Genomic DNA, 138,554 nt, shown 5'->3' on the forward strand with positions numbered 1-138,554 from the left:
ACAGCCAGGGCGACAGAGCGAGACTCAGTCGCAAAAAAAAAAAAAAAAAAAGAAGAGGAAGAGGAAGAAGAAGATAAGGCTTTTAACATACAATACACATCAATGTGATTTATTTACAAACATTAAATTCATAGCAGCTGGTCTGATGGTGGGACCCATCTCACGGATGTGAGGGTCTGTTTTCCAGCCTGTCAATTTTCTCTGTGACTGAAGGCAGAACTTCATGTGGTTCCCAACATCAAAAGTCTACTCTTGAGGTCCTCGGTGCATGTAAATAAATAGAATGATGGTAAATATATGTGGTACTTGCTGGGGGCAGTGGTAAATGCTTCGCATACATTGGCTAATATCTTCATGAGAGCCCCATGAGGTTGACACTATTGTTGTCCCCCCTTATGGAGGAAGAAGCTGTAGAACAGGCACTGATTTGCCCAGGGTCTCATGACTAGTGAGCGGTGGTGCCAGAGCACTGAAAGGAGACCATGTGGCTACCCATGTTCGGCAGTCCCAGCATTTAACTATTCATTATTCTACACTGCCTGCCCAGGCTGGGCCTTGGCCATCGGCTCTCCCATGTGGTTTCTCCCAAGGCCTGTTTCCTGATATTGTTCTGTTGTTATAACCTTCTCCAGGCCGTGGAGGATCTCAGGGCTGGCATTTCCTGGTTGTCCTGGGATCTACCACGTCCCAGACTGGCACCCAAAGACTCACTGAGGCCTGAGTGAGGGAGAATTAGAGAGTGGGGAGCACACCAGTGAATGTTGCCTTCAAGACTGGAAAGAACAGTAGGTCTTGGGCTTCTGGCCCCAGGGCACCTGTGGAAAGTCACTCCACCAGCCCCATCCTTTCCCTCTTTTCTTCTTTTTACACTGAACCTGTGATGTTTTAAAAGGGTGCTGGACTTAGGTGTTAGAAACCTGACTTAAGTCTTGGATCTGCTTCTTTTTTTAAATTTTAATTTAATTTTATTGGCTCACTGCAACCTCTGCCTCCCAGGTTCAAGTGATTCTCCTGCCTCAACCTCCTGAGTAGCTGGGATTACAGGTGCCTGCCACCATGCCCAGCTAATTTTTGTATTTTCAGTAGAGATGGGGTTTCACCATGTTGCCCAGGCTGGTCTTGAACCTCTGACTTCAAATGATCTGCCCGGCTCGGCCTCCCAAAGTGCTGGGATTACAGGTGTAAGCCACTGTGCCAGGCATGGATCTGCATCTTAATAGATGTGTGACCTTGGGCAAATAGCTTTATGTCTCTGGGCCTTTGTCTTTTCACCTGTAAAATGGGAATGAGAATAATAGCTACTCTTTGGCCAGGTGCGGTGACTCACGCCTGTAATCCTAGCACTTTGGGAGGCCAAGGCAGGTGGATTACCTGAAGTCAGGAGTTCCTGACCAGCCTGGTCAACGTGGTGAAACCCCATCTCTACCAAAAATATAAAAATTAGCTGGGTGTGGTAGCAGCCGCTTGTAATCCCGGGTACTCGGGAGGCTGAGGCAGGAGAATCACTTGAACCTGGGAGGTGGAGATTGCAAGTGAGCCAAGATCGCCACTGCACTCCAGCCTGGGTGACAAGAGTGAAACTCTGTCTCAAAAGAAAAAAATAGAATAATAGGTACTGTTTTTTTCTGAGACAGGGTCTCACTCTGTCACCCAGGCTGGAGTGCAGTGGTGTGATCGCAGCTCACTGCAAGCTCTGCCTCCTGGGTTCAAGTGATTCTCGTGCCTCAGCCTCCCAAGTAGCTGGGACTACAGGCACGTGCCACCACACCCAGCTAATTTTTGCATTTTTAGTAGAGACGGGGTTTCGCTGTGTTGGCCAGGCTGGTCACAAACTCTTGACCTCAGGTGATCCACCTGCCTCGACCTCCCAAAGTGCTGGGGTTACAGGCATGAGCCACCGCACCCAGCCTAGCATTTGGATCATTGATAAACCTGGAGCACTTGGTTGTGAACTCTAAAGGGCTGAACAATTGTGAGGCATTATTGTTATTATTCTGATCCTTGCTCTAAATGCTCTTTGGTTACTTTCATTATAGCTGATGTTCTCCTTTCATCTGCTCCCAGATGACACAAGTCCCCTGCCCTTCTCTGAAGTCTCTTTTGTCATTTCCCAGGTGGCTGGAATTTGTGCCTGGAGAATGTGAGGTACAGAGAACTCAGTTTAGGCATGGGATTATAAAAAAAGAGAGAGAACTCAGTTTAATGTTGCCACCTTCAGTTACTATCGTATCACTTTATTAATTATTTTATTTTTATATTCATTTATTTATTTTGAGACAGAGTCTCCCTCTGTCACCCAGGGTGGAGTGCAGTGGCACAATCTCAGCTCACTGCAACCTCCGTCTCCTGGGTTCAGGGGATTCTCCCACCTCAGCCTCCCAAGTAGCTGGGACTATAGGTATGCTCCACCATACCCAGCTAATTTTTGTATTTTTTGGTAGAGACAGGGTTTTGCCATGTTAGCCAGGCTGGTCTTGAACTCCTGACCTCAAGTGAACTGCCTGCCTCAGCCTCCCACAGTGCTGGAATTACAGGCGTGAACCACTGTGCCTGTCCTAATTAATTTTTAGAGGTGGGTCTCACTATGTTTCCCAGGCTGGAGTGCAGTGGCTATTTCACAAGCACAATCATAGTGCATTACAGCCTCAAATTCCTGGGTTCAAGTGATTCTTCTGCCTGCCTCAGCCTTCCAAGTAGCTGGGACTACAGGTGCATGCCACTGCACCTGGATATTATTATTTTATTTTACTTATTTTTTTTAAAGACAGGGTCTCCCTATGTTGCCTAGGTTGGTCTTAAACTCCTGGCCTCAACTGATACTCCCATCTCAGGCTCCTGAGTTGCGGGGATTACAGGCATGAGCCACTGCTGCTAGCTTATTATTATTTTAATATATTTTTCCATGGAAGGATAGCATACCTAGAAAAAGGTGCACACATCTTGAGTCTTCAGTGAGTTATCACGAAACAACTACGTCGCTGTAACCTTTGTAGCTATCACCCAGTAAAGAAATAGAACATTACCAGCATTCTAGAAGCCCTCATTATGTCCACTTTATGCCCCCTCCCAATTCCTACCACCTCCTTCCTCCCTCTGGCTTATCTCTGTGTTGCCAGAGCCCAGCACAAAGCCCTGTCAAGAGGCCCAGTAAACATTTGTTAAACTAAATTGAATCTCAAGTACTTGTGATGTGACCTTGAGCTAGACACTTTGACTGTTTTGGCCTTAATGTACTCTTCTGCAAAACAGGGACAGCATTTCAGTGATTTCCATACCTCCCAACCCTAGTTGTATATCAGAGCCTTTGAAAAAAATACTTTGGCACTACCCTGAAGTAATTGAATCTAAATCTCTGACGGTGGGTCCCCGAAAATGATATTTTACAAAAGATGATGATGATGATGATTACTATGATTGACAGGGTCTCCCTTTGTTGCCCAGGCTAGAGTGCTGTGGTGCGATCATAGTTCACTGTAGTCTCAAACTCCTAGGTTCAAATGATACTCCTGCCTCAGCCTCCGAAGCAGCTAGGACTACCAAGCCCAGCTAATTTTATCAGACAATGGTATTTATTTTTATTTATTTATTTTTTTTGAGACAGAGTCTCACTCTGTTGCCCAGGCTGGAGTACAGTGGTGCAATCTTGACTTACTGCAACCTCCGCCTCCTGGGTTCAAGTAATTCTCTTGCCTCAGCCTCCTGACTAGCTGGGATTACAGGCATGTGCCACCACGCCCGGCTAATTTTTGTATATTTAGTAGAGACGGGGTTTCACCATGTTGGTCAGGCTGGTCTCGAACTCCTGACCTCGTGATCCACCTGCCTCAGCCTCCCAAAGTGCTGGGATTACAGGCGTGAGCCACCACGCCCGGCCTAGACAATGGTATTTTAAAAAAGCTTTCCAGTGATTCCATTGTACACCATGATCCCTTGAACCTCACCAATTTCAACCAAACTATAGGTTCAAATTTAAGTTCCACTACTTAAAGCATGCCACTGTTGTGGGTTGAATTGTGTCCCGGCAAAAGAAGTTGAAGTCCTAATGCCCAGTGCCTATGAAGATGGACTAATTAGGATGGAGTCTTTGAAGATGATCAGGTTAAGATGAGGTAATTAGGTTGGATTTCTAATCCAATGACTGGTGTCCTTATAAAAAGGGGAAATCTGGCTGGGGGTTGTGGCTTACCCCTGTAATCCCAGCACTTTGGGAGGCCGAGGCGGGTGGATCACCTGAGGTCAGGAGTTCGAGACCAGCCTGACCAACATGGTGAAACCCCATCTCTACTAAAAATACAAAAATTAGCTGGACGTGGTGGTGGGTGCCAGTAATCCCAGCTACTCTGGAGGCTGAGGCAGGAGAATCGCTTGAATCCAGGAGGCAGAGGTTGCATTGAGCTGAGATGGCGCCACCGCACTCCAGCCTGGGCAACAAGAGCCAGACTCTATCTCAAAAAAAATAAAAATAAAAATAAAGTGTGGGCGGGGAATCTGGACGCAGAGACAGAGACACCAGGAGAACTCCATGGAATACCAGATAGTCCTAACAAACCACTGGAAGGTAGGAGAAAGGCATGGGACAGATTCTCCCTCATAGCTCTCAGCTGAAACCAACCCTGCCAACACCTAGATCCGACCTCCAGCCTCCAGAACTGTGAGACAATCAATTTCTGTTGTTGCAGCCACCCAGTTTGTGATACTTTGTTACGGCAGCCCTAGTAAGCAATACAACTACTTACATAGTAGCCAGGGGACTCTCTTCACCTGTTTCCTCATCTGTAAAAGTGGAATTGTAATAATGTGCCAGGGTGCATTCCAAATAGTTTACACGGATTGTCTCAGTCATTACATCATCCCTCTGACATAGTCACTATTACTCTCTCTACTTAACAGATGAGAAAGTTGTGAAACAGGTTAAGTAACTTGCTCAAGGTCACACGGTAACTAAATACATAAACTAATAATACATTCTTCACAGGATTATTCGAAAGCCCTTATGAGACTGCAGATGTGGACGTGAAATCGTTTTGTAAGTAGTCGGCATTTTACTCGCGTTAGTGAGGTTCTCTGTATATTCAGGACTTTTTTTTTTTTGTCATCTCTGACTCTCCTTCCTCTTCCTACGCGATACTTCCTTCCCTCGGCGACAGGGGCCGCTGCGCTGGGCGGGTGCCGACGGTCTCTCTAGCCCGCCGCACCGGCTGCTCGCTGGTGCCTATAAGTGACAGCGCCGGGCTCAGCTAGGCTTCAGTCTGCTGCCGCCGGGGCCGGGGCTAGGGTTAGTGCTGGAGCTGGGCTAGGGTTAGTGCTGGAGCTGGGCTAGGGTTAGTTCTGGAGCTGGGCTAGGGTTAGTTCTGGAGCTGGACCAGGAAGAGCTGCAGCTGGGCCGGGGCGGAGCGCCGCGCCGCGCCGGGGCCGCGAGGAGGGGCGTGTTGCTGCTGGCCCACCGCGAGCCGCCCCCAGCCCGCGCCGAGGCGCCTTCCCGCCAGGCCGCCTGCCTTCCTCCTCTTTCCATTTCCCCGGAATCTCAGCCCGGCGCGCCTGGACCCCTGCCCCTCTCTGGGTGGAGAAGCTCCCGGCCGCTTCCCGGTTTCACTCCTTCTCAGCCTGGGCTCCCAGCCCCCTCTCTCCTTTTCCTGCACTGGGTCTCACCCCCTTCGGTCCCCTTCCTTTAGCTCAGGCTCCCTACCCCTTCCTTTAGCCCACAGCCCAGAGTCCCAGCTCCTCAGTCACTTTCCTCAGCCAAAGGTCCCAGCCTTCCCTCTTCCTTTCCCTTGCACGGGTCCAGCCTATCCTGCCCCTTCCTCTATCCCTAGGGCTCAGTTTCCCACATCCGTCCTCCCCCTTCCCAGGCCCGGAGTTCCAAACCTTTTGGTCTCCTTCCGTGGTCCTTCCTGGGTCCTTGCCCCCTTTCCCCACTTTGGAGTTCCAGATTGCAAACCCAGCCTCCCTCCACCCCCAGAAAATTGCTTCCATGGAAATGCCTCTCTAAAAGATGAACTTTTCCTAGAGACTACGCCAGTCTCTCTTCCCACTTGCTGACCCTTTGCTACCTATGTGCCCGGTTTTACTCTCATTTGGGTAAGGTCGAGGCCGGCTCTGGAAGCAGCACCATGGTTCTGCGGTCTGGCATCTGTGGCCTCTCTCCACATCGGATCTTCCCTTCCTTACTCGTGGTGGTCGCTTTGGTGGGGCTGCTGCCTGTTCTCAGGAGCCATGGCCTCCAGCTCAGCCCAACTGCCAGCACCATTCGAAGCTCAGAGCCACCACGAGAACGCTCGATTGGGGATGTCACCACCGCTCCACCGGAGGTCACCCCAGAGAGCCGCCCTGTTAATCATTCCGTCACTGATCATGGCATGAAGCCGCGCAAGGCCTTTCCAGTCCTGGGCATCGACTACACACACGTGCGCACCCCCTTCGAGATCTCCCTCTGGATCCTTCTGGCCTGCCTCATGAAGATAGGTAAGTCCCGTTTGCTCCGATGCTGCGGCCGCCACCAGACTGGTGAGCTTCTTGCCTCATCTCGCACCATTTGAGGCTGTCCAGGAGTAAGGATCTGAACTACCCCCATAAAGTAGGCAGTCTCCATCCTGCCACCTTGGTCCTTCTCAGGCTCCAGTTCTGTGGCTTCTGATCTGTGATCTGAGGCTTCCCAAGATTGGAGCCAGCACTGTGCACAGAAGAGAGCAGGATTAGAGAATGGGATGCTTCTGATCCTAGGTCCCTTCAGTAAGGCTTCCACGACTGGCAAGTCTCCTCTGGCTGGGCCAGACCCCCAGGGGAGCCAGGCACCCCGCTGTGTGTGAGACAGAAAGGAGTGTCTTCTGGCGAGTGGCACATTCTGCTCTGTCAACAGCAACCAGTGCAATTTATGACAGGCTTCACTGGAGCGTGTTCCAGGATGGAGTATATTTCTACTTGGCCTGCTTGAGGAGTTTAAGCATAGTGGAGACCTGGGCACAGGAAACTTACAAGTGTGGTGGAACACAGGGGATCCCCATATTCCCACCTTTCCTTCATCTCCAGAATGTTACCTGTCAGCTTTGCTTGTCCAGGCTAGTTAGGAGCCCCTGAGTCAATTTCCGGCCCAGGAATGCCATACTTTATAGAATCTGTGGAACAAGGGGCCCTGGAAATTTCTGAAGTCTGTTTTGGAAGTGGAGGGAGAGTAGAGGAGGTTGAGGCTTGGTCTGACCCCAGCTCACCCCCAGGTCGCTGCCTGGCTGTGTCTCAGGGTGCTGTCTGGCCTGCTGCTCAATCAAGTAGATGAGGTACATGGGGGAGCCTAGGGATGTTCAGGCGTGAAGAGACTTTGAAACCTTCTTTTGGGGAGAAGGAAACAGACAACTTATTTGCTCTCAGAGTATTGGTCTCCCTGCTAGGCCTGAGCACTGTTCTGCTGAGTGATTGGGGGAGCTTACTGGAGCCTACATTGCCCAGAAGTCCCTGAAAGTGGTGTTCAGGGGGACTTTGACAACTGCCTTTGCATTTTCAGCTTGCCCCCAGCTGGCTGTGGAAGGCATGAGGTCCTGGGACTCTGCTGTCCCCTCTGCCTGAGATTTGGGTTTGGGGATTTGGCAGGAAACCTTCCAGCTCTCCCAAGGACATGCAGGAGCTGAGCGGTGCTGCCGGGCTGGTGTGAGGCAGGCTCTGGGACATGCTGCGGGAGGGAAGTGGTGCCTCTAATTTGATAGATCCAGGAGCTGGGTTCCTGGTGCAGGGCTCTTGTGCCAAGCTGGTCACAGTAGCAGAGCCTTACATGGAACTAAGCCATCAGCACCTATACCCTGATGGCAGTTAGCTTCCTGGAGAGAAATCAAGGACTGGACAAGGGGAGCCATGTGTACTGATTCTGACATAAATGCATGACCTTGAATAGCTGAGGCCTTTTTCTGCAGGTCTCCCTCACCTGTGAAATGGGTAAGACTCTCAATTTGACCACATCAATTGAGTCATGAAATGTCGTCTGATTTGCTGTAAGAAGCTGAAGTGACAGTGATGTCATTTGACTGTGTGAGACCAGGAGGAGACCTCACAAGTGCAATCTATAAATTGCCTCCTGTCCCAGATCCCCTCACCTGCCCACCACACCTGGCATTACATTAGGGCATTCAGGGCTGGCAGACACACTTTGAGTGTCAGTGGCTGCTGGTGGGATGACAGCATGACTGCAGAGACCCCACTCTAGGCAGTCAGAAGTTTGTCCCTGCAGGCCTGGTATCTCTAGTGCTAATGAGGTCAGCTTGGCCTGGCCTGCTTTGTCACCACCCAAGTGCTGTGCCCGGGACCCTGGGCAGCTGGAGAGCAGAGATGGTGTCATGGCAACAATATCAGTCTAGAAGTCAGGAAAACCTGGCTTCTCTTCCTACCTCCCTCTGTCCTTGGACCAGTCACGCCTCCCTACCCATCAGTTGATCTTTGTGGTCCCTTCCAGGTGTGATATTTCTGTCATTCCACTGACTCTGGAAACTCTGGCAAGTCACTCAGCCTTGGACCTCAGTTTTCCCATTGTAAAATGATGAGGCTGGATGTGGTCTCCTTTCCAAAAGTCTGTTTCTGCCTTGGAAAGGCATTTTTCTGCCTCCGAAAACAGGAGTTCTAGCATCTGGCCATGAGTGGAGAGAAAGGTGGTCTAAAGATCTGAAGAGTCCCTGTTCAGGCCTCAAAAATGAAAGCCCATTTTTCCCAGCTTCACCTTTGCAGTGTGGAATTCAGCCACCACTCTGCCACTTAGCAGCATCTCTGAGCCTCAGTTTCCTCATGTATAAAAGGGGAACTAACGCAGTGGCTCACGCCTGTAATCCCAGCACTTTGGGAGGCTGAGGCAGGGTGGATCGCCTGAAGTCAGGAGTTTTGATACCAGCCTGGCCAACATGGTGAAACCCCGTCTCTACTAAAAATACAAAAAATTAGCTGGGCATGGTGGCGGCTGCCTGTAATCCCAGCTACTCCGGAGGCCAAGGCAGGAGGATCGCTTGAACCCAGGAGGTGGAGGTTGCAGTGAGCCAAGATTGCGCCATTGCACTCCAGCCTGGGCAACAAGAGTGAAATTCCATCTCTAAATAAATAAATAAATAAATACATAAATAAATACATAAAAATAAAATGGGAACTAATAGTATCCAGTTATAGTGCTATTAATGTGATTATTACATAAATAAATGCACATAAAAGTTTGTATACACAGGAAGTGTTCAATGAGTGACAGCTGCCCCTGTTAATATTTTAACCACCTACAGCAAATGCATCCCTACCTCAGCCTCCTACAACCTTCCTCTGAGCTGAAGGATTACAAATCTCTCAAACCTAGGCTGCCACCAATGTCCTTCCTTAAGGTATCAGGGTTTCCATGTGTCCTATACTGTTCACTTGAGCTGGTCGTGGCGGGAGGGAAGATGGCACCAGCTGCCTTGTGGGGATAAGGGTGGGGGGCTGAGGCCATGCTCCCTCTGCACTCTCAGATACCCAAGAGCCTGGGAGCTGATTTTGGGGTCTTGCCTATTCTCTCAACACCCCTGCGTGGGTAGGAGTTCCGTTGGAGCCCTCATTCTGTCATCTATGGCAGCTGCTTCCCTTGCAGGTTACCCCTCCTATAAGAATAGAAAGTGCTTTGCAGTTCTCCTTCCTACCCTAACCATGGAGCAGAGCCTCAGGTAGACTCTTGCAGAGACTGGGGTGGGAGGAGCAGGGTGGGAGCTGAAGTTCTAGAATAGTTGCTTCTGGGTTCTAGTCTACCTCTGACTCAGTGGGTGACATTAGGTAAGTCACCTTCCCTCTCTGGACCTTTTTTCTCTCCCCAGCAGTCAGGAATTCTTGCTTGTCCTTGGTGGGGAGGGGCCAGTGGTGTGAAGAGGATTTAGGCTATTGGGAAAACTGTGGGAATGACTCCAAGCCTTAGGAGTTAGGTGCATTCCCCACCCCACATTGTGCTGTGGACCCCGCATGAACTCTGCTTTGTTCCGAGTTCACCTGACTCCCAGGCTAGTACTTATTCCAGAGGAGAGTCTCACTGTAACTCAGCTCACCACTGGCATCTCCTGCAATTGTTTACCCATGTTCCTGACCCAGAATGCCTGGCAGAGGCCCGGGAGCCCATAAAGCAGGTATTCATCTTGTCTCCTGACCAGGGACACAAAAGGCTTCTTTTGTCCCTTTATATCTTATAGCTTTTTTTGGTTTTGGTCTTTGCAAGGCGAATCCTGCCATCTCCTCTGTAGATTAAGTCTGTGAATAGGGGAGATGGGGTCACTGCCCACTTCACATGCATGGATATCAGACCCAGCAACTGGTTTCCTATAAAAATGACACTAGAAGGTGCCTCTCTCACTTCTCAAAAGAAGAGAAGAACAAATAGCCTAAAGGTCACCTTGAAACTGTCTCAAGAAGCCCAGATAGGACTCTGTAAAAAGGAAGCGATGACCTTTTTCTCTTTGGGAAAATAGCAGACTGACTGCAGAACAGTGGGAGGGAGGTCAGCTGGGGACTGGGAGGAAGGCGTCAGGTAGGACATGTGTCTCTAGGAGTGCCAAGGCACTTAGAGGGCTTAGTTGGTCAGATTGCCCAGACTTCATTCAGCTGAGCACCCTCGAAGTTTGCCTTTCCTCTCCTTCCAAGCCAGCCCCATGGCGTCCAGCCCTGGTATAAAGGAAAGACGTAGTCAGAAGCCCTGGGTTCTGCTCCTGATGCTGCCTCTCAGTACCTGTGTGACCATGAACCTTGAGGTTCATGCACCTCATTCTCTGAACCTGACTTGCCTCATCCTTAAGACCAACGTAGAGGCTGAACGTGGGAATGCCTGGTAGAGTGCCCAGCTCACTGTAGTAACTTTCAGGGCCGTGCAGATTCTTCCCCTTTTGGGAGGTCTTCCCAGCCCACAGCAGTCACTTTCTCTTTCTCTCCCAAACCCTTTGCCCTTATTGTTTATCCATAACATTGGCATTAGGCCTTGCCTGCCCTGTGACATCTCCTGTGTTGAACGGGTGTGTGTGTTTTAATAATAGTTGCCACTTGGTATCTACAGAGTAGTGTCAGGCACTTTATAAAAGCAATCTTATTTAATCCCTACTCAAATCACATGAGATAAAAGCTGTCTCTGTTTTGCAGATGAGGAAATGGCTCAGAGAGGTTATCTTCAGTGATGTCAAATTGCTATTTATTGTCTGTTCGAGTCTTGGCATAGCCTCCTAGAGGGGTGCAGCTGCATCTCCTGCCTCTGGCATTCCCGCAGCAGATGCACACGGCCCTGCACTGAGAAGTGCCCAGCTCACTGCACCTGCACTCAGGAATTGTAGGACTCCCTCTAGGAGTTGGGCACATGTCGTTGGTGGGAGCCCTGTCCCTGCCTTGAGAAAGCTGTAGGTGTTCTGTGTCCAGCTGTGCACCTGTCCTTTGTTTTTGTGAGTCTTCTTGGATGCACCTGAATCCTGCATTCAGGGGGCCTATCCCTTGTTCTCTGCTAGCGACCCTGCCTGCTATCTCTCTTCCGGTGCCCTCTCAGCCATCAGACCAGAGCTTGCTTCTTCCCTGCTTGGGCAGGGAAGTGCCAGGTAAAGGGTGGTCTCCTTTAGCCATGAGGGGTGGCTGACCTTATGACCTTTCGCCGCTGAGCAGAAAGGTGACAGGCTGCTTTTGGTTACCCTCAGGGCCCAGCAGAGTCCCCTGAGAGGCAGCCTCTGTTGGGAGCAGGTGGCACAACTTTGTTTAGCTCTACAAGGCAGGAGGAGTTTAATAGTACTTCTCATTAGCACTGAAATTTGTTTCCAAAGCACTTGCGTGTACAATATTTAATTTAGATCTTCTCAGTGGTCCTGTGGGTTAGAATAGCATGTGGTATTGATGTGTTCATCATTTTACATCTAAGGAAATGGAGCCTTCGGTTGTGACCTGCCTGAGGTCACTTAGCAAGCCTGGGACTAATCACTCAAGGCCAAACTCTCTCCTGCCAGGCCAACATGCTGGGTTCTTGTTGGATCAAGGGGGATGAGAGATTTAAAGGGGCTTTGAGGAGAGTCAATGACCAGACACATCCACATTGGTAACCTGGATTGTTGTCAGGAAGGACACCTGTTCCTCCTGTAGGCAGGAAGGGCTAAAGGGTCTGGGTGGTCTGGAGCCTTGACAGTTTTGGCTCAGCTCCAAGTTCTTTTCTACAACTTGAACATACCTGTATTTGCATGAAGGAGGATGAGGGCCAGAGTCGCACTGGGGACTGACATTCTCATAGCCCTTATCTGTGGAGCAGCAAATCTTTGAAATGGAGGACTTGTCCTTTCTCCCAAAATGTTGCATGCCCTCTGGGAGAGAAAAGGAGAGGCAGAGAAATGATTACAATGGAAAACATGCAGGATGGGGTGAAAGGTTAAGATACCTGAGATCTAGTCTCAGCTCTCTGTTGCCCAGCTGTGTGACTTTAGGCAAGGCATAACCTCTCTGAGCCCCTGTTTTCTTTTTTCTTTTTTTTTTGATACAAGAGTTTCGCTCTTTTTGCCCAGGCTGGAGTGCAATAGTGCAATCTCAGCTCACTGCAACCTCTGCCTCTTGGGTTCAAGCAATTCTCCTGCCTCAGCCTCCTGAGTAGTGGGGATTACAGGCATGTGCCACCACACCTGGCTAATTTTGTATTTTTAGTAGGGATGGGGTTTTGCCGTGTTGGTCAGGCTTGTCTTGAACTCCTGACCTTAGCTGATCCGCCCACCTTGGCCTCCCAAAGTGCTGGATTACAGGCATAAGCCACTGCTCCTGGCCTGAGCCCCTGTTTTCTAATTGATAATATAGATACTTAATTTTTCATTTTGTTTTATTTTGTTTTTTTAGAGATGGGGGATGGGGGTCTTCCAATGTTGTTGTCCAGGCTGGTTTTGAATCCCTGGCCTCAAATGACCCTCCCGCCTCAGTCTCCTGAGTAGCTGGGATTATAGGGATGAGCCATCACACCTGACTCCCTATTATTTTATTTTTATTTATTTTTTTGAGATGGAGTCTCACTCTGTCTCCCAGGCTGGAGTGCAGTGAGGCGATCTCGGCTCACAGCAATCTCCGCCTCCAGGTTCAAGTGATTCTCCTACCTCAACCTCCCAAGTAGCTGGGACTACAGGCATGCGCCACCACCCCCAGCTAATTTTTGTATTTTTTTCTTTTCTTTTCTTTTCTTTTTTTTTTTTTTTTTTGAGACAGAGTCTCGCTCTTTTGCACAGGCTGGAGTGCAGAGGCATGATCTCAGCTCACTGCAACCTCCGCCTCCCGGGTTCAAGTGATTCTCCTGCCTCAGCCTCCTGAGTAGCTGGGATTACAGGCACCAACCATCGTGCCTGGCTAATTTTTTGTATTTTTTTTTTTTTTTTTTTTTAGTAGAGACAGGGTTTCACCATGTTGGCCAGGCTGGTCTCGAACTCCTGACCTCAGGTGATCTGCCCGCCTCAGCCTCCCAAAGTCCTGATATTACAGGCATGAGCCACCGCGCCCGGCCTAATTTTTGTATTTTTAGTAGAGATGGGTTTTCGCCATGTTGGCCAGGCTGGTCTTGAACTCCTGACCTCAGGCGATCTGCCCGTCCCGGCCCCCCAAAGTGCTGGGATTACAGACATGAGCCACTGCACCCGTCCGGTAATTGGTGATATATTTGTTAAATACTTGTTAATTAGCTGCCACTTATTAATTTTTTATTTTGTTTATTTTTGAGACAGGATTTCGCTCTGTCTCCCAGGCTGGAGTGCAGTGGCGCAAAGACGGCTCACTGCAGCTTCAACCTCCCTGGCTCAGGCGATCCCCCCACCTCAGCCTCCTGAGTAGCTGGGACCACAGGTACAGGTCACCACATCCGGCTAAGCTGCCACTTATTCATATCTAGTTTAGAGGTTGTGAAAGGTACTTGCACAGCTAGAAAACATTGGGGTTTAAGCCCAGATTTGTCTGACTTCAGAGCCTGTGTTCTTTTCATCCTCATGCCCTGATTCCAAGGGCCTTTTCAGTTTAGAAATTTAATTTTTCCCATAATCATTTTGAATTGGGGGAGATTTAAAGACTTTAGTATTTTGAGCCTTGGCTGCTTTCTGTGGATCACTTCTTGGGTTTGGGGAAAAAGCTGACCCACTCCAAGTCCCACTGTGAAGCAAATAACCTTTCTCGGAGGTGGCAGCATGCAGAAAAATACAGGAGTGACGGGGAACTAGAGCTGGGGGCCTGAGGCTGTCTCTGGGAATGCCAGCCCATACACAGCCTCCTTTCCTCCTCACCGCCTCTCCCACCTGCCCCCTTTCCTCCTGAGGCAGGGAGAGAAGGCTCGCTCAGCACACCCAGGACCTGGGTTATTCCTGAGTCATCCATCGCCTGTGTGGGCCTCATTTTGCAGCACTCGCTCCCCCTGCAAATGTCTGAGTCAGGCATGTCTCCCCAAGGTTGTCTGCACACACTGCACTGGGCCAAACTGTCTCTTTAGATGCCGATAAACATCAACTGATACTTTAAAGCAGCCCGTGATTATATGTTGGTATTTTAATCTTATGGGCTAATCTAATTTTAACTGAACTAAGTTTTGGGTTGGGCCTGGATCAGTGGGCTGCCCGCCTTCCCTGGGATCATGCTGACTTCATTTTCTTCCCCCTAAAGCTCATCTAATATACAGAGCCGATTTTGGGGTCTATTAGGCCAGACCTGAGCCCTGAGTTATTATACTACTTGCCAAGAATCCAGAGTTCCCCCAAATTACCCCAGCAAATTTTTTCCTGAAAAGATATGTCCTTAAGCAGTTCTAACTGAGATTCAGGATGAAAAGCTCTGTTCCTTCCCAGGCCCCCTTCCCTGTCCCTTGGGAAGCACTTACCCCTAAGCCCAGACTGGCCTTTCCACAGTGCTGAGCCTGTTTGAGACCAGGCCACAGAAGGCGGAGGAGTGATATCACAGCTGTGTGTTAGAGCCCACAAGTTCACTTAACCAATAAATAGCTAACACTTGCATAGCATTTGCTGTATGCCAAGTGAAGCTGGAAGAGGCTGTGTCTTTGCATCAGCCAGCCAGGACCAAGAGCAGCTCGCTAAGATCCTGGGTGGGAGAGGCAGGTCAGCTGAAATCAGCTAGCAGGCATTTAGCATATGGCCATCAAGGAACAGAAGAAGAGTAAACCCAGGCCCTGCTCTTTAGGAGTTTCCAGCCTGCCAGGGCTGGGCAGACTCCTGGCAGAGGCAAAGTACAGAGGGAGCAAGCAGTCCCTGAGGACTGGGGTGTTTAGAGAAAGCCTCTCAAAGGAGGTGGAACATTAGTCTGAGTCTTGAAGGATGGAAAGGAATTAGATAAGCAGGCTATACTTAGTACCAATTTCCATAAGAATGTAAGCCTCTTGAGGACAGGGACTTTTTTTGTTCACTTTCTTTTTTTTTTTTTTCCTTTTTCCTTTTTTTTGAGATGGAGTCTTGCTCTTCGCCTGGGTTGGAGTGCCAGAGTGCAGTGGCGAGATCTCAGCTCACTGCAACTTCTGCCTCCCAGGTTCAAGCAATTCTCCTGCCTCAGCCTCCAGAGTAGCTGCAGGTTCAAGCAATTCTCCTGCCTCAGCCTCCAGAGTAGCTGGGATTACAGGCTTACATCACCACGCCCAGCTAATTTTTTGTGTTTTTAGTAGAGACGGGGTTTTGCTATGTTGGCCAGTCTGGTCTAGAACTCCTGACCTCAGGTGATCCACCCACCTTGGCCTCCCAAAGTGCGGAGATTAAAGGCGTGAGCCACCACGCCTGGCCTGTTCACTTTCTTAGCTGTGCCTGGCACAGAGTAAAGGCTCCATAAATATTTGGGGAAGGAATACATGAATGAATATGTGATTGACTTCAGTGTAAAGATAGGATCCCTGCAAAGCCCTGGGGCAGACAAGAAACCAGTTTGACTGCTCAGACAGGAGGGAGAGCAAAGGTTGCAGAGGCTCCTTGGCACCAGACTGCCAAGCCAGGGAGTTTAACTGAGCTCGCTGGGAGTGACACTCACAGAATGATGCCTTAGGCGCCAGCCAGTGTTTAAGTGGTGCTGCCTTGGCCACCTCCCTCGGCTTGGCTCTAATGGAGGGTCTGCAAGGGCATCCTCTCTGGGCCGGGTGGGGTCTCTCTGGGAAGATCTGGATCTGTTTGGTCTGCCCTCAATTTGTGTAAGTAAAAGTAAGATACCAGAGCTTCCTTGGGGAGCTGCCGAGAGCCCTAATTGAATTAAGCTTTTCCTGGGAAGATTCCTCAAGCCGTAAACTGCACTGTGACTGTGAATTAATGAGACCAGTGGCTTTAAACCATACAAGAAGGCAATCTTGTTAATTTATAGTTGTACCTGGACAGGTTTACTTATGGCTTCTCTTTGCTTTAATGTGTGTTGGGAATGGGTGGGCTGGGCCAGAATCTCCTTTCTATGGCAGATTTATTTTTATAATATGAATAAATAAAACATGTCAATGGTAAAAACAAAACAACAAAAATAAAACCCAACAGTACAGAGGGTATTGAGGTGAAAGGGAAAAGTCCCCCTCATTACTTCTCTGACCACCCCCACTGTCATACATTCCAGAGGTTACCACTGTTAACTGTCTTGTCCATCTTTTTTAGAAATTCTCCATGTATATATTGAGTATGTGAGTGTGTGTGCATGCAAGGCAAATTTAGTTTTCATAAAGCCATTGCATAAAGGAAAAGAGCTCTAGGCTGGTAACTGGGGACCTGGGTCCTAGTCCTAGCTCGCCTCTTTCCTGCATATTGACCTTTGCTAAGCTATGTTTGCCTTCCTGGGCCTTAGTTTCCCTATCTGTCGATTTCATCTTGAAGGGCTCTCTGGGGCTGTCCTGTGGGAAAGGCGGTCATTCCAGGGACGCCTCTGTTCCGTTGAGGCCTAAGCAGACTGTGAGGCCCTCAGATGGGGAATTCCACAGCTCTATCCTTTGGGAGTGGGCCAGTGCTGTCATTGAGCCCTGGCTTCAAAGCACAGAATTCAGTACAAGTACAGATCATGGTCATCTCTAAGTCCAGCTGAGGGTTACAAGGTTGAAGAAATGAGCCCACAGGGAGTCAGCTTTCTTGCTGGGGAAGTGAGACAACATACAAGGGAGAAAGCACAGGTGGGAAATTGTGTGGTTCAGGCTGGATGCTTGGGGGAATCAGAGGAGAGGAGGAGAGATGAGGGAAGCTTCTTGAAGGAGGCGGCCTTGAGAGGTGGGCCAGGGGTAGAAGAGGAACATCATTCAGGAGGGGTTGCTAAGGGATTCTGGTTTAGGTGAGAGGATGGACTGGATGATCTGTTGTTCTAGGATCTAGGTTTCTAAGATTGTTTCTGAGTCCATGATAAAGTTTGTGGAGCTCCCAAAATAGTCTGCAGACAGTTGTATATATGTGATTTTATCAAGGGAGAAGGCCCATGATAGACTCAGATTTTTTTTTTTTTTTTTTTTACACAGTTGATTGTCAGTGTGTAAGCCACAGATTCTGAAGGTTAAGAGCTTCTGCCTTTTGTGTGGTGGGAACTTGAAGAAGGGTAGAGGACTAACTGGTCTGGGATGAATCCTTGGAGGAGGTGGTACTTAATTCTGGGATGAGTGGGGTTTGCCTGTGGGACTGCAGAATACCTTCCAGGCAAGGAGAAGGACCCCAGAGTGAGTAAGCTGTGTCCTGAGAGAAGGGAAGGGGAAATGAGTCCTTAAAGTAGAGAAAAACTTTTCTAGGTTGGAAATCAAAGCAGATGCAACATGCTCCGCCTACACTGTGCAGCAGGGAAGGTACTGGCTTCATTATGCCCTCTGGGTCTTCTGGGTTGCCATGGTGAGCCCAGCTCACACACAGTAGGTGACTCAGGCCACCTGCCCATTTCCCTAAAGCGGCTAGGGCCCAGGCATACCTCTGAGGCTCTGCTAGTGGGGAAGCAACCACCTTTGAGGCAGCAGACGCAAGAGAAAGCCTCTGAAGGTGGACAGGCTTTGAGGATGCAGCTAGGAAGCCCTGACTGGCCTCTGCTGTTTCCTGGACTGAAGGTCCCTGTTCTCTGTTCTCACTCTGCTTCTGGGAATGAAAGTATAGAATATTCTAATTCTAGAATGTTAGAGATGGAAAAATCCTTATCATAGCTTGTAACCCCCAGGCCCAAAGGGAAATGGAGATGTTTTGATCAAATTCTCTGTTTTTCCAGTTGAGGCCCAGAGAGGATTGGCCCCAGGCCACTCGTGAATTAATGGCAGAGTCAGTCTTCTTCCCTGCTCTGTTAACTAACTCAGGAGTCCCTAGGCAGTAAGACCTGGACAGTGGACCGAGAGGAGGGGCTGTGGTTTTTGGCTTGGATATTGGTAGCATTGGCAAATCTCAGTTCTTCCAGTGGGCCCTTTAAGCCTAAAGAAGGGCAGCTTCCTCCTGGGGTATCTATTAGGGAGCTGTCCTTGGCAGAGAAACCATTGGTCCTTACACTGGTCCTTACAGGGGAGCCAAGTACAGGTCTTGGGACCTCTGAGACAGCCCAGAGGCTTCTGCCTTCACCCATTGAATCCCTCAGGTCGTGTAGTCCATCACAAGCCAATGTTGAACTTGGGTGCTGTGCTTTTTATAGCATCTTTGCCATCAAGCCAGGGAATAAGATCTTATCTCCCCGGTGGCCAGGACCCACAGGAATCTGGATGCTGTACCAGGTAGGCGTTATGCCAGCATGAGGCGGGGCCAACTCACCTAACTGGGCAAAGCCTAAGACTCAGGTTACAGCAAGATGGGGGAGGGGAGCAGGCACCCTACCCCACCTGCTTCCCTGACTGAGCACTGCCTGCCTGGCTGGTGGAAGGTGCAGAGATGCATGAGAACTGCTTCTTTTACCAAGCTCAACGACTTGTTTGAGAAATGCGGTACAGATGCAAAACAGTCAGACAGTAGAAAGGAGGTGTGATTTGAAGTGCAGATGGAATTCTACAGGAGTTTAGAGGTGGGAGAGAGAACTTCGTACCTGGGAAGATCCCAGTAGGCTGTGCAAGTGACCACTGAGCTAGGCCTTGAAGTATATGTAGGATTTAGATGAGATACTTGAATGAAATCTCACTGGGCACAGCCAGAAGCTTCTACTTGGGGCAGAACCTCTGGATTGCAGAAGAATGTCCCAGAGCAGTTCCCTTTGGAAACATGCCCACAGGCATGGTGGTTAGAAAAACAAGCTTTGCAGCTTGACAGACCTGGGTTCAAATCTCAGCTCTACTACTTTGTAGCACCGTGACCTTGGGCAAGTCACTTATCCTGTTTAAAAAAAATTTTTTTTAATTTTTTATTTTGAGATGGAGATTCTCTCTGTCACCCAAACTGGAGTACAGTGGCACAATCTTGGCTCACTGCAACCTCTGCCTCCCTGCTTCAAGCGATTCTCCTGCCTCCCGAGTAGCTGGGATTACAGGCTTGTGCCACCACGCCTGGCTAATTTTTGTATTTTTAGTAGAGATGGGGTTTTGTCATGTTGGCCAGGCTGGTTTTGAACCCCTGACCTCAAGTGATCCCCCCAGCTTGTCCTCCCAAATTGCTGGGATTACAGGCGTGAGCTGCCGTGCCTGGCCTGTGGAGGTGACCCGCCTGGTGTCATATAGCCTGACTGTGGCAAAGCTGAAGCTGGACTCCAGGACTTCCCCTTCCAAGTCCTGTGCCATTTCTCCTACATAACATTTATGTTATGTTATCCCACCTAGCTGGAGTAGCAAGACTGATCGTCTGAAACATTTAATGAGCAAAGCGTGATTTTGTATGACAACTTGATGTGTAGCTATAAAAGCACTCAATTTTGCAGAACAGATGATGGTTTTAAAAATAGTCCCAGCTATGATAAGTGCTAGGTGAGTGATGCCAGTATTAAGGGGAAAAGGTGTGTCCTTTTTAAGCTACATCACCCTGTCTGAGCCTCAGTTTCCCCAGTCTAAAGGGGGGGGGTGATGTCTGTAAAGCCCTGAGCACATTGTAAGTGCTCACTAATGGGAGTTGCTACTATACCTGGAGCCTTAAAGGAAAAGGTGAGGGTGGGGTCAAGCACTGGAGGATGGTTTTAGGTATATGGACTGGAGGGCATTGGGGTGAGCTGAGTACTGAGGTTAGGGGTGCAAATGAGACCATGAGCTGAATTGTCTGAGCTTGTTCTTTAGTTGGGAGGTGGGGAGACACATGTTCAGCAAATGGATTCGTGCTGATAAATACTGTACTGAAGATGGAAAGATGGATAAATATAATCCCAGCCTCAAGGGAGAGGCTGGCATGTAAACAGGCACTTGTGATGTGCTGTGAAGTGCTGCAGCAGGAGCCTGCAGAGCTGTGGGTGTGCGGGAGGGAGGAGTGGAGGTGGGTGGGTCAGGAAAGGCTTCCCAGAGCTTTGAGCTGGGTCCTGAAGGTTAAGAATGAGTGTTTTGGCCAGGTGCGGTGGCTCACACCTGTAATCCCAGCACTTTGGGAGGCAGAGATGGGCGGATCACTTGAGGTCAGGAGTTCCAGACCAGCCTGGACAACATGGTGAAAGCTCATCTCTACTAAAAATACAAAAATTAGCCAGGTGTGATGGTGCAAGTCTCTAATCCCAGCTACTTGGGAGGTTGAGACAGGAGAATGGCTTGAACCCAGGAGGTGGAGGTTGCTGTGAGCCGAGATCGCCTCACTGCACTCTAGCCTGGGCGACAGCGAAACTCTGTTTCAAAAAAAAAAAAAAGAATGAGTGTGCTTAGCTCACATAGAGGGGAGAACTGGAGAAGGGCACAGAGATGTGAATGATACAGAGCCACAGATCATGCAGAACCATTGACCTTTGCTTCTGAAACTCATTGGGATGTTTCCAACCCTTCCACCTCACCCCCAAACACGCCTCACTCACCTGCTTTGCTGGGCAGAGAAGCTAACTGCACCTGTGGGGCACTGAGCACCTGTGATGGCTGTCGCCCTGGTATAGGCAGTGAGGACAGAGCTACCTACCACTTACTGAGACCCTGCCAGTGCCTGGCTTTGTGCTCAGGGCTTCGCATAGTGCATCGTTGCCTTCTGCACTATGTGACGGCCCCAAAGGGTGCGAGTCATGGTATCTAGCTTTATTTAGCTTACAGCTACTTTAGGAAAGTGAAACAGGGAATAATTAAGTGCTCGAGGATTGCTGTGCTGTTGCCTCAAAGAACAGGAGACCTTTAGGAAGGGGAGAAATGTGGCTGGAATGAGCATGGAGCAGAGATCTTTGTGCAGACACCTTCACCAGACCCTTCTAAGAGGGAGGGAAGGTGACCAATCAGGCAATGGCCGTGACACCGGTTAAGGCTCTTTGCAGGCTCTGAGTACTAGGTATGGGCAGGCACCTGTTGGGGAGCCCAGCCAGCTGCAGGAAAAGTCTGGGTGAGGAGTCAGTGAGAAATAAGACAGTAGGTGGGTGGGGCTGGATGAAGCATCTGGAACTCCAGAGGGGTGTAGACTTGGCCAGGGCTCCTCAGACTGGTGGCAAACACAACCACACCTGTCAAAGGCTTGCCTCTTCACTCCATCTCCACTACGAGCATCTCCAACCCGGGTGATTCCCGGGCCTCCTGAATGGTCTTGTGGCTCCACTGCTGTCTGCCTGCAGGCAGCTCTCCACAGAGCAGCCGCAGGGAGCTTTGAGACCTGTAAACCAGAGCATGGTGTTTCCCCTGCTGAAAACCTTTCAAATGCTTCCTGATGAACTTGGGAGAAAATGCAAGGAAAGTGTGGCCCACCTCTTTCTCCACTTCATGCCCCACTACCCTTTCCCTGTTCCAGTCGCACCAGCCTTCCTGTGTCCCTAACGCACATCTGCCTTGCCAGGCCTGTTCCTCCATACAGCTGTGGCATTTGCTCGATCCCCAGCCTGGAGCACTGCCCATAGACTGCCTCGCACCGGTGCTCTCCTTCAGGCCCTAGATCAAACGTCATCTCTTCAGAGAGGCCTCCCTGACTGTCCAGTCTAACGGGCAGCACACGCCCCACCAGCTGCCTCTGCCCCCATGTCAGACACTATTCTGGATCTGAGGACACAGCCAGGAACAAGACAGAAGAGGCTCCTGATGTCAGGGGGCTCCCATGCCAGCATGGAGCATTGGATGTGGACAAAGCAGTGTCAGGTAGTGGTAAGTGTCCTGAAGAAGGCAGACATGAGGGAGAGGTGGGGCTGCTGGATGGCCAGCAAGGGTTCTCTAAGGAGCTGGTGTCTGAGCTGAGACCCAAAGGACAAGAAGAGCTCATCTTCCAAAGACCAGGGCCCCTGAGGGGGGTGTGCTTGAGGAACCTGAAGTGCGGAGGAAGAGGGGAGGCATGGTGTGAGAATGGAGAAGAGGGCAGGGGCCAGATCATGCCAGGCCTGTGGGCCTGGGGCTAGGATTCATGGTGCTGTGTGGCACCATCAAAGGCTCTTGAGTAGCATGACATGGTCTGACCTCGGGAGGGATGTGCGGACAGCCTGGGAGTGCGATAGAGTCGGCTCAGGCCCTGGGCTGGCCCCACTCAGTGTCCTGCCTGCCAGCAGCTCAGGCTGGGTCTATGAGGGCAACAGAGTAAAGCTTCCCGACAGGCACCACTGGCCAAGCCAGCAGTGGGATGGAAGCTCCAGCCTAGGAGAGCTGCTAGCAGGGAGGGGCGAGCAGGACGCTGGAGCAGAGTGGGGGTGGAGTCAGGGGCACATTGGGGAGGGAGGGGCTGAGTGGGCACCAGGCTCTGCTGGACTTCTGCCAGCCACCCCTCCCTTGCTGAGCCTCAGCGCCTGCAGGCAAACAGTCACCAGACCTGTCATGTGGGAGGCGTGGCATTGCTGAACACCAGGGTTGGACATGCGTGTTCCCTGCTGAACCCTATGGTCGTGGCCTGGGGAGTTGTCAGGTCAGGAAAGGGCAGACCTAGAATCAGAACCAGACTTTAGCGCTGGGAGGGATCCTAGAGACTGCAGAAGTCCAGGAGGAGAAGATAAGGGGTTAGGGAATCAAAAGACCAGGACTGAAACCCCCCTCCCCCACTTGCAACTTTGTGGTCCCCATGTGCAAAGTTGTGGAGGTTAAATGAGAATGCTGAGGCGAGCACCTAGCAGTAAGGGCTTCTTAATGTCTGACATGATTACAGAGCCCGGCCCATCCCCCTCAGCTCACAGAGGAAGCAGAGGCCAGGGCGGAAGTGACTTGCTTAAGGGCCACAGAGCTGCGTTGAGCTCAGCTCCCCGACCTCTAGTCCAGGCTTTCCTGTGATGCTATAAGTGGTCCTTCTTCCCACATCGTTCCCTCCGCAGAGGTGAGGCGGCCTCCTGCCTGTCCCACTTTCTTTTCAGCCTGCCTCTGAGCACCTACCATGCAGCAGACACAGTTGCGTGGTTGGTGGTTCCCACCCTGGAAGCGCTGGCACTGACACTTGTGTGTGGGAGACAGACACGTAAACAACTAAAACACAAGGCAGGCTGAAGTGCCGCAGGGACACAGCACGTTGCAGGTGGGCCCTGGGGGCAGATGGGGCTCCATCTGGCACTACCACTTACAATGGAATGGCAACGAGACCCAAACCTAAGTTAGAACAGATCAAGAGGGCCTTGGATTCAATGCAGAGAAGTATGGGCTCTTTCCTGAAGATGGGGGAACTGCAGAGGTTCTGGAGGAGCCATGACCATGACTGGCCTGTGTTTAGGATGAGGGCTCTCCTGGCTGATGGAGAAGGGACTAGATGAAGCTTTTTCCCCAGTGTTCTTGGCTCTGGGAATTTTCCGCCTCCTCCTTCCATGGATAATTATCCTTCCTAAGAAACTGATCAGATGGGAAACTGCAGGAAATTGTTTGGGACAGGGATTGTGTAGGAGTGAGGGGAGAGTGGAGAGGATGTAGCCGGAGAGGGGTATCCGTGCCAAGCAGCAGGTGGTGGCTCCCTTCAGAGGGTGGGGAGGGAAACCTGGGCAGGGCTGGGAATTTAGAGCAGGAAGATGCAGGTGCTTCTGGGGGAGCTGAGTCCCTCAAAACTCCTGGTCTTATCCTCGGTTGAGGAGAGGGGTTAGGGTGACTGGCAGGGTCTGACTTTTCTGGGTCAACAAGAGCTGGGGAAAGTGAGGCAGTGTGGCCCAGTGGGCGGGGCCAAGCCCAGGCCCAGCTCTGCTTGGAAATTCCCTTATTGTGGGCCAGGGCTAGTTAGGAGTGGTGAGTGTGCACTGGGCATCCTCCCTTGGCACAGAGCAGTCCTCCTCCTGCCCCCTGCTCCCAGCAGACCCAGAGCTTGAGTCGTGGACCTGGCTGCTGTCCCCTTGCTAGTTAAGCAGCAGCTCTCCATGAGCTGAGGCTTCTGGAGAGCCAGGCTTCCCTTAGTGACTGAACCACAGGGATGTGTGCTTAGCGCTGAGGATAAGGGGGTCCCCACATCTGAAGCCAGGAGCGAGACTGCCTCTAGAGGGGCCCAGAAGGCTCTGCAGGTGGAGATTCAAGGCATCCTTCTGGGCAGTCAGGGGCCAATAGAGACTGCAGAGTCCAACGGACCTGTCTGAATCCCAGCTCTACTACCTGCCTGCTATATGCCTGTAGGCTGATTATTTGACCTGTGTCATTTTTCTGCAGATAATTCTGGGGTAACCACAGTTCTGACTTGGATCATCATCAGTTGATCTTACCTGTTCTTGAACTTCATCTGAATGGAATCATAGGTACTCTTGTGTGTCTGGCTGCTTTTGCTCAGCCTATCTGTGAGATTCCTCTTCACTGTCACATGTACCAGAGGTTTGTTCATTTTATTGCTGTTCGGTGTTGCCTCGTATGAATACACCACAGTTGGCTCACTCTCCTGTTGATGGGCTTTTGGATTGGTTCCCTTTTTTTGACAATTGTGAATAAAGCTGCTCTGAGCATTCTTGTACTCCATAGGGTTTTGTGAGAATTAAATGAAATAATCTGTGACAGTAAAGTGTTTAGTACTGAATTTTGACTCAGAGAGCAGGTGCTCAGAACATTTTCCCTCCAGATTTTTTTTTTTTTTCAGAAGAAAGGAAGAAATAAAAAAAATTCAAACACTGCTTAAGTATATAAAGAAGAAAAATGCAAGTTATACCCCTTTTACTCCCTTGCTTCTCGGGCCGAGCACTCTGAATAGTTCATCCTGGGCTTTTCTCTACAGTGGTGTGAACCACTTTTTCATAAAAAATGTTAATCTGTGCACAGTGGCTCACCCCTGTAATCCCAGCACTTCGGGAGACCAAGGTGGGAGCATCATTTGAACCTGGGAGTTTCAGACCAGCCTGGGCAACCTAGGGAGACCCTGTCTCTACAAAAATAAAATAAAAAATTAGTAGGGCATGGTGGCACAGGCCTGTGGTCCCAGCTACTTGGGAGGCTGAAGTGGGAGGATTGCTTGAGCTCAAGAGGTCGAGGCTGCAGTGAGCCATGATTGTGCCACTGCACTCCAGCCTGACAGAGCAAGACCCTGCCTTAAAAAAAAAAAAAAAAATTTGGCATAAAAACAACCATGCTGGTCTGGCATGGTGGCTCACGCCTGTAATCCCAGCACTTTGGGAGCCGAGGCAGGCAGATCACCTGAGATCAGGAGTTGGAGACCAGCCTGGCCAACATGGTGAAACCCCATCTCTACTAAAAATACAAAAATTAACTGGGCATGGTGGCACATGCCTGAAGTCCCAGCTACTCGGGAGGCCAAGGTGGGAGAATCATTTGAACCCGGGAGGCAGAGGTTGCAGTGAGCCGAGATTGTACCACTGCACTCCAGCCTGGGTGACAGAGCAATTTGCTCTCGAAACAAACAAAATCATGCTGTCTGTACTCTTTTGCAGCTTAACTTTTTAAATTAAATCGGATCTTTTGAAAGAGTTTCCTTATCTGCATCAAGAGAACAGCTTCAAGAGGGGAGAGTCTGGGATGGACCCTGAAACCAGTCACTTGCGGCCGTTCACCCTGGCCGGGCAGATTTCCTTCTAGGTGGAACCCAGGATCTGGCCAGAACCCAGGGTGTAAATCTTGGCTCTGTTGCTCCCTGTCTGGGTATGTTCTCAGGCTTAAATGCCCTGAGCTTTGGTTTTCTCATCTTTAATGTAGGAGGACCCTCGGAGAGATACCATGAGGTTTAAATGAAATAATGTACATGAAAGAGCAAAGCAAAATGAAAAGTGATGTGTGCTGGTTATTATGTAAAATCGTGGGCTGTCAGAGCTAGAGGAAAGCTCGGAGAAGTTAACCCAGCCCCATCATCTTATCTGTGAGGAAACTGTAGCCCAGGGAAGGTCACAGAGCCAGCAAGTAATAGAGCCAAAACTGAACCAAGGGTTTCTGAACCCCAGGAGTCTGCACTGTTCCTCTTCCTGGGCAGTGGGAACTCCCCTGGAGGGTTCTCACTCTCTCTGGGCCAGAGCTCAGCTCTGACCGACTCACTTCTTAACTGTAGGGCTTCCTGCTACAGTGGAAAGGCACTTTAGAAAATGTCCAGGGCTCAGGCCGGGCGCAGTAGCTCATGCCTGTAATCCCAGCACTTTGGGAGGCTGAGGTGGGTAGGTCACGAGGTCAGGAGTTCAAGACCAGCCTGGCCAAGATGGTGAAACCCCGTCTCTACTAAAAATACAAAAATTAGCAGGGTGTGGTGGCAGGCACCTGTAATTCCAGCTACTCGGGAGGCTGCGGCAGGAGAATTGCTTGAACCGGGGCAGCAGAGGTTGCAGTGAGCCGAGATCACGCCACTGCACTCCAGCCTAGGCAACAGACTGAGACTCTGTCCCCCCAAAAAAAAAAAAAAATGACCAGGGCTCCAGTTCTTCTCTCCCCATCCCTAGCTGAGGGACTTCCAGGCAGTGAAGTATGCCCAACATCCTCTGGTCTAAGAAGGCAGTGGAGTGGCCATTTGGATGGGGTGGGAGATGCTGACCCAATAGGGCACATAGCACCCTTCCCATCCTAACTACCTCTAAACCTGGGCCTCAGTTCCCTGTTCCCACCAGGCTCACTCCCATCCCCAAGAAGTCAAGCCAGGACCCCATTCCCTCACCTCTTAGTCAGATGAAGTCTTGGCTTTGAGTAGTCTCTTACACTTCTTCTAGCTCAGTGTTTGGGTCTCCTCAGCTTCAGGAAAATAAAGAAGGGGCCCCCATACTTATGAGATTACAACCTAGGTTGACGTCAAGAATCAGGAAATGGGCCAGGTGTGATGGCTCATGCCTGTAATCACAGCACTTTGGGAGGCCAAGCACAGGTGGGTCGCTTGAGGCCAGGAGTTTGAGACCAGCCTGGCCAACATGATGAAACCACATCTCTACTAAAAAATACAGAAATTAGCCGGGCGTGGTGGTGCATGCCTGTAATCCCAGCTGCTGGGGAGGCTGGGGCACGAGAATCGCTTGAACCCAGGAGACGGAGGTTGCAGTGAGCTGAGATCGCACCACTGCACTCCAGCCTGGGCAAGAGAGTGAGACTCCGTCTCAGAAAAAAAAAAGAATCAGGAAACAAAACCCTGACGGGCTTGGGCTAGGCCTTTGCCTCACCCACCCTGCTCCCTCCCAGGAAGCATTTGGCATGATAAGATTTCCATGGTACGGGGCCAGGTGGGTCCCACTCTCCCGGGTGTTTAGCTACCACGTCACAGTGCAGTACCAGGTACCAGGCAGTGGAAATGGCTCCTGGTGCTCCAGCGTCCGCCCTTCCCTGGAGCCACAGCTCATTAAGCAAGCACTGTGGCAATGATAATCAGGGAGCCAGGCGGGGCTGTCCGGAAGTGCCCTGTTGGCCTAGGGTGGGAGTTGGGGAGGGACTGCTAGCCCTGGTATCTGCTTTCAGGGTGAGGTCATGGAGTGACACTCATTCCAGTGGCAGTGAACAGTGATGAGAAAAAGTCCTGCTCTAATTGTAGGAGGCACCCCCACCTCATGTTTCAGTACTCGCTTTGTCTGGTCCTGTGCTAGGCTCTCTGCCTTCATCATTTTGAGTGGTCCTCACCTGACCCTGTGAGGAGGGGAGAGGCATCTTCATTTTAAAAATAAAGACCCTGATGTCCAGAGAGAGTAACTAACTTACCCAGGATCACACACACAAGAAAGCAGTGGAACTGGGTGACCTTGAATCCTAGGGAGTCAGGGCAAAAGAGCCATTTGAGGTCACATAGTCCATTCCCCTCATTATATGGCCGAGCAAACCCGAGACCCAGAGTGTCACTTCCTGAAAGAAGGTAGTATGGGGACTGGTGCTCAGGGACAGTGTTCTTTCCTCTCCATTGATGACAGCAGTCACCATTATCATACTGAGGCCCCCAGCCTGCTCCTTTGAACATTCTGGGAGAACTGTGGTTATGTCCTCCTTTTGGAGAATTGAGAAAATACTCATCCAGATCATTTTCTCTGTGGCTCGTATGAGGAAGTAGTTGAGCATGAGTACCTGTCTGCTCTAGAGTCAGTTTCTGGGCTTGAGTCCTGCTTGGCCCTGTAACCTAGCCTCTCTGAGCCTCAGTTTCCTCATCTGTGATATTGGTGTGATAGCACCTACCTCTTTGAATAGTTGTGAGGATTAAGAAGCCTTCAATAAGTGTAGCCATAATTTTATATATATATATATTTTTTCTTCTTCTTCTTCTTCTTCTTCTTCTTCTTCTTCTTTTTGAGACGGATTCTCCCTCTATTGCCCAGGCTAGAATGCAGTGGTGCCGTCTATGCTCACTGCAACCTCTGCCTCCTGGGTTCAGGCAATTCTCCTGCCTCAGCCTCCCATGTAGCTGAGATTATGGGATTATAGGGGTGTGCCACCATGCCTGGATAATTTTTTTTTTTTTTTTGAGACAGAGTCTCATTCTGTTGCCAGGCTGGAGTGCAGTGGTGCGATCTCAGATCACTGCAACTCCACCTCCTGGGTTCAAGCAATTCTCCTGCCCCAGCCTTCTGAGTAGCTGGGACTACAGGCGCGCGCCACCACGCCCAGCTAATTTTTGTGTTTTGAGAAGAGACAGGGTTTCACCATGTAGACCAGGATGGTCTTGATCTCTTGACCTTGTGATCCACCCACCTTGGCCTCCCAAAGCACTCAGATTACAGGCATCAGCCACCGTGCCCGGCCTCTTTTTTTTTTTTTTTTTGTATTTTTAGTAGAGACGGGGTTTCACCATGTTGGCCAGGCTGGTCTTGAACTCTTGACCTCAAGTGATCCACTCCCCCTAAGCCTCCCAAAGTGCTGAGAGTACAGGCATGAGCCACCACACCCAGCCACTATCATTATTATTAACATCCCCATTTCAACTGGACGCTGCGTGACAGGGCTGGTTAGAACCATGGTCTGGGGGTGGGTGGCAAAAAAGAAAAAAGAACCACGGCTCTTGCCTGAATTCTTGACCCTCCTTGTCCTGCCCAGTGGTGGCTGCTTCCCCAGTTCTGGCTGCCCCAGGCATCTCCCCTGCCCTGCTGGAGGGAGGCATGTACACCTTGTGCCAGTGCCATGTGTGGGATCACACGATGGGCCCTGCCCAGTCTCAGCAGCCAGCACAGGCCAGGCGGAAGTGGGCAGTGACAAAGGCTTCCTTATCTCCTTCCTGGGCATGGGGCACTTCTATGGGGTGAACTGGTTGGCAGACAAGTAGGCAGGCAGGCAACCTCTCAGTCTGCCTGGAGCCCTTGGCCCTTTGTGCTCAGCTTATCACCAGTGGGCTCTAGAACCTGTGCCCTGAGGACCAGAGTGCCAGCAGGAAGCAGTTAACCAGGCCCGGCTTGAGGGCAGAGCTTGGCTTCTGGGATCAAATACCAGTTTGGTTGTTTCCTGGCTGTGTGTCATTTGAGCTAGTTCATTAAGCTCTGAGCCTCAATTTCTCTACTGGAAAATTGAAACAGTAGTGTCTACCTCATGGCATTGCTGAGGCTAAATGAGAAGGCACAGGGCTTCGTAGTAATTCTCCCTTCCCACAGTGGCATGTGCTGGAGGGCTGCACTGTGTCTCCTGAGGCATTGCACATGGGTTTTGAGCAGAGGCCTGCAGGCTAGACCCAGTCTGGGGAGCTGCTGTCAGTGGAGCTCCATTTCCCATTACTAGGGTGCCAAATAGCTCCTGCTTCTCTCCTTGCAAGGCACACACAGAACTAGGGCACACTGGTACTGCTAGGGGTCTTAGAAAGACCAGCAGTTTAGGCCGGGTGCGGTGGCTCACGCCTGTAATCCCAGCACTTTGGGAGGCCGAGGCAGGCGGATCACGAGGTCAAGCGTTCGAGACCAGTCTGGCTGACATAGTGAAACCCTGTCTCTACTAAAAATACACAAAAAATTAACCAGGTGTGGTGGCGGGCGCCTGTAATCCCAGCTACTCAGGAGGCTGAGGCAGGAGAATCGCGTGAACCCAGGAGGCGGAGGTTGCAGTGAGCCAAGATTGTGCCACTGCACTCCAGCCTGAGCGACGAATGAGACTCCGTCTCAAAAAACAAACAAACAAACAAACAAAATGAAAGACCAGCAGTTTAGAATGGGTGAGTGACCTGCCCAAGGTCACACAGCAAAGGAGTGACAGACCTGGCAATAAACCAGGGCTCCTGCTCCCCACACCCACCATTTGGTCCAGAAAACTGGGGCTCAGAGCTGCAGGCAGCATGGTTGGGGCCATGGCTCTGGAGTCAGACCATTTCTCTCTGCCCCGGTTTCCTCAGCTGTAGAATGAGGAGGGTGATCCCTGTGTCAGAGGGCTGCTAGGATAATCTTGATTGAAGTATACAGAGCATCAAAGTGAGGCACTCAATAGAAGGTAGTTTAAAAAAAAGAAGTGGGAGTGGAATGGGGGGGGTTGGCACCATGTTCCAAGCAAGGACCAGTTTTGGAGTGGACCATCCTGGGTGTGTGTGCCAGCTCTGCTACCACTTTGCTGTGTAACGTCAACCAAGTTCCGTCCCCTCTCTGGGCTTCATCCTTTGCATCTGTAAAATAGAGGGGTTGCACTGGATGGTCTCAGAGGGCCCTCCCTCTTCTAATCTCTGACTTCTTGCTGCCCCTCTTCTCCCACAGGAGAGACCTGACCTCCCATTGCTGTTCCTAGAGCCCTGGGCCTTCCTGGCACCAGGACCAAGCCCTGCAGCTGGCCGTGTCCTCATCTTTTCTCTGCAGTGTCCTCTAAAGGGCAGCCTCCTCTGAGCATGCTCAGTTCTCCTATCCACTCTACATCTCGTGGCTCCTAGAGGCCTGAAGTGACAAACTATCCCCAGTGTGGTGGGAGAGGAGGCAGGGAGAGGCCCTCCAAGCATGCCCTGTCTCTCCCACCACACAGAGCCCAGCCAGCTGGATTGTTATCAAAAGTGTATGGGAGACCCTTAGGGGATCCCCTTGAGATAGAGGATCCAGTATCAGGAAAGCTCACCCATCTTGCTGGTATTGTGCAGGAGGCAGTGCCTGCTGCCCATGGAGCCTTAATGCTGTGCAGTTGGACAGCTTCCCCCTCAGGTGCCTGTTTAGGAGAAGCTCTTGCCTCCCTAGTGCTGCCAGCTTGCCTCTGGGACCCTGCCGCTGCTGGTTTCTGGGAACCTAGATCTGCACGGGAGTGTCTGGCATGCATGCGTGCGTGCATGCATTTATTTGTTTGTTTGTTTGTTTATTTATTTATGGAGTTTCCCTCTTTTTGCCCAGGCTGGAGTACAATGGCGTGAGGATCTCGGCTCACTGCAACCTCCACCTCCTGGGTTCAAGTGATTCTCCTGCCTCAGCCTCCCAAGTAGCTGGGATTACAGGCATGCACCACTACGCCCGGCTAATTTTGTATTTTTAATAGAGATGGGGTTTCACCATGTTGGCCAGGCTGGTCTCAAACTCCTGACCTCAGGTGATCCGCCCGCCTTGCCGTCTCAAAGTGCTGGGATTATAGGCATGAGCCACCACGCCTGGCCTTTTTTTTTTTTTTTTTTTTAAAGACAGGGTCTCACCCTGTTGCCCAGGATAGAGTGCAGTTGGCATGATCTCGGCTCACTGAAACCTCAACCTCCTGGGCTCAGGTGATCCTCCCACCTCAGCCTCCCTAGTAGCTGGGACTACAGGTATGCACCAGCCATGCCCAACTAATTTTTAAATTTTTTGTAGAGATGGGTTTTGCCACGTTACCCAGGCTGCTCTCAAACTCCTGGGCTCAAGTGATCCTCTCGCCTCGGCCTCCCCCGCTGCTGGGATTCAGGTGTGAGCCACCTCACCTGGCCTGGGCATATATTTTTGTTTTTGCTTTTTTCTGAGTGTTTCTGTCTCTGTTCTCTCCTCTTACAGCAACCCTGTGCCATAGACATTCTTTATCCCAATGTTAGAAAGGAAGAAACTGAGGTTCACGGCAGTACCGTGATTTGCCTTATTAGGTCACAGAGAAGTTAAGATTTAGAATTGGGACAGAAATGACCTCCCTCATTGATGGACCAGAGCTCTTTACGTTGCCCGCTGCTGCCTCGTGCAAGCTTGCTATGGTACGAATGCTATTCTGTACCCAGATGCCACAGTTGCTGGCATGGACAGAGATGGTGAGTATCACAGAGCCCGACTTTGTCCAGCTGCAGAGTTCATCAGTCAGATGTCAGAGGTAGAGAGGCTCTCAACAAGCCCCCAAGGATGGAGAAACTGAGACCAAAGAAAAGCAAGGGCTTGTTCAAAACCTACAGAATGTTAGTGGCTGAGTCTAGACTGAAGCCCAGTTCCCCTGATCCCCAGCCTGGGCTTGACTCAGGCCTTTCTTTTCTCAGAATTGTAGTTTTCTGGTCTTTTGAGGCATTTGGAGGTAGGATGGAGGGGGGGCTCACCCATCCTGCTGGTATTGTGCAGGAGGCAGTGCCAGCTGTCCCTGGAGCTGAGACTAAATGGCTGTGCATTTGGACAACTTTGCCCTATGCCAGGTGCTGAGCCTGGGTGGCCAGCGCTGTCTCCCTTGACCACCTCCCTGAAGTGGCAGAATTTCATGTTGTTCCCCAGGCCAGAGCCCTCCAGTGGCTCTGCCTGGCTCAGCAGGGTGATTGGGAATTCTCTCCCTGCAGGGTATTTGTGGCTTTCATAACTGGCCTTGGCCGAGCGCTGGATTGGGAGTCAGTAGTTCTGTCTCTGCTGCTACCCGTGTGATCTTGGGCCTGTGTCTGGACCTCTCTCAATGTCTGTTCTCTCATCTGTTGCCCACTGCCAGGGCATGTTGTGAGGGCGAGAGAAAAGTCTGCTTTACAGCATCTAAGTAATGATTTCCACTCCAGTCCACTGCCATTTGCTCCAATAGAAAGCCTCTACCTGGGCTGGGCTCAGTGGCTCACGCCTGTAATCTCAGCACTTTGGGAGGCAAAGGCAGGCAGATCTCTTGAGCTCAGGAGTTTGAGACCAGCCTGGGCAACATGGCAAAACCCCTATCTCTACAAAAAATACAAAAACTAGCTAGGCATGGTGGCACGCGCCTGTAGTCCCAGTTACGTAGGGGGCTGAGGTGAGAGAATCACTTGAGCCCAGGAAGTCAAGGCTGCAGTGAGCCATGTTCGTACCACTGCACTCCAGCCTGGGCAACACAGCCAGACTCTGTTTTCCCTGCCCCCTCCCCCCGCAAAAAATAAATCTTCTACCTGTACCACACTCGTTTCCCTGTCCTGTCTTTCCAGATGCTGCTGATTTGCCTGCCAGGCCTTCTTGGTGCCTAACTCTCACCCTTCCTTCAAGGAAAAGGCCAATTCAGCTGGAGCTTAGTGTCCATGTGCTTAGTGCCAAACACTGGAGATTAAGTTAAACCCAAAAATATATACACAAAAGGGAAGGAAAAAAAGTTAAACCAGACATGACTTCTGCCCTCAAACAGTTCTGCTAGCTCAACAAGTCTTTATCCTTACTATGTGTCAGGCTCCGTGCTGAGGCCTAGAGAGTCAAAGATGAATAGGACAGGGTCCCTAGCCTTGCTTGCAGGTAGAAACTTGCTTGTGGTCTGGAGGGGGAGACAGACCAACCAGCTGTGCCGTGTCATCAGACTCTTAATAGAGGGCTGTGTGGTCCCAGGCTCTGCAGGCCACAGAACTGAGCGTGACTGGGTTCTGCTCCCTGGGGTATTTAGGAAAAACTGCTGAGCAGCACCTTGGAAGAGTGGCTCTCCAAGGGACAAGCTGATGGTGACCCCCCCGACAACATCTTGTGGTTCGCCCAGTGCTTTTGTGTTTGTGGTCTCATGTAATCCTCACAACCTTGTGAGGTCACTGAGGTAAGAGAAAGTCATCCATCCAGCAAACATTGATTGTGAACCTCCCATGTGCCAGGTACAGCCTAAGGTGCCAGGGATACAACAGTGATTGGGACAGAGGCTGCCTTCACGAGGCTTATGTTCTGGGTGGGGAACGGTCAGAAAGCACATCTAGACGTCAGGAAGTGGCAAGGGTAAGCGGATAGAGAGGGTTGGGAGGACCTCTCTGGGGAGGTGGCATCTGAGCAGGGACCTGAAGGAAGGGAGGGAATCTGTCATTCACCTACATGGGGAATAGTGTCTCAGGCACAGGGAACAGCAAATGCACAGGCCCTGAGGTGGGGGCATGTTTGTGCTCAAGGAAAAGCAAGGAGGCCAGTAGAGCTAGGGGAGAGTGAGTGGAGATTCAGGTGTGGTGGAAAGACGCGGAGGGGGATGTAGTCCCTGCCTTTCAGTAGTATGTCTTACCTCTTAAAAAGCTTCACTCTTGGCTGGGCACAGTGGCTCATGACTGTAATCTCAGCACTTTGGGAGGCTGAGGTGGGCGGATCACGAGGTCAAGAGATCGAGACCATCCTGGCCAACATGGTGAAACCTCATCTACTAAAAATACAAAAATTAGCTGGACGTGGTGGCATACGCCTATAGTCCCAGCTACGCAGGAGGCCGAGGCAGGAGAATCGCTTGAACCCAGGAGGCAGAGGTTGCAATGAGCCAAGATTGCGCCACTGCACTCCGGCCTGGAGACAGAGTGAGACTCTGTCTCAAAAAGAAAAAAAAAGCTTCACTCTTGGCTGGTGTAGGAAGAGCCTGAGGGGCAAGAGTGGATATGTGGGCTGGGCGCAGTGGCTCATGCCTGTAATCTCAACACTTTGGGAGGCCACGGTGGGCAGATCACTTGAGGCCAGGGGTTCGACACCAGCCTCACCAACATGGTGAAATCCTGTCTCTATTGAAAATACAAAATTTGGCCAGGTGTGGTAGCATGTGCCTATAATCCCAGCTACTCAGGTGGCTGAGGCACAAGAATCACTTGAACCCAGAAGGCGGAGGTTGAAGTGAGCCAAGATTGCGCCACTGCACTCCAGCCTAGATGACAGAGCAAGACTGTTTCTCAAAAAAAAAAAAAAAAAGAAAGAAAGAAAAGGAAGGAAGGAAGGAAAAGAGAAGAGAGACTGATTGGATGCTGCTGCAGTGGTCCAGGCAAGTGATCGTGCTGGCTTGGATGGGTGTTAGCAGTGGAGGTGGTGAGAAGTGTCAGGGTCTGTTCATGTCTAGAAGGCAGAACCAGCAGGGTTTGGTGATGGATTGGATGTCAGGAGTGAGAGGAAGAAAGGAGTTAGGACAACTCCAAAATTTGGGGCCTGAGGAGCAGGTTTGGGGACGAGAAAATAAGAATTTCCTGTCAGGAGCACCCAGCTCCTGTGCATTTGCCATTCTGCAGTCCACCCCATGCACACCGTAACACACCAGCCTAAGGATGCTCATGCCCCCACCTCTGGGAAGGCCCCCCATCTTTTCTGCCCTACTCCAGGCTCTGTCCCCTGAGAGTCATTTTCTCTCACTGATCCTTTTCTGGCCCTTCTGAGAGGTCACTAAAATGCCCAAGTGGAGGATGGCTAACACCCCTTCTTCATCACTGCCCTCAGATGCTGTGAGGGCACACAATAGACCCCATAAAGCTGATAAAGCTACTAGGGATAGAAGGGGCCCCAGTTGCCTCCCAGAGGCTGCTGGTCTGTCTTCCCCACCCAGCCAGTGCCACCTGTGTTTTGTTCTTCCTTTGCGGTCCCCCGCATTCCTTGTAGTGCTGAAAATAGGACACTGTGACTTGCTTTCTGCAGGGCAATTGTCCTGGAAATTGTAGAATTTCTTTTTGTGTTGCTTTCCTACTGGTACCTCTTTATATTCCACCTCTGTAGCCAAGTAGGATGAGATTTCAAGCGAGTTGAAGTTATATATAATGAATTTAACACATTGGTAAGCTTCTAAGCTAACTGACTTTCAACTGGAAGCAATACTAAGAACAACAGATATTTGGTATACTCAATTTTTTTTTCTCTCAGATTTGCATTTTGCAAGCTCTACTGTACCCCCAGCAAAGAGGAAAGAAAAATCTAGCTTTTCCATGGCTCTAAAGTTTCTAGAAATGGAAGCTCTCTTACTGAGCCTCTGTTTCTTCCCCCACCTCTGGCCCCACCCCAGGTGTGGGGCAAACTGGTACCTGGAGCACCTGATACCATCTGTAAGTCCTGACAGCAGTCTGGCAAGAGGCAAGGACAGGCCAGGGATAGAGATGGAGTGGGGAACAGAGCACCTGAGCTGGGGAGCCACACATCCGGGACACTGGGAAAGGAAAGGAGGGAGATGGTGGCTTGAAATACAAAATTAGCCGGGCGTGGCACGCACCTGTAATCCCAGCTACTCAGGACGCTGAGGCAGGAGAATCGCTTGAACCCGGGAGGCAGAAGTTGCAGTGAGCCAAGATCGTGCCACTGCCCTCCAGCCTGGGTGACTGTGCGGGACTCCGTCTCAAAAAAAAAATTTTTTTTTAAAGCCCAATAAAAGGGCTGGGCGTGGTGGCTCACGCCTGTAATCCCAACACTTTGGGACGCCAAGGCAGGTGGATCAGCTGAGGTCAGGAGTCCAAGACCAGCCTGGCCAGCATAGTGAAACCCCATCTCTACTAAAAACACAAAAATTAGCCAGGTGTGGTGGTGGGCACCTGTAATCCCAGCTACTCGGGAGGCTGAGGCAGGAGAATCACTTGAACCCAGGAGGCGGAGGTTGCAGTGAGCCAAGATTGTGCCATTGCACTCCAACACTCCAGCCTGGGTGACAGAGCGAGACTCCGTCTAAAAAAAAAAAAAGCCCAATAAAAATAAAAAGTGGATAATAATTATACCTACTGCATTAGGGTTGTTGAGAGAATTAAATGAGATGCCTCAGTACTTAGTGCAGTCTCTGCCCCATAGAAGCAGTTGAAGCACAGCATGTGTGATTTACCGTTCACACATAATTTTAAATAACCTATAGATACAGAAAAGTCTTCAAGAATATATACCAAACTTAACAGAAATTCGGTTGTGGGGGAGACTGGTATAGTTGGTAAAAGGAAAGGGGGAGAATCACTGTGAGATGATTTTCCTTATACTTAAACACTTATATGACTGTTAGAAAAAAATTTTAATGACCATAAGTTTTATTTAAAATCACCAAAGCAATATAATATATTTCCATTTTGAGAAAATCAAAAGAAACCAGTGTGTATCATATGGTCACCTACCAGACACCCAATCCAGCCATGAGAGTCTTTGGAGCTTGAGGTCCTACCCCTGCCCCAAGTAAAGCTGACCCCCTGAGCTGCCCCCCACCGCTTCCCCAGGTAACCCCCTCCCCAGGTAAGCACCCCACTGCCTGGCACCTCTCCCTTGCCAGGCACTGTTGGGCTTGTTGGAGCTCTGCCTCTTGTCAACACAACACGGGCTCTTTACTGCCGGTCCCAGTCCCTGTCCCTCCCTCTCCCCTGTGAGTCATCCTCTGCTTCACTGCATGGGGACTCTTGATCCAGCGCCTTTCCTGCAGGGGGAGGGGCAATCTGCTGGAGTGAAATTTATTCAACAAATGTTTATGCAGAGCTTGGATGATTGGGAAGGTCAGGCTGGATACCAAGAGGTGCTGCCCCAGCTTGGAGTGGTATAGGGGTTACAGAAATGGGTCCTTGAGACCCAGGGAGAAGGCTGGTGGTGGTAGAACCAGGCTGCAGGCTAGGATGGGGCATTCAGGGCCAGGCTGAAGGTCAGGGGACCCTCTGAGGCCTGCTCTGTCGGCTCAGGCTCCTTGACTCAGTTCCTTCCTTGGTCTGCCCGGGTCAGGCCTGTGTGCCAGCATCTCCTGCACTGTTCACTCTCATTTCCAGGCTGGCTGCAGGCTTCAGGATCCTCAAAAGGCTTTTGAGGTCCCCTCTCTTTTCATTTGTTCACACTCTTCCCCCTTTAGTCACCCACCTTTGAGACCAAACTCTAGTCCTACATCCTTCAGGAAGTGTTCATCATTCCCTTAACCCGCGTTTTCTGAGCATCACTTTTTGGGGGCCCAGAGCTGTGTGCTGGGATGCCAGGCTGGCTGAGGCACCGACACAGCTCCTCAGTTTGGAGGAGCACCTGACTCAGCCTGGGGAGGGCGGGGGTGTGGCTCCAGGAAGGCTTCCCAGAGGAGGTGACACCTGCACTGGGGTTTTTTGTTTGTTCGTTTTTGTTTTTTTGAGATGGAGTCTCACTCTGTCGCCCAGGCTGGAGTGCAGTGGCGCGATCTTGGCTCACTGCAACCTGCGCCTGCAGGTTCAAGCAATTCTTATGCCTCACCCTCCTGAGTAGCTAGGACTATAGGCGCACACTCAGCTAATTTTTTGTATTTTTAGTAGAGATGGATTTTCGCCATGTTGGCCAGGCTAATCTCGAACTCCTGACCTCAGGTGATCCACCCACCTCGGCCTCCCAAAGTGCTGGGATTACAGGTGTGAGCCACTGCGCCCGGCCCTCCACTGAGTTTTGAAAGGTGGGTAGAAGTTCCAGGTGAGGAAGAGTTTCTCCTGCTGTTTGCTTAGAGGTGGGATTTGGGGACTTCTGGCCACTGGAGTCAAGGAGTTGATGTAGATGGGACAGGTGAGAGGAGAAAGGAAGGAGAGAGAGAGAGGCTATGCATTGTGAGGGATTTGTAACCCAGTGCCAGGGTTGCTGAGGCTGTGATCCTCTATCACAACATGCCTGCCTCCGGAACAGCCTCTCTTGCCAGGTCTCTAAGGCAGTTGCTGCTGGCTCAATTGCTGCTTATTACTCCAGGGGCCGCCCAGGCCCCCCAGCCTGCCTGACCTCTCTTTTCTCAGTCGTTTCAGTGCACAAGGTGCTCCTGTGTCTAGTCCCTGTTCTCACTTGTTTACAGACAAGAAAATGGAGGTTATTCCATGGTATAGTGATTTACGCAAAGCTCATGGTTACTAAAGGGCAGAGTGGGGTCTGGACCTGGGGTTTTGGCCTCCTTGCACGGTCTTCTCTTTTCCATGACTCAGGTAGTCCAGTGTATGCTGCTTGTGTTTTCTGACAGCTTTTTACCTGCTTTCCCATCCAGACCTGATGTTCCCAGAGGGTGAGACCCTGTCTCTCCAGCATAGTAGGACCCCCTGAAATGTGGATTGAAACAAGCAAGAAATAAAAGTGCTGTTTGGAAGAATGATGGGGAAAAACACAGAGAGAGACTGATTGCCCGGGTATGGGGAAGGATGCTTGCCCAGGTACTTGGAACAGATTTATTTATGGCTGTTTTTGTGGGGGAGGCATATTTATTGCAGACTTGAATTCTCTTCCTGGTGATCCTGACAAGCTGTTTTCTTTGAAGCAGCATGGCCCAAAGAACTAGCAGTTCAGAGAACTGGGTTCTAATAATGACCCTGCCACTTCCCAGCTAGGTAGCCTTGGACAAGTTACCTCTCTGAACCTGGATTTCTTCATCTGTCAAATTGGGGGTCAGGATGTGAGATGAAATGAGAGGGGGTGTGTATAAGCCCCCTGCACAGAGCCTTGCGTCAGATTCTCCAAGTGTCCAGTGTTTGTATCCTGGGTGCTGGAGAGTTTATCTTTTTTTTTTTTTTAAATGGAATTTTGCTCTGTTGCCCAGGCTGGAGTGCCATGGTGTGATCTCGGCTCACTGCAACCTCTGCCTAACAGGTTCAAGTGATTCTCCTGCCTCAGCCTCCTGAGTAGCTGTGATTAGAGGCGCCTGCCACCACACCTGGCTAATTTTTGTATTTTTCGTAGAGACGAGGTTTCGCCATGTTGGTCACTGTGGTCTAGAACTCCTGACCTCAGGTGATCCACCCGCCTCGGCCTCCCAAAGTGATGGGATTACAGACGTGAGCTGCCACCCCCAGCCGGCTGCTACATTTTAAAAAAAGTATTATTTGGCCAGGCACGGTGGCTCACATCTGTAATCCCAGCACTTTGTGAGGCCAAGGTGGGTGGATCACGAGGTCAAGAGATTGAAACTGTCCTGGCCAACATGGTGAAACCCCATCTCTACTAAAAATACAAAAATTAGCTGGGCATGGTGGTGCACGCCTGTAGTTTAGCTACTCAGGAGGCTGAGGCAGGAGAATTGCTGGAACCCAGGAGGTGGAGGTTGCAGTGAGCCGAGATTGCACCACTGCACTCCAGCCTGGTGACAGAGCAAGACTCCACCTCAAAAAAAAAAAAGTATTATTCATTGAGTTTCTGCTGTGGGGATGGGAGGTTTTTTTTGTTTTGTTTTGTTTTGTTTTTTTGGGGGGGGCGGAGTCTCACTCTTGTTGTACAGTGGCGCGATTTCGGCTCACTACAGCGTCTGCCTCCCGGGTTCAAGTGATTCTCCTGCCTTAACCTCTCCAGGGGCTGGGATTACAGGCACCCACCATGGCGCCTGGCTAATTTTTGTATTTTTAATAGAGGAGGGGTTTCACCATGTTGGCCAGGCTGGTCTCAAACTCCTGACCTCAGGTGATCCACCCACCTTAGCCTCCCAAAGTGCTGAGATTACAGGCGTGAGCCACCGCACCTGGCCGGGAGTTCTAATTAAATTATCTCAAAGTTGCTTTTAATCATCATCATCCCAGTTACAGAGAGGAAATGAGACTCAAAGACACGTGTACCAGGTATTGTGCTAAGTCTTTTATGTACGCCGTATCTTTAATCATATTTAATCTTCACAAGAGCTTTCTTGTTTGGATATTGACAAAAGCTTGGTGAAGTCAGCCTGCCTTCCTATTTATTGTCTTCTTTACTTGTTTTTCTTTCATTCATTACCCACATATCCATTTACTATGTGCAAGGTACTATACTAGACTTTTTGAAGGATACAAACCCTTCTCTTCTGGCAAACTTCTATTGATCCTTCAAAGCCCAATTCAAATGGTCCCTGCTCTGGGAACACCACTTAGTATTGAAAGTCCAGACCCATCCCCACCTCCTTCTTTCCCATACTTCACATCTAACAAGTGAAGTTTACTTCATTTTTCTTTCCTTTTTAAATTAGAGATAAGGTCTCACTCTGTCTCCCAGGCTGGAGAGTAGTGGCACTGTCATAGCTCACTGTAGCCCCAAACTCCTGGATGTAAGCAATCCTCCTGCCTCGTACACCCCCACATCCAGCTAATTATCTTTGTTTTTATTTTTGTAGAGATGGGGTCTCACTATATTGCCCAGACTGGTCTAAATTCCTGGCCACAAGCAGTCTTCTCACTTCAGCCTCCCAAAGTGCTGGGGTCAGTTTTGTTTCAGTTCACAAATAGTTGATGCCTACTCTGTGCTAGAAGCTGGAGACCCACATGAATCTAGACAGTTCCAACCCTCAGGGAGCTTATAGCCCAGTGATGAACACATACACACCAACAGGTCACAATAATGCAGAGTGAATTGTATTATACTTGGGTTTTAAAGAAAATTACAATAGTAATAGTAGTCACCACCTTTGGCTAACATTGAGTACCATTATTGCTTGGTGCTCTTTATCCTTATCTCCTCTTGTACTCCAGATACCCTCTGAAATAGGCTTTTACACAGATGGAGAAACTTTGAGGGGAGGGATGTAAAGTAACTTGTCTAAAGTCACCCAGCAAGTTGTGGCTGGGCTCTGATTAGAACTCAGTTTTCTGACAGTGGGAACATAGGGTGGGGTGGCCAGCGCCACGTGTCTTTGTCTCCTCTGCAGGTCTGGCTGTGAACCTGCTGAGGCAGTGGCTTAGTCTGTCCTAATGTGGCTTTTCTTTCTCCCTGGTCCTCATAGCTGACATTGATGGTAGGAAGAATCAGCCTTGAGGAGAATCAGACTCAAAAAGAGTCAGAGCCCTCCTGGACCCATGGGTCCTCCAGCCCAATGGACACCAGGGCTGAGTGCAGATCAGCCAGGCAGGGGCTGAACAGTCTGAATAATTATCACTTCTTGCCCTGCAAGTTTGGTAGAAAAGATTGACCCCTCCTGGCTGAGTTAACTTAGGAGAGCTTCCTGGAGAGGGCAGCCTTTGAAGATAGGAAGGATTTCATGAAGTCTTTACTAGGCCACTAGAGTAGAAGCAGTGGGAGACTTCCTGGAGAAGAGCTCATGGAAAGAAAAACGTACCGCTGGCCCTTTGGGAACTGCTTTGGGCCTCTTTAGTCCTAGGCTCACACGCCCCTTAGAAACAAAGTAAGAATAAAGCCAGGGATAATACAGTGAGTGGCCAAGAACACAGACTCTGGAGCCAGACTACCTGGGTTTGAATCCCAGTTACCAGCCATGTGACTTTGATCAAGTTGCTTAACCTTTGTGTGCTTCAGTTTCCTCATCTGTAAAATAAGGGGATGGTAATTGTGACTTCCCAGAACTATGGTGAAGAGCAAATGGGTTAAGAGTGTGCTGCTGTAAACTGTAGAGTGCTGGGCTTTCACTGGGAAGTATTACCTTTCATTGCTGCAGTTGAGACTGGTCGCTGGGGCAGTTGAAGAGGGAGTTAAAGAAATGGAATCATTGTGCAACTAGGAATCCCTTGGGACCTGGCCGAGTTGCAGCCCCAGAGCAGTCCTCAGGCCTGGAAGTAGGGCGACAGAGCCCTCAGTGTGCCCCTGGGTCCCTGGTGACCTGGCACTATGGGCCAAAGAGACCCCTCTTCCCAGCACTCCCCTCTGACTTCCCAGGCCAGAGGAGGGTTGCGGGAAGGGGGATCAGGCATGTCTGGTCACCCTGGCAACCCAGGGTGATGTGGGACAGCCTTGCCTGCTCCACTGAGCCAGTCTCAGCAGATGGGGACCGTCCGAGGAGATATAAATAAAACATTCTTGTGGTGCAGAGCAGCTGCAGGGGGCTGGGAGCCTCCATCAATTGGAAGTTTGGTGAGGTGTCTGCTCAGCAAGAGTGTGTGTGTGTGTGTGTGTGTGTGTGTGTGTGTGTGTGTGTGTGTGTGTTCGTTCCAGCTACCACCTACACTAGACAGAATGAAAAACACTTCTCCCATCCCCCAGCCTCTTCTAAAAGGAGAGCCAACTCTGAACTGTGTCAGAGGGTTTGGCCTGTGGCTGTGCTTGGAGATGCCGAATTCCACACTTTCGTGCCTCCTTGTTCTGGGAGGACTGGACGTCCTCGAAGAAGGCTGTGTGGCTTGGAGTGTCACAGACTGCTGGGGTAGAACTGGACATGTGATCATTGACAGGTCGCTGGCTGTCTCTGTCTCCATTTCCCTGACTATATAATGGAGAATTTAGATGCTCTCCAAGATCCATTCCAGCTCTTACGTCTCTGGTTCTTACTCTAACTGCCTCTTCCCACCCCTGATTTCACCCTGGTGACATCACTGCTGCTGCATGTTTGGGCCCTGAAAGTTTTGCCTCATCTCTTGGCATCCTGGGATCTTGCCTCCATGCAGGGCTTTTGTCAGGGTACCAGGGGCCGCAGCCATCCTTCTGTGCCCCTTTCACCACACCGGGTGTCAGCAAGCATCCTGCTCTTTGTGGGGACTCTGCAGGGATGCAGAGTGAGCGCAGTTGGTGGAGTCAGGGCGTTAGGAGAGGGACAAGCCGCGCAGGTCCAGGGGCTGCTTCCCACTTCCCTGAGCCATTGCTCCTGAAGGAGCCTCCTCTTGATGACAGAATCCCTTCCTCCCCCAGCCCTAGAAGTGCTTTCCAATAATGTGCCACCTATCCACGGGCAGGGAACCAAAAGTGGATCTCAGACCTTTCTCCTCAGCCTGGCCCGGCCCGGCCCTCCCCTCGGGCCCAGAGAGCCCATCAGGGCCTAGAGCTCCTTCAGCTCACTGAGCGCCAGAGACAAAATAGGAAAGCCGGGGAAACCAGCTCCAGGAACATGGCTCCAGCCCCAGGTACTCTGGAGCTGGCTGAAGGAGAAGGAGGTCGCTGCGCTGTAGTCAGGAGGCCCGGGACCCAGTCCTGGTTGGCCTGGCTGAGTGCATGCAGCCTCCTCTCAGAGCTCATTTTTCTTGTGTTCAATAGGAATGCCAGCTCTCTGTTCACCTGGTCATAGAAGCTCCAAGGGCTGGAATAGCATGGCCCTCCCCATCAGCTGCTCACGGAGGTTCAGAGTCTGAGTCACCTCAATGTTCCCAGTGTCCAATATGGCCTGGCTCAGAGAAAATACCGAGCTTTGACTAAAGAATTAATTAGCGCTCTCTGCTACCGGTTTGAGACACCTAAGCTAGAATAGAGGTCCTCCCTTAGACACTAGGGGAGTGGCATAACCTTGCTGAGCCTCAGCTTTGTCTTCTGCAAAATGGAGGCAATACCTATCCCAAGGGCTGTGGTGAGGACTGAATGAGATGGTGCGTGCCAGGCTCCCAGCACAGTTCTGGCTCATGGGACGCCCTCAGACCTGAGGAGCCGTCTTCATGTTGCTGCTCTTGGCTTGTTTCACATGCCTGCCCCCTCCCCAGGCAGGAGCTGTGGCCAACTCTTCTCTGGGTCTCCCAGGCACTGTCTGGCGATTTATGGGGCCAGGAAAGCTCTGTGGATTGGGTTGATGGCACAGAGTGAGGGTAAGAGGCATTTTTAGAGCCCGACCCCTTAGGTGGAGGTGGAAGCCATCATCTGCCTACCCTGGACTATCTCTTTAGACTCTGCCTTCTTTTAAGGCAGCTCTTGGTGCTAACGCCAGGACAGGGGCAGGGAGGCTGTGGAGGGGGGTCAGCATGCAGCTGGCTGGAGCTGGACTTCCGGCCTTGGGAAGGTGCTTTCTGGCCCCTGCCTGTAGGAGCTCTGCTCCCCTAAATCTTCATCCTGCTTATCTCCACTGCGCTGTGCCTGTCTCCCCTCCAGCACACTGCAGGTCTTTGGGGTCTGATGCCATTGTCTTGTCTCAGCTGCTTCTGCCTGGGTTGCCTGACTGATCTCGGTGGGTGCCAGGAAGAGAGAGAGGAACCTGGGAGATGATTGTGGATTGAAGGTTATGAGAGAGGGAAGCACCAGAAGATTCCTGCCCTAACCTGAGCAGACAGGTGGTGGTCAGGGAATGCTTCCTGAAGGAGGAGGAAGGCAGAGGATATGGTGTCAGCCACATATGGTGGGGGTAGAGGTAGAGGAATGATTTCTAGAGAGAGGAACTAGACTAGGTGAAGATTGGCAGGCAAAAGAGGATGTGGTTCATATGGGGCGATTGCAAGGAATTTGGCAAGGCTGAAACCTAAGAGTTGACAGTGGGGAGAATGGGACATGAGGCAAGAGCAGATGACAGAGGCAGTGCTGAAAATGTGGGCTTTATCCTCTACAGCAAGAGAGACTTGGGTCCAACATGACTAGCCCTTCCCAGTGGACCAGCCAGCTACACACTGGATGTTGACTGGTGGACAGTACAAAGACTGGGGGACTTTTCAGCAAAAGGGGTGATTTTGGAATTATTTTCCCTTTTATTGATGTGGGAAGTAGATGAACAAAAAGTGACTTTTGGTCGTGTCTATTTTGAAATCAGGAGAATGCACATGGTGCCTTCGAGGTCCTCTTGGCCTAGGATGGAGACATCTTTTTTTCCCAATGTGTTTTGAGTGTCTTCAGGGTGCTTGGCACTGTGCCAGGATTCTGGGCCTGGATAGTGTTCAGTGTGTGAACTTTTTTTTTTCAAGATGGAGTCTTGCTCTGTTGCCCAGGCTGGAGTGCAGTGGAGTGATCTTGGCTGGAGCTCAGTGGCGTGATCTCGGCTCACTGCAACTTCTACCTCCTGTGTTCAAGCAATTCTCCTGTCTCAGCCTCCCAAGTAGCTGGGAATACAAGCACCCACCACCATGCCTGGCCAATTTTTATATTTTTAGTAGAGACAGGGTTTCACCATATTGGTCAGGCTGGTCTTGAATTCCTGACCTCAGGTGATCCACCCACCTCGGCCTCCCAAAGTGCTGGGATTACAGGCGTGAGCCACCGTGCCCAGCCAGCAGTGTGAACTTTGACTTGTCACTGTACTAGCACTGCCCAGATTCCTACCTGAGAGTAGGAAGGGCTTTGGGCATGGAGAGGGAAGTTCCTCCTCTGTCCCAAGGATCTCAAGAGTAAGTAATGAGAGCAGAGGCCTGGCCAGGCATGCAGGTTATCGGAAATCTTGGGTGATGTCCCAGCCCTGTGTATTTTCAAGTCAGCCGATATTTGTTGAGCACTTCTTGTGTCCTAGCCCTGGGTGTATAATGATAAGCAGTTATGGGATCTGCCTGCACAGAGCTTGCAAGATAGGGAAGGGGAGGAGAGAGAGCTTTGCTTTCTTCTTCTTCTTTTTTTTTTTTTTTTTTGAGGCTGGGCTCAAGTGATCTTCCTGCCTCGGCCCTCCTAACTAGCTGAGACTACAGGTGCATACCATGCCCAGCTATTTTTTTTAAGTGGAGATGAGGTCTCCTATGTTGTACAAGCTGGTGTCAAATTATTGGCCTCAAGTGTTCCTCCCACCTCAGCCTCCTAAAATGCTGGGATACAGGCATGAGCCACCATGCCAGGCCAGAGAGAGCTTTCCTCTTGAGCAAAGGGTCATACCCTCTTGGCTATGCCAACCCTGGGAGCATAGTACCCAACATACAACTAGATGCTCAGATTTTTTCCACCTACTTTCCCACCCCAAAACAAAACAAACAAGTAAACCACTCACAGGAGCTCAGGGTTCTCTGGCCATACCTGGTATTGAGAGAGGCCCTCTCACGGGGATTTTTGCTACTTCTCAGCTCTGGGTTTGAAGCCTTAAGGTGGACTACAGCAGAGCGGCCTGCTGCTGGCCAGGACACGGCCTGGGGAGATGGCTGGTGGGTCCCAGGCAGAGGGGTGTGTGAGGAGGCCTTGATGGGAGGGAAGGATAAGAGAGCTTGAATTACAGAACCGTGCAGTTTGATGGGAACTGGGGCATCAGACCTGTGTTCTATTCTGGTTCTGCTCCCCATTTGCTGTGTGACTTTGGGCAAGTCCCTTCCCTTTTCTGAGCCTTAGTTGCCCCATCTTTAAAGTGGGTGGCATTGAGCTAGAAGCGGGATAGCAAATAGATTTTATCTCACCTGCCAAAGCTGGTTGCCACTGACATCCTTGAGCCGTGTCTCGAGCAGCTGCCTGGACTCAGTTGGAAAGCCTACTGTTTTGCAGGTTTGCAGACCCCAGGCCTTATTATCCCCAAGTTCCTTCCCACGCTGGTATTCTTAGATTCTTCTGTGCTTTCTTCTGTCTCCTATGCCACTCCCCACCAGCTGGTTGTCTGCCTTCTGCTTAAACAGCTCCGTGATAGGGAACTACCATCTTCCCTCAGACAGAATTGTTAGATTGTTATTCCTCAGGTTGAGCTCAGATCTGCCTCCCTGAACTTGTGCCTGAAATAATGCCTTGGGTTCAGGCGTAGGTGATGCCCGTAGGTACTTGGCACGTCAGTAATCAATTTATAATTTCTGCCTTCTGGAAGCATATAGAACTGCTGCTCTCTAACATTTTATGACAGCGACAGAGATAGCATGTATATATCCTTTGAAAAAAGTGCTTTAAAAACACTGTCACTTGGTTTATGATGGCAAACCTGTGAAGCTAGCATTGTCCCTTCCATTTTACAGGCGAGGAAGCGGAGGCTCAGAGAGTTAACAGAGCAGCCCTCTGAGACCCAGCCTGTGCACCTCTCACCAACTGCGCTCCTCATCCCCGGCCCATCCCCAACCTTCTATTCTCCTGGCTCCTCCGAAAGCCCATGGCCTCCCGTTCTCTCGCCCTCCGCAGGTTTCCATGTGATCCCCACTATCTCAAGCATCGTCCCGGAGAGCTGCCTGCTGATCGTGGTGGGGCTGCTGGTGGGGGGCCTGATCAAGGGTGTAGGCGAGACACCCCCCTTCCTGCAGTCCGACGTCTTCTTCCTCTTCCTGCTGCCGCCCATCATCCTGGACGCGGGCTACTTCCTGCCACTGCGGCAGTTCACAGAAAACCTGGGCACCATCCTGATCTTTGCCGTGGTGGGCACGCTGTGGAACGCCTTCTTCCTGGGCGGCCTCATGTACGCCGTGTGCCTGGTGGGCGGTGAGCAGATCAACAACATCGGCCTCCTGGACAACCTGCTCTTCGGCAGCATCATCTCGGCCGTGGACCCCGTGGCGGTTCTGGCTGTCTTTGAGGAAATTCACATCAATGAGCTGCTGCACATCCTTGTTTTTGGGGAGTCCTTGCTCAATGACGCCGTCACTGTGGTGAGGAGGCCAGGGGCCATGCCCATGTCCAAACGGTACAAACCCAAATCCAGGCCCACCAGTGAATCCCTCATCTGCCCGCTAATAACAGTAATAAAAACAGCTGAGGCACATTCCCGCTTCCTGTGTGCCAGGCACCATGCTGAGCCCTTCGGCATGGATTATCTCATTTAAGTCCTCATGGCTGCCTTAAGAGGTGCTTATTATTCTCATTTTCCAGGGGAGACACAGGCCCAAAGAAGTTAAATAACCTGTTGGAGTATGAACCAGTTTGTGATTGAACCAGGTCTGTCTGACTCCAGGGCCTAAGCTCTTGGTTTTGCTAGGTTATATGCTCCCTCCTTGACTTGACTTGCTTTTTGTTTTTTAAGAGACAGGGTCTTGCCCTGTCTTCGAGGCTGGTGAACTGGTACGGTCATAACTCACTGCAGCCTCAAATACCTGGGCCTGAGATCCTCCTGCCTCAGCCTTCCGAGTGGCTAGGACTACAGGCATGCACCACCACACCCGGCTAATTTTTTAAATTTTTTGTGGAGATGGGGTTTGACCGTGTTGCCCTGGCTGGTCTTGAACTCTTGGCCTCAAACGATCCTCCTGCCTCGGCCTCCCAAAGTGCTGAGATTACAGACCTAAGCCAACAAGCCTGGCCCTTCTCTTGCCTTTTGATGTGAGCTTGGGCAAATTACTTACACTCTCTGTGCCTCAGTTCCCTCTTCACAGACCATATCATCTGTGAGGGGCCTTTCAGCTCTCATGTTGGCTCTATATCTTAAGTTAGAATTCGGTGTGTGCACAGTTTTTGGGCAGAGATTATGGAAAGGGGCCTTGTCTCCAAAACATCTAGAAGGTGATAAGTAAAATAAGTTGGCCACTTGCTTGCTGTGTGACCTTAAGCAAATGCTATATACGTCTGTGGCCCTCACCTTTTTTTTTTTTTTTTTTTTTTTTTGAGATGGAGTCTTGCTCTGTCTCCCAGACAGGAGTGCAGTGACGCAAGCTCAGCTCACTGCAACCTCCGCCTCCCAGGTTCAAGCAATTCTCCTGCCTCAGCCTCCCAAGTAGCTGGGATTACAGGCATGTGTCACCATGCCCAGCTAATTTTTGTGTTTTTAGTAGAGACTGGGTTTCGCCATGTTGGCCAGGCTAATCTCGAACTCCTGACCTCAGGTGATCCGCCCACCTCAGCCTCCCAAAGTGCTGGGATTACAGGCATGAGCCGCTGCGCCCAGCCGGCCTCACCTTTGATAGCTGCAAAGTGGCAGAGGATTAGTGCTTTCCTCCAGGGTCTGCACGTGGTGGCACCATATACACCTGCACATGCCCTTCCTCCCAGCTGGTTTCCTTGGGAAACAGATGTGTGCATGTGCATGCTCACGTTGTGTTGTGAGAACACTCCCACCCCCTCCTGAGCTGTCCCACTCAGAGCAGCTGCACACACAGGAAAGCTCAAGGGCACATGTGCATTCCCAGGCCATGACTCCCTCCTCTGCAGCCCCAGCCTTCAGGAAGCAGCACCTCAGAGTAGAGACAGACTGTGGTGTTCAGCTGCTGGCAGCCTCAGCTTCCTGTTCCTCCCACGCCTCCTCATGGGGCTGGGTAGAATAGCCTGACCTGAGCAGGCAGGCCTCCATCCTGGCTTCCTCTAGCACTAGCTCTTGCCCAGGGTTACCACATGAGCCTCAGTTTCCCCATCTGTGACACAGGGATTGCAGTACTCAGCCTGTCATCCTCCCAGGCTTCTTACAGGATTACTTACATTAGTGAGTCATACTCACTAATGTCTGTGAAGCCAGTGAGTGCCAAAGATAAAGCCCTCTCCAGTGGGATCTGGGTGTTGGGGTTCAGGTGAGCACTGCTGTGGAGCTTGGGGCATGGTTGCATCAAGCAGGTAACAGACCCAGCCATTTGTGGACCCATGGTCATGTCTCCCAAAGGCAGTGGCAGCGGTGGTAGTGATTGCTGGTGTTCATTGGGTGCTTCCTGTCTGAATGTGTATTGCCTCATTTTTATTTATTTATTTAGGGACAGAGTCTCCTGTCACACAGACAGTGTCGCTCAGGAGTGCAGTAGCACAATCATAGCTCACTGCACCCTCAAACTCCTCAAATGATCGTCCCCTCTTAGCCTCCCAAGTAGCTGGGACTGCAGGTGCTGGCCATCACACCCAGCTAATTTATTTATTTATTTATTTATTTTGTAGATATGGGGTCTCATTATGTTGCCTGGGCTGGTCTCAAGCTCCCGGGCACAAGCGATGCTCCCTCCTTGGCCTCCCAAAGTGCTGAGATTACAGGCGTGAGCCACTGTATCTGGCCTATATTGCCTCATTTAATCTATACAGTAACTCCATGAGGTTGACACAGTTATATTCCAGTTTTTTTGCGATGAGGAAACTGAGGAACGGAGAGGTTACATAAGCCTGATACATGATATAGCTGAGGTTCAAATCCGTAGTCTGAGTCCAAAGCCCAAGTGCTTACCACTGTGTTACTCTGTTTCTCTATAGTTCCAGGGGTAATAGCATCAGGCCAGAAAGGAGGACTTTCCCCTCTGTGCCCACTCCATGGGCCCATGTGGTAGACCGTGAGGACCCATGAATCCCCTCAGGCCAGGAATGAGTTTAGCCCATGGCTGAGTACGCACCTGCTAAGAGGCTGTCTGCCGCTGGAGCCCTGTCCTATCCCCCAGACAGCTGGGGCCAGGCCTCACCAGGCCTGGCCAGTGCTCTGCATCTCCCCTTGCTGCCTGGCCCAAGTCAGGTCTTTCTGGAGCTCTTGGCATGGGTGTGAGTGCCCCATTTCCCAGAGAGTAAAGCCAGAGGCTGACCCTGAGCTGCCTGGTCTCAGGTCTGTGCCCTAGACAGGTCACTCCTCACGGTCCATTCCTCCTGCTCCAGGTCCTGGGGGCTTTGGAGGGTTCCCTGTCATGGATCCTCACATCCTTCCCTCCCTTCCCCCAGGCCTGGAAACTCCCTGCTCCTTCCTGGCAGAGCTGTCTAGGACAGACTTGAGTAGGCCAGGCAGCTCAGGGACCTAGCAGTAGGAGGGGCAGATCCTCAAAGCTGAGCCTGCTGGGGAGGCCTCAGCCATGGCTGTCAGGGAACAAGTTCTGGGCCCAGTTCTTCTGCTCCTGGGCTGGGGGCCCCCTGGCATGTTGTTTTACCACTGTGAGCCTCGGTTTAGCAAAGGAGCATCCTTGACCCACCTGCCTCGCATGGTTGTTGAGTGTCGACTCAGATAAAGACTATCAAAGGGCTTTACAGTGTATGAAGTGCCACTTAAACATCTGATGATAGTGTTGCAATGACCATCTATTTCCCAGTCCAGGAGACAGGGACGCCTTAGCCTCTAATTCCATAGCATCTGAACTTGGCTGTTCATTGCAACCCCTGGGGTGCTTGTTACATAGAGATTTCTTGGCCCTATCCCAGAGAGTCCAAGTCCAGTATGGCCTGAACATGTGTATTTTCAGAAAGCTCCAGAGGTTAAGAAATGACATTCTAATTCATTGTGTGAACGTCCCTTTTTTGTGCTGAAGGAGGGACTGAAACCCAGTGATGGGCATGACGTGCCCAAGGTCAGGCAGTGAGAGGCAGACTTGATAGCACCAGATGTGGCTAACACTGCATCAGGTAAGGCTCCGAGCACTTGATTCGCTGATTTAGTCCTCACAGCAGTCCTAAGATTTGGCATTATTATCCTCATTTTATAGACAGGAAAACTGAAACACAGGGAGATGAATTTGCTTCCTGTACACAACTCAGGAGTGGCAGAGCCAGGATTCCAGTCCAGGCAGTTTGGCTTCAGGGTCTTCACAGAGCTTCCCAGGGCCCACCCTTCACCAGTGTGGCACGTGGCTGGCCCAGAGCAAGCCCCTCAGCCCCAGGCTGAGGTTTTGAGCACCTGCTTGGCACTAGGGTTTCTCTGCTACCGTGTGGCCTCTTCTTGTGTCCATGGTTAACGGAGGGGACAGGATCGCCCTGGGTGGACCCCAGGGAGCCGTGGGGCCAGGGCCCTCTCCTCCCACCCACCAGCCTGCACACCCTCCCCAGGTCCTGTATCACCTCTTTGAGGAGTTTGCCAACTACGAACACGTGGGCATCGTGGACATCTTCCTCGGCTTCCTGAGCTTCTTCGTGGTGGCCCTGGGCGGGGTGTTTGTGGGCGTGGTCTACGGGGTCTTCGCAGCCTTCACCTCCCGATTTACCTCCCACATCCGGGTCATCGAGCCGCTCTTCGTCTTCCTCTACAGCTACATGGCCTACTTGTCAGCCGAGCTCTTCCACCTGTCAGGCATCATGGCGTGAGTCTGCGTGCAGCAGGCAGTGGGCTTGGCGGGGTGGGGGCGGGGGCTGCCAGCTTGGATTCCCCAGGCTCGTAGGTTCACGGAGCTCCCAGGGCCCAGCCTTGAGCTCCAGGGTTGAGACATGAACTCCAGGCTCCAGACCTGCTTGGTAGCCATTTAAATAGCCAAGGGCATCAGTGGCTTCCTAGAAGAGGAGCACTTCTGCAGCGCCCCCTGGGGTCCAGGAATCTGGAGAGGGCATTTCAGGCTATGAGCAGATGAAGCAAGAGTGACCTGCATGAGGGCAAGCCCAGGGTATAGGAGAGCAGAGCCTTGGAAGCCACTAAGCTTCAGGTTGAGGAAAGCCACAGCCCTGCTACTTCATTGTCTCAAAGGGAGTCCCCTCAGCAGCCCCAGTAGGAGGCTCACCAGGCCTGAGTCCTGGCGGTCCTGAGGTCTCCACCAGGTCTGGAAATGGGGAGAATGGGATGTGGGGAGGCAGTGAGGGGTGAAGGTGTTCCAGTGCCGAGCAAGGCAGAACTGGGGTTCAGAGCCCCTGGCTCCCAGGAGCAGAGCCCGGGTGTGAGCACTGGGCTGGGAGGACTCCGAGCTCCAAGCAGCTGCTTGGAACAAAGCTCCCTGTGGAGACCCCTGTGTAATGGCAGATGCCACCCTTGAGGGAAATGAACCCAGGAGACCATGGGTCTGTGTCATTGACTCCTATTGGGTCAAGAGCCAGTGTGGCCTTGGGGCAAAGGTGCAGGCTTTGGAGTTGGACACTGTGGTTTGTGTGTCTTGGCTTTGCTGCCTGCAGGCAGCGTGACAGGGGAGAGGTGACTATTTCTCTTAGAGTCAGATCTCTCATTTTTTTATTTGAGATGGGGTCCCACTCTTGTCACCCAGGCTGGAATGCAGTGGCACGATCTCAGCTCACTGCAGCCTCTGAGTTCGAGATTCTCCCACTTCAGCCTCTCAATTAGGTGGGATTACAGGTGCCCAACACCGCACCTGGCTAATTTTTGTATTTTTAGAAGAGACTGCATTTCACTACATTGGCCAAGCTGGTCTCGAATACCTGGCCTCAAGTGATCCGCCTTTGTCGGCCTCCCAAAGTGCTGGGATTACAGGCGTGAGCCACCGTGCCCAGCCAAGATCACTCATTTTAAAAATGGAGGAATAGGGCCGGGCACGGTGGCTCACGCCTGTAATCCCAGCACTTTGGGAGGCCGAGGCGGGTGGATTACAAGGTCAGGAGTTCAAGACCAGCCTGGCCAAGATGGTGAAACCCCGTCTCTACTAAAAATACAAAAAAATTAGCCAGGCGTGGTGGCGGGCACCTGTATTCCCAGCCACTCGGGAGGCTGAGGCAGAGAATTGCTTGAACCCGGGAGGCGGAGGTTGCAGTGAGCCAAGATCGTGCCACTGCTCTCCAGCCTGGGTGACAGAGTGAGACTCGTCTCAAAAAAAAAAAAAAAAAAAAAAGGAGGAATACACCGTGTCTATAGGGTTGATGTGAGGATGAGTGGCAAGAGGGTGTAAAGCACACAGCGGGCCCCTGGCCCATAGAGGAGCTTGGGACATGGGCACCTTGGTCGTGGCCCCATTGCCCCTGGCAGTGGAGGGGCTCGAGCAGGTGCAGCTCGACACGGAGCCCTGACCCCGCCCTTTCCTGCTCCAGGCTCATAGCCTCAGGAGTGGTGATGCGCCCCTATGTGGAGGCCAACATCTCCCACAAGTCCCACACCACCATCAAATACTTCCTGAAGATGTGGAGCAGCGTCAGCGAGACCCTCATCTTCATCTTCCTCGGCGTCTCCACGGTGGCCGGCTCCCACCACTGGAACTGGACCTTCGTCATCAGCACCCTGCTCTTCTGCCTCATCGCCCGCGTGCTGGGTGAGGGCCAGGGCTGGGGCGGGGTGGGGGTTGTGGTGTGGGGTGTGTGTGTGGGGTGGTGGGCTGTGGTGCTGTGTGTGTGGTGTGTGCAGTGCACTATGTGGAAGGGCCAGGCTATGTGGTGTGTGCATGTGGTGCCGTGTATAAGTATTGTGTGGAGGGGCTGGGCTGTGGTGTGTGTGTGTATGCGTATTGCGTGTGTGGTGTGTGTAGTGCATTGTAGGGGGGCTGGATGTGTGTATGGTGTGTGTGTAGTGTGTGGAGGGGTTGGGGGTGTGTGCATGTAGTATGTTGTGTGGGGGGCTTTGTATATATGTGTGTGTTGTGTGGAGGGGTTGGGCTGTGGTGCAGTGTGTGTATAGTTGTGTGGAGGGGCTGGGTATATATGTGGAAGGGCTGGGTGTGTGTGTAGGGGTTGGGTGTGTGTGGAGGCGCTGGGTGTGTGTGTAGTGTATTGTGTGAAGGGGCTTTGTGTGTGTGTATGTGTGTAGGGGCTGAATGTGTGTGTGTAGGGGCTGGGTGTGTGTGTGAAGGGGCTGGGTGTGTGTGTGTGGAGGGGCTGGGAGTGGGTGGAGGGGCTGGGTGTGTGTGTGTGTGTGGAGATGGGTTTGTGTGTGGAGGGGCTGTGTGTGTATGTGTGGAGATGGGTGTGTGTGTGTGTGTGGAGGGTCTGGGTGTGTGTGGAAGGGCTGGGTGTGTGTATGTGGAGGGCCTGTGTGTGGGGTGGAGGAGGTGCTTTGTGTGTGTGGAGGGGCTGGATGGTGTCTGGAGGGGCTGGGTGTGTGTGTGTGTGGAGGAGCTGGGTGTGTGTGTAGGGGCTGGGTATGTGTGTGGATGGGGCTGGGTGTGTGTGCGTGTGGATGGGGCTGGATGTGTGTGTGTGTGTAGGGGCTGGGTGTGTGTGTAGAGGCTGGGTGTGTGTGTAGGGGCTGGGTGTGTGGAGGGGCTGGGTGTGTGTGTGGAGGGGCTGGATGTGGGTGTGTGTAGGGGCTGGGTGTGTGTGTGTGTGTGTGGGTGTGGAGGGGCTGGGTGTGTGTGTGGAGGGGCTGTGTGTGGGTGTGTGTGTGGGGGTGTGTGTGGAGGGTGGAGGGGCTGGGTGTGTGTGTGGGTGTGTGTGTGTAGGGGCTGGGTGTGTGTGTGTGGAGGGGCTGGGTGTGTGGGTGTGTGTGTGGGGCTGGGGGTGTGGGTGTGTGTAGGGGCTGGGTGTGTGTGTGTGTGGAGGGGCTGGGTGTGTGTGTGTGTGGAGGGGCTGGGTGTGTGTGTGGAGGGGCTGGGTGTGTGGGTGTGTGGAGGGGCTGGGTGTGCGTGGGTGTGTGTGGGTGTGTGTGGAGGGGCTGGGTGTGTGTGTGGGCGTGTGTGAGTGTGTGGGGGTGTGTGTGTAGGGGCTGGGTGTGTGTGTGTAGGGGCTGGGTGTGTGGGTGTGTGTGTGTAGGGGCTGGGTGTGTGGGTGTGTGTGTGTGGAGGGGCTGGGTGTGTGGGTGTGTGTGTGGAGGGGCTGGGTGTGTGGGTGTGTGTGGGTGGGTGTGTGGGGGTGTGTGTAGAGGGGCTGGGTGTGTGTGTGTGTGGAGGGGCTGTGAGGGTGTGGGTGTGTGTGTGTAGAGGGCCTGGGTGTGTGTGTGTGTGTGTGTGGAGGGGCTGGGGGTATATGTGTGATGCAGTTTGTGGTGGAGGTTTCCTGGTTGGCTCCTGCCTGCTCCCAGCACAGCTAGACAGGAGGGACTTCCCGTTTCCATGATGGGCCCTTCAGCAGGGAGAAGCCTGTGTCACAGCAAGGCTGTGGTCTCTGGAGACAGAGTCAGGCTGTGTCAAAGTGAGGGGGCCCTGAGACTCTGAGCCTGTGGCTGTCCTGATGAGGGGCCTGAGGCCCACAGAACCCAGGTCTGTGACTCTGAGCTGAGTGCTCTCTGCACTGTCTCAAGACAGGTGACATGAGCATGTGCCGAATCGCATGCAGAGCCACGTGCAGTCCTCCAAACCTATGCAGCAGGCCGGGGCACACGTGGGGACCAGGCCCCAGGTGCATGGGTTCCACTCACATGTGCCCCACATGCCTCACCCCAGTGCCTCAGTCGCCTCCTCCCTGGATCTCTCACTTCCTCTCTGAGGGTTAGGTCCATGTCCCCAAGCCTGGCAGGACCTCACATTTATTTGGTGCACTTTTGAAATCCCCTTTATTCCTGAGCCTCATCCTCCAGGGATTCTGGTTCTGTGGGTGGAGGTTGGGCCCAGCCCTCTGCATTTTTTATGCTTTATTATGGAGATTTTCAAGTACTTAGAAAAGTAGAGAGAATAGGATCATGACCCCCCACACACCCATCACATTTAACAAGTATTGACCTGTGACCCATCTTGTTTGATCTTTTCTCCCTCTTCCTGCCCCCAGCCCTCCAGCCACTGGAGGCCTCCATGATGTCTCTAAAGCACATCCAGGTTGGGGAAGTCCTTTAAGGATCCACCCAGCTCTTGGATTGAGGGGTTCAGAGCACTCTGGGCTGAGGGACCCAGGAATTGAGTGAGCGGGGTGGGCTTCGTAATGGAGACTTCCTGGATGCACAGAGAAATCACTGATGCAGAAGCCAGGAGGGACTGGGGACAGCCCGACCTGACCCTCATCACCCCCTGCCTTCCCCTGCAGGGGTGCTGGGCCTGACCTGGTTCATCAACAAGTTCCGTATCGTGAAGCTGACCCCCAAGGACCAGTTCATCATCGCCTATGGGGGCCTGCGAGGGGCCATCGCCTTCTCTCTGGGCTACCTCCTGGACAAGAAGCACTTCCCCATGTGTGACCTGTTCCTCACTGCCATCATCACCGTCATCTTCTTCACCGTCTTTGTGCAGGTGCTGGGCCAGGGCAGGGCAGGCCCTTGCCTTGGGGACCCTCACAGGCTGTTCCCGTGGAAAGAGAGGAAAGCGTGTGATTTGAAATGCGATTCTAGTCCCAGCTCCACCACTAACTTGCTGTGTGACCTTGGGGGAGCCACTCCCCCTTTCTGGGCCTCAGTTTCTTCAATCGTAAAGTGAGAATTGTGATGAGTCATTGCAGAGTGACTGATCAGAATGTAAAGGAACCAGAATGCTGCCCAACTTAATTTGGAACTCATAGAGCATTAAGAGAAGTGGGTACTGGCCGGGCATGGTGACTCAACGCCTGTAATCCCAGCACTTTGGGAGGCTGAGGGGGTGGATCACCTGAGGTCAGGAGTTTGAGACCAGCCTGACTAACATGGTGAAACCCCGTCTCTACTAAAAATACAAAATTAGTGGGCATGGTGATGCATACCTGTAATTCCAGCTACTTGGGAGGCTGAGGCAGGAGAATCACTTGAACCCAGGAGGTGGAGGTTGCAGTGAGCTGAGAACACGCCATTGCACTCCAGCCTGGGTAACAAGAGTGAAATTCCATCTCAAAAAAAAAAAAAAAAAGAGAGAAGTGGGTACAGTCAACAGGCCCAAGATCTCTCTTTGCTACTAACTCATTGTAGGGCTTTAGGCAAGAGATTTCATATCTTAGGGTCTCAGTTTCTGCATCTGTAAAATGGGAATAATATCACAGCATGGGGAACTGGAAAGGGCTATGAGCCAGGCAGCGGGAGGCCTGGAGTCAGCCCTAGCTCTGTGTTGGTGTCCCTCTGACCCTAAGAAAGACCCCCACTCTTCTCTGGGTCTCAGTTCCCATCTGTAAAGTGAGGGAACCAGGCGAGATGATTCCCAAGAATCCTTCCAGCCTGCTGCTCAGTGATTTCTGTACATTTAAACGGCTCAGGCTTAGCTGACAGCCACTCTCCTGCCTAAGGTCCCCAAGGAAGCCCAGCCTGTGATGGTGCAAATTGCTCTGCCTTACCTGACTTTGCCTGACCTTGGGCAAATAAGAAACACTCTGTCTGAGCCTCCATTTCTTTACCATCCCTTCTGTCTTTTCTGGGCACTGATACTCAAAAAGCCCTAGATGGGATACATCTTTGCATTCTCTTGAGAAAAAAAAATAGGGGAAACCTGGGGCTGGGCTTATTTTCTGTCCTTTAAAGGGAGAGGGGACCCTGGTGCAGTGGCTCACGCCTATGATCCCAGGACTTTGGGAGGCCGAGGCAGGAGGATCCCTTGAGCCCAGGAGTTCAAGAGCAGCCTAGGCAACATGGCAAAACCTTGTCTCTACAAAAAATAAAAAAAAAAATTAGTGGGTATGGTGGTACACACCTGTAGTCCCAGGTACTTGGGAAGCTGAGGTGGGAGGATAGCTTGAGCCCAGGAGATTGAGGCAGCTGTGAGCTGTGATTGAGCCTGTGTGACTCCTCCAGCCTGTGTGACAGAGTGAGACTCTCTCTCGAGTTAAGAAAAAGGAGAGAGGCTGGGCGCGGTGGCTCATGCCTGTAATCCCAGCACTTTGGGAGGCCGAGGCAGGCGGATCGCCTGAGGTCAGGAGTTCGAGACCAGCCTGGCCAACATGGTGAAACCCTGTTTCTACTAAAAATACAAAAATTAGCTGGGCGTGGTGGCAGCCGCTTGTAATCCCAGCTACCTGGGAGGCTGAGGCAGGAGAATCACTTGAACCCGGGAGGTGGAGGTTGCAGTGAGCTGAAATCGCACCACTGCACTCCAGCCTAGGTGACAGAGCAAGACTCCATCTCAAAAAAAAAAAAAAAGAAGAGGAGGAGGCTGCCACTTTTGTCCTCTTGCCCTGCTTCCATCTTCAAAATTTTTTTTTTACCTTGATTTTGCAGTTGTATGTGCTAATGATTTTCCAAGCCCATTTTCATTGAAGGCAACATTGGGGAGGGGGCCTCCCTCCAGAGCCAGCCTGCCTGGGTTTAAATCATGGCTTTACTGCTTCTCTGGGATCTTAGAAAGCTGCTTAACCTCTCTGAGCCTCAGTTTCTGCGTCTGTTAAATAGAGACAATGGAAGGACCTCCCTCTTAGTGTTGCGGATATTGGAGAGCTGATGCTAGAACACTTCCAAGCACATGTGTTGGTCACATGGCAGGTGTGCAGTTCCATCTGTTGCTGCTGTTATTACTCGGTCCTCCTCACAGTCCTGGTGGGGAGGCAGTGCAGAGGTAGTTTTCCCTGTGTGTGGGGCCTGACTTCCATGGGGTTGCAGAGCAAGTCTGTGGTGCAGTCCACATCTGAACCCAGGCTGTCTGCTGCCTGGCCCAGGCCAGATGACCAGTGTGGGGGTCATTTGGCAGTCAAACCTCTGACCGTGTCTCCAGGAAGAAGCAGGCCTTAAGGACCTGTCTTTAGATAAGTGCTGGGAGGTGGGAGAATTCTCATACCCTTGGGTCCTGGGAGAGAGCAGAGCAGAGAGGGCATCCTAGCCTTGGGGGCCTGGGGTGAGGGAGGGAGGCTCTGCGGCCTCCCTGCCTGGGTAGCAGAACTGGAGTGCCTGACACCTGCCTGCCCCCCAGGGCATGACCATTCGGCCCCTGGTAGACCTGTTGGCTGTGAAGAAAAAGCAAGAGACGAAGCGCTCCATCAACGAAGAGATCCACACACAGGTACTGGAGTGCGGGCTGGGCCCTTGGTTGCAGAAGGAGGAACAGGGAGATAGGGAGCAGCTGGGCCTCAAGTCCCTACCCCCCATCAGCCCCTTCTCCCTGTGCCGGTGCCCAGGGGCTCCCTCTGCCCCAGGAGGCCGCCAGGGTCTAGCCATAGGAAGGTGTGGTGTGAGCAGCTGGGAGCCTGAGGAGGGGGCATCATGCCATCTCTGCCTCCATTTCAAACCTATCCCAGGCATGGGATTAGAGAAGGGGGCTCAGCCGGACACAGGCAAGGCTTCGAGATACCCAGAGTCAGGGCCGCTGGGTTCGATGAGTGGAGTGTGGGCGCCACCTCCTGGCTGCTCATGGAACCACAGGGCTGGACCCAGCAGGGCTGCAGCTACGGGAGGGAGTGGGGCTAGTCAGAGGTCTTGGTAGGGAAGGCGCCCCACAGCGAGGCTTGACTTGGCCCTGGGCCCCTTTCAGTTCCTGGACCACCTTCTGACAGGCATCGAGGACATCTGTGGCCACTACGGTCACCACCACTGGAAGGACAAGTAGGTGGCAGGCCTGGTGGGCAGGCAGGGAGGGGCAGGCAAGGGTCTCCTGGGCCTGGGCATCTCCCCACTCCTGGAAGCTGGCGCCATCAGTCTCCCTCCTCCTCCCACCAGGCTCAACCGGTTTAATAAGAAATATGTGAAGAAGTGTCTGATAGCTGGCGAGCGCTCCAAGGAGCCCCAGCTCATTGCCTTCTACCACAAGATGGAGATGAAGCAGGCCATCGAGCTGGTGGAGAGCGGGGGCATGGGCAAGATCCCCTCTGCTGTCTCCACCGTCTCCATGCAGTGAGTGCCGGGGCAACCAGGCAGCTTCTGCTCCCACACACCGGCCCCTCAAGCCCGGTTGGAGGTGGCCACCTGGGGGGCGGGGTCCTCTGTTGTCCTGTTAGAGCAGACAAGAGAGCTGTGGGCTCGCACCAAGGACCTGAGGCTTTGGTGCCCACCTGGGTCATCCCTAGGGTGACTTCCTTCTGGCCAAACCTGGGAGACACCAGGATCCCAAGAATCTTGGGGACCTAACCGATGCCCTATTGCCCCAGGAACATCCACCCCAAGTCCCTGCCTTCCGAGCGCATCCTGCCAGCACTGTCCAAGGACAAGGAGGAGGAGATCCGCAAAATCCTGAGGAACAACTTGCAGAAGACCAGGCAGCGGGTGAGGGCCTGCTCCCCAGTCCGACCCCCAGGGTACAGGAGCCCTTCAGCCCCTCTCCACGGCAGCCCTGCCCGTGCCCCTCAGCACCCACCCCGGGACTGGCCCGGCCTCCAGCACTGCCCCCACCCCTCCATGAGCAGAGCCTTCTGGGGCCCGCACTGCCCTGATGCTGTCCCTCCCGCAGCTGCGGTCCTACAACAGACACACGCTGGTGGCAGACCCCTACGAGGAAGCCTGGAACCAGATGCTGCTCCGGAGGCAGAAGGCCCGGCAGCTGGAGCAGAAGGTAGCCTCTGCCTTTCTCTGGGAATCTGTATCCCACCCCACTCACCCAAGCTCCGCCACAGCCTCTAAGGAAATGTACCCATTCTAGGAACAGGGTTTGGCTTTCGAGGGGCTTGTTAGCAGTGTAAGGGCATGGAGAGCCATGAGTTCTAAGCAAGGGATTGGCGTGGGGTTGTGGGGCGTGGCCTGGGTTAGGGCAGTGGCAGGGGACAGAGGAATGGGTGGATTTAAGGCTGGGCAGTGTAGGTGTGTTCAGGGAGGCTGTGACAGGAGCCTGGGATGAGCCCTTAGGAGCTCCTGAGGGGCCAGTACGGGTGCCCACACAGGCACAAGGGAGGGGGAGCGAGCGCCCTGCATATACGGAAGGTGGGGTGTGCACTGGCCAGGTTCTGTCCTGAGGGGCTCCCTCTGCCCAGCTGCCTGTGCTCACCCTGTCTGTCCTCTCTGTCAGATCAACAACTACCTGACGGTGCCAGCCCACAAGCTGGACTCACCCACCATGTCTCGGGCCCGCATCGGCTCAGGTAAGGGCCTGGGGAGGGGCCTCAGGACTGGGCACTCTGAGCCGCCACCTCCTGAGGATGGGGCTCCACAGGAACAGTCCTCAGCCACTGGGAGGACAGGCCTGGCCCTCGCTGACCTCAGGATCCCCTCCCAAGCCATGAGCTGCTTCTACGTCAGGGGCCATCCCTAGGGAGAGAGACGTTCTGGGTGAGGACTGTGTGGGGAGCTGGGAGAGCCACGGTGCCTGGCAGGAAGGCAGGGTATCTGCCCCATCGAGACCCCCAACACGTGTGGGGAACGTGAGGGCAGGGCCCCAGGGCAAACTGACTCAGGGAGGAGCCCCAGGCCTTGGCCTGTGGAGGGACACCTCTGGGAGCCCCTGTCAAAGGAGAGGGCCACAGTCTGAGGAAGAGAAGCTGTGGGGTGGAAGGTCGCAGAGGCCTGCTTCTGAGGCCTGTTGGGACCGGGACGGCTGTGCTCATGAGAAGGCCTGAAGGAGGCACTGACGCAGCCGAGTGGCACGTGCTGGGCCGGGCTCCAGAGCGGAACCCAGCTTGTGCCTTGCTCTTGGTCCCCAGACCCACTGGCCTATGAGCCGAAGGAGGACCTGCCTGTCATCACCATCGACCCGGCTTCCCCGCAGTCACCCGAGTCTGTGGACCTGGTGAATGAGGAGCTGAAGGGCAAAGTCTTAGGGTTGAGCCGGGATCCTGCAAAGGTGGCTGAGGAGGACGAGGACGACGATGGGGGCATCATGATGCGGAGCAAGGAGACTTCGTCCCCAGGAACCGACGATGTCTTCACCCCCGCGCCCAGTGACAGCCCCAGCTCCCAGAGGATACAGCGCTGCCTCAGTGACCCAGGCCCACACCCTGAGCCTGGGGAGGGAGAACCGTTCTTCCCCAAGGGGCAGTAACGCCAGGGCCAGCAGGCAGCGCCTGTCCCCTCACAGACTCTCCCACCAGAGCAGGGGCTGCTGGGGGCTCCCCTTGCCCTTCCTGACCCGGATTGGCCCTGCCCCTCCCCCTACCGCATGGCAGCTGGGCCCACAGCCCCCACCCCAGCACAGCTCCTCCCCCGCCGCCTCCCGGGAAGCATCCTCCCCACCAGAGCTGCCTCCCCAATCCATTTGGCAGAACTGCTGGGGCTGGTGAGGCCGGCCCTGCCCCTCCCTAGATCCAGGCTTCTCCCGGACCTGGACTAGGGCCTCCGAGGCTCCTCCCTCTGCCTCATCCTCCTCCTCATTCAGACCAATCTTAGTTTCTAACCAAAGAGTCTCTGGCTCAGCTGTGGTCCCACCCAGGAAGGGAGGGAGCTGAGGCCTCCCTCGAGTAGGCCCTGCTTTATCAGGGGACAAACCAGGGGTACTAGGCACATGGCTCGGGGAGGGACTGCTGACCCACCAAGGTCTCACACTCCTGCCAGCTCTGTCACCCTGGCCACCACCCAACCTGTCCTTACTCAGAGCTGCGGGCTGAGGGCATCTCTGAGCGTCTCTGCCTGGAGCAGGGGTGGTTTCTACGGTGACAGTGACGTGACTCAGAGCTTTTCGAACTGTGCTCCCATGGGGACCACTGGGCCCCTCAGGGGATGCTGCTAGGGGAAGGACTGGCCGTGGCTCCAGAATGTGCTGCCTTTTTAAGTTTTGTTTGTTCACACTCCTATATATGATTGTTTGCACAGAGGGCACTCCTGTTTTTAAAACATTTTGAAAACCCCTGGCTGAACAGTGCTCTGCCTCTAACTCCCTCCTCACACTCCAGAATTACCCTTCCTCATCTGTGCCTGTCTGTCCAACCCCTCCCCCACGTCTCTCTGCCTGCTGGGCTCTTAACTGTTGCTCGAAGACTGTGACATCAGAAGTAACTCCCACTCCTAATCAAGAGTCTCTCCAGCCTCACAGATGCTGGCCTCTTGGCACCTGCCTAGCTCTTGGGCCTGACCTCCAGTCCTGCTGGCCTGCTCTTACTTCCCCCACCCTGGGTTTGGCCCCTGGAACCTTTCCCTTGTGTGTACCACACCCTGCCTGCTGTGGAGCCCATTGTGGAGGCGGTGGGGGGGAGAAGGCCTCCCCTGAGGATCCCCTGTCCCCTGGGGCTGGTGGGTTGGGCAGAATCCTGGGCCCCCAGAGACCTTTGCCCACACACACTCCTTCCCCTTGTCCCTGGGGCACTCCCTCAGGATTGTGCAATAGTCAGAGTGTCCCTTTTTGCAGGGGACTGGGCCGTGGGTCCTCGGCCCATCTGTCCATCCTCCTCTCCATGCAAGTGCTGTTTGGGCAGGAGTCACCATGCAAGGGTGACATCGACAACCACGTACCAAGCCACCGCAGCTGCTGCCACTCTGCCGCCTGTACAGAAGAAACTGAATCTTTTTCATATTCTAATAAATCAATGTGAGTTTTTAATAGAGTCAAGGGCTGCTTCCTGGGGACGAGGGTCTTTAGGAGGGAGGGTGGCCTGAGGGCATGAAGTACTTAGTTCAAAGGCTGGCACAGAAACACTTCATGGCTGTCAGCTGCTGGGGTGGTTGTTCCCACATGCCAGGCACTGAGATACCACAACGAGCTAAGCAGGACGTGCCCTGCCCCGTGGGGGAGAGCGGCACTAACCAGTGCCCAGTGTTTGTGCAAGAGGTGAATAAGAGGCAGAGGGGAGGGAGGGGACGGCGAGGAGGACCCTCCTGAGTCCCGAGTGAGTGAGATCCCAGGAGGGGACTGAAGAAGGAGCCAAGGCTTCCGGGTGGAAAAGGACCCAGAAAGTTCCCAAACATTGTAACTGGGAGCTGTGCCCACGAACACTGGGACCTGAGAAAAGGCCGGGTGGCTGGGTCAGAGTGACAGGGGAGGCAAGGATGGGGCCGCGTGCTCCATGGTTAAGATTTTGCTCTTAACCGTGGGAAGACCAAAAGGGCAGTGGGAAGTCACTGAAGCCCTCAAGTTCTCACCTGTAAAGTGGGGACAGTGACCCCTGCATGAGATAAGCTCAGGTGTGTACAAACTGAGCCTCCCTAATCAGAAAACCCAACACAACACCATGAATGGAGAATGCACACCTGACCTCATGAGACAGTCAAAACTTTGCTGCATGTGCAATATTTAAAATATATAAAATTGGGCCGGGCGCGGTGGCTCATGCCTGTAATCCCAGCACTTTGGGAGGCCAAGCTGGGCGGATCACCTGAGGTCAGGAGTTCAAGACCAGCCTGGCCAACATGGCAAAACCCCATCTCTACTAAAAATACAAAAATTAGCTGGGCATGGTGATGTATGCATGTAATCCCAGCTACTCGGGAGGTTGAGGCAGGAGAATCACTTGAACCCAGGAGGTGAAGGTTGCAGTGAGCTGAGATCGAACCACTGCACTCCAGCCTGGGCGACAGAGCAAGACTGTCTCAAAAAAAATAAAATATGTAACATTAATTTCAGGCTATGGGTAGAAACTGTATATGAAACATAAATGAATTTCGTGTTTAGACTTGGATTCTATCCCCAAGATATCTCATTATGTATGTGCAAATATTCCAAAATCTGAAACACTTCTGCTTTCAAGCATTTGGGGTAAGGATTGCTCAATCCCTAATGGGCTCGGTTCAGCAGAGGTTGGAGCCCTGAGGTGCATTTCCTGGATCCAACCACCAGAGGGCAGTGGGGCCTTGGCGCGCACCCCTGGCACCCTTCGAACCTGGGCTGTCCAGGAAAGCATCTCCTTTGCCCAGTCTGGGACCTGAGTATGGAGCTGGTTTAACTCACAAAATCTGAAGCGGTTAGTGCCAAGAGGATTACAGAGTTATTATTAAAGGATTAGTCCTGTATCCATCGGTTCCCTAGCAGGAAATGGATGTTACAGCCATCCCTCCATATTTTCCGGGTATTGGTTCCAGGACCCACATGGAAACCAAAATCCTTTCATGCTCAAGTTCCTGATGTAAAATGGTGTAGTGCTATTGGCCCTTCATGGATTCTGCATCCATGGATTCAACCAACTGCAAATTGAGAATATTTGGGGAAAAAATTCAAATAATAAAGTGTAACAACTATTTACATAGTATTTACATTGTAATCTAGAGATGATTTAACGTATATGGGAGAATGGCTGGGCACAATGGTTCATGCCTGTAATACCAGCACTTTGGGAGGCCGAGGCGGGCGGATCATTTGAGGACAGGAGTTTGAGACCAGCCTGACCAACATGGTGAAACCCCGTCTCTACTAAAAATAAAAAAACTAGCTGGGTGTGGTGGTGCATGCTTGTAGTCCCAGCTACTAGGGAGGCTGAGGCAGGAGAATCATTTGAATCTGGGAGGTGGACTTTCCAGTGAGCCGAGATCGCGCCACTACACTCCAGCCTGGATGACAAAAAAAAGTATATAGGAGAATGTATGTAGGTTATAGCCAAATACTACAGTATTTTATATAAGGGACTTGAGCTTCCTTGGATTTTGGTACCTGGGAGGGTCCTGGAACCAATCCCCCATGGATACCAAGAGATGGATGCATTTGCGTATAACCAACACTCATGTTCCCATATACTTTAAATCATCCATAGACTACCTATAATACCTAATACAATGTAAATTCTGTGTAAGTAGTTGTCAGCTGGGTAGGGTGGCTCACTCCTGTAATCTCGGCACTTTGGGAGGCGGAGATGGGTGGATCACTTGAGCCTAGGAATTCAAGACCAGCCTGTGCAACATGGTGAAACCCCACCTCTACAAAAAAGACAAAAATTGGCCAGGCATGGTGGTGCACTGGTCCCAGCTACTTGGGAGGCTGAGGTGGGAGGATTGCTTGAGCCCAGGAGGTCGAGGCTGCAGTGAGCCATGTTCACGCCACTGCACTCCAGCCTGGGCAACAGAGCAAGACCCTGTCTAAAAAAAAAAAAAGAGTTGTTATACGGGTTTTAAAGTTGTATTTTTATTGTATTGTTATTTTTTGTTTACTCATTTTTATGTTTTCAATTTGTGCTAGGTTGAATCTGAGGCTGCAGAACCCGAGGGTACAGAGGCCGACTGTATATTTAAAGGGGTACCAAGGGCCTTCCACTAAGGGATTAATTAGAGATGTGGACGGGGTTGTGGGAACCTACCAGGGATGGGACCCAGCAGGGCTCACACTACAGGAAGCCATTACAACCCATAGACCTGAAAGGGCAAGAGGAGGGAGCTCTCATCATGGGAGGGGACTGCCCAGCTAGAACTGTGGCCATGCTTAGAACAGCCCCTGCCAGAGAGGGAGCCGGGGAGGTTGGGGGTGGACAGCTTTCATCCTGATGGTGCCTCCCACTGGCGATCCCAACTGAAAGCCTGAAGAGAAGGCAGCCAGAGTAGGTCAGCCCTTCATCGAATGGGGAGTGTGGATGTGGAAGGGAAACAGGAGATCCAAGCAGGGCTATTCCTTTTACCCCTCAGCACCCACTCTTGTCCTTTGGGTGAAAAACTCATGTCCCTATTGCTTAATGGTTGCAGAATTTCTGTTTGGGATGATGAAAAATTTGGGAAATAGGTTGTGGTGATGATTGTACAACATTGTGAATGTACTAGATACCACTGAAGTGTTTGCTTTAAAATGGTTAGTTTTATGTTATGTGAATTTCATCTTCTTTTTTTTTTAATGGAAGGAACAATCTCATCAACACCATCAACCTTGTCAGATTCACCCTGGTCTTGTCATACTCACCTGGAGCACCTGGAGCAACAGGGCTTTTTTTTTTTTTTTTTTGAGACGGAGTCTCGCTCTGTTGCCCAGGCTGGAGGGCAGTGGCGCAGTCTCGGCTCACTGCAAGCTCCACCTCCCGGGTTCATGCCATTCTCCTGCCTCAGCCTCCCAAGTAGCTGGGACTACAGGCGCCCGCCACCATACCCGGCTAACTTTTTGTGTTTTTAGTAGAGACGGGGTTTCACCGTGTTAGCTGTGTTAGGATGATCTCGATCTCCTGACCTCGTGATCTGCCCGCCTCGGCCTCCCAAAGTGCTGGGATTACAGGCGTGAGCCACCATGCAACCGGCCTCTTTAAATAAGACAACGGGGCATGCAAATAACAGAAAATTGCTACAGCCCCCACTTTGGCAGCTGGTCACCAGGCCCAAGTTAGCAATCACAGCATCCTTCCTCCACCCCCACTTTCCTCTAACCATGTGCCAGCACTGTGGCTGACTGGGGTTTTTATAGGTGGGGTGTCCTAAACCTTTACTCCTGTGCAATGCAGCCTCTTCTGGTCTTATGTTTGTTGGATTGTCACATTTCCCCTTCACTGTCAATACTGGAAGGGGGACTGGGGGGACTGAGGCACCTGGTGAATCCCCTCTTTTCTGTCATTGTCTTCTGCCCTCCCCACATTGTGTAGCAGGAACTTATTTTCCTTCTGGCAATCCTAGCTGATCACCCTGTCAGGTACAGAACAGTTGACCCTCTTCTCTGCCTTTTAGTTAAGCAACATACAGACCTCAAAATGACCAGGGGAGAACACTCTACTTCCAATTCTTTTCTTTTTTTTTTTTTTTTTTTGAGACAAGAATCTCGCTGTGTCACCCAGGCTGGAGTGCAGTGGCACGATCTTGGCTCACTGCAACCTCTGCCTCCTGGGTTCAAGTGATTGTCGTGCCCCAGCCTCCCGAGTAGCTGGGATTACAGGCCTGCACCACCATGCCCGACTAATTTTTGTATTGTTAGTAGGGACGGAGTTTCACCATGTTGGCCAGGCTGGTCTTAAACTCCTGAGCTCAAGTGACCCACCCACCTCGGCCTCCCGAAATGCTGGGATTACAGGCGTGAGCCACCGCGCCCAGCCTCTCTACTTCCAGTTCTAAAGGAGTCATATCCACATTCCCTGGAGGGAGTGTTCCTCTTTTGAGCATTAAGCTCACCCACTGAACACAAAATTTAGGGGACAGGAAGCCAAAACTCTTCCAGTGGGTAATTGGGAATAGTGGTGAGAAAAGCTACTCCCATATCCATCCCTTGGTCCCTGGGCCTGTGTATTTTGGCTATCAAAGAGGTAGGACCATATATTAGCCACTGATTTCAAGCGTGTGCTGCCTCCTACCCATCAACAGCTCAGCTGCGGGGGTTGTCTCCCACCTGGCGCCGTAACTCTATTCTGCCCAGTCAGCTTCTTCTGGTTGCAGGGCCTGTTTTAAGACCAGTGTGTTCTGGGCCGGGCGCAGTGTCTCATGCCTGTAATCCCAGCACTTTGGGAGGTCGAGGTGGGCAGATCACTTGAAGTCAGGAGTTCGAGACCAGCCTGGCCAACATGTTGAAACCCTGTTTCTACCAAAAATACAAAAATTAGCCGGGCGTGGTGGCAGACACCTATAATCCCAGCTACTCAGGAGGCTGAGGCAGGAGAATTGCTGGAATCAGGGAGCGGGAGGTGGCAGTGAGCTGAGATCATGCCACTGCACTCCAGCCTGTGCGACAGAGTGAGACTCCGGAAAAAAAAAAAAAAAAAAAAGAAAGGAAAGGAAGGGAAGGGAGGGGAGGGGAGGGGAAGGAAAGGGAAAGACTGCTCTCTTCATGACAGGGGGTCGGTGTAGTCAATCTGCCAGTGGGTGACTAGCTTGCCCCCTTAAGTGAGTCTCACCATTTTTGGTCTCAGGAGTCTTTTACACTCTTAGAAACTTAGGATCTTTGAGGATCCCAGTGGGTTTTTTTTTAATGTGAGTTATATCTATCAGTTTTACTGAATTAGAAATTAAAACTTTATTCATCAATTTAAAACTAATAAACCCATTCCATGTTAATATAAATATAAGATTTTTAATGAAAAATAACTTTTTCAAAACAAAAATTGTTAGAATAGCATTTGACATTTTGGCAGATCTCTAGAGCTGGCTTAATAGAAGATAGCAACATTCCCAAATCTTCCGCATTTGATCTGTTGTGTACTTGTCATGTAGCCCATGGGAAATTCCACTCTACACTCAATGACAGTGAAGAGGGCAAATAATGTCTTAGTATTAATATGAAAATAGATTTGACCTCACAGAACTCCTGCAAGGGTTTTGGGGACCCCCAGCGAATGGTGCCATGTAGGAAACTCAGCTTGGTCTTTGCTGTTGGACAGCTTGGCACTCAACAATGCCATTGCTGTGTCAGATTTGTTGAGGGAAATGTGTTGAGTCTATGTGTATTAGTTTTCTGTGGCTGCTGTAACAAATTATCACAAGCTTTGTAGCTTGAAACACTATTTTCTGACAGCTCTAAAAGAAGTCTGAAATGCATTTCCCTGGACTAAAATCAAGGTGTCAGCAAGTCTGCCCTCCTTTCTGGAGGCTCTAAAGAGAATCTTGTCTGCCCTTGCCAGTTTCTAGATGCCCCCTACCATCTTGAATGCCAGCAACATCTGGTTGGGTGTTTCTCACATCACATCACTCTGCCTGACTCTTCCGGATTTAAAGACTTCTTCCGGCCAGGCGCCGTGGCTCACGCTTGTAATCCCAGCACTTTGGGAGGCCGAGGAGGGCAGATCACCTGAGGTTGGGAGTTTGAGACCAGCCTGACCAACATGGAGAAACCCCGTATCTACTAAAAATACAAAATTATCTGGGCGTGATGGTGCATGCCTGTAATCTCAGCTACTCGGGAGGCTGAGGCAGGAGAATCGCTTGAACCTGGGAGGCAGAGGTTGCAGTGAGCTGAGATCGTGCCATTGCACTCCAACCTGGGCAACAAGAGCAAAACTCTGTCTCAAAAAAAAAAAAGACTTCTTCCACATTGTGATTACGTTAGGCCAACCCAGATAATTCAGGGTAATCTCCACCCCCACCTTTTTTAAGATGGTCTCTCTCTGTTGCCCGAGCTGGAGTGCAGCGGCACAATCGTAGCTCACTGCAGCTTCCATCTCCCAGGCTCAAGCGATCCTCCTGGTTCAGCCTCCCAAGTAGCTGGGACTACAGGTGCACACCACCACACCCAGCTAATTTTTTTTTTTAAGTAGTAGAGATGAGATCTTCCCATGTTGTCCAGGCTGAGTTCCCATGTTGACCTCTGAGTTCAAGCGATCCTCCTGACTCGGCCTCCCAAAGTGCTGGGACTACAGATGTGAGCCACTGCACCCAGCCATAATCTCCTGATTTTTAAGGTCAGCTGATTGGCAACCTTATTCCATCTTCTGCCTTAATTCACCCTTTGCAGCTGGGCACAGTGGCTCACACCTGTAATCCCAGCACTTTGGGAGGCTGAGGCGGGTGGATCTCTTGAGGTCAGGAGTTCGAAACCAGCCTGGTCAACATGGTGAAACCCACATCTCTACTAAAAATACAAAAACTAATCAGGCATGATGGTGGGTATCTCTAGTACCAAGCTACTCGGGAGGCTGAGGCAGAAGAATCACTTGAACTCGGGAAGCAGAGGTTGCAGTGAGCTGAGATCACACCACTGCACTCCAGCCTGAGTGAGAGAGCAAGACTATGTCTCAAAAAAAAAAAAAAAAAAAAAAAATCACCGTTTGCCGTGTACCATGCAAGATATTTAGTTCTGAGGATTAGAACATGGACATTTTTGGAGTGCTGTTACTCTGCCTACCACACTACACATAGCCGGTCATCCCTGCCACCACAGCATGTATATAGGCCCATTAAACAAGAACCAGGGTAGCTGGGACTAGAAGTTGCCATCTACAGGATGGGTCATCTTGTCCACCTGATTACTGAGGGTTCTCCACAATAGATGCCCTCTCAGGGTACTTGCGTGTGTTAAAATTAGCTTCACCACCTCTGCCCATTTCAAGCAGCCCATCCGTATTTCTCTCCCTTACACCTGCTCATCACCAATCTCTCAGTCTTGTGATTTGTAAGCCCCCAACCAGCCCCTGACTTGTTAGCCACTGCTCATGAGTCAGTGTGGATCTGCCTCTCAGGTCATCTTTCCTTCCGTGCAAGTGGATAATCCACACAGCCAGAGGTTCTGCTTGCTGGGACAGAATCTTCATCACTGTCCTGCAGGGACACCCTGAGTGTGGCTATAATGCAGTAGCTGTCTCTTTGTAGTTGTGCTGAGGTACCATGCAGACTCATTTAGAAATCATGTCTGTGCTTTTTCCGCTGTGTTAACTGGTCATAGCAACTTCACCAAGTGTGGGTAGAGAAAGAAACAGTGAAGCAATAAGGGTAGGTATCCCGGGAATTTGAACCACCCGCTCATGCAATTTCTTTGTGCCTTCTGGACTTGCTCAGACCTGATCTTATATATACTATTCAGCAATAGAATGCCATTCCTAGTGCTGGCAACTGGTTGACAGAGGGAGAGAAAAGAAAAAGAATAGAACACTACCATGCATGTCCAATCTTACAATCAGGTGGATCAGATCACATCTACTTCTGGTGGCGTGGGTCACTTGGTGTCCCACAGTCAGGCATTCCACCTTCACCGTGTCCGGTTGTGAACCAGGAGCTGTTTTTTTTTTATTTTTTTGAGACAGAGTCTCGCTCTGTCACCCAGGCTGGAGTGCAATGGCGTGATCTTGGCTCACTGCAACCTCTGCCACTGGGTTCAAGCGATTCTCCTGCCTCAACCTCCTGAGTAGCTGGGACTACAGGCACCCACCATCATATCTGGCTAATTTTTGTATTTTTAGTAGAGACGGGGTTTCACCACGTTGGCCAGGTTGGTCTTGAACTCCTGATCTCAGGTGATCTACCCACCTCGACCTCCCAAAGTGCTGGGATTTCAGGTGTGAGCCACTGCACCTGGCTGGGAACTGTTTTTTGTTTTGTTTTGAGACAGAGTCTCGCTCTGTCGCCCAGGCTGGAGTGCAGTGGCGCTATCTTGGCTCACTGCAAGCTCCGCCTCCCGGGTTCATGCCAGTCTCCTGCCTCAGCCTCCCAAGTAGCTGGGACTACAGGCGCCTGCCACCACGCCCGGCTAATTTTTTGTATTTTTAGTAGAGACAGGGTTTCATCGTGTTAACCAAGATGGTCTCGATCTCCTGACCTCATGATCCGCCCGCCTCAGCCTCCCAAAGTGCTGGGATTACAGGCGTGAGCCACCGCGCCCGGCTGGGAACTGTTTTTTTAAATGGTGACTAGTTATTGGTAGAAGACAGCATGACTTAATCCCAAACCTAATGGTCAGTAACTGTACTGTGATTCTCCTGTTGGAGCTTTTCCATACAGCATCATCTGCTACAGTCACTTCCAAGTCATAAGCTCATGTGATGGAGCTTGCTCTGCAGCCTGGACCTGCTTCAGAGCCTTACCTTGCTCCACGCCTCACTCAAAACTTACAGTCTTATGGGTTTTGCAGTAAATGGGTAGAGCAGCACAGCTGAATGTGATATATGTTGGCTTAAAAATCCAGAGTCCCATAAAAGATTTTGCCTCCTTATTTGTAGTGGGCAGTATAAGGTGCAGCAACTTGTCTCTCCTTTTATAGGAAATATCCTGACATGCCATGGCCCCCACCACTGGATCTTCTAGAAACTTCACTGACATGGCATGTCACTGAATTTTTGTGGAGTGTACCCCCTTCAGTTGGCATAAAGTATTTTACTAAGAAACTAGAGTGCTTGCAATGGCCTGCTTACTGGGGCCAATTACCGTAATGTCATCAATGCAGTGGGCCAGCCTAATGTTCTGAACTATGTCAAGATGATCAGTGACCCTTTGGACTAGATTATGATTGACATTGTGAGAGCTGGCAAAGCCCCGAGGCAACAGAGTGAAGGTGTACGGCTGTCCCTGCTACACCAAGGCACACTATTTCCAACTATCTTTACTTGGTGAAATAGAAAAGAAAGCATTTGGGGATCAAATGCCACCAGGCCGGGGGCCGTGCTGATTTGTTCCATTAACAGTCTCATGTTTGGGACCACAGCTGCAACCGGCATTGCACCTAACTTTTTTCGGGGGGGAAGTGCTTTTATTTGAGATGTAGTCCCTATCACCCCCTGGGACACCACGATTAGCCATGGTGCTGATCCATGAGTGTCGCTCCTTCCCTGGGCTTTATCGTAAAGAACCTGGTCTCCAGGGTTAATTGGCACCCTCGGGCCTCCCCCACGGCTGGGTCTGAATGTGGTATAGGTTGCCTCAAAAATCCAGAGTCCCATCAAAGATTTTGCCTCTTTCTTTGTAGTGGGCAGTTTAAGGCTCAGCAACTTGTCTCTTCTTTTAGAGGAGCTACCCTGACGTGCCCCAGACCACTGGGTCTCCTACAAACTTCCTTGACATGAAGTCCATTGAGTCAGGAAAGCAAGAAGCCAGATTGCATTTGGCATGTCCTACATTATCTCCAGCCTATAGAAGAGAACTAACGTAGAGCTTTTGGGAACTGTGGTGAAGGGGTGCCCTTCTCCCTCTGCCTCCCTCCACAGCTTGCCAGGGAAGTGCCAGCATCTCAGCTTCTCTGTAGGCCACGACTGGATCCAGGTTGCAATTCACCAGCTCAGACTGGTAATCCCACTCCAGGTACTCAAGCCAACACAACCCCCAGTGCTGGGTGCACACCTGTGTCAGTCATTTGGCCTGATCTAATCTTTTTTTTTTTTTTTTTAAGAGACAAGGTCTTGCTATGTTGCCCAGTCTGGTCTCGAACTCCTGGGCTCAAGCAATCCATCTGCCTCAGCCTCCCAAAGTGCTGGGATTACAGGCATGAGCCACCATGCCCGGCCTAATCTCATATTTTGTCTTCCTTAATCTACCACCCTTGGATGCAACCCAGACTCCTGCCAATACAAATTGTCAAAGTTCTGCAACTCCTTTAATGTATAAACTCTCTCCTCCTGGGATACACCTTGTCCTTTTCTTGACTGGGCTCTATGGGGATATAATTCTCATTATAGGCCTGGAGGAAACGAGAGGTGATGGGGGTGTATCCTGGGGTGCATCTTCCCTGGTGAGGCAACCACTTCAAGTGAAGTCACTGAAAGATTTCTGTGCTGGGAAAGACCAGTTTTCTCAGACTGAAGACAAGGGGTGCTGCCTTTACCAACAGGGAAGATTCAGGAGGTGCTGGTGTTCAAAGTTCTATCCAAATGTCCCCATCTTGGGATCTGTTCCTTCTTAACCAGTGCCCTTCCCTTAGCAGAAGAGACTGAGCGAGGTTGTGCACTTAATTGGCTCCGCGACTCTGTGATCCTCACAGTCAGAGCCTGAGCTTGGTTCTCAGCCCCATCTGCCCTGTGGCTGGCAGAGATCAAAGATACTTTCAGAGCCACCCTAGGGCCTTTCGGAATCTCCAGCCTTGCACTGAGTCGGGAATTCAAGGCTTTCAGTCTGTTCCTTTGTGTGTGTTTCTAGGGCAGTCAAATGTACAGTCAGAAGCCCACGCCACAGTCTTTGTCACTATTTCTTAGTCATTATTGTCGTCATATTGACTAAATGCCATAGCCACTTGATCTCCCAACATCAAGCCACCACTGGTCATAAAGTAACTAACTGTGATGCCACTGCGTGCCATAGATGACCATTGTCCATTACCCCATGTCAAGGAGGCTATTCACGCACTAATCAAGAAGCATGAGCAACCCAACCCCAGAATCCCTTCCAAGGATCTGTCTCCCAGAGCTATTCTGGTACCAATTATTGCAGCAATCAGGGCCCTGGGTGGAAACAGATGGCACATTCAAAGGGGTATTGTGGGTTTGATGAAGGGACTCTTACAAAGTGCTGGGCAGAGTTAAAGGAACCAAGAAAGGCTGGTGAAGACTGAAGGGTCTGCAGCAGCAGGAAGCTCTTACCAGCCGGGGAGCAGGGAAGGTCCTGGAATCTGGTGAGAGCTGGAGCCTGGGGAGAGGTCAGCCTCTAGGCCCAGCGCAGAATGGAGAAAGGTGAAGAGGGCACCTGGACTGGCAGGAGGAACATATGACCCAACACCCATTTTACAGATAAGAAAACTGGGCCGGGTGCAGTGACTCACACCTGTAATCCCAGCACTTTGGGAGGCCGAGGCAGGCAGATCACTTGAGGTCAGGAGTTTGAGACCAGCTTGGCCAACATGGTGAAACCTGTCTTTACTAAAAATACAAAAATTAGCTGGGCGCATGCCTGTAATCCCACCTACTCAAGAGGCTGAGGCAGGAGAATTGCTTGAACCCAGGAGGCGGAGGTTGCGGTGAGCCAAGGTCGTGCCACTGCACTCCAGTCTGGGTGACAAGAGTGAGACTCTCAAAGAAAACTGAGGCTCAGCTGCCCCATGCAATTTGACAGATAGGTCCAGAGCACCTGCTGTGTGTGTGTGTGTGTGTGTGTGTTGTGTGGCGGGGGGTGGTGTGTGTCTGTGGTGTGAGGTATGTGTGTGGTGTGTGTTTGGTGTGTGGTGTGTGTGGTGTTTGGTATGTGAGGTGTGTGTGTGGTGTGTGGTGTATATGGGTGTTGTGTGTCTGTGGTGTGAGGTATGTGTGTGGTGTGTGTTTGGTGTGTGGTGTGTGTGGTGTTTGGTATGTGAGGTGTGTGTGTGGTGTGTGGTGTCTATGGGTGTTGTGTATGCTGTGTGTGTGTGTGGTGTGTGTGGATGTGGTGTGTGTGGTGTGATATGTGGGGTGTGTGGTGTGTGTGGGATAGGCGGTGTCTCTGTGTGTGATGTGTGTGGTGTGCAGGGTGTGTATGGGGTGTGTGGGGTGTGTGTATGTGTGTAGTGTGTGGTGTGTGTGGTATGTGGGATGTGTGGTGTGTAGTGTGTGTGGTGTGGTGTATGGATGTGGTGTGTGTGGTGTCTGTGTGTGTGCTATGTGGAGTATGTGGTGTGTGTGGTGTGTGTGTGTGGTGCGGTGTGTGGGCTGTGTGGTATGTGGTGTGTGTGTGGTGTGTGTGTGATCTTTGTGGTGTGTGGGGGTGGTGTGTGAGGTGTATGTGGTGTGTGATGTGTGTGTGGTATGTGTTGGGGGAGTGTGTGTGTGTGGCATGTGGTTGTGTGTGTGTAGTGTGTATGTGGTGTGTGGTGTGTGTGGTATGTGGGGTGTGTGTGATGTGTCGGGCGTGTGGTGTGTGTGTGATGTGTGCATGGTGGTGTACATAGTGTGTGTGTTGCATGTGTTGTGTGTGTGGTGTTTGGTGTATATGGTGTGTGTGTGGTTTGTGTGTTGTGTGTGTGGTGTGGGCTGTATGGTGTGTGGTGTGTACTGCGTGTGTGGTGTTTGGTGTGTATGATGTGTATGTGGTGTGGCATGTGGGGCGTGTGGTGTGTGTGGTGTGGTGTGTATGTTGTATGTGTGTGGTGTGTTGTGTGTGTGTGGTGTGTGTGTGCTGTGTGGTGTGGTGCGTGGGGGTGTGTGATATGTGTGGTGTGTGTGGTGTGTGGTGTGTTTGGTGTGCATGGTGTGTGGTGTGTTTGGTGTGCATGGTGTGTGTGTAGGGTGTGTAGTGGGGTGTGTGTTGTGTGTGCGGTGTGTGTGTTGTGTGGTGTGTATGCTGTGTGTGGGGCGTGTGTGTCGTGTGTGCATAGTGTGTATGGTTTGTGTGTTGCTTGTGTGGTGTTTGTGGTATGTGGGGTGTGTAGTATGTGTCGTGTGTGGTGTGTGCATGGTGTGTATGGCTTGTTGCTTGTGTGGTGTTTGTGGTATGTGGGGTGTGTAGTATGTGTCGTGTATGTGGTGTGTGTGGTGTGTGGGGTCTGTGTGGTGTATGTGTGGTGTCTGTGGTGTTTGGTGTGTATGGTGGTATGTGTGGTGTGTATGGTGGTATGTGGGGTGTGGTGTGGTGTGTGGGGTGTGTGGTGTGGGTGTGGTGTGTGTGGTTTGTGTGGTGTCTAGGGTGTGTGTGGTGTGTGTGGTGTGTGTGTGGTGGTGTGTGTGGGTTGTGTGGTGAAATGGTGTGTGTGGAGTGTGGTGTGTATGGTGTGTGTAGTGTGTGTGTCATATGTGGGGTGTGTGTGTGGTGTGTGGTGTGTGTGTGATTTGTGTGGGGAGGTGTGAGGTGTGGCATGTGTGTGTGGTGTGGCGTGTGTGTGTGGTGTGGCATATGTGTGGTGTGTGTGGTGTGTGGGGGGTGTGTGTGTGGTGTGTGATTTGTGTGGGGAGGTGTGAGGTGTGGCATGTGTGTGTGGTGTGGCGTGTGTGTGTGGTGTGGCATATGTGTGGTGTGTGTGGTGTGTGGGGGGTGTGTGATGTGGGTGTGGTTTGGTGTGTGTGGTGTGTGTGTGTGGTGGTGTGGTGTGTGGGTTGTGTGGTGTATGGTGTGTGTTGTGGTTGGCAGAATTGTAAGATGGCCTCCAAGATTCCTGCCTTTTGTTGTACAAGACATGTATAATCCCCTCCCCTTGACGGTATACAGGCAGAACCTGTATGGTGGGATATTGCTGTGATTAGGTTACATTATATAGCAAAGGTGAATATTGCAAATATAATTAAGGCCCCTAATCAGTTGACTTTGAATTAATCAGAAGAAACTCATCTTGGTGGGCCTGACCTAATCAGGTGAGCCTTTTACAGAGCATTTTACTGCTGGCCTTGAAGGAGCAAACTGTCCTCTTGTGAAGGGGGTCACATGTCAGTGAGCAACTGGTGGCCTCTAGGAGCTACGAATGGCCCCTGTTGGCAGCCAGCAAGAAAGTGGAAACCTCAGTCCTCCAATTGCAGGAAACTGAATTCTGCAACAACCAATAAGCTTGGAAGATGACCCTGAGCCCCAGCTGGGGTCACAGTCTGGGCTAGTTCCTTGATTTCAGCCTGGTGAGATGCTAAGCAGAGGACTCAAAACATGCTGGGCTTCTGACCCACAGAAACTGTGACACAATAAATGTGTTTTTTGTTTGTTTGTTTTTGACGGAGTCTCGCTCTGTCACCCAGGCTGGAGTGCAATGGCACAATCTTGGCTTACTGCAACTTCCACCTCCTGGGTTCAAGAGATTCTCCTGCCTCAGCCTCCCAAGTAGCTGGGATTACAGGTGCGCGCCACCACACCTGGCTAATTTTTGTATTTTTAGTAGAGACGGTTTTGCCATGTTGACCAGGGTGGTCTCAAACTCCTGATCTCAGGTGATCTACCCACCTCAGCCTCCCAAAGTACAGGCATGAGCCACCACGCCTGGCAAATGTGTGTTCTTTTAAGCCACTAAGTTTGTGGTAATGTATTACACAGCAATAGAAAACTAATACAGCCATTAGTTTACTTTTGTTTTGTTTGTGTGTGTGTTGGGGGTGGAGAGTGGATATTAGAAATGTTTTTAAAGTGGTGGGAAATGACCCAGTAGAGAAGGAAACACTTTGATAAAGTAAAAGAGGTAGAGATTCACAATCAAGACATTCTTGAGGCCAGGCACAGTGGCTCACATCTGTAATCCCAGCACTTTGGGAGGCTGAAGCAGGAGGAGCTCTTGAGTCCAGGAGTTCAAGACAAGCCTGGGCAACATAGAGAGACTGTGTCTCTACAAAAAACAAAAGACAAAAAAACATAGCCAGGCATGGGTGGTGGCCCATGCCTGTGGCCCCAGCTACTCAGGAGGCTGAGGTGGGAGGATCGCTTCGCCCAGGAGATTGAGGCATGATTGCACCACTGCACTCCAGTCTTGGTGACAGAGCGAGACCCTGTCTTAAAAAGAAGGAGAAGGAGGAAAAGAAGGAGAAGAAAGAGAAGAAGGGGAAGAAGGAGGAGAAGAAGAAAAGAAGAAAGAAGAAAGAGAAAAAAAAGACACCCTTGAGAGAAGTAGGGACAACATCTCCAAAGTAGGAAGAAGCAGATGGGTTTGCAGATTTTGTGGAGGAAAGATGAAAAGGTGTCTGTGTGACTGAAGGCATTAATTCTCTCAATAAATAATCAGGCAAGGTTACCAAATCAAATGAGAACGAATCTAGAAAGGGAAATAGGAAATTTGAAGAAAGAGGAAAAGAAGTGAAATAGTTACCTTGAGAAAGAGGAGAAGAAAGAAACTGTTTGTATTAGAAAAACAGTAGAGTGTTCCGTGTCGAGTCCCTTTGATGTTTGAGAACAGTGGCACTGCTCAGCTCAGCTGTACGAATTTGTCAGTGATCTTCAGATACTTGAGTGCAGGCACCAAGACAGATAGGTTTTGCCAGGCAAATAAGATGAAGTCAAAGAGGGGTTACGGAGTTCCAGGTATTGGCAAAGAGATAGTGATAATGATAAACCATAGACCCTAGAAGAGACCCAAAGAGAGGTTAAGACTGGAGGAAGTTGAGAACTAGGATTAATGTACTGGACATATCCCTGGACGGGAGCATTATTAAATGGGTCTCTGTTAGTTGGGGATGAGGCTAAGGTGCTGTCACAAAGCTGTCCTCAAATACAGCAGCTTCGCATAAGTGTTTTTTTCTCATGTAACGATCCTGAGATAAGAGGTCCAGGTTGTTGGGGCCACTGTGTGCCCTGCAGTCATTCAATGCCAGGTTCCTTCCATCTCATTGCTCCTCTGACATCCCCTAAGGTGTCCTCCTAATTTTCATGGTCAAACCATGGTCCGTGTTTAACCCACAGGAAGGAAATGAGCATGAAGGAGAAGGCACCTAAATTCTAAAGCCTGTACTTGGAGGTGACACACATCAATTCTGCTCACATCCATTGCCAATAACTTATGACATAGCCCCACCCAGCTGCAGGGAGGCTGGGAACTGTGGTCTCTAGGTGGGCAGCTAAGTAACTCTACTGTTTATACAAAAGAAAGAGAGAATAGATTTTGGTGGACACCAAGCAGTCTTTGCCATAAAGGGTATTTTAGCAAATGAGCATGATAATTGCAATATGTTATCTCGTAAATTTATTTAATGATTCCCCTGTTTTGAACACATTTGCCTATTATAACATTTTACCTATTATAACTAGTTTGCCAATTGACATCTCAGTACATAAGCTTTAGGGAGTACAGTTTCTGGTAAACATCTTCCTAAAAACATCTTCCTGAAAAGCAATGACCAGCTAATAATGAAACCACCAGTCAAACGTAAGTGAAATGAGAGGTAAGCCTGTTTTTTCCTGAGATCATTTGCTAGCCAGGTATACAGGGGCTTCAGGTTGGGTGGTCTCACAAAGTCCAGAACTTAACCAAGAAGAATCTGATATGAGACCCCAAAGTGTCATACTCTCAGAGTAAGGGTGAACCAGAAGAAACCAATCCCCCACCCCCAGGGGACTGCAAGGAAATATGCCCTGGTGCCACAAAGAGCAGGAAGAAGACAATCAGATATCTGAGAAGTTGCATCCTGACACTATCCCTTATGCAGAATCGCACAAGAAACTCACATCACCTCCCATGCTCTACACATCTTCAAACTGTGAATTCAGTTTAAAATGACCCCGGGCTTGTAATGCCCCTAGTACCTGATAGAAGCAAATGCAAACGTTCTCTGAAGGAATGCACCATCATCCTCAGCCTCAAGATTTCAATAAATTATGTGTTTTAAAAATGCAAACTGGGCTTTTAAGAGACAGGGTCGGGGCTGGGTGTGGTGGCTCACGCCTGTAATCCCAGCACTTTGGGAGGCCAAGGCTGGTGGATCACCTGAAGTCAGGAGTTCAAGACCAGCCTGACCAACATGGAGAAACTCCGTCTCTACTAAAAATACAAAATTAGCCGGGCATGGTGGCACATGCCTGTAATCCCAGCTACTCGGGAGGCTGAGGCAGGAGAATCGCTTGAACCTGGGAGGCGGAGGTTGCGGTGAGCCAAGATCGCGCCATTGCACTGCAGCCTGGGCAAAAAGAGCGAAACTCCGTCTCAAAAAAAAAAAAAAAAAAGAGAGAGACAGGGTCGGCTGGGTGCAGTGGCTCACGCCTGTAATCCTAGCACTCTGGGAGGCTGAGGCGAGTGGATCACAGGGTCAGGAGTTCAAGAGCAGCCTGGCCAAGATGGTGAAACCCCGTCTCTACTAAAAATACAAAAACTAGCCGGGCGTGGTGGCGGGAGCCTGGAGTCCCAGCTACTCAGGAAGCTGAGGCAGGAGAATCACTTGAACCTGGGGGGCAGAGGCTGCAGTGAGCCAGGATCAAGCCACTGCACTCCAGCCTGGGAGACAGAGCAAGACTCCGTCTCAAAAAAAAGAAAAGTGAACTGTTAACCATGCAAACAAGGGAATAAGGTACCATGAGAGACCATAAAAGGCAGATATTTTTAAGTATGTTAAAATTCAGAGACCCCATAAACAGAATGAAAAAATGAGGCATAACATGGAATAATACTTGAACTCATAAAACTAATAAAGAAGTTCTATCCAGAATATATAAAGTACTCCTACAAATCAATAAGAAAAAGACAAATCCAACTGGGTGCGGTGGCTCAGGCCTATAAATCCCAGCACTTCGGGAGGCTGAGGCAGGCAGATCATGAGGTCAGGAGATCGAGACCAGCCTGGCCAACATGGTGAAACTTCATCTCTACTAAAAATACAAAAACTAGCTGGGCGTGGTGGCGCATAGGCTGTAATCCCAGCTACTCAGGAGGCTGAGGCAGGAGAATCACTTGAACCAGGGAGTCGGAGGTTGCAGTGAGACGAGATCACACCACTGCACTCCAGCCTGGCGACAGAGCAAGACTCCATCTCAAAAAAAAGAGAGAAAGACAAATCCACTGATAGAAAAATAGACAAATTGGCACACCTGTAATTCCCAACAGTTTGGGAGGCTGAGGCCTACAGATCACTTGAACCCGGGAGTTCAAAACCAGCCTGGGCAAAATGGTGAGACCCCATCTCTACAAAATACACAAAGATTAGCCAGGTGTGATGGCATGAGCCTATAGTTCTAGCTACTCAGGAGGCTGAGGTGGGAGGATGGCTTGAGTCTGGGAGGTCAAGGCTGCAGTGAGCTGAGATCATGCCACTGCACTCCAACCTGGGCGACAGAGCAAGATTCTGTCTCAATTTAAAAAAAAAAGAGAAGAAAAATAAATACATATAATAGACATGTGACAGAAAAAGAAAATTCAAATGGCTAATAAATATATGGAAAAGTGCTTCACTCCATAAATAAGCAGGGAAATGCAAAAACTGTAATGAAATACCATGATACATGTGCCAGTTAGGAAAATTCAAAAGCCTGGCAATGTCAAATAGTGGCGAGGACGTGGTGCAGCACGGCCTCTCATATGCTGCTGGCGTATATCAGTATAACGACCTCCCGGGAGAGTTTGGCATTTTCCAGTAAAGTAGTATAAATACTCATGCCCTAAGACTCAGAAACAGGACAGGAAAAATCCCCTAAGAAGTGTATGCACTATGTACCAGAAAACATGTCCACAAATGTTCAGAGTAGAATTGTTTATGTACACTCAAAGTGAAATAATTCAAATGCCTGTCAATAGTAAAGTGGTCCCAGCACTTTGGGAGGCCAAGGTGAGCAGATCACTTGAGCCTAGGAGTTCAAGACCAGCCTGGGCAATATGGCAAGACCTCTGTTTCTACAAAAAATACAAAAATTAGCCAGGCATAGTGGCACATGCCTGTAGTCCCGGCTACTCGGGAGGCTAAGTCAAGAGGATCACTTGAGCCCTGGAGGTTGAGGCTGCAATGAGCCAAGATCACATCCAGCCTGGGCAACAGAGTGAGACTCCGTCTCCACAAAAAAAAAAAAAAAAAAAAAAAAAAAAAAAAAAATATATATATATATATATATATATATACAGTAAAGTGGATAATTTTTATAATCATACTATGGAATATTAAACAGCAATGAAAACAAACAAACTAGAACTTCACAATAACATATATTGATGGTGTAAATCCAATGGTGAGCAAAAGAAGCAAACAAGAGATCTACAGGGAATGATTCCATTTACATAAAGTTCAAGAAGAGAAAAATCTAAATTATATTGTATAGGGATGGGTAAACTATAAAGAACCATAAAACTATACTGGCAGACAGAGATTATCATAAAAATACAAGGATGATTACCCTTAAGAGGAAAGGAGGGATGTGATTGAGAAGGGGCACGTGGGGATTCCTGTGGTGCTGGAATTATTTCTGTTTCTTGAGTCGGGTGGTGAATACACAGATGTTTATTTTATAATTACACATTATGCACTTCTAATTTATGTACCTTTCTGTTTGTGAGCTATATTTTATAGTTAAGCTTTTAAACAGAAAGAAGTTATTATGAATAGCTTTATGCTAATATATTTAAAGATTTAGGCAAAATGGGCCAGATGCAGTGGCTCACGCCTGTAATCTCAGCACTTTGGGAGGCTGAGGCGGGTGGATCACTTGAGGTCAGGAGCTTGAGACCAGCCTGGCCAACATGGTGAAACCCTGTCTCTACTAAAAATACAAAAATTAGCCAGGCATGGTGGTGGGCACCTGTAATTCCACCTATTGGGGAGGCTGAGGCAGGAGAATCACTTGAACCAGGGAGGTGGAGGTTGCAGTGAGCCAAGATTGCACCACTGCACTCCAGCCTGGGCAACAGTGCAAAACTCCATCTCAAAAAAAAAAAAAAAAAAATTAGGCAAAATGAACAAATTTCTGGAAAACTATTACTCTCCAAAACTGAATCAAACAGAAATAAAATACCTGAATAGTTCTATAACTAGTTGCACTAGTTAGCTATTGCTGTGTAACAAATTACCACACACTCAGCTGCTTAAAAACACACATTTGCAGCCAGGCACAGTGGCTCACGCCTGTAATCCCAGCACTTTGGGAGGCCAAGGTGGGTGGATCACAAGGTCAGGAGATCGAGACCATCCTGGCTAACATGGTGAAACCCCATCTCTACTAAAAATACAAAAAATTAGCCAGGTGTGGTGGTGGGCGCCTGTAGTCCCAGCTACTTGGGAGGCTGAGGCAGGAGAATCGCTTGAACCTAGGAGGAGGAGGTTGCAGTGAGCCAAGATCACGCCACTACACTCCAGCCTGGGTGACAGAGTGAGACTCCATCTCAAAAAAACAAAAACAAAAAAAAGGCACAGATTTACACATTTACTACCTGATGGTTTCTGTGGGTTAGGAGTCCTGGCATGGCTTAGCTGGGTCAAAGTCTCTCACAGGGTTGCAGTTGTTGGCCAGGGCTGGGGTGTCATCTGAAGACTCAACTGGGGAAAGACTCATGTCCAAATTCACACAGTTGTTGGCAGCATCCAGTTATTAAAGGGTTGTTGCACCATGGGCCTCAGTTCCTAGCTGGCTATTGGCCAGAGGACACCCTCTGTTTCTTGCTGGATGGACCTCTCCAATACAGCCACTTGCTTCATCAAAGTGTGCAATCAAAGAGGCAACAGAAACCTGGGCAACATAGTGGGACCCCATCTCTACAACATTTTTTTTTTTTAGATGGAGTCTCGCTCTGTCGCCCAGGCTGGAGTGCAGTGGCACGATCTTGGCTCACTGCAAGCTCCGCCTCCTGGGTTCACGCCATTCTCCTGCCTCAGCCTCCTGAGTAGCTGGGACTACAGGCGCCTGCCACCACGCCCAGCTAATTTTTTTGTATTTTTAGTAGAGACGGGGTTTCACCACGTTAGCCAGGATGGTCTCGATCTCCCGACCTCATGATCTGCCCATCTCGGCCTCCCAAAGTGCTGGGATTACAGGCGTGAGCCACTGCGCCTGGCCACAACATTTTTTTTTTAATTAGCTGGGCATGGTGGCTTGTGCCTGTAGTCCCAGCTAACTTGGGAGGCTAAGGTGGGAGGATCACCTGAGCCCGGGAGGTTGAGGCTGCAGTGAACCATGATCGCACCACTGCACTCCAGCCTGAACGACAGAGGCACTGTCAAAAAAAAAAGGCAATAGGGAGAGGCTGCTAGCAAGACAAAAGTTACTATCTTATGTAATCTAATCATGGAAGTGACATTGCATTACCTTTGCCATATTCTATTGGTTAGAAACAAATCACTTATCCCGCTGGGCAAGGTGGCTCATGCCTGTAATCCCAGCACTTTGGGAGGCTGAGGCGGGCAGATCACCTGAGGTCAGGAGTTCGAGACTAGCCTACCCAACAAGGCGAAACCCTGTCTCCACTAAAAATACAAAAAATTAGCTGGGCGTGGTGGTGGGCGCCTGTAATCCCAGCTACTTGGAAGGCTGAGGCAAGAGAATCACTTGAACCCAGGAGGCAGAGGTTGCAGTGAGCTGAGATCAAGCCACTGCACTCCAGCCTGGGCAATAAGGGGGAAACTGTCTCAAAAAAAAAAAGAAAGAAAGGGCTGGGCGCGGTGGCTCATGCCTGTAATCCCAGCACTTTGGGAGGCCGAGGCAGGCGGATCACCTGAGGTCAGGAGTTCAAGACCAGCCTGACCAACATGGAGAAACCCCATCTCTAATAAAAGTACAAAATTAGCCGGGCGTGGTGGTGCATGCCTGTAATCCCAGCTACTCGGGAGGCTGAGGCAGGAGAATCGCTTGAACCTGGGAGGCAGAGGTTGCGGTGAGCTGAGATCATGCCATTGCACTCCAGCTGGGCAACAAGAGTAAAACTCCGTCTCAAAAAAAAAAAAAAAGAAAGAAAGAAAGAAAAAGAAACAAATCACTCATCCCACCCACACTCAAGGGCGGGGGATTATATAAAGCGTTGATAACAAGAGGCAGTGATCACTGGGGGTCATGGAGTCTGCCCACCTTGTGAGTAAAGGAATTGAATCAGTAGTCAAATATCTTCCCGTAAAGAAAACTCCACCCATGCCTGCTCAGTTCTGCCAAGTGTTAAAGTAACAATTCTGATCTTACATAAATCTTTGTCCTCATTTCCAATTATTCCCTTAGAACGGGGAAATTAATGAGGCAAAGCTCTTGACAAATGCTGCTGATTTCTTTTCCAGGAATGTTGTACTAATTTACACTCCTACTATGTTCTATACCTAATCTTTCCAACATTATGAAAATTTTCAAACATGAAGAAAAATGGAGATAACTGTACAATAAATGCACATATACTCACCACCTAGATTCTACAGTTGTTAGTATTTTGCTCTATTTGCTTTATCATAGAGCTATCCCTCTATTGATTCATCAACACATTTTTTTTAGTTATTTTCCAGAGATAGGTTTTGCCTCTTCTAGAACATCATGCAGTAAGTACTCTTTCGTGTCTGCCTTTTTCTTTTTTTCTCTTTTTTTTTTTTTTTTGAGACGGAGTCTTGCTCTGTCACCCAGGCTGGAGTATAGTGGCACGATCTTGGCTTACTGCAACCTCCGCCTCCCAGGTTCAAGCGATTCTCCCTGCCTCAGTCTCCCAAGAAGCTGGGATTACAGGCGTGATCCACAGCACCTGGCCCTGCCTTCTTTCACTCAGCCCAGTGTTTTTGAGGCTCATCCACACTGCTGTCTGTATAGCAGTCCCTTCTGTTTTGTTGATGAGTGGTATTCTATTGTTTGAGTACAACAAAATTATTATTTTGATGAACACTTGGGCTGTTTCCAATTTTGGACTGTAACAAAGCTGCTATGAACCTTGTACGAATTTTTTTGTGGATATATATTTTCATTTCATTTCATTGCAGGTAAATACCTGCAAGTGGAATTACTGGTCATGCGGTACACAAATATTTAGTTTTATAAGAAACTGCCATTGGGAGGCTGAGGCAGGAGAATCACTTGAGCTCAGAAGTACAAGTACAGCCTTAGCAACATAGCAAAACCCCATTTCTAAAAGAGAAAGAAAGAAAGAAGGAAGGGGAAGGGGAAGAGAAAAAGAAGGGGAGGAGAAGGGAAGAAGGGGATGGGAAGGGAGGGGAGAAAAGAGGAGGGGAAAAAAGGAAAGGAGGGAAGGAAGGAGGAAGGCAGGAAAGAAGGAAGGAAAACTTTCCTCTTGCCAACAATATATGAGTTTCAGTGGATCCTTGTCTTGGACACATTTGGTGTTGACAGTCTTCATTTTTAGCCATTCTGATGGGTCATTTTATTCCATAGCATCTCATTGGGGTTTTAATTTGCATTTCCTTGATGGCTAATGATATCGAACATTTTGTCTTATATTTATTGGTTATGCACATATCTTTCTTTGTGAAGTGTCTGTTCAAATCTTTCACCCATTTTAAAATTGGGTGTTTGGCTTTTTATTGTTGAGTTTTAGAAATTATTTATATTCTGGCCAGTCACGGTGGCTCATGCCTGTAATGCCAACACTTTGGGAGGCCGAGGTAGGCAGATTACTTGAGGCCAGGAGTTTGAGACCAGCCTGGCCAACATGGCAAAACCCTGTCTCTACTGTTACATTACTCACAAATGACAAAAACCACAATTACTTTTGCACCAACCTAATAAAAATACAAATATTAGCCAGGCATTGCAGACCACACCTGTAATCCCAGCTAATTGGGAGGCTGAGCCATGAGAATCGCTTAAACCCGGGAGGCAGAGGCTGCAGTGAGCTGAGATCATGCCACTGTACTCCAGCCTGGGTGACAGAGCAAGATTGTAAAAAAAAAAAAAAAAAAAAAAAGAAGTTCTTTATATTCTGGAAACAAATCATTTGTCAAGATACATGCTTTGTGAATATTTTCTTCCAAAGTGGCTTGTCTATTCATTTTCTCAGTGATGACTTTTTTTTTTTTTTTTTTTTTTTTTTTTTTTTTGAGCCAGAGTCTCACTCTGTCACCCAGGCTGGAGTGCAGTGGCACGATCTCAGCTCACTGCAACCTCCGCCTCCTGGGTTCAAGCAATTTCCCTGCCTCAGCCTCCCAAATAGCTAGGATTACAAGATGTGCGCCACCAGGCCCAGCTAATTTTTGTATTTTTAGTAGAGACAGGGTTTCACCATGTTGGCCAGGGTGGTCTCGAACTTCTGATCTCAAGTGATCCACCTGCCTCGGCCTCCCAACATGCTGGGATTACAGGCGTGAGCCACCATGGTCGGCCTAATGATGACTTTTGATGATAGAAGTTTGAAATTTTGATGAAGTCAAATTTATCATTTTTTAATGGTTATTGCTTTCTGTGTCCAGTCTAAGAAACAGTTGCTGGCCAGGCTCGGTGGCTCATGCCTGTAATCCCAGCATTTTGGGAGGCCGAGGTGGGCAGATCACCTGAGATCAGGAGTTCAAGACCAGCCTGGCCAACATGGTGAAACCCCGTCTCTTCTAAAATACAAAAATCAGCTGGGTGTGGTGGTGGGTGCCTGTAATCTCAGCTACTCGGGAGGCTGAGGCAGGAGAATAGCTTGAACCCGGAGGTGGAGGTTGCAGTGAGCTGAGATCCCACTATTGTACTCCAGCCTGGGCAACAGAGCAAGACTCCATCTCAAAAAAAAAAAAAAAAAAAAGAACAAAAGAAAGAAAGAGTTGCCTACCCCCAGGTTGCTAAGATTTTCTCCGGTTTTCTTCTAGAAGCTGTATGGCTTTAGTTCTACAATTAATTTTGACAACAACTCAAGAATTTGGCAGGGCGGGGTGGCTCATGCCTGTAATCCCAGCACTTTGGGAGGCCGAGGTGGGCAGACCACCTGAGATCAGGAGTTCAAAACCAGCCTGGCCAACATGGTGAAACCCCATCTCTACTAAAAATATAAAAATTAGCTGGGCATGGTGGCGTGTGCCTGTAATCCCAGCTACTCGGATGCTAAGGCAGGAGAATCACCTGAACTGGGAGGCAGAGGTTGCAGTGAGCCGAGATCACGCCACCGCACAGCCTGGGTCACAGAGTGAGACTCTGACTCAAATAATAATAATTAGATGGTGTTTTTCTTTCTTTATAGGGGAGGAAACTAAGGCCATAGAAAGGCTAAGTAACTTGCACTTGGGCACACACATGCACAGCCATGTGCACACACACAATCCTAGTAAGTGATTGTGCTGGAAGCTGGAACAGGAATCCAGGCAGTAGGCTATAGACCCAGGTTCTGACACCACTCGGTGCCACTTCTGAAAGGGGCAGTGGGGCGTCCTCCTCAAGGTAGTAGGGTTCTCTGGAAAGAAGGAACCAGACCAAACTATTATCTAGGGCCAATGGCCCTGTCCTTTCCTACAGAAAGAGAGAGCCAGGCCCCTGGGGCTGGAGAAGGAGGAAAGAAAGGCTGGAAGGACTTGGGGTCATGGGTGACTCCAGGAGGGGTTGGACGAGTCTGGCCAGGCTCCCTCTGACTGCTCCAGGCCAGCCCCCAAGTCCCTCCACAGGCCCCACGAAGGGGCTTCCCATCCTGTTGGTCCCGAAGGCAGTATTTCTCTCCAGCTCTACCTAAGTTCCTTTTGCATTTAGCCAGCACATGCACTGCAGCTAGAGGATTCATTCAGGACACAAACTTTTATTCAGGAAGAACCTGAACCCTTGTGTGTTTGCCCATCAAGGGTGAGGTTTCTCCATTGACTTCACCACTGGGCATGGGGGAACCAGGACGCATCTCAGATGATCCCACCCCACCCTGGGCTCTTCAGATCCTCCCTATCTCTGCTCAACAGCAGCTTCCATTTCCCTTTGAGACTCAGGGTCACACCATAATGACTCATATTTTATCATCTGTTTTCTCAGTGGTGGTGACAGTCTCAGCTTCCACTTCAGAGGAATCATTTTTTAACCTCCTGATGGATCCAGTCCTCCCCTGAGGACCAAGGATGTGCCACTCCCTGCGCTGGCTCCCAGACCCATGGACACTGACTCCAGGAGAAACAGCATCGTGTGTTTTTTTGAGACAAGGTCTTGCTCTGTCGCCCAGGTTGGAGTGCAGTGGTGTGATCATGGCTAACTGCAGCCTTGACCTTATAGGCTCAGGTGATCCACCCACCTCAGCTGCCCAAGTACCTGAGACTACAGGTGTGTGCCACTACACCTGGCTAATTTTTTTTTTTTTTAGAGACGGGGTCTCACTACATTGCCCAGGCTGGTCTTAAACTTCTGTGCTCAAGCAATCCTCCCACCTTGGCCTCACAAAGTGCTGGGATTTCAGTCACAGAGTCACCACACCCGGCTGTATCACATGTTGTTACTGGCACAGAGCATATGCCCCCTCCTGCAGATCTGCAGGCTTCCAAGGTGGTGTGACTTGGCTGCCAGGGCAGTTCACCATGCAGAGACCACCTAACCCAGGGTCATGGGTATAAGGAAAGTCCAATGAGCCCCACAGGGACCGGCCCACTGTTCGTTGTTGTTGTTGTTGTTGGTTTTTTTGTTCTTTATGTTTTTGAGATGGAGTCTCACTCTGCTGCCCAGGCTGGAGTGCAGTGGCATGATCTCGGCTCACTGCAGCCTCCACCTCCCAGGTTCAAGTGATTCTTGTGCCTCAGCCTCCTGAGTAGCTGGGACTACAGGTACCTGCCACCATGCCCAGCTAATTTTTATATTTTTAGTAGAGATGGGGTTTCACCATGTTGGCCAGGCTGATCTTGAACCTCGGACCTCAGGTGATCCACCTGCCTCAGCCTCCCAAAGTGCTGGGATTATAGGCGAGAGCCACTGTGCCTGGCCTGGCCCACTGTTTCACACCTCTGCAGCCTTCACAGAAGCATGAGCTTCTCGGCGGGACGCAATGTCCTGTAGGACACCCAACCGGTGCCCTTCAGTGAGACCCTGATTGGAAGTGCAGAGGGAGGATGGAAACGCAAGTCCAGCTCGACAACAAGGATCCGTCGAAGGAGGACAAATTGCTGTCTTCCATGAAGGAAAATGTTTGTGTAACCAGGCAGTCACCAGCTGGCTGGCTGAGCCACAAGGGCTCAGGTGTGGCCACTCAGAGGCGATGGCAACCAGGTTGGCTTTGGTGAGGGAAGCTTGTACTGGAGAAGCTGGGCAAAACCTCCATGCCTGCCCCCATGCCTGCCCCCATGCCTGCCCCCATACCTGCCTCCTTACCTGCCTCCATGCCTGCCCCCATACCTGCCTCCATACCTGCCTCCATGCCTGCCCCCATGCCTGCCTCCATGCCTGCCTCCATGCCTGCCTCCATGCCTGCCTCCATACCTGCCTCCGTGCCTGCCTCCATACCTGCCTCCGTGCCTGCCCCCATACCTGCCTCCATACCTGCCTCCGTGCCTGCCCCCATACCTGCCTCCGTGCCTGCCCCCATACCTGCCTCCATACCTGCCTCCATGCCTGCCTCCATACCTGCCCCCATGCCTGCCTCCATGCCTGCCCCCATACCTGCCTCTATACCTGCCTCCATGCCTGCCTCCATGCCTGCCTCCATGCCTGCCCCCATACCTGCCTCCATACCTGCCTCCGTGCCTGCCCCCATGCCTGCCCCCGTACCTGCCTCCATGCCTGCCTCCATGCCTGCCTCCATACCTGCCTCCATACCTCCCTCCATACCTGCCTCCGTGCCTGCCCCCTTGCCTGCCCCCGTGCCTGCCCTCATGCCTTCCCCCATACCTGCCTCCATGGCCACTTTGTTCGTGGCCCCATTGATTCGTTTCTTGACCAGCTGCGGCTTATGGGAGACTCACAGAACCCAGGACATCACCACGTAACAGTATGTTCTCCTCTTGGGAAGCAGATGGAATTAACAAACGGTAACTATTAAGCAAGTTACACCAGGAGATAAATTACATATATTGCAACAAGGGGAAAGAAAACATGTGATGTTTGCAAAATTCTTAAGGGAATTTATCCTTGTCCTGGAAAAAAAAAAAAAGCTGGCTTGCTGGTCAACATTTCTATTCGAAAATTAAGGCTCATCGTGCTTCAAGTAAGGTAAGGAAGTCTGGGATGTCACCCTGGATGCCACCTCAAATGAGGTAGAGTCACAAACTAGTGGTGACCAGTTCTGTCCCCAGGGAATAATGATCACATGTTGATTGGCATTATTAGAGCAGGATAATGGACCAGGAAAAACCCTGTAAATGGTCTGTATCCTCTTTTTATTATTATTTATTTTATTTTATTTTTTTGAGAAAGTCTTGCTCTGTCACCCAGGCTGGAGTGCAGTGGCGCAATCTCGGCTCACTGCAACCTCCGCCTCCCGAGTTCAAGTGATTCTCCTGCTTCCACCTCCTGAGTAGCTGGGATTACAGGCGTGCACTACCACACTCGGCTAATTTTTGTATTTTTACTAGACACGGGGTTTTGCCATGTTAGCCAGGCTGGTCTCAAACTCCTGACCTCAGGCGATCCACCGGCCTTGGCCTACCAAAGTGCTGGGATTACAGACGTGAGCCACCGCGCCCAGCCTGTATCTCTTATTCTAAAATTTAAGTCTCATTGCAATTGGAAGTATCAAAGGTAAGGCTACATGTGGTTGGGACATCTTCTTGAATTTTGTCCAGGTCCTAATAATAGAGAAAGGGAAGATGGTGACACCCACGGGTGTCACCTGACTGTTAAAAGCCTCTTTTGAGGGGGAGGGCTTTGGTAAATAGTCACTCGGGTGAAGCATTCTCTTGTAATCCGGGCCGTTTCTGAGAGTCCCACCACATAGTTGCTGACCCAGTGCCTCTGTTTCACCAACTTCCCCATCACCCCCTCCCAAGACTGGCCCACCCGGCAAGACCACCAGCCACTGCCCCGGCTGAAGTAGAGCCAGACCTCGGGCCACCTTTCCTTTCACACAAAGTGCAGCTCTTCATACAGGACCCCACGTGCCTGTCAGTGCTTCTGCCCAGGAGCTCCAGTCTTCACCAGTCTTTCTGCTTGCATCTACCCTGGACTGCTGCAGGCACGGGAAGGGCCTCTCCTCCCTCTTGCTGGTGGAGACAGGCAGCAGTGCCTCCGCAACTCATTTCAGGCTGGGGCTGGCTGCTGCGGAACCATCTGTTCCCAGGCTGTGGAGAGAGCTCAGAGTTGTCTGAGGAATGACCTCGAAGGCTCATCCTGGGTTGCCTGGCAACCAGCAAGCTGGGACCAGTGGCTCCCTGTCCATACAGGAGGGGCAGTGCCTGAACTCAGCTTCCCACGGAGGGAGTTGGGAGCCGAGGGAGATGGGAGTGCGGTGCCTCCGTACAGGCCCACGCTCCGCCACACAGCTGGCACAAGCTCAAAATATTCATGCCCCACCCCACTGCCTAAGGTCATTCTCACACCCAGCCATGACAAGGGAGAACGTAGAGGGGCTTGCATCCCTCTGCTCCCTGATGCCTCCAGCCTCACACTGGACGCCATGTGCCTGTCACCGCTTCTGCCCAGGAGATCCAGTCTTCACCAATCTTTCTGCTGGCATCCACCCAGGCTGTCTGCCTGGCTCATGCTCGAGTGTTCAGTTGGTCTTAGGGACCTGTGCCCAAGGTATGGGCGGATGCAGGGGCTTTGGGAAGCTGGAGAAGGGACTCTGGGGAAGGAGCCGCCTGCTGAGAGGCTCAGCTGGGCTTCAGGACATGCCTGCGCTCAGCCCTCACCCACGTGTGCTTTCTTCCCTTGATGACAGAAACTGCTGGGCACACCTGACTTTGTGGCAAGGTCAGACAGTGCTCAGCTCTGGTCACATGGTCCCCAGGTGCCGCAAGTCAGGTGTTCCATCTCCCCAGGGCCCAGCAGCTTACCAAAGGCATGAGCTGTTTCTCAGGAGAACCGTGGTTTACAGAAGGGGGCGCAGCTTTGCACTAAAATCCTGGCTCCTGAGCTGAGATTGGCTTCCTGGGGCTGGTCCCAGGCTCCATAAGGGCAGCTCGATGTGCTGTAGACACTGGTAGCCTCAGATGATTCCAGCAAGCTTTGGAGTGAGTGCTGTGTGTGAGGGCAGGCTTACGAAGGCTGGGTCATCCTCACCATCCAGGGCCCTGGGGACAGGGCTACCTCCTCAGGGAGGGCTGCCCAGAGCCTGCCTCAGGGGATGGACACAGATGACCTGAGGCCCTGGGAGCTTGACCCCTGCCCTCCACCTCACTGCCTCCCCCAAGTCCCCTGATCTCCACCTGCCTTCAGTTCACCCAAGGGATCGGAATGGACTCCTGATTTTCTTAAGAGTTACATGAGGACACAGAATGAAGCCCTGTGGTCTCCAACTTGAGTGTGCCTTGAAGTCCTCTGCATGGAGAACGTGGTTAAAGGAGAACTGCCCAGGTCCCAGCTCTAGAGAGTCTAATTCAGCAGAGCTGAGTGGTATACCAGAATAGACATTTTATTTTATTTATTTTTTTTAGAGACAGGGTCTACTTCTGTCACCCAGGCTGGAATGCAGTGGCACTCACTTCAACCCCAAACTCCTGGGCTCAAGTGATCCTCCTGCCTCAGCCTCCCGAGTAGCTGGGACTGTAGAGAGGTGTGCACCACCACGCCTGGCTAACTAAAAAATTTGTGTAGGGGCTGGACATAGTGGCTCACTCCTGTAATCCCAGCACTCTGGGAGGCCAAAGCAGACAGATCACTTGAGGTCAGGAGTTCGAGACCAGCCTGGCCAACATGGTGAAACCCCGTCTCTACTAAAAATACAAAAAAAGGCTGGGCGCAGTGGTTCACGCCTGTAATCCCAGCACTTTGGGAGGCCGAGGTGGGTGGATCACGAGGTCAGGAGATCAAGACCAGCCTGGCCAAGATGGTGAAACCTCATCACTACTAAAAATACAAAAATTAGCTGGGCGTGGTGGCGGGTGTCTGTAATCCCAGCTACTTGGGAGGCTGAGGCAGAGAACTGCTTGAACCCAGGAGGTGAAGGTTGTAGTGAGCCGAGATCACGCCACTGCACTCCAGCCTGGACAACAGAGCAAGACTCCATCTCAAAAAAAAAAACAAATGAACAACAACGAAAAAAAGTAGCCAAGCGTGTGGTGGCGTGCATCTGTAATCATAGCTACTTGGGAGGCTGAGGCAGGAGAATCACTTGAACCTGGGAGGTGGAGATTGCAGTGAGCGGAGATTGCAGTGAGCTGAGATGGCGCCACTGCACTCCAGCCTGGGCGACAGCCAGACTCTGTCTTAAAAAAAAAAAAAAATTCTTTTTTAGAGATGGGATCTTGCTATGTTGCCCAGCCTGGTCTCAAACTGCCAGGCTCAAGTAAGCCTCCCTCCTCAGCCTCCCAAAGTGCTAGGATGATAGCTGTGAGCCACTGCACCTGGCCTATAATCTGTGTTTTAAACACGCTTCTCACCGTGATTCTGATTCAGGTAGTCACCCATCAACACTTTAAGAAACACTGGTGGAGTTTCTCAGGGTCAGGCAAGCCTGGGTCTAAATCCAAGTTCTACTCCAGCATTAATCTGGATTCATTTCAGCTACGAATGTTGGATACCTGAATAACAGAAGCCTAAATGTGATAGAATTTTGTTGCTCTCATTTAAATTTTATTCTCTCTAGGAATACAGTCCAGGCTGGCACAGTGATGCCACAATCATTAGGGACCTAGACTTTTTCTGTCTTGTTGCTCCCAAATTCTCTGCATTTGTCTTTTGTCTCATGGCCCAAAATAGCTGCTCCAGCTCGAGCCATCATGCCTACATTTCATGCAGCAGGAAAGAAGAAAGGGGAGGAGAAAGATACAATGCCTCCGTTTAAGGGCAGTTCTTGAAAGTTGCATATGCCACTTCTACGTGCCAGAACTTAGTTATTTTGGCTAGAGCTACTGCAAGGGAGGTGGGAAAATGTAGAGATGTATTTAATTTTTTGTAAATAGTGACTTAAGGCACACAAAGAGTGTCTAAAGAAGCGGAAACAGGCTGAGCACAGTGGCTCACACCTGTAATCCCAGCACTTCGGGAGGCCGAGGCAGGTGGATCACCTGAGGTCAGGAGTTCGAAACCAGCTTGACCAACAGGGTGAAACCCCGTCTCTACTAAAAATACAAAAATTAGCCAGGCGTGGTGGCTAACGCCTGTAATCCCAGCCACTTGGGAGGCTGAGGCAGGAGAATCGCTTGAACCCGGGAGGCGGAGGTTGCAGTGAGCCGAGATCGTGCCATTGTACTCCAGCCTGGGCAACAAGAGCGAAACTCTGTCTCAAAAAAAAAGAAAGGCCAGGCACAGTAGCTCACGCCTGTAATGCCAGCACTTTGGGAGACCAAGGCAGACGGATCACGAGGTCAGGAGATCGAGACCATCCTGGCTAACACAGTGAAACCCCATCTCTACTAAAAATACAAAAAAATTAGCCGGGCGTGGTGATGGGTGCCTGTAGTCCCAGCTACTCAGGAGGCTGAGGCAGGCGAATGGCGTGAACCCGGGAGGCGGAGCTTGCAGTGAGCCGAGATGGTGCCACTGCACTCCAGCCTGGGTGACAGAGCAAGACTCCATCTCAAAAAAAAAAAAAAAAAAGGAAGCTGAAACAGAGAAAAACAGAGAAACAGAGAGAGGGAGAAGATGGTGCAAGCTAAACATAAAATCGGCTAACCTCAGTTGTGTACTTCCTGAGTGCCAGTTGCAGTTCTAAGCCTAATTCCTCCCACAGTTCTGTGAGGTTGGACCTACTATTTTTTTTTTTTTTTTTTGAGATGGAGTCTCACTCTATCACCCAGGCTGGAGTACAGTGGCGCGATCTCAGCTCACTGCAACCTCTGCCTCCCTGGTTCAAGCAATTCTCCTGCCTTAGCCTCCTGAGTAGTTGGGATTACAGGCATGCGCCACCACAACCAGCTAATTTTTTGTATTTTTAGTAGAGACAGGGTTTCGCCCTGTTGGTCAGGCTGGTCTTGAACTCTTGACCTCGTGGTCTGCCCACCTTGGCCTCCCAAAGTGCTGGGATTACAGGCATGAGCCACCGTGCCCAGCCTGGTCCTACTATTTCTTATCTTCTGGAACAGGGACACACACAACCCACCCCCGAACCCAAACTACACAGATTGAAACATGAGCTTTGCCTGCTTACTACCTGCATGACTCTGAGCAAGTTCTTTGCTAACGAAAGGGAATATGGGGGGGCGGCGGTGGCTCACACCTGTAATCTCAGCTCTTTGGGAGGCTGAGGAGGGCAGATCACTTGAGGTCAAGAGTTCGAGACCAGCCTGGTCAACATGGTGAAACCCCATCCCTACTAAAAATACAAAAATTAGCCGGGTGTGGTAGTGGGCACCTGTAATCCCAGCTACTCGGGAGGCTGAGGTGGGAGAATTGTTTGAACCCAGGAGACGGAGGTTTCAGTGAGTCAAGATCATGCCACTGCACTGCAGCCTGGGCAACAGAGTGAGACTGTCTCAAAACAAACAAACGAAAATAAAAAAGGAATGGAAGCCATATTTAATTAGGACCAAACAAAATTCACCCCCTCCACCTGGGGATGTTGCCCCAACACCTTCACAGAGTAGTCAGGCCTCTGCCAGCCAGGAGGAGGGGGCACACTCTGCCATGTCTATAAACTGGGTGTCGGCAGGGGTGCCCACGGGACTGAGGCAAGTTTTCCTCAAGTCCCATCCCATGCCCTGGGTCATGCGAAGCCCTCCCTCCATCCTCTGTACACTCCAGAGATTTTTGTTCTCAGGGAACTTCTAACTCTGGCTTCTTGCTTCTGCTGAATTCTTAAGTCTGTGCGTGTTTGGAGCCTCGAGGTGCAATTGCTGGGCTCTGGCACTGCCAGTGGGTCTGCTTCTGACACAGTGCCGGGTACCACGAGGATGTTCAGTAAACGCTTGTTGAATTAATAATGACAACCATTATTTAATAAGTGCTTACCATGTGCCAGGCACCATGCTAAGGACTTTACATATATTCTGCCATTTGACCCTGACAACTGCCAAGATCTTCATTTTACCCACAAAGAAACTAAGACTCGGGCTGAATGTTGTGGCTCATACCTGTAATCCCAGCACTTTGAGAAGCTGAGGCAGGAGGATCTCTTGAGGCCTGGAGTTTGAGACCAGCCTGGGCAACATAGTGAGATTCTGTCTCTACAAAAAAAAAATTTTTTTAGTTAGCCAGGCATGGGCATGGTGGCATGAACCTATAGTCCCAGCTACTTGGGAGGCTGAGGCGGGAGGAGTACTTGAGTCCAGGAGTTCTAAGTTACAGTGAGTTATGATCATGCAACTGCAATCTAGCCTGGGCAACAGAGCGAGACCCCATCTCTAAACAAAAATAAATGGAGACTCACAAAGCTTAGGTACTTGCCAAAGGTCTCATAGCTGGTAAGTGTCAGAGCAGGAATTTGAATATGCAAATTTTTTTTTTTTTTTTTTTTTTTTTTGCCCAGGTTGGAGTGCATTGGCGCCATCTCGGCTCACTGCAACCTCCGCATCCTGGGTTCAAGCGATTCTCCTGCCTCAGTCTCCTGAGTAGCTGAGATTATAGGCTCATGCCACCATGCCCAGCTAATTTTTGTATTTTTAGTAGAGATGGGGTTTCACCATGTTGGTCAGGCTGGTCTTGAACTCCTGACCTTGTGATCCACCCGCATCAGCCCCCCAGAGTGCTGGGATTATAGGCGTGAGCCACTGCACCCAGCCTACAAATTCTTAACCATAATTATCAGGTGTCTACATCCCTCAAATGACCACCCCTCCCACCCCACTCATACTGCAACAGATCCAGGAGCCTAGGGTCCCAAGAAGGGCAGAGCCTATCTAAGGTGACGGCTCTGTGGGCTGACACCACAAGAAGAATGAGTTTGTTTTTTTTTGAGAGGAGTCTCACTCTGTCACCCAGGCTGGAGTGCAGAGGCGCGATCTCAGCTCACTGCAACCTCCGCCTCCCGGGTTCAAGTGATTCTCCTGCCTCAGCCTCCCGAGTAGCTGGGATTACAGGCACCCACCACCACACTCGGCTAATTTTTGTATTTTTAGAATAGATGGAGTTTCACCATGTTAGCCAGGCTGGTTTTGAACTCCTGACCTCAAGTGATCGGCCCACCTCAGCCTCCCAAAGTGCCAGGATTATAGGCATGAGCCACCGCACCTGGCCAAGAAAGGGTTTTTGTTTAGGCTTCAAACAACTGCAGGACATTTCTGTCCAATATCTTCTATTTCCTGCCCCCAGCTCCCCAACCCCCACTTCTCCACCAGCAATTCTGCACAGCAGAGAATGGAGGCCACTTCCACTGTGGAAGGTGTGGGAAGGACAGGCCTTTCACCCACGGGGGAACTGGAAACCATTTCCAGAAAAGCAGCCTGGTACATAGCTGAGAGTCCGGACGCTAGCCTGCCACTCTTCAGCTCTGCGGCCTTGGCCAAGCCAGTGGGGATTAAATGAGTTCATACAGGTCACATAAAGCACTTAGGATGCTGCCACTGCACTATCCACCCTCCAAGGGTTAGCCTCCATGATGATGACTTGAGCCACAGCCAGTACCAGCAGGAGTCAACAACCCTGGGGAGGGCGGGGTGCTGGCCCCTCATCTTTCTTTTTATAAATAATGACTTTTGGCTGGGCACGGTGGCTCACGCCTGTAATCCCAAGCACTTTGGGAGGCCAAGGCAGGAGAATCACCGGAGGTAAGGAGTTTGAGACCAGCCTGGCCAACATGGTGAAACCCTGCCTCTACTAAAAATACAAAAATTATCTGGGCGTGGTGGCGCATGCCTGTAGTCCCAGCTACTTGGAGGCTGAGGCAGGAGAATCGCTCGAACCCGGGAGGCGGAGATTGCAGTGGCCCAAGATCATGCCATTGCACTCCAGCCTGGGCAACAAGGGCAAAACTCCATCTCAAAAAAAAAATTTTTTTTAAATAGCAAGTGATATATGGTCACTTATTATAAAAAAATGTAAAAATTCAGATTTAAAACGAATCACCTGGCCAGAGGTGGTGGCTCAGTCCTGTAATCCCAACACTTTGGGAGGCCAAGGTTGGTGGATCACTTGAGGTCAGGAGTTGGAGACCAGCCTGGCCAATATGGTGAAACCCTGTCTATACTAAAAATACAAAGATTAGCTGGGTGTGGTGGCACATGCCTGGAATCCCAGCTACTCTGGAGGCTGAGTCAGGAGAGTAGCTTGAACCGGGAGGAGGAGGTTGCAGTGAGCTGAGATCACGCCACTGCACTCCAGCCTGGGCGACAGAGTGAGACTCTGTCTCAAAAAAAAATTAAAAAATTAAAAATTAAGTAAAACAAATCACCTTAAACTCACTCTCCAAAGATCATCTTTGTGGCTGTCTCACCCATCAGCATCTGCCATTGAGTCACCCTGGTCCCAGTCACCCAAGACGCTGGGTTTGCTAAGGGACTGATGTCTCAGGGAGGAAAAGAGGCTGAAGAACAGGCCGTGCAAGTGTGGCTGGCTTGTCCCCAGCAGAGAATTTTACGAGCAAAGCATTTCAGTGACTTTTAAAAGTAAATCAGGCCAGACGTGGTGGCTCATGCGTGTAATCCCAGCACTTTGGGAGGCAGAGGTGGACGGATTGCTTGAGCTCAGGAGTTCAAAACCAGCCTGGGTAACATGGTGAAACTCCGTCTTTACAAAAAGTAGCCAGCCACTGTAGCATTTGCCTGTAGTCCCAGCTTCTTAGGAGGCTGAGGTGGGAGGATCACTTGAGCCCAGGAGTTTGAGGCTGCAGTGAGCCAAGATCTCACCAGTGCGCTCCAGCCTGGGCAACAGAGTGAGACACTGTCTCAAAAAAAAAAAAAAAAAAAAAAAAAAAAAGGTAAATCAGAGGGGCCACCCCTGCTTAAAACCTTTCACCAGCTTCCCACTGTGCTGAGGAAAAGGCCAGGGTCCCTAAAGTAGCCCGCAATGCCCATACCCCACACACCTGGTCTGCATGCTGGCCTCCATGTATGAGCTGTATGACTTTGAACAAGTTATTTAAACTTGTCTGTGCTTCAGTTTCCTCATTTATAAAATCGGAATAACAGAACCTACTTCAGGACTGTTTGAGGATGAAATATGCTACATGAGGTGCTTAGAATAGGGCCTGCCATGCAGAAAGTCCTCAAGAAGCATTGCTGCTATTACTGTTATTATTTTTGTCCCACTGTCTCTTGCTCTCCCCACTAGGATACACACCCCAGCTGCCTGACTGTGGAGCTCCGCCTTCTAACCCCTCTGGCAGCATCCAAAGGCAAAAGGCCACGGCAAAGCTTCTCCTCAGACGTCCTCCTTGTTTTATAAGGGGGTGGGGGAACTTTCCAGAACCCCCTTCTGTCTTATTGACTAGAATGGGATTCTATGCCTGCCCCTAAACAAACAGAGGTAGAGAGTGGGGCCGGGCGCGGTGGCTCACGCCTGTAATCCCAGCACTTTGGGAGGCCAAGGCAGGCGATCATGAGGTCAGGCAATCGAGACCATCCTGGCTAACACGGTGAAACCCTGCCTCTACTAAAAAATATAAAAAATTAGCCGGGCGTGGTGGCGAGCGCCTGTAGTCCCAGTGTAGCAGGACGAGCCGCAGACAAAACTCCTCAGATACCAAGTTGAAGGAAGGGGTTTAATCGGCTGGGGGCATCGGCAAGACTCCTGTCTCGAGAGCCGAGCTCCCCGAGTGAGCAATTCCTATCCCTTTTAAGGGCTCACAACTCTAAGGAGGGTGCGTGTGAGGGGGTCGGGATTGATTGAGCAAGCGGGGGGTACGTGACTGGGGTCTGCATGCACTGGTAATTAGATCGGAACAAAACAGATAGGGATTTTCACAGTGCATTTCTATACAATGTCTGTAATCTATAGACAACATAACTGATTAGGTCAGGGGTCGATCTTTAACTACCAGGCCCAGGGTGCAGCGCCGGGCTGTCTGCCTGTGGATTTCATTTCTGCCTTTTAGTTTTTACTTCTTTCTTTGGAGGCAGAAATTGGGCATAAGACAATATGAGGGGTGGTCTCCTCCCTTACCAGCTACTCGGGAGGCTGAGGCAGGAGAATGGCATGAACCCCAGAGGCAGAGATTGTAGTGAGCCGAGATTGCGCCACTGCACTCCAGCCTGGGCAACAGCGAGACTCCGTTTCAAAAAAAAACAAAAAACAAAAAAACAACATCAACAATAGAGGCAGAGAAGAAAGGAAATACCACAGTTATACACACCTGACCCAAAGCAGGGCTCTATTCCCGTAGACTGGTGGTTCTCAGGTTCCAGGAGAGTCAGAATCACCTGAGGGTTTAAAAAAAAACAATTTCCAGGCCGGGCACGGTGGCTCATGCTTGTAATCCCCGCACTTTGGGAGGCCAAGGCAGGTGGATCACCTGAGGTCAGGAGTTTGAGACTAGCTTGGCCAACATGGCGAAACCCTGTCTCTACTAAAAATACAAAAATTAGCCGGGCATGGGGGTGGGTGCCTGTAATCCCAGCTACTCCGGAGGCTGAGGCAGGAGAATTGCTTGAACCTGGGAGGCGGAGTTTGCAGTGAGCCGAGATCGCACCACTGCACTCCAGCCTGGGCGACAGAGCGAGACTCTGTCTCAAAAAAAAAAAAAAAAAAAAAAAGAATCCCAGCATGGAAGAGGGGAAAAGATGTAACCCAGTCTGCAAATGCAGGCTCCTCCCTAGAGACTGGCATAAGGTGAGTGCCAGCCCAGACGTGGCCATCACTGTAGCTACACAAAGCCTCCAAGGTTTCTGCCAGCTCTGGGGGCTCATGTGCTCATGGCTGCTGTCCTGCTTCTGCTGATTCCTTGCAGCTGTCGCCTTTACTTCTGCCCTGGAGTTGACCCAAATGAGGGGCAAGAACTGCAGGACGTTTTCCCCTGCTCCCAGAGCAACTGCGGGTATAAGGCTGTTGGGCTGTCGTGTGAGGGGGATTTTCCTAAAGACACAGCACACAGGGAGAATAACAGAAGTCACCTTCCTGAGGCTGCCCCGCACTTGGGTTCTGAGGACCTTCGCTCCCTCCCCTCCTTCTCTTCTCCTCCCTCCTGTCTCCCCTGCGGCAACCTGAACTACTCGGCTCTCTCCCCGCTCCTCCTCCTCCTCTGCAACTCAGCTCTAGTCCTGCCTGAGGCCGAACCCTTGAACAGGAGGCCAGGGCTGGAAAGTTGTGGAAATGCCCCTGTGGGGAGCCCTGCCAAGGATGCTGAGGCTGAGCCCCAGCCTGGGGGAGGGGGTGTCCTGATCTGAGCAGACCCTGAGGGCAGACAGAAGGCAGCCAAGGTCTAGAGCTGGTGCCTCTAACCACCTCTACCCCAGAGGCTGTGGGATGCATGGGAGCCAGGATAGGGCCGGGCTTTGGGTCTACACTACCTTGGTCCTGAGATGGAGTCTAGGAACATTGGTGGGGGTGCCAAGCATTCTGTAGAGGTAGGATGGGGTGGGTCCCTCTCACTTCTTCAGCCCTCAAGATTGCATACAACAGGCTCCTAAGAAATCACTGAGGCTGGCTGGCACGGTGGCTCACAGGTGGCTGAGGCAGGAGAATCACTTGAACCCAGCAGGCAGAGGTTGCAGTGAGCCGAGACCGCGCCACTGCACTCCAGCCTGCGCGACAGAGCGAGACTCTGTCTCAAAAAAAAGAAAAAAGAAAGAAAGAAATCCCTGAGGCTTTTAAGCCTCGGAGGCAGAGCCTGCTGACTCCCTGAGGTGTACAGAGGCACCAATTTTTAGGAGGACAGAATCTTTCTAAGGCAGTTTGATTTTTACCTTCTCAGGTGCAGGAAAAGTGACCGTTTCCTTCTCTGTGAATTTCCCGTGGACTAAGGGACTCCCGACAGGGGGAGGGCCCTCTTGGCAGTCAGCTTATTCTGAAATTTGAATTTCCAATGCACCTGGAGGAATCCAGAGGGGAAGGGTTGTTATTTATAACCAAAGCTTCCTTCTAAGGAAAGTAGATCCTGCTGCATTAACTAAAAGGCCCTTTTATTCTTAAAAGGCCCTTACTGGGTTTGGCTTGGCAGCCTGGTTTGGGAAGAGCAGGAGGGGCTAGGGAGAGCTGAAATGCAGGGCCTCCTGTGTGAGAATTGGAAGCCCCTGGGGCATCGAGGTGTCTGTCACGCAGGGGCTGAAGAAGGGAGGCGGGTAGATGGGCATGGGCGCCAGCAGATGGGAGCAGCAGCCCTGCGTGGGCGGGGCTGGAGGATGCCTGAGAAACCAGCTTGTAAGAGCAGAGACGTCCCAGTGCCACTTTCAGTCGTGTGCTGAGCCACTCTATAACTCTTCCAGGGACCCACAAATCTTAGTGAAATTCTGCTTACAGAGCAGTCTGGTATCCACGGTTTCTTGGGAGAAGAAACGGGCTGCATCCTACATTTGAGTCAATTCCAGGGCAGAAATAAAGGGAACAGCTGCTAGAATTCAGCAGAAGCCGGAAATCAGAGGCACACAATTGTAAGCCTGAGAAATTGCAGAAGCCTTGTGGAAAGTAAGGGATGGGGTCTCAGCCAACCTTATTTCAATCCCAGTGGGCTGGCGGACCCCAGCTACCAACCATGGGTTCTGCCTAGGGGCAGATATTTGCCCCCTGCTTCCTTGCTAAAAGAAGCTTGTTTTGTTCTGGTGGGAGGACAATGTACTAATTACCCCCAGGTGGATGGTGACTGGGATATTTACATTTGATCCACTCCCCTCTGCTGGTAATTGGGTTGGGGAGAACCATGGGACCCTGTTCTGGCCAATGAGATAAGAGGGGAGGCTGCTGGGGGCTTCTGGGAGGAATTTTCCTCCTCTAATTAAAAGAGATGTTTTAGGAGGACCCCTGTCCAAGCCTCCCTTCCTGAGATGCTGCCTGTGGCAAATGCAGCCACACAAAAGTGCAGGCTCCAGGGTCAAACCATCTGGGCTAAAAGCATGGCTCTGCCTCTGATTGGCTGTGTTGTCTTAAGCAGATTACTTGACCTTTCTGTACCTCGTGTTCCTCCTCTGCAAAATGAAAATAATTGGACTTTCTTCTCAGGGTGCTGTGAAAATCAAATGAGTGAATACACCTAAAATGCCCAGACAGTTCTAGCACATGATAAGTACTCAATATATAATAGCTGTTATTTAGTTGTTCTCTGTGGATATGATGCTTGGAGCCACGGTAGTCATCTTTCAACCATGAAGGGCTTGACTCAAAAATGGTCTACCCCAAGATATCTTAAGATAAAAGTCCTGGGTTTTTTTTTGTTGTGTTTTGTTTTGTTTTTTTTTTGAGACACTCTCACTCCATTGCAGAGGCTGGAGGCTGGACTGCAGTGGTGTAATCATGGCTCACTGCAGCCTTGACCTCCCAGGCTCAGACGATCCTCCTGCCTCAGCCTCCTGAGTAGCTGGGACCACAGGCACATACCACCGCACCTGGCTCATTTAAAAAAATTATTCAGAGAAGGCCGGGCACAGTGGCTCACGCCTGTAATCCCAGCACTTTGGGAGGCTGAGGCGGGCAGATCACGAGTTCAGGAGTTCAAGGCCAGCCTGGTCAACATGAGGAAACCCCATCTCTACTAAAAATACAAAAATTAGCCAGGCGTGGTGGTATGTGCCTGTAGTCCCAGCTACTTGGGAGGCTGAGGCAGAAGAATCACTTGAACCCGGGAGGTGGAGGTTGCAGTGAGCCGAGATCGCACCACTGCGCTCCAGCCTGGGCAACAGAGCAAGCCTCTGTCTCCAAAAAAAAAAAAAAAAAATTATTTGTAAAGATAGAGGTCTCCTCTTATGTTGGCTAAGCTAGGAAACTCCCAACTCTTTAGACAACTTTTAGTTTAGTATTCTGTTACTTGCAGCCTAAATCTCCCTAACCAATTCATAGATAAAAACTTGATACTTATGATTGTTTTATGATAAGAAATTAAACCACCTAATCCATGGGATACTCATATTTACTGAGAACACTGCTGAGAACCCTGGAGGCAGATTACACAGCATTGACTGCTAGTCATCCTCAAATGCGTAGTTTCTCCTTCTCTCTTTAATAAATAGAATGGCCATATTTTAGCTGGGCACATGCTGCGTGGCTAGAAAGCACATTTCCCAGGCCGGTCCCGGTGGCTCACACCTGTAATCCCAGCACTTTGGGAGGCGGAGGCGGGTGGATCACTTGAGGTCAGGAGTTCAAGACTAGCCTGGCGAACATGATGAAACCCCGTCTCTACTAAAAATACAAAAAATTGGCCAGGTGTGGTGGCCAGTGCCTGTAATCCCAGCTACTTGGGAGGGTGAGGCAGGAGAATTGCTTAAACACAGGAGGCGGAGGTTGCAGTGAGCCGAGATCACGCCATTGCACTCCAGTCTGGGCGACGGAGCGAGCAAGACTCTTCATCTCAAAAAAAAGAAGAAGAAGAAAGAAAGTACATTTCCCAGTTTCCCTTGCAACTAGGTGAAGCCATGGGCCCAAGCTTTAGCAAAGAAATATGAATTGAAGTGATATGTGCCAAAGGATTGGGTATTTTCCCACCTCACTCTTCTCTCTCTGTTTTTTTTTTTTTTTGAAACAGGGTCTCACTCTGTCACCCAGGCTGGGGTGCAATGGTGTGATCACAGCTCACTGCAACCTCCACCTCCTGGACTCAAGCAATCCTCCTACCTCAGCCTCCGGAGTAGCTGGGACTAGAGGTGTGGACCACCATACCCAGCTTATTTTATTTTATTTTATTTTATTTGAGACGGAGTCTCACTCTGTCGCCCAGGCTGGAGTGCAGTGGTGCGATCTCGGCTCACTGCAACCTCCACCTCCCAGGTTCAAGCAATTCTCTGCCTCAGCCTCCAGAATAGCTGGTATTACAGGCCCCCACCACCACACCCGGCTAATTCTTGTATTTTTAGTAGAATCGGGGTTTCACCATCGTGGCCAGGCTAGTCTTGAACTTCTGCCCTCGTGATCTACCCGCCTCGGCCTCCCAAAGTGCTGGGATTACAGGCGTGAGCCACTGCGCCCAGCCGCCCAGCTTATTTTTTGTATTTTTAGTAGAGACGGGGTCTCACTATGTTGCCCAGACTGGCCTCAAATTCCTGAGCTCAAGTGATATGCCCACTTCTGTCTCCCAAGGTACTGGGATTACAGATGTGAGCCACCATGCCCAGCCAGAAGGGCCATTTTGAAGGTGGGCACAGTTGCCCCACCAGACATGAAGACATGAAGACCTAACTCCGACCTCTTACATACAAGAAAACAAACAATCTTGTTTAAGCCACTGTATTGTTTTATTGCTTCACTGCAACAGATCTACATGAAGCTCCAGAATATCAAGTGGAAATAGCAGCACAGAAATACTGTCCTGTGAGTGTTACTGCGACCCATTGTATCAGTTCGCTGTTGCTGCATAACAAACCACCCAAGACTTAGGCTTAAAACAGTAATTTTTTTTATTTCTCATGAAAATGTGGGTTGGCTGCATTCTTCTGCTGATTTTTCCAGGGCTTACTTGTGCAGCTACGTTCAGCTGGAAGAATGGCTGTGGGCTAGGTTCAGCTGGGATGGTGGGGATGGTTAAGCCTCACTCTTCATAAGATCTTTCATCCTCAAGGATGACCATGTAGCCTAGGTTTCCTCACATGGTGGTTCCAGGACAGTGCTAACAGAGTAAGCCCCAAATCACAAGCACTTATCTGGCCTCTGTGTCATAGTCACTGATGTCCCACTAGCCAAAGCAAGTCACGTGGCCAATCCCAGAGTCACCATGGGAGGGGCCTATCCAAGGGCGTAGATACCAGGAGGCTTGATTCATTGGGCCATTTGATTAACAATCAACCTCATTCTATCATGCCCCATGAATTTTAGGAGCTCATTAAGGATAATTAGAAATCCTGGTGCAGTACTCATTAGGCCCATCTGCACAGGGACTAATATAGGATTAGGGGCAATTGAAATTCCTTCCCCTATTTGGTTATTCATCACCTAGCTCCGGAAAAAAGTTTGAGGTTGTTTACATAACTATAAAAGATTTTTAAATGATAAAATTAAAAATGAACGTTGGTGAGAATCAGAACAGAAAGAAAAAGAAAGGAGAGGAAAAAAAAGATGGTATCAGGAGTAGGGTTAGAGCAAAAATTGCCTATCCCAGGGGCCCAGGCTCCTGCTAGGAGAGGGACTTGAGGTCTCGCTAGACAGTGCTGGGACAAGATCAAGGAGATGGTCAGGGCATGGTGGAGAGGATTGGGGGCGAGGATGTGGCCTTCCAGTGAGCACCAGCACTTTGTGCAATTTGTGGCACTTTGGGAGCTGAGATGAAGCTACATCTGAAACACTTCTCAACCTTTGCTGTGCATCTGGATCGCTTATAGAGCAGGTTTAAATATAGATTCCTAGGCCCGATGTCTAGAACCTGTTTTTTTCTTTGTTTTGAGACGGAGTCTAGCTCTGTTGCCCAGGCTGGAATGCAGTGGCGTGATCTCGGCTCACTGCAACCTCTGCTTCCTGGGTTCAAGCGATTCTCTTGCCTCACCCTCCCAAATAGCTGGGATTACAGGCATGCCTGGCTAATTTTTTTTTTTTTTTTTTTTTGGGAGACAGGGTCTCAGTCTGTCATCCAGGCTGGAGTGCAGTGGTGCAAACATGGCTCACTGCAGCCTCGACCTCCTGGGCTCAGGTGATCCTCTCGCCTCAGCCCTGCAAGTAGCTGGGATCACAGGCGCTTGCCATCACGCCTGGCTAATTTTTTCGTATTTTTTGTAGTGATAGGGTTTTGCCATGTTGCCCAGGCTGGTCTCGAACTTCTGAGCTCAAGCGATCCACCTGCCTTGGCCTCCCAAAGTGCTGGGATTGCAGGCGTGAGTCACGGCACCGGGCCTGGAACAAGTATTTTTAACATACTTCCCAGGTGATTCTAAAACAAGTGGCCTTTGAACCACATTTTAAGTGACTTTGAAGCCCATAAGTGGGTGCCAGAATCTGGGAAGGATATTCACAGGGGAAGAATAGGTGAGAGGAAAGGTTCTTTTTCTTTTTCTTTTTTTTTTTTCTTTTTGTTTTTTGAGACAGAGTTTCGCTCTTGTTGCCCAGGCTGGAGTGCAATGGCGTGGTCTCAGCTCACCGCAACCTCTGCTTCCCGGGTTCAAGCGATTCTCCTGCCTCAGCCTCCCGAGTAGCTGGGACTACAGGCATGCGCCACCACGCCCGGCTAATTTTGTATTTTTAGTGGAGACGGAGTTTCACCACGTTGGCCAGGCTGATCTCGAACTCCTGACCTCAGGTGATCCTCCCACCTCGGCCTCCCAAAGTGCTGGGATTACAGGCGTGAGCCAGCACGGCCGGCCGAGAGCTAAGGTTCTTAAATTAGTGAGTGGTTCTCAGAATCTCAGGAAGATCCTAGAAAAGGGAGGGGGGTGTCATGGGCTCTTGGACCTCCCTAATATCTCAGATCCTTTTTTTCTACACAGAACAAACCTCTTCCTTGAGTAGCTATCCTCCTAGTGAGTTTCTTGGCCCTCAGCTGTGTTAACTGCCCTAGGACCTGCCCCACCCCTACGCCATCATGGCTGGGAGTCCACCCCTACCCCGCCATTGCTGATTGGACCAGGGATGGGCACCTGACACGGCTGAGCCAATTAGATTCTGTCTGCCAGGAAATTGGAGCAGAGACAAGTCTCTGGTACCAAGTTTAGCTGTGCTCCACAGTGAGAGCCCATGAACCCCCGCTGTTAGCATCCACAGGACTGCCCTGGTCCCTGCCCTTCCTGGGCCTTGGCTCTTCAATTTCCCCTTGTACTGTGACGCACTCTGGCACCCTCCCACTGGATTCCACTTTTTTTTTTTTGGAGGTGGAGTCTCGCTCTGTCGCCCAGGCTGGAGAGCAGTAGCGCAATGTTGGTTCACTGCAAGCTCCGCCTCCCGGGTTCAAGTACTTCTGCCTCAGCCTCCCAAGTAGCTGGGACTACAGGCGAGGCAGCTGGGACTACAGGCGCATGCCGCCACGCCCGGCTAATTTTTTGTGTTTTAGTAGAGACGGGTTTTCGCCGTGTTGCTCAGGCTGGTCTTGAACTCTTGAGCTCAGGTAATACGCCCACTTCGGCCTCCCAAAGTGCTAGGATTACAGGCGTGAGCCACCGTGCCCGGCCTTGGATTCCACTTTTGGCTGAGTTGGCTTCTGTCACTGGCCTCCAGAAGAACCTTCACTGTAGCTGGCTGGTAGAGTGAGATGAGGATAGAGTTAGTGGGTTCAAGGTTGTCCCTGTGGTCTTAAACTGGGCTGTCCCTAAGAAATGGGCTCATCTAGTCAGTTTCCTGAGGAAACCATGAAATGCCAAAGGCTGAGGCTGTTGTTGGAACAGCTGTGGCAGTCGCTGGAGGACCCCTTTTTGCTATGGCCAGAACAGGCCGCTGAAACACAGAAAGTGCCAGTGAGTGAGGGGCAAAGCAGGAAGTGAGCCACTGGGAAGTTGGTGGGGCCTGCACGGGGCATCTTCCTCATCCTTCTTCAGACACAGAGCCCCTCATGGATAGAAGATGCTTAAACCCATTTATGCCTAGTGTTCCATTATTGGAACACTAAGCATGTGAGAGTTATTTATATCCTACTGCTCAAGGGCACTGCCAAGGTCTCATTGCAAAAATTCAAAAAATTGCAACCTCAGGCATACATGGGTTCTCTTAGATAGTTCTCGGAGGCATGGGAACCACTAAGTATAAAGTTTGAAGATTTACCTGAAGATTAACCCAAAGGCTGGTGAGGTAGCCAGCCTCCAAGATGGCCCCAGCAACCCCTACCTCCTGCTAGTTACAACCTTGTGTGGTCTTCTCTCACATTAAATAGGGTTGGCCTGGGTGACCAAGGGAGTACAGCAGGAGTGATAGCGTGTGATTTTCAAGGCTAGGCCATAAAAGAGATTGGTGGCTTCAACCCTGCCATGTTGGAACGCTTCCTCTTGGGGAGGGCAGCCACCATGTTGTGAGGATGTACAAGCAGCCCTGTGGAGAAGCCCATGCGTGAGGAACCAAGGCCGCCTGTCATCAATCAGCACCAACTTGCCAACTATGTGAGCTGCCTTGGGAGCAGATCCTCCAGCCCCAGTCAGGCCTTCAGGAGTCAGTCATCCCAGCTGACATCTTTTTTTTTTTGAGATGGACTCTTGCTGTGTCACCCAGGCTGGAGTGTAATGGCGCGATCTTGGCTCACTGCAACCTCTGCCTCCTGGGTTCAAATAATTCTCCTGCCTCAGCCTCCCGAGTAGCTGGAATTACAGGTGCGTGCCACCATGCCTGGCTAATTTTTGTATTTTTAGTTGAGACGGTGTTTCACCATGTTGTCCAGGCTGGTCTCAAACTCCTGACCTCATATGATCTGCCCGCCTCGGCCTCCCAAAGTGCTGGGATTACAGGCGTGAGCCACCACGCCCAGTCCCAGCTGACATCTTGACCACAACTTCAAGAGAGACCCTGAGTCAGGGCCACCCAGCTAAGCTGCTCCTGGATTCCTGACCCTCAGAAGCTCAGTGAGAGGATAAATGTATACAAATGTATATTGGTTTTGGGGTTTTTGTTGTTGTTGTTGTTGTTGTTGAGACGGCGTTTCACTCTTGTTGCCCAGGCTGGCGTGCAAGGGCACAATCTCGGCTCACTGCAACCTCCGCCTCCCAGGTTCAAATGATTCTCCTGCCCCAGCCTCCCGAATAGCTGGAATTACAGGCATGCACCACCACACCCGGCTAATTTTTTGTATTTTTAGTAGAGACGGGGTTTCTCCATGTTGGTCAGGCTGATCTCAAACTCCTGACCTCAGGTGATCCGCCCGCCTTGGCCTCCCAAAGTGGTGGGATTACAGGCGTGAGCCATCATGCCTGGCCAAATGTATATTGTTTTAAGCTGCTAAGTTTGGGGATGATTTGTGCCCTAGGAATAGATCTCTAAAATACCTGAGGATAAGAATGTGCTGGGCTTGGAATATCTCCAGAAATCACTCGTAAAGGCGATAATGGAGTGAGGCTGTGTGGCCCAGATTTGCCTCAGTGGGACTTCAGGCACCAAAGGCAGCTGTGCAGAGCCCTCCACCTTCTCCTGTATCCGCCCCTTTGGAAATGGAGGGAGAGAGCCCACGCCATAGGACACGGCTGCTAACATTCCTGGCCCTCTCAGGTGCACCCTGCTTCATCAGCATGACAGCCAAATTAAATCCACAGTTCCTCTGATATTCAGAATACTAGTGTTGTAGGAGTTATTAAGAAATTATTTTAGGCAGATGGAGAGGAAAAGGAGTCCTTGGAAAGTTTTTGTTTTTTAAAGCATCTCCAGAAAAGCCTTTAATATGCAAATGCAGGTCATTAGAAACTGGGTCCACCCAACATGGCAATTCCTGCAGCCTTCTTGCTCTTGCCCCACATGTTCCTGGCAACATGGCTGCCCCCACATATCCCCACGTGTGTAAAACATCCTGGCACCCTGCATTTGCATATTAAAAGGCTAGGGTGGGAGGGCCAGCTTTTTTGCGGGCTAAGTGAATGACAGGCCTGGTCAAACCAATCCCCTGAGCCCTATGCAAATCAGACACCGCCTCCTCCAGCCTCTGTATATATACCCGGCTGGTTTGCACCCCACTTGGGGTTCCCTCTCTCGGCTTTGGAGCCCTCCTCTCTCTGTCTCTGTATGGGGGAGCTTCTTCTTTCTGCCTTCTCCCTTCTTGCCTATTAAACTTTCCACTCCTTAAAACAACTCTACATGTGTCTGTGTCGTTTTATCTAAACCAGCATGAGAACCAAGGACCCTGGTGTTCCTCCACTCATCAGAGCCATATCACCAGGATTTCTGAGTGCCCTTCCTATTGGTGGTAGAAGGTCCAACTTTTCTTCTCCTGAGGGAAGTCCAAGGATCCCAGAGTGTCTGAGAGTCTAAACGAGGCCATCCTGATCCGTTTTTCCCAGCAAAGGAAGAAACCAAAAAATCTCATCTAGACCTCTGAGGGGCTCAGCCTTCCCCAAACCAGAAATTCCAGCAGTTTCTCACAGTACATCTGAGGAAATGAAATACTGCCTTTACAAAACCCCCAGGGACCCATCCTGATGGAATAACTCTGGGATATTGTTGTGGTTGGACTGTTTGTCTCCACCAAAACTCATGTTGAAATACTTTTTTCTTTTATATATGTGTGTGTGTATATATATACATATATGTGTGTATATATATACATATATGTGTGTATATATATACATATATGTGTGTATATATATACATATATGTGTGTATATATATACATATATGTGTGTATATATATATGTGTGTGTGTGTGTGTGTATATATATATATATATATATATATATTTTTTTTTTTTTTTTGAGATGGAGTCTCGCTCTGTCGCCCAGGCTGGAGTGCAGTGGCGCGATCTCGGCTCACTGCAAGCTCCACCTCCTGGGTTCACACCATTCTCCTACCTCAGCCTCCCGAGGAGCTGGGACTACAGGCGCCTGCCACCACGCCCGGCTAATTTTTTTTGTATATTTAGTAGAGACGGGGTGTCACCGTGTTAGCTAGGATGGTCTCGATCTCCTGACCTCGTGATCCGCCCGCCTCAGCCTCCCAGAGTGCCGGGATTACAGGTGTGAGCCACCGCGCCCAGCTCTTATATATATTTGAGACAGGACCTCGCTCTGTTGCATAGGCTGGAGTGCAGTGGCACAGTCATGGCTCACTGCAGCGTCAACCTCCCTGGGCTCAGGCAATCTTCCCACCTCAGCCCCTGGAGTAGCTAGGACTACACGTGCATACCACCATGCCTGGCTAATTTTTTTACATTTTGTCAAGATGGGGTTTCACCATGTTGCCCAGACTGGTCTGGAACTCCTGGGCTCAAGCAATCAGCCCACCTTGGCCTCTCAAAGTGCTGGGATTGCAGGCATGAGCCAGTGCACCCAGCCTATGCCGAAATGTAATCCCCAGTGTGGCCATATTGAGAGGTAGGACCTCTAAGAGGTGATTGGATCATGAAGGCTCTGCCCTCATGAATGGATTAATCTCATGGGTTAATGGATTAATGAGTTAATTGGTGATTATAGGAGTGGGACTGAGGACTTTATAAGAATAGGAAGGGACACTGAGGGACACCACTCAACCCCCTCACCGTGCGACGTCATGCCCTCCCACAGGAGTCTGCAGAGAGCTCCCACCAGCAAGAAGACTCCCACCAGATGTGGCCCCTCGACCTTGGACTTCCCAGCCTCCAGAACTTTAAAAATACATTCATTTCCTTTAGAAATTACCCAGTTTCAGCATTCTGTTGTAAGCAACAGAAAACAAACTAAGACAGATGTCTGAATCTGTCAGAGCAGAGAAGTCCAGGCCTCAGCACAAGCTGTCATCCTGGAAGCTATCAGACCACATGCTTCCCAGGAAAGGAAGGGAGATGCAAGGTCGTGCAAACTGCGGGAAGCCCGCTGGCCTGTCCGGGCCCTGGGGGTCTGGTGCTGCTTCTCCCCTACCTGCCTTCAAATTTACCCCACCATCCACTTCATTCCCAGCAGATCTCACTGCCTATAGGCCTCAGGTGGCCAGAGACCAGGGACCTTTCTGCTCAGGATCTGCTTCCCAAGGACTCCTACTCTTTTCTCTGATTCTCCTTTTAGGGAATCCCTGAGACGCAGGAGCACTGTGGTGACTTCTTTCCTGCTGCTGTCACAGTCACGGGGCAGAGGGCAGAGACCCTAACCTAGAAGAGGAAGGTTTTCTCCCTGATGCCCCACAATTGTGCACCCAGCATACAGGGAAGAGCCAAGGAGCCAGGGAAACACTGCCCAGCCAGCACCCAGTGGGACAGATGTGTGCCCTGGCCCCGGTGCAGACCTCACTACCATGATGGCCTGCACACCCTGCCTGCCCATCTCCTTCCCCTTGGCCTGCTGCCCCTACCCCAGGGCAGGGTCTCAGCTGAGGAGGGAGCTGTGGTCACCCCAGCACTCCTTGCCTGCTGAGTTGGGATGGGACTGTGCTTGTAGTTATTCCCACTACATTCTGGAGAACTTTCCAGGCCCTTGGGAAGCGCATAGGAGGTGCTTCTTATGCTGCAGTCCTCCATGAATGTGAGTTTATGGGAAGGCCAGGGAAACAGTGAGGCCTGGGGACAGCTCTTCAGCCATCCTCTGGCCTGAGTAAAGCCGAGTATAGCAAAGAGATACAGCCTTCCCCGACGACCAGGACAGACCCAGAGGAGCAGTAGCCACTTTCTCACCTGTAAAATGGGAATGAAGCCGGAAGCGGTGGCTCACACCTGTAATCCCAGCACATTGGGAGGCTGAGGCAGGCGTATCACCTGAGGTCAGGAGTTCGAGACCAGCCTGGCCAGCATGGTGAAACCCCGTCTCTACTAAAAATACAAAAATTAGCTGGGCGTGGTGGTGTGCACCTGTAATTCCAGCTACTCAGGAGGCTGGGGCATGAGAATCACTTGAATCCAGGAGGCAGAGGTTGCAGTGAGCCGAGATCGCACCCCTGCACTCCAGCCTGGGTGACGGAATAAGATTTTGTCTCAAGAAAAAAAAGGGGGGGGAGGAATGAGAGCTTGAAAGGAGAGAAAGAAGCTTTTTATTCATCCTCTGCTGAGGTGACTTTTCCAGGTTTCCAGGGGGGTGTGGATACACCCAAAGGCAGGGCAGGGGTGGGGCGGGGTGGGGGCAGCATGGGATGGGGCCCTGAGATGGCAGAATTCATCCTCAAAGGTGAGTGAGGCCTTGCTCCTTCTGGGAGCAGCAAAGCCGGACAAGCAGAGACAAGGGCTGCTTCTTGGACACAAAGAATTCCTGGAGAGCCTCAGGAATACGACTTGGGGCCTGGACACTTTGTCAAATCAAAAATTGATTGAATCAGTGAATGGCTGAATTTATGGCTGGAGATGAGCTCACTTGGAAGCAGCCCTGTGATCATGAGAAAACTTGAACCAAAAGAGGGGGAATGGCCCGGCGCGGTGACTCACGCCTGTGATCCCTGCACTTTGGGAGGCCGAGGCGGGTGAATCACTTGAGCCCAGGGGTTCAAGACCAGCTTGGGCAACATAGCGAGACCACGTCTCAAAAAACTAAACAACAACAACCAAAAAAAAAAGAAGGAGGAGGAGAAGAAGGATAAGGAGAAGGAGGAGAAGAAGAAGGTGGGGAGGGGGTGGGGAGAAAGGGTCCCGTGAAATCCTGAAGTCAGGAAACCTGACTCCTGCGGGGCCGCAAGGGTCAAAGAATTCCCCACGTGCGGCTGAGAATTTGCCTCAGCGCCACCTGCTGGCGGTTACTGACCCTGGCTGCAGCTAGAAGTTACCGCCTGAATGGGGAAGATTTTGCAAAGAGGAGGACCAAGCTCTAAGATGGCCTGCCTGCTCAGCAATGGCTGCTACCTGATTCATCCTGATCCTTCCAGGAGTCGGCCAAGAAAATATATCAAAGCCTGGGAAAAGGCAAGAGATTTCTGGGTGTGTTCCTTTCAGAGGAGTGCCGGGTGTTGGCTGTGACCCTCTAGTGATGATCTGATTCTTTAGGGGTGTGTGCTTGTGTGCTTTTGATTGTCTTTGATTGGCTTTATAGCTCTGTAGGGATAGAGGCAATCTGAGGAAAACAGATCACAAAGCAAATGATTCCTGCTCATAACCGTGCAAAGGAATTTTGTCCAGTAGAGAATATAAATACCCGTAAGTCAAATTCTCAGTTGAACTTATTTTAACATCTTGCTGATTCCATGTCAATTAATAAGTCAAAGAAAATCTTTGACACATGTTCATTTTAATTTGTATGGGAGTCATGATATTGCCTCTTTGAAAGTTATCCTGGAGCAGGTCCTTTGCGCATAAGAAATCTACAAAGTCTCTCACACATTTCCTCCCTTCCCTCCCACAACCGGTTCAGGTGAGACCAACAACTGCATCCTCTGGGTCCCCAGACCCAGCCTCACCCTCCAGACTGCCAGCTCCCAAGGGCAGGGGCCAAGTCTGATCCTTGCTGGAACTGCGGCGCTCTTGTAGATGCTGTTGAATGAGTCTATGGATATATTTAGATATAACTCACCTTATTACTTATTACTTATCCATTACTGGCGATGGAGCACCAATGGGAAAGGCAATGCATGCACGTGGCCGAACGCTTCTGAGCCTCAGTTTCTGCATCTGCAAAATGAGGATAACGGGTTCAGCCTACAGATGGAGAAGTCTTAAGCCAATCCTGCCTGTTTTCCATTTATCTCTTTTGGTTTCTATTCCTACCTCCTATCCCACCCCCAGGATGCTAAGAACAGGAACCAGGTCATTTCCTCTGGCTCCCCACCCTGCAAGGCCCACAGGAAGTGTTCCGTTAAGTCCTCCTACCTGGTTCATGAATGACAAGGGGAGGAGGGGTTGGTTTAAGGAGCCTGGGCGTGGAGGGAGAGGTGCCTGCTCAGCGGCAGACCTGGGCTCCAGTGCTGGAGGGAAAGGGGTACGTACAGGGAACCCCTAGGAGACAAACCGAAGGGAGAGGCTGAAGTGGCTGGACTTTAAGCAAATCTAGTGCCAAGCCCCACTCCATCCAAGCTTGAGGAGCCTTCCTGCTTCTCTGGCCCTTTTTCCCCCCAAACAGCTTCCTCTGCTAAGAAGCGCCACTGAGTCCCTCATAACTGGGATTCAGGTGCCATCTCGTGGCCATTCCTGGAACTGCCAAGGCTGAGGGGAGCCCTGACGTCCCAGGATAGAGGAAACCAGGCCAACACTTCTCCAACTTTCTGGACCTCCATCCTCCTCATCTCCATCTTCTCCTTTCCATTTATTGAGCACTGACTATGCCAGCCTCTGTGCTCAGCCCTTTACAGGCCCTTAGCACATTTATTTCTTGAATAGCCTTAAAAGGAAGTTATATTTAAGGTATGCTTATTATCATTTTACAGCTGGGCGCAGTGGCTCACGCCTGTAATCCCAGCACTTTGGGAGACCCAGGCAGGCGGATCACCTGAGGTCAGTAGTTCGAGACCAGCCTGGCCAACATGGTGAAATCCCGTCTCTACTAAAAATTAGCCGAACGTGGTGGTGGATGCCTGTAATCCCGGCTACTCTGGAGGCTGAGGCAGGAGAATCGCTTGAACCAGGCGGCGGAGGTTGCGGTGGGCCAAGATTATGCCAGTGCGCTCCAGCATGGGCGACAGAGCGAGACTACGTCTCAAAAAAAAAAAAATCCAGATGTGGTGGCTCACGCCTGTAATCCCAGAACTTTGGGAGGCTGAGGCAGGAGGATCACCTGTAGTCAGCAATTCAAGACCAGCCTGGTCAACATGGTGAAACCCCGTCTCTACTGAAAATACAAAAAATTCGCCGGTCATGGTGGCGGGTACCTGTAATCCAGCTACTCAGGAGGCTGAGGCAGGAGAATCACTTGAACTTGGGAGGCGGAGATTGCAGTGAGCTAAGATTGCGCCATTGCACTCCAGCCTTGGCAACAAGAGCAAGATTCTGTCTCAAAAAAAAAAAAAAAATTTTACAGATGAAGAAACTGAGGCACAGAGAGATGAAAGAGTTTTCCCAAAGCCACGCAGCTAGGAATTGGACCAGAATAGCTTTTCTCTGGAAAGGAGAGTGACAGTGACGCAGCTGGTCCTGCCCCTCAACAGCCATTTGGGCCTGGAGCCCTTCAGCTCTAATTCAAATATGGTTTGGGACTGGGCACAGTGGCTCACACCTGTAATCCCAGCACTTTGGGAGACCAAGGTGGGTGGATCACTTGAGGTCGGAGTTCGAGACCAGCCTGGCCAACACAATGAAACCCCATCTCTACTAAAAATACAAAAATTAGCCGAGCGTGGTGGCGGGCGCCTGCAATCCCAGCTGCTCGGGAAGCTGAGACAGTTCACTTGAACTGAACCTGAGAGGCAGAGGTTGCAGTGAGCTGAGATAGCGCTACTGTACTCTAGCCTGGGCAACAAAGCAAGACTCCGTCTCAAAAATAAATAAATAACGTAAAAATACAAAAAATTAGCCAGGCATGGTGGCAGACCCCTGTAATCCCAGCTCACAAGCGTGAGCCACTGCATCCGGCCAGTCTCCTGTAATTCTATCTCAGTTCCTGTTAATGCCCTTCACAGCCCCTATCACTGTGTATATGGCCTGATTTACTTAAGTGTCTGTCTCCCACCCAAGACTGTGGGCTTCCCGAGAGCAGGGACCTTGTCTGTTTTCTTCACTGCCATGTCCCCAGAGCAAAACATGGATTCCAGAATACAAAATAGGAGCTCAATAAACATCTGTGAGTAACTGATACATAGATTAATTAATGGAAGATTAACCAAAGACTTGTCCCTGCCCTGTGTCTCAAAAAAAGACACTGTCTCAAAAAAAAAAAAAAAAAGCCAGAGAGGGGACCGAGTGTGGGGAGATAACGCGAGGCAGAGGCCAGATGGAGGAAGGTCTCTTGGCCACTGGTATGCCCAAATGAGGATGTAACATGTAGTAACAAAGGGACACAATGGGAGGAACGCAGGAGCTGCTCGCCAGGCCACTGTGCACTTGCATCTCATTACCCAGCCACACCTCCCACTGTGCACTATGAATTCATATTTTCTATAAATCCTCTAATTATCTTGTGAATAGCACAATTACATGGCATTGCATTGTGTGTGTGTTTTTAAAAAGTTCGTTTGTTAAACATAAACCTTTAAAATGCATGATGTTTTCTGCAGCCTTTTTATTTTTTAATTTAACAACACTGGAAGCCTTAAAATTGGAAGCAGCAGGGGCTTTTCCTTTTTTTTTTTTTTTTTTTGAATCGGAGTTTCTCTCTTGTCACCCAGGCTCGGGTGCAACGGCGCAAACTTGGCTCACTGCAACCTCTGCCTCCCAAGGTTCAAGCAATTCTCCTGCTTCTGCTTCTGAGTAGCTGGGATTACAGGTGCCCACCACCACGCCGGGCTAATATTTGTGTTTTTAGTAGAGACGGGATTTCACCCTGTTGGCCAGGCTGGTCTCGAACTCCTGACCTCAGATGATCCACCCGCCTCGGCCTCCCAAAGTGTTGGGATTACAGGCGTGAGCCACCCATGCCCGGCCTGCAACAGGGGCTTTTCTTGACCTTCAAGAGGTTGGTCCTGGGGTAGTCTACACGCACAGTCACACTCACACAGCCACCCACCCTCACACTCACTTGCCCATGGTGCCCAGCCAGAGGGCAGAGACCTGTTCTCCTGCCACCACAGGGTGACCTTGGGCAGGTCACTGCAGCGTCTTCACTACCTGGGTTCCACCTCACTCAGCCCTTTTACACAGAACATGTTTACATGTTTTACAAAAAACATTCCCATCCTCGTGGACCTTCATTACAAAACAGTCAGAGATGTGTGTGTCCATTTTACAGACAGGTAAAATGAGGCTCTGAGAGGTGCCTGCTCAAAGCTGCTGGGGAGAGCACAGGGACTCCAGAGAAGACAAGATGGGGATGGGTGGCCTGGCATGGTGGCTCATGCCTGTAATCCCAGCACTTTAGGAGGCTGAGGCGGGCGATCACTTGAGATCAAGAGTTCGAGACCAGCCTGGCCAACGTGGTGAAACCCCATCTCTACTAAAAATACACAAATTAGCCAGGTGTGGTGGTGGGCAACTGTAGTCCCATCTACTCTGGAGGCTGAGGCACAAGAATTGTTTGAACCCAAGAGGCGGAGGTTGCAGTGAACTGAGGTCACACCACTGCACTCCAGCCTGTGTGACAGAGCAAGACTCCGTCTCAAAAGAAAAAAAAAAAAGATGGGGATGAAGAGATTGAAAGGTTTAAAGGTGACCAGAGGGGCAGGAGAGTGTCAACATGAACGCTTGGGTGGGCTATGACCTTCGATAGACCTGTGTTTGAATCCCAGCCCCACCATTCATTTATCTTGGGTAAATTACTGAAGCTCCCTGAGCCCCAGTTTCCAAATCTTTACAGTGCGAATAATGATAGCATCACCCCAAGATCCTCTCATGCAGGTTCAATGAGGCAGTATGGGTGAAATAGCTGTTGTTATTTTCAGACTTACCAAGCTTGTGACCCTGGAGTGTAGGGTGAGGTGCGGTGGGGAAGAGGCCACTCAGGGTACAGCCTGCCCAGCCACAGGCTGGGGAGACTCCTGCTGTGTTGCTGCCTCTGCCTGCTAGACAGTAGTTATTTTACAATTACTATCGTCCATCCTTTCCCATCACTCCTGCTTTAGAGTTTACAGAGTGCTTTCATTCATTCATCCCTCCATTCACTCATTCAGCTTTTACAGAGTGCCTCTTATGTAAGCCAGGCATGGTGCCGGGCTTCCAGTATATCCTGGTGAACGAGGTAGGTACTGTCCTTGCACCCGGACGACTTACAGACATCCAGTAGTTAATCACACGAATAAATATGTAGTTAGAAATTGGATTGCCGGGCGCGGTGGCTCACACCTGTAATCCCAGCACTTTGGGAGGCCGAAGTGGGCAGATCACAAGGTCAGGAGATCGAGAATATCCTGGCTAACATGGTGAAACCCCATCTCTACTAAAAATACAAAAAATTAGCCAGGCGTGGTGGCAGGTGCCTATAGTCCCAGCTACTCAGGAGGCTAAGACAGGAGAATGGCGTGAACCCGGGAGGCAGAGGTTGCAGTGAGCCGAGATCGCGCCACTGCACTCCAGCCTGGGCGACAGAGGGAGACTCCACCTGGAAAAAAAAAAAAAAAAAGAAGTGGTTTCCCTGAGAAACTGGGAAGGCCCTTCAGAGTGGACCCAAACTGAGGCAAGGTGGCCAGGCCTTTGAGCCTCCCATTAACCAGTAACAGGCTGCCTCTGGGGAGCAGACATGCCCTTGTCCCTGAGGATGGGACATTTGACTGAAATCTGAAGGCTGGAAAGGAGCTGAGGGAAACGGAAAAGAGCTACAGAGGGAGGCATGGGGAACAGGGAGGCAGCCTTGAGGCAGCTGCAGCAGCTGAGAGGAGGTGTGCAGAGCTGGGAGGTAACCCCTGGGGTCAGGAGCTCAATTTATCGTCAAAGCAATGGGTAGCCTTGAAGGGCTTAAGCTGGAGATTGGCTGGATCTGCTTGGATCCTTCTGGCTGCCCTGTGGAGAAGGGGTCAGAAGAGGCAAGAGAGGGGAGGGAAACCACTTAAGAAGCTGTGGAGATTTAGACAGGCCACGACCTTGGCCTCAGGCGGTGGCTGCCGAAATGGAGAAAGAAGGAGGAGGCAGTAAAGTCTGACCCTCGGGGGGCTGAAGCCAAGCCAGAGCCTCCACTATGGCTGGTTGGTTGTCTCAGGAGCAGTCACCTCTGGGCTCTGGGCTCTGGGACCCTGAAACAGACTCAGAGGAGATCCTCACTCAGCAGCTTACGGGGGGCTGCTCTCAGGGACCACCCCAAAAGGGAGTGAGAAGCAGAAGCTACAGCCAAGGCCTCAGCCTATTCCACAGGGAATTCTGGGGCTGAAAGGGCCCTTTAGAGGCGACCCAAACTGAGGCAAGGCGGCCGCATCTTTGAACCTCCCTGTTGACTGTTAAAAATCTAGACTTATTACAGAGCTCTCCCCCATCCCTCCCGTTTGCGGAACTTCACAGGTGTTTACATACATCCAGGAGCCCACCCTGGGTCAGCCTCAACTCTGGGTGCTGCTCGGCCCAGTACACAGTAGGCGCTCACTGAATGTTAGAAGGCCCAGACAGAGTGGAGGGAGGAAAGAGGCTCAAGTTCTAAGGAGGCTCCCAGCTTTCTTTGTGGTTTGGGCCCCAGGCTAAAACAGGCCAAACCGGGGAGAGAAGACCATGCGATGAGTTTGGGACATGTGAGGCCGCGGTGGCCAGCCCCCCGAGGAGCCCCACCGTGAAGGAGGAAGAGGAAGAGACCGAGAGGAGAGGACTCAGGGAGGGGGAGTCTGGAAGGTAGAGTTCCAGAACGCATGGAGGTGGCAATGATGACGCCAAGGAAGGAGCAGCAGAGATGAGGACCCAGAAGGGGGGATGCAGAGAATGCGGCAGGGTCTGGTGAGGGCAGGGTCAATGCAGGAAACAGAAACCCCTCTTGGTGTTTTTAGCAGCAAGGTATTTAATACAGAGCAGTAGGTCCTTGCACAACCATCAGAGAGGCTCAATGAGCCAGGCCTCCAGGAATGATTCCAGACCTTTCCATACTCGACCCACTGAGAAAGTCAACGCCAGAGCTATGAATTCAAGAACTTACCACTGAAGCTTCAATGCAGGGATCAGAAAGCTGGATTTAAGAAGCTGCTACCTCTGCTTTCATCCCTGCGACTACCTCTGAGCAAGCTCGAGGCTGGAGCCTGACACCAGATCACCAGTGTAGAAAAACCTCGTGTTCCTGCAACCTTGCAGGCTGGCAGAAACAGCCAAAAGGGGGCACAAAATAACTTAAAATTAATAAAATGACAATTTAGCAACAACAACCAACACTTACATAGTGCCTATTATGTGCCAGGCACTGTTCTATTATTATTTCTATTTTATTTTTATTTATTTATTTATTTTTATTTTTATTTTTTTGAGACACAGTTTCACTCTTGTCACCCAGGCTGGAGTGCAGTGGTGTGGTATCAGCTCACAGCAATCTCCGCCTCCTGGGTTCAAGCAATTCTCCTGCCTCAGCCTCCCAAGTAGCTGGGATTACAGGTGCCCACCACAACGCCCAGCTAAGTTTTGTATTTTTAGTAGAGATGGGGTTTCACCATGTTGCTCAGACTAGTTTCGAACTCCTGACCTCAGGTGATCCACCTGCCTCGGCCTCCCAAAGTGCTGGGATTACAGGCGAGAGCCACCGCGCCTGGCCTATTCCTATTTTGTAAATGAGGAAACTGAAGCACAGAGAGGATTGAGCCTCACTTCTGCCTTCCAAACCCTGCTGCAGTGAGTCTCTTGGTGGAGCCTGTCCCCCACGCAGGCACCGCAGGGAAGGGACAGGCAGTGCTTTGCTGTCCAGCTGCCCCAGCTAGGAGGGTAAAATGGACTTGAGAGAGCCAAGCCACAGCGTCTGCCCCACAAATCACCACTATCACTGTCACCTCTCCACCAAGACTATTATCTGCCACCACCATTAGCAATCACTTGAACTACCCTCAAGTCATTACCAGCCCCCTCACTTCCTCCGCCAACATCGAGATCTAATAGAGCCATCACCTTTTCGTCACTCAGCATCACCATCAATGTCACTGCCACCGCTGCCATGATTACCCCCATTACTCCCACCCTGGCGGCAGGGTGGTGTCGAGATGGCAGTGAGATCACTTCCTTGCCTTGGTGCTCCCTGTGGTAATTGCTTAATGAGATGTTTGCGGCTCTGAGCATACTACTTACCCTGCACAACTAGGAACCCTCCCCAGGTTCTGACGAGGCCAGGATGGTTTGTGAGCGGAGGGCTCTGCGGCTGTAGTGTGGCTGGGAGGGTCCGAGAGCACCTCTGGAAGGCCCATTTTGTCCGTCCCCCTGCCTCATCAATGTTTTGCCTTTGTGGTGGAGAAAAGCAAGAGTGTGATAATGTAGGGAACTCGAAGAATCTGTCTAGGTCAACTTACACAACTGACTTCCCCTCTCTGGGCCTCAGTTTCCTCATCTGCAGGATAGGAGCAAGAAGAATTATCTGATCGAGTAATGTGGGGATTCGAGGTAATGCAAATAAAGAATCTGGCACAGTGCCCAGCGCCCAGGTGGCTCCCACATGGAAGCTGCTAATATCTTTATTTTATTAAACATTTATGGCTGGGCACCGTGGCTCATGCCTGTAATCCCAGCGCTCTGGGAGGCCGAGGCAGGCAGATCACCTGCAGCTGGGAGTTGGAGACCACCCTGACCAACATGGAGAAACTCCGTCTCTACTAAAAATACAAAATTAGCCAGGCATGGTGATGCACGCCTGTAATCCCAGCTACTCGGGAGGCTGAGGCAGGAGAATTGCTTGAACCTGGGATGCAGAGGTTGTAGTGAGCCAAGATCACACCATTGCACTCCAGCCTGGGAGACAGAGAGAGACTCCATCTCAAAAACATAAATAAATAAATAAATAAATAAATAATTTATATAATAGTCACTTTGTGCCAGGCACTGCTCTGACACTTTACAAATTTCAACTCACTGATTTAAACCTCCTGAGATAGGTACTACTATTGCTCCCATTTTACAGATTAAAAAAACTGAAGCAGAGTTAAGTAGCTTACCCAAGATGACACAACTAGTTAGTGACAGAGCTGGGATGTAACAAGGGAGTCTGAGCTCTTAATCTTGGTGCTCTTTGGCCCTAAGTGCTTCACCCTGTTCTAAAAACCTTCCCTGCCTGCCCTGGCCAGGCTGAAGAAGACTCTGCTCTTTTTGTCTGTCATTTGGAAAAGGGCCTCCAGAAGTCAGTCCCTTGTCTTGGGATAGAAATGCCCCCATTGACCTTGTCCAGGGCCTCCCATCCCCCCCAGTCAGGAATTCCTTCCTGTTGTCTGACTTGAATCTGGGCTGAGGCAGCAGTTCCCAGGGAAGAACCTCTTCAGCTGGGATACCTGGTGGGAGGGGCCTCAGGAGATATGGTGGAGGAGGGAGGGGGCTCAACCCTGAACTCTCAGAGAGTGGAATTTGGGGGGCAGGTTCTGGGCATCTGAGTGGTGGCAGAGCTCTGGGGCAGGAAACCCTGTTAGCTCCTCTCCAAAGGGATCTTGCTTTCCCCACCCCTCCATAACTGCACCAGCGACTTCTCAAACTACCTCCCAAGCTCAGATAAAAGCAGGAACGAAGGAAGTGACAGCATTGGACAGGCCAAGCCTGCTGCAAGACACCTGGATATCACTGTCACCATCAGACACCACATTGGCAACTGCTACCAAAGACCACCTTTCTTTCTTTTTTTTTTTTTTTTTTTGAGACAGAGTCTCCCTCTGTCACCCAGGCTGGAGTGCAATGGCGCGATCTCAGCTCACTGCAACCTCAGCCTCCCGGGTTCAAGCAATTCTCCTGCCTCAGCCTCCCAAGTAGCTGGGATTACAGGCATGCGCCACCACGCCCGGCTAATTTTTTTTTTTTTTTTTTTTTTGTATTTTCAGTAGAGACAGGGTTTCACCATATTGGCCGGGCTGGCAAAAGCCTCCTTTCTAAGTGAATTCTCACCCTCCTGTCTTGGCATCACTCACTCCAAGCCCTGGGCTATGCCCCTTGGCCGCCCCAGGTTATGTGCCCATGTCCTCTCTGCCAGGGAGTAGGAAGAGGGGTCTGTGGTCCCCTCCAGCTTCTATAGTGGGCAATAGGGCCCAGATGTCCATCAAGACTCATGTAGTGGGGGCTCCTCCCCAAAGAGAAAGGGGCTTTGAATGTAATGGGAAGACAGGAAGGGCTGTCCTTTGATAAGAGGAGGAGTTCGTCCTCAGGAGTGAGGGAGGAAGGAGGAAATGGGCACAGGGCAGACAGAAAACAACGAAAGTCCTGCTCAGAGAGGAAGCCCGGGGGCCGGGATGCACATAGAAGCTGGAGGAAATGCTGCCCTCTGTACCAAAAGCAAATCAAAGTTGGAGGCGCCCGGACCTCTCAACCCCAGGAGGCTCAAAGCCCCTCGAGCTCACCCAGCAACCTCTGCTGCCCCCACCACAGGGGCACCTGCAGAGCATTAGCCCCTCTTTCATACTCTGGCCCAAATGTGGGGGGGAAGCTTGGCCCATTCCCTTTAGAGCCCAGTGGAGAGAAGAAACCAGGCTTGGACCTGCAAACAAGATGTTAGCAATGGCCCAGGGACAACAAAGGGGAAATAAACACAGACATGTACTATATATTCCATGTGCATTTATCTGGTACCAGCCAGATTCCAGGTACCACAGACAATGAGCACGCTGCCCTCATGGAGCTTACACTCTAGTGGGGAAGACCCTGAAACAAGTCACACTGCAGTAAACAAGGTGACCCATCAGTGCTGGGCTGACCACAACAAAGGTGAAAACATGGAGAGTAACTGAGGAGCCCCCTTTAGAGGGAAAGGTCAGGGAAGGGCTCTTTGGGCCAAGACTGGGACGATGAGTAACCAGACACGCAGAGACTGGGAGGCAACTGTGGGCTCCAAGTCCCTGAGGTAGGAACAAGCTTGTTGTGCTTGTAGAACAGAAAAGGGGCCAATCAAAGCTGAAACACAAGGAGCCGGGGGTGGAAGGGGGAGATGAGGCTAAAGTCATCCCGTAAAGAATCAGCATTTTATTCCAGCCAATGGGAAGTCACTAAGGACTGTCCTTTAGGCCTGGCGTGGTAGCTCACGCCTGTAATCCCAGCACTTTGGGAGGCAGAGGCGGGAGGATCACTTGAGGTCAGGAGTTCGAGACTAGCCTGGCCAACAAGGTGAAACCCCATCTTTACTAAAAATACAAAAAGATTAGCTGGGCGTGGTGGTGCACACCTGTAATCCCAGCTACTCAGAAGGCTGAGGCAGGAGAATTGCTCGAACTTGGGAGGCAGAAGTTGCAGTGAGCTGAGATCGCGTCACTGCACTCCAGTCTGAGCTAGAGAGCAAGACTCCGTCTCAAAAAAAAAAAAAGACTGTCCTTTGATAAGAGGAGGGACCCAACCTCAGATGTGAGTCAGGAAGGAGAAGAAGAAGGGCACGGTGCAGGTAGGAATACAGATTACACCATGGAAAGGTGAGCGCGTCCCACAGCTGGGCTCCTGTCTCCTCAATGCAGCATGAGGCGAGGTCATCACTGCACAGCGGAGGAAGGGGAGAGTGGCAGGAGATGTGTTCATTAGGTCACATCAGGTTTCCAGTTTCCTGCGTAGAGCCACAACACAGCCCTGAGGACCCTGGGCCCTAATTGGCCCTCATACCCCTGGGCACCTGGCCGTGTCCCTTGAGTGACAGAGGCATTTACTTCACTGGCCTCTTCTCCCCGTCACTGAAAAGACACCAGTAACTGAAGCTTCAACCATCACAATCACAATGTCAACTATAGCCACAATCATAATCACAGTCACACCAACAGGCACAAGGGCAGGACAGGAAGTCCTCAAGGGTACCCTAACTTGGCAAGCCAGCAGGACCCCAGCCCCTTTCTGGGCCCCGTGGAAGGCAATGGGACTGTCCTGGAACAGGTACGGGGGGTGCTGGAGCCAATTCTGCACATCTCTTCACAACTTCAAGTGTAGTGGCGTCATGTGGGTAGCCTGAAATTGACCATGGTGGAGGGCTTTTGGTTATTCTTTCCAGCTAGCCAGTTTACCAGAATCCATACCTCTGGACAGAGCCCTGAGGACAGTTAGAGAAGCTGTGCCCTCCCCGCCCCCACAAGTCCAGCTGCCACTAGAAAGAGCTGGTTGTGGTACCACTTTCTTGTGTAAGCACCAGGACCTTAAGTAGGAACAGTGGAAGGAGATGGCCAGTCATGTTCACAGAGTCCTGGTGGCTGAGCTGTAAGGTGGGGAATGTGGGTAGAGATGGGGGGTTCATCTGCCCTGAAAACCCTGAGCCAGAGTTTTCAGGGTGAGTCAGAGACCCTGGGCCTCAGCTCGGGGACATCACCTTCACTCAGAGCCTCTGCTCCAGCCCAAGAGCCTAAGACCTGTGGGCTCCAAGACGCCTGCCTAACTCACCCTACTAGAACAAGAATCCTGGGCTGGTTCTGTCCTGGGAGAAGCTAAGAGCTGCTTCTCCCTGTTCCCTGATCCCAGGATGGGCCCTGACCTTGGTCATAAACTGAGCCTGTGCCCAGTGACAAAGATCTCCACCCAGGCCCAGAAAGAGCCCCACCTGTTCTGGGCTAGGCCTCGATGGGGTCACTCACAGAAAACGCACTCACCTCTATCTGATCCTGCCACAGGCCCCAGCTTGGCCCTAGACTGGAGGCAGAGCCTGGCCCTTGAGCCCAGACACGCCCAGAGAAGGGCTGGCACAGCCTCTCTCACCTCTGTTGTCAGGGCTTGGGCCTCCTGCCTGGGAAGCAAAATAGTGAAAAACAAAAGCAAGTTAAAACCCACTATCATCTCCTTGCGTTAGTGACACATCTCTGTCTTAGGAAATAAAGCCTAAAGGCAAAGTGTATTTTCAGAGGCACTAAATCTTCTCCCCTTCCCTGCTGGGCGCGTGCTTTGATTTGGAGGATTCTTGCCCTAACCCCTCCCTCCCACGGTACCCAAACACAGGCCCCAGTTGCTCAAGCAGGAAAGACAGGGAGCTGTGAAAGGCTCAGAAACTTCATCTGAGACCCTAAGGAGTGGGGGTCAGAACCTTATCTGGCTTCTGAGCTTGGGCAAGACCCTTCCCCTCGGTGGGCCTGAGCTTCCCCCTCTGTATAATGGTTTAGACTTCCAGCTCTGGTATTCGAAGTTAAGGGTCCTGATGGTGGCCAGGCGGGGTGGCTCATGCCTGTAATCCCAGCACTTTGGGAGGCCGTGGCGGGTGGATCACTTGAGGTCAGTTGTTTGAGACCAGCCTGGCTAACATGGCGAAACCCTGTCTCTATTAAAAACACAAAAGCAGGCCAGGCGCAGTGGCTCACACCTGTAATCCCAGCACTTTGGGAGGCCGAGGCGGGCGGATCACCTGAGGTCAGGAGTTCAAGACCAGCCTGGCCAACATGGTGAAACCCCGTCTCTACTAAAATATACAAAAATTAGCCGGGCGTGGTGGCAGGCGACTTAATCCCAGCTACTTGGGAGGCAGAGGCAGGAGAATCGTTAGAACCCAGGAGGCGGAGGTTGCAGTTAGCTGAGATAGAGCCATTGCACTCAAACCTGCGGGATAACAGCGAGACTTCTCTCAAAAAAAAAAAAAAAAAAAAATACAAAAGCAGCCGGGAGAGGTGGTGCGCACCTGTTATCCCAGCTACTCCAGAGGCTGAGTCAGGAGAATCTCTTAGAACCTGGGAGGCGGAGGTTGCCGTGAGCCGAGATAGCGCCACTGAACTCCAGCCTGGGCAACAAAGGGAGACTGTCTCAAAAAAAAAAAGGATCCTGATGGAAATTTAGAGCCCCACGTTCAAGGGTTGGAATGGTATTCCTGGATAATCCAGGCCCAGAAGACCCAGAAAGCTTCTCCTAAAACATGTATGGCATATCAGGTTCAGGTCCTGGAATGTCCTCTGAGCTCTGGCACCTTGTCCTAGTGACTTGGCCTCTCTGGGCCTCAGTTTTGCCATCTGTCAAATGGCAAGAACACCGAGTTTATGAGGATAAAACATGACAGTGGCAAGAGAAGTGTCCTGTAAACTGCAGAGTGCAGTCCTCCTGGGAGGGAAGGACAGTTGTTGTTGTTGTTAGGGGCTCATGTTTTGCCTTCCAGCAGCGCCGGGAGAGCAGATTAGCCTGGCCTCGTTCTCACGGTGGGAGACCTCCTCCGTCCTCCCCAGGAACCACGGCCCCTGCCCTGCCCAGATCAGCAATAGCCCTCCATAAGCCTCCCACCTGGAGGGAGGTGGCGGGCAGGGAACAGCCGGGTAACCGTGGGCTCCTCACTGCAAGGGCCCAGCTCAGACTGAAGGCAGAGGGAACAAGCGAGCGAGGAGGAAGTGGGGAGAGACAGAAGGAGGGGCAAGCGAATCAAAGCACTAGGGATTTACTCACCCAAGCAGGGACAGGGAAGGAGATGGGGCTAGCAGGGCGGGGGACGCCCATGCGCCGCCCCTTCAGAGGACAATTCCCGGGGCCTCACTCCCTCCCACTCTCTCCCTCCCCCGCGGCCCATTCCCGGTGCGACTCCTCCCGTGGGAACTGCTGTCGCTGCAGCGGGCGCCCTGCCACGTGGATGCCAGGAATCAGACTGGGCGGCTGCGGCAGGGCGGGCGCTTCCCTGGGCAGCGATCAGGGCAGGCCTGGGAGAGGGCTGACCCTCACTGGGGTCTGGGGAGGGGGCGGCTCTGGGCGGAAGGGCACCTCGGGAACTGGACGCCCTGGGCTTCGCAGCCCCTCAGATCTGCAGCCAAGGTCATCTTTTCCCAGCCTGAGGAGCAACAACTGGGCACCACCTGGGAGCAGGTTAGAAATGCAGGCTCTCAGGTCTAGCCCCAGACTTGCTGACTCAGAACCTGCACATTCCAAGGAATGTGCCCCAGGTGGCTCCCGGGCACTTTCAAATTTGAGAAGCCTTTTTTCTACAAGAGTAGGCCTGAGTATTTACAGGTTTAAAAAGACGCGGTGGCTCACGACTGTAATCCCAGCACTTCGGGAGGCCGAGGCCGGCGGATCACGAGGTCAAGAGATGGAGACCACCCTGGCCAACGTGGTGAAACCCCGTCTCTACTAAAAATACCAAAAAAAAAAAAAAAAAAAAAAAATTAGCTGGGCTTGGTGGCGTGCGCCTGTAGTCCTAGCTACCCGGGAGGCAGAGGTTGCAGTGAGCCGAGATCGTGCCACTGCACTCCAGCCTGGTGACAGAGCAAGACTCCGTCTCAAAAAAAAAAAAAAAAAAAGACAGACAAGGCCAAGACCAGGCACGGTGGCTCATGCTTGTAATCCCAGCACTTTGGGAGGCCGAGGAGGGCGGATCACTTGAGCCCAGGAATTCAAGACCAGCCTGGGCAACACTGCGAGACCCAGTCTCTACAAAAAAAAAAAAAAATTAGCCAGGTGTGGTGGCGTGCACCTGTAGTCTCAGCTACTGGTGAGGCTGAGGTGGGAGAATAGATTCAGCCCAGGAGGCAGAGGTTGCAGTAACCCTTGATTGAGCCACTACACTCTAGACTGGGCAACAGAGCGAGGCTCTGTCTCAAAATAAATAAATAAATATGCTGGGCGCAGTGGCTCACGCCTGTAATCCTAGCACTTTGGGAGGCCGAGGCGCACCTGAGGTCAGGAGTTTAAGACCAGCGTAGCCAACATGGTGAAACCCCGTCTCTACTAAAAATACAAAAATTAGCTGGGCGTGGTGGTGCGTGCCTGTAATCCCAGCTACTCTGGAGGCTGAAGCAGGAGAATCGCTTGAGCCCTGGAGGTGGAGGTTGCAGTGAGCCGAGATCGTGCCACTGCACTCCAGCCTGGGCGACAGAGCGAGACTCCATCTCAAAAAAATAAAGTAAAATAAAAAATAAAAAAAGAGAGAGACATTATAGATTCTTTTTCTTCTCTTTTTCTTTTCTTTTCTTTTCTTTTTTTTTTTTTTTTTTTTTTGAGACGGAGTCTCAGTCTGTCACCCAGGCTGGAGTGCAGTGGCGCAATCTCGGCTCACTGCAACCTCCATCTCCCAGGTTCAAGCGATTCTCCTGCTTCATCCTCCAGAGTAGCTGGGATTACAGGCACGCACCACCACGCCCAGCTAATTTTTGTATTTTTAGTAGAGACGGGGTTTCACCATGTTGGTCAGGCTGGTCTCAAATTCCTGACCTTGTGATCTGCCTGCCTCGGCCTCCCAAAGTGCTGGGATTACAGGCATGAGCCACCGCTCCTGGCCTTATTTTACTTTTATTTTCTTACTTTCAGTTAGGACATTGATTTTTTTTTTCTTCAAAATTAGTAGTGTATAAGGCCAGGCATGGTGGCTCATGCCTGTAATCCCAGCACTTTGGGAGGCTGAGACAGGTAGATCACTTGAGGTCAGGAGTTCGAGACCAGCCTGCCCAACATGGTGAAACCCCATCTCTACTAAATATACAAAATTAGCCAGGCGTCGGCCAGGCGCGGTGGCTCACGCCTGTAATCCCAGCACTTTGGGAGTCCGAGGCGGACGGATCACAAGATCAGGAGATCGAGACCATCCTGGCTAACACAGTGAAACCCGTCTCCTCTACTAAAAATACAAAAAAAATTAGCCGGGCATGGTGGTGGGCGTCTGTAGTCCCAGCTACTCGGGAGGCTGAGGCAGGAGAATGGCGTGAACCCAGGAGGCGGAGCTTGCAGTGAGCCGAGATCACGCCACTGCACTCCAGCCTGGGCGACAGAGTGAGACTCCATCTTAAAAAAAAACAAAACAAAACAAAAGAAAAAAAAATTAGCCAGGCGTGGTGTCACATGCCTGTAATCCTAGCTACTTGGGAGGCTGAGGCAGGAGAATCACTTGAACCCGGGAGGAGGGGGTTGCAGTGAGCCAAGATCACGCCATTGCACACCAGCCTGGACAATAAGAGTGAATAAGAGTGAAACTCCATCTCAAAAAAAAAAAAAAATTAGTAGTGTATAAATAGACCACATAATCTATGAATTGTATTCCATTATAGGAAAGGGGCATTGCAAGATACTTGTTACAAAAGGGGGCGTGAGGCCTGCTGGGGCTGGGAACCCACTGAGGAACACTCACTCCTGTTTTCAATCAACAGCATGGCCCTGAGGAAACAGAAGCAGGAACTAAATGGCGCTTGAATCTGAGGAGCTTCTACCCTGGCAGGCGAGATGAGATAGAGACGCAAATCGCCACCTTCCTGAGCCTCAGTTTCTTCACCTGTGAAATGGGCTTTCTCACCACTCACCTCTGCCTGCCTCCCTGCAGGGTCGGATCAGATGGGCTGAACCAGCTTCTAGACAGGGAGGGGCTTCATGAGCCGCTCCACACCTGAGGGAAGGGAGATTGGAACATCTGCCCTGCTCACATCGTGCCAGGGACAGCTCAGGCTTCTGTGCCTATCTTGGTCTTCAGACTCCAGCCTCTGGCCCTGCAGATTCTCTCTCAGGGCCTCGTCTGCTTTCTCTGGTGTCCCTCTCTCTTCTACCTTCCTTCTCCACTCCCCTGTATCCCCGCACCACCGAAATCCACACCTGTCTGAAGCTTGTACCAAATTAGCAAATTGGCAGTTTCTGAGGAGGGCAAGCCAGCCTTGACTACATACCAGACACTGCTCACACACTGGGTCTTTTATGCTAGCCCTGAGAGGTAGATGGTGATGACCTAATGAATAGAGGAGAACACCAAGGCTCAGTGAAGGGGAAGGGTTCGCACCCAGGTCACCCAGCCAATAAGAGGCCAAGATGGGATAAGAACTGGAGCTTTGGCCGGGCATGGTGGCTCACGCCGGTAATCCCAGCACTTTGGGAGGCGAAGGTGGGTGGATCACCTGAGATCAGGAGTTCAAGACCAGCCTGACCAACATGGAGAAACCCCATCTCTACTAAAAATACAAAATCAGCCAGGCGTGGTGGCATATGCCTGTAATCCCAGCTACTTGGGAGGCTGAGGCAGGAGAATCACTTGAACCCTGGAGGTGGAAGTTGCGGTATGCCGAGATCACGCCATTGCACTCCAGCCTGGGCAACAAGAGAGAAACTCTGTTTCAAAAAAAAAAAGAAAAAAAAAAGAAGAAGAACTGGAGCTTTGACTGGGCACGATGGCTTATGTCTGTAATCCCGGATCGCTTGAGCCTAGGAGTTCAAGACCAGCCTGGGCAACATCTCTACAAAAAATACAAAACTTAGCTGGGTGTGGTGGCGAGTGCCTGTAGTCCCAGCTACTCAGGAGGCTGACAGGGGAGGCTGGCTTGAGCCCTGGAGGTTGAGGCTGCAGTGAGCTGTGATTGTGCCACTGCACTCCCAGCCTAGGCTACAGAGTGAGACCCTGTCTCAAAAATATTTTTAAAAATGTTTTAAAAGTACACACACTCGAGAGGGGAGTGTGGGTGTACTCAAGAAAGTCACTCACACAAGGGGCTTTGTGGTTTCTTTTTTTTTTTTTTTTTTTTTTTGAGGCAGAGTTTCACTCTTGTTGCCCAGGCTGGAGTGCAACGGTATGATCTCGGCTCACTACAACCTCCGCCTCCCGGGTTCAAGTGATTCTCCTGCCTCAGCCTCCCGAGTAGCTGGGATTACAGGCACGTGCCACCACGCCCGGCTAATTTTTTATTTTTAGTAGAAACGGGGTTTCACCATATTGGCCAGGCTGGTCTCAAACTCCTGATCTCATGTGATCCGCCCACCTTGGCCTCCTAAAGTGTTGGGATTACAGGCGTGAGCCACTGTGCCCAGCTGTGGTTTCTATTTTTATAGGTTTCTTTAACCAAGGGGTGGAATATTTATGAAAGTTACTGGAAAAAGGTGGAGATTTCTTGGAACTGTGGTGCCACCCATTTTTACACCAAATATGGGAACTATAGTGGTGCTGGTGGGTGTGTGATTTTTAGTATGTTAATAAGCGTATAATGAGGTCCTAGGAGAAACCTGGGTCAAATCCAGCACCATGCTGTGTCCAGTTGGTCTCAGCCAGCTTGCTCCATGCCCTGATTGTTCAGGGTCTTATGAGCCCCTAGCTTCTGCAGTTATTTCAACAGCTTCCTTTTGCTAGTCATGTGAAACTGCTGCCTGGAATTTTCCATTCTTCTGCGACCCATGTTAGTCCTGTCTCACCTTCACTCATCCCGTGAATATTTACTGAGCACACACAGGTTTCCAGGTGCTGGATTACATAGAAAACAAAATCCCTGCTCTCCTGGAGCTTTGGTTCCAGGGGCGGGAAATGGGGCAATAAATAGGTAAATATGCAGCATGGTAGATGGTGTTAGGTGCTTTGGAAATAGAGAAGAGGCTAGCAGGTGTGGGGAGCGAGGGTGCCATTCTAATTGGATAGTCAGAGAAGGCCTCCCTGAGAACAGGAGACATGGAGAAAACGACCTGGAGGAATTGAGAGAGCAGCCATGTGGGGATCAAAGGAGACCGTGCCAGGCAGATGGAAGAGCAGTCGCAAGGCCCCGAGGTGGGAGCGTGCCTGGCATGGTTGAGGAACATCAGGGAGGCCAGTGTGGCTGCCCCCGATAAGGGAAGGGGTGTGGGAGGAGATTTCGGCTTTTATTCCAAATGAGAAGGAGGCATTAAAATGACATGATCTGACTTGTGTTTAGAAAGGATCACACTGGCTTGCTGGGATGAAAACACTGTAGGCGACAAGCACAACGGCAGAAAGGCTCCAAAAATCCTGGAGAGTGGGGCGTGGCTTAGACCGCAGAGATGGCAGTAAGCTGGAGGTGGGGCCAAGATGTGGTCAGGGCCTGTTTGGGTTCTGAAGGCAGAGCCACAGGGTTTGCTGACAAATCAGAAAGTGCAGTGTGAGAGAAAAAGGAGTGGAAAGTGGCTTCAGAGTTTGGGGCCAAGAACTGGAATTTGCCATTTGCTAGGACTTCAGTTCGAGAAGTCAACATTGAACGTGCAAAATTTGAGATGACTACAAACATGAAAGTAGAGATGTTGACTAAAATTAAATAAATGAGCCTGGAGTCCCAGACAGAGCTCTGGACTGGAATATATAAATTTGGGATTTTGGGAGAGAGAGGTTGCAGTGAACCGAGATCACACCACTGTACTCCAGCCCGGGTGACAGAGTGAGTGAGATGTCGTCTCAAAAAATAAATAAATAAATAAATAAATAAATAAATCTGGGATTTGCCAGCACAGAGATGGTATTTCAAGCTTGAGACTGGTGAGATCACCAAGGGAATGAGTGTAGACAGAAAAGAGAAGACCAGGGAATAAGTCCTGGGCATTTTATTCTTTAGAGGCTGAGTGGATTCGGAGGAAACCACAGCAGTCAGTGAAACAGAAGGAAAACTAGGACACTGTGGTGTCTTTGAAGGCAAGGGAAGGTCCGCACATGGTGGCTGACACCTGTAATCCCAGCACTTTGGGAGGCTGGGGCGGGTGGATCATTTGAGGCCAAGAGTTTGAGACCAGCCTGGCCAACATGGAGAAACCCACATCTCTACCAAAAAATACAAAAATTAGCTGGGCGTGGTGGCCTGCGTGTGTAGTCCCAGCTATGCCAGAGGCTGAGGCACCAGAATCACTTGAATCTGAGACGGAGGTTGCAGTGAGCAGAGATCACGCCACTGCACTCCAGCCCAGGTGACAGAGCAAGACTCTGTCTCAAAAAAAAAAAAAAAAAGCCAAAGGTAGAAAGTATTACAAGGGGCCAGGCACGTTGGCTCACGACTGTAATCCCAGAATTTTGGAAGGCCGAGGTGGGCGGATCACCTGAGGTCAGGAGTTCAAGACCAGCCTGGTCAAGATGGTGAAACCCTGTCTCTACTAAAAATACAACAATTAGCTGGGCGTGGTGGTGGGCACCTGTAATCCCAGCTACTCGGGAGGCTAAGGCAAGAGAATCACTTGAACCTGGGAAGCAGAGGTTGCAGTGAGCAGAGATCGCACCGCTGCACTCCACCCTGAGTGACAAAGTGGGAATCCATCTCAAAAAAAAAAAAGAAAGAAAGTATTACAAAGAAGGAATGATTAGCTGTGTCTTGGGCAATTTAGAGATTAAATAAAATATGAGGATTAATAATTAATAATTAAAATGGGAGAAAATTTTGCAAATCATATAAGGGACTGTATCTAGAATAAATAAAGAACCCTTACAACTCAATGATAATAAATAGCACAATTTAAAAATGGGCAAAGGAACTGAATTGACATTTCTCCAAAGATACAGATGACTGATAAGCACATGAAAAGATGCTCACCTCCTTAGCCATCAGGAAAATGCAGTCAAAACCACAATGAGACACCATTTCACATCCATCAGGATGGCTATAGTCAAAAAGGACAGTAATCAACAAGTGTTGGTGAGGATGTGGAGAAACTGGAGTCCTCAAACACTGCTAGTGAGAATGAAAAATGGTGCAGCTGCTTTGGAAAACAGTCTGGCAGTTCCTCAAAGGGCTAAACAAAAAAATTACCTTATGACCAACATTTCTACTCCTGAGTATATACTGAAGAGAAATGAAAACATATAGGCCAGGCGCGGTGGCTCATGCCTGTAATCCCAGCACTTTGGGAGACCGAGACAGGGGGATCCCTTGAGGTCAGGAGTTCGAGACCAGCTGGCCAACATGGCAAAACCCCATCTCTACTAAAAATACAAAAATTAGCCGGGTGTCATGGTGCACGCCTGTAATCCCATCTACTTGGGAGGCTGAGGCAGGAGAATCGCTTGAGCCCAGGAGGCAGAGGTTGGAGTGAGCCAAGATCGCACTATTGCACTCCAGCCTGGGTAACAGAGCCAGACTCCATCTCAAAATAAATAAATAAATAAATAGTTTTTTTTAAAAAATGGATGAATTATGCCAGGCGCGGTGACTCACGCCTGTAATCCCAGCACTTTGGGAGGCCGAGATGGGCGGATCACAAGGTCAGGAGATCGAGACCATCCCGGCTAACACAGTGAAACCCCATCTCTACTAAAAACACAAAAAATTAGCTGGGCGTGGTGGCGGGCGCCTATAGTCCCAGCGACTCGGGAGGCTGAGGCAGGAGAATGGCGTGAACCCGGGAGGCGGAGCTTGCAATGAGCCGAGATGGCGCCACTGTACTCCAGCCTGGGCAAAAGAGCGAGACTCTGTCTCAAAAAAAAAAAAAAGGATGAATTATATGTTATGTGATTTATGTCTCAGTGAAGTTGTTCTTTTATAAAAATAATTGGCCGGGCACGGTGGCTCACGTCTGTAATCCCAGCACTTTGGGAGGCCAAGGTAAGTGGATCACCTGAGGTCAGGAGTTCAAGACCAGCCTGGCCAACATGGT

The 138,554-nt window shown here is 50.8% G+C and overlaps 1 protein-coding gene and 2 long non-coding RNA genes across 7 annotated transcripts; 1 reads left to right on the forward strand and 2 right to left on the reverse strand.

The window, feature by feature from the left end:
• Positions 1-5,209: 5,209 nt before the first annotated feature.
• On the forward strand, positions 5,210-64,319 carry SLC9A1 (solute carrier family 9 member A1). Of its 2 annotated transcripts, XR_610288.5 has the most exons (13): positions 5,210-6,462; positions 47,794-48,254; positions 52,306-52,556; positions 54,217-54,434; positions 57,070-57,272; positions 59,838-59,927; positions 60,396-60,466; positions 60,581-60,754; positions 61,009-61,123; positions 61,308-61,409; positions 61,860-61,932; positions 62,491-63,920; positions 64,128-64,319. XR_610288.5 is itself a non-coding variant. In XM_003809423.6 (12 exons), exons 1-12 carry the CDS (start codon positions 6,111-6,113, stop codon positions 62,826-62,828), a joined length of 2,448 nt encoding a protein of 815 aa, XP_003809471.1. In that variant the 5' UTR covers positions 5,210-6,110; the 3' UTR covers positions 62,829-64,319. The 2 variants fall into 2 exon arrangements, 1 of the variants encoding a protein (XP_003809471.1); XM_003809423.6 differs by having other exon boundaries at positions 62,491-64,319.
• Positions 64,320-90,335: 26,016 nt separating this feature from the next.
• Positions 90,336-104,401, reverse strand: LOC117980061 (uncharacterized). The gene is made up of 5 exons (XR_004671191.3): positions 104,002-104,401; positions 102,453-102,519; positions 98,299-98,391; positions 94,123-94,292; positions 90,336-93,408 (listed from the first exon to the last, which is right to left on the reverse strand). It is a non-coding gene; the product is annotated as an uncharacterized LOC117980061 (long non-coding RNA).
• A 3,218-nt stretch (positions 104,402-107,619) lies between these two features.
• LOC103784608 (uncharacterized) lies at positions 107,620-135,300 on the reverse strand. 4 transcript variants are annotated; one of them, XR_004671190.3, is made up of 5 exons: positions 130,692-135,300; positions 128,930-129,063; positions 124,482-124,630; positions 117,238-117,335; positions 107,620-110,395 (listed from the first exon to the last, which is right to left on the reverse strand). It is a non-coding gene; the product is annotated as an uncharacterized LOC103784608 (long non-coding RNA). The 4 variants fall into 4 exon arrangements; XR_008620519.2 differs by lacking the exons at positions 124,482-124,630; positions 128,930-129,063; positions 130,692-135,300 and adding an exon at positions 117,651-118,519; XR_001337899.5 differs by lacking the exons at positions 124,482-124,630; positions 128,930-129,063; positions 130,692-135,300 and adding an exon at positions 117,534-118,519.
• Between the last annotated feature and the right edge of the window lie 3,254 nt (positions 135,301-138,554).

This window comes from Pan paniscus, chromosome 1, assembly GCF_029289425.2.
Source record: "Pan paniscus chromosome 1, NHGRI_mPanPan1-v2.0_pri, whole genome shotgun sequence".
Classification (NCBI taxonomy): Eukaryota; Metazoa; Chordata; class Mammalia; order Primates; family Hominidae; genus Pan; species Pan paniscus.

Bases quoted from the DNA above. Each gene is read 5' to 3' on its own strand.
- SLC9A1 (XM_003809423.6), top strand. From the start codon at position 6,111: ATGGTTCTGCGGTCTGGCATCTGTGGCCTCTCTCCACATCGGATCTTC. The intron at 59,928-60,395 runs GTACTGGAGTGC...GGCCCCTTTCAG, and splicing joins ACGAAGAGATCCACACACAG to TTCCTGGACCACCTTCTGAC. The intron at 60,467-60,580 runs GTAGGTGGCAGG...TCCTCCCACCAG, and splicing joins CACCACCACTGGAAGGACAA to GCTCAACCGGTTTAATAAGA.